Genomic DNA, 134,521 nt, shown 5'->3' with positions numbered 1-134,521 from the left:
AATCCAAACTTATTATTAACATACATATCCCTAAATGTCAAAGCATCACTAAATTTCCCAACTTTTTTACTGGTGATTATTCTTGATTTAGACCGAGATATGTCTCTCCTACCAAAGTTCTTATTATCATAGTTGTCCCTAACTGTCAAAACACCACTATGTTACATGAAGTTGTTCATTCCATCAACTTTTCTACCACAATTTTGGCATTAGGCATTGGTCTTAATTGTTTGGGTTGATAGAAGAGTCACCTGAGATCTTTCTCCCTAATACTCAAACCAAAAATCAAATAACAAAATCTCTAATAATTCCAAATATTTAAATAGCAAAGTTTGGTTCTAATAATATTTTTTTTCTTTTTTTTTTTTTTTCACGAAATGACCTCCAAATTTCACTCCCCCACAAAATTTATTTTGAACACTATTATGGGCTTTTGAAAGACTTCACAAACAAAATAAAAAGAGACACAATTACACACCCAAGAGTAATACTAAAGATTTATGTGATTTGACAATAACTTACGTCTGTGGAGGCAACAACTAAAAAATCAGGAAAATTACAATAATAGCACAAAGATATTTTCATAAAACTCAAATTCTAAATATAACCAAATAACTCTCTCAACAAAAATAAACCAGAAAAGAATTCCTGTTTTCTCTAAACAAATATATTGTGGTCGCATTGCAAAAAGTAAAAAGAGGCCGGATATATATATTATTATACAAAAGAAATTGAATCCTAATTTGTAAAGAATTTGGTCAGCTTGCAAGCCGACCTGGTGAAATTTATTCAAGCCATCCCACGAATGAACAATCACTTCAAGTCACAGTTGAGCACTGAGCACTCTAACGAAAAAACAAACGCTCTACCGTTTGAATAGTAACATTAATAACTGAAGTAGGTACGCGGTTAATTGCTAATCCAGTTATCCTTATCTAGTTCATTGATTCCCTTCGTATTAAACAATGAATGATGTTTGAAATTTAGTCTTGATTGATTGGTGACACTTAAGAGAAATTTTTGGAAGGATACTTTAATTGAGGTTTTAGGTGGCAACTGAGTGTAGCCATTATGCGGATCCCTTTGTAGGTCGAGTTTGTCTTAATGGAACGTCACCAGTAATTATCAAACCCAACCCAAAACCCAAAAAAAAAAAAAAAAAGAGTATGAGTATCACAGTTCTAGATAAATATTTCTCTCAAAGAAAGGGAGGAAAAGAAATAATTAAGCTTTCTTTCCCTTCAAGTTGTGCTCAAAGGACATAGGGGATGGTGAAAGAGGACAAGACTAACAATACTAGCGCTTACAAAATGGTCTAACCTTTATAAGTACTAGTAAGGCTTATAAACTGTAGACTTACATCGGTCTATATCATCTTAAAAAAAGAAAAAGATAAGTGGTCTAAAGTACCATATCGGTTAGTTAGTGAGTGAGTTTTCGATTTATAAGCCTCACTAGTACTTACAAAAATTAGGCCCAATTGTGCTCAAATGAGGCTATATTTTGTCTTTTACAAGGGGATGGTTATTATTGTTGATATCTAGATGAAATTCACATTAATTGAAACTCTCATCATTATAATTTCATAGGAAAATTATTAAATATTTTCAAAGTATACAGACATAGTACTCTATCCTCTTAATACTCCCGTTATTGTTTTCTCCTAGTATTTTATATGAATAAATTTTCTTATTATTATGTGAGATAGAAAGTATCATGTCATTGTATTATCCAATTGAGTATCAAATAATTACTCAATTTCACACAAACGAAGTGTCTCAAAGATTCTCTGAGGATTGGCAGTAGTTCTTCTCTTTCTGTTTTCTTTTCCTTTATTATTTCTTTTAGAGGAGGCTCCAATTGCCGAATGCAAAGCATGTGGTTTCGTTGGGTTTAAAAATACATAGCCTTATTTTGTCAGTACGTGGACTTTGTATTTGTTTGTAACTCATGTATATAGACTATAGTTGCGGTTGGTTAGATTTGATTTGGCATACTTGCAAGTTGCAACCCTTACCTATGGTTTTGTTATGATTATATTATATATATATATATATATATATATATGTTTTCAATATATGATTTAGGAATAGTTAGTAGATACATTTGCACCAGCTGGTACCCAAATTGAAGCAACCTTGCTGTTTATGCAGAATCTGAGATCAGCGAAGCATTCTTATTTAATATTTTAATTTGCAGGCATTGGATGTAAGATTATATAAAAATTAATCTCAACTCCTTAGAGAAAGTCATGGAGCTATTAGAAAATAAATAAGAAATTTTGTTGTTGCAGATTAGATTTATTTTACAATGCGTAGTGTGTACACCCGAACCTTTCAAATGCAGCCTAGCCGTAAGAGACAGAAGAAGAGCCTCTTTCAGTCATATATTTTCTAAATAATATTTTAGTTCCAGTGATATGCAAAGTCTTTGAATGTAACAGTCTATGATCATGGATGACTTAGCTTAGAGTCTAGAACTATTAATTAACAATTAAACCCAAGATAAAGTGATTTTTTTTTTTTTTTTTTTTTTTGAGAATCCAAGATAAAATGACTTGGAACATGACTGATAGAAGGAAAAAATCACTTTTGTTAGGTTATTGCTTTATATTTATTGTGGTTGCACGATTTTCCTGGCCCAAATTCTATTGATCAAGTCTTGGCCCAAAGCGCAACCCACAATAAATATTTGTAGAGGATCGGTCAAAGAATTTAGCCTCAGTGAGCATATTCGGTCTGATACATGGACAGTATTGTTGCAGAAAATAAAAACACAAGAATAGATCTCTCACGTATGATTCTATTTCTTCAGTTCCTAATACAGTTTTTCCGTCCTCTTCTTTGAGGGACTCTATTACATTATATAGTTCTCCTCCTCTCATCTTAACCTTACACTTGTTGATCATCTAAGCGTCTACTTGAGCACTTGTCCCATCAGACGCCCTCATCACTCCCTTTGTGAGTTGCAGAGGCCAAGGTGGTACTGCTCAGGGGTCTTTTCCTCATTAATGCGGCCAAGAGGGTGGTTGGGGCGCAATTAATGTGGTGGTGGCAGCTTTCCATGAGATATTTTGGATTTTATTCATTTTATATGTTGGGAGGATGAACTGAAATGGCTGGGGAGAGTTACTCGTCTGGGCTTCGTGATGTCCGAGGAGGAGTTACTCCTCGGACAAGTTTCCTTGGCGTTATTGGGATTGAGTAATGCTTCATATGTGGTTTCTCTTCGGACAGGACGCTTCTCGGACGGGCCTGAATTTGGAATAGCCCATTATTTTTGGGCCGGGCCCCACAATAGCCCCTCAAAACTCCGGTTTTTATCTCCTTCCGAGGAGAAAAGCGGGGTTTTGATGTTAGTGAGAGGATGGAAATAAGGAGAGCTTGGGGCGTGCGTGTGGACCGTTACTTTTGACGCGCTACAATTTACGAGGCGCGGCCATTAACTTCTAGAGGCGTTATGTTCCCTTCATCCAACGGTGTGGCGTGGATCGAACGGCCATCGTTTTTTCTCGTATTTTTAGGCAGGAGTGATCTTTTCTCTCTCCTCCCGGCTATATAACACGTCAGAGGGGTTCAGTTCCTTCTTTTTATCTGCATTTCATAAACCTCAAAGGACTCTAGAGAACTCCATCGAATCCCAGAGATATACGAACACTTGCGTCCGTTACGCCGCCGTAGTCGTTTTTTGTGAAGCGTTTCGTCCAAGAGAGATTTCCAGGCGTTCCATTGAGCGTTTTGTGAAGGTACCAGTACATTTCGTTCATCTCGCCGTTTCAATTCCCTCCTCGGACTCTACTTTTCTTCTCAGTCTTTACTTTTGTTTCCCCAGTTCAGTTCAGATGGGTAGATTTGAGAAATTAGTAAAAACTCCAGCCGCTATGGAGGCCTTTAGGGCTAAATACCACATTCCCCCGGGGGTTGGGCTGCAGTACTGTCCTCTTGAAAGAGTATTGACAGATAGAGGTGAGGGAGAAGTCGTTATCCCCATGATTGCTTTTATAGAGGGAGGGATGACACTTCCTATGCGTAGGATTACAAGGGAATACCTATTCAACCATAGGTTGACGCCATATTAGTGTGCCCCGAATATGTTCAAGATACTAAGCTGTGTAGATGTCTTAGACGAGCGGATGAATCTAGGCCTTACTTGGCACGATGTGGCTTATCTGTACGAATGTCACCGCCTCGGGGATGATGGGTATTATCTTAAATCCCGGAACGAGGACGTTAGGTTGATCTCTTGTCTCCCAATATCCAATAAGACCGTGAAGAATGACTTCCTTATTGCTTCTGGGGAGTGGTTCGACTGTATTCATTGTCCAACTCGGGCAGGAAACCCAGGTGCGGCGTTTTTAGGATCGGTCCTTTTTGGGAAAGGATTTAGTATTGAGGGGTTATTTTTCTTGCTTTCTTTGTAATTGGAAAATTTCATGAACTAACCCCACTTTTCTTGGTTGTTTGCAGATAAAGTTCACGTCGCTCCTCGGCTAAACTTTGTGAACGTGCCAGCGTTGAACTACCTTCTTAGGTCGCAGATTTACGTTTCCGAGGACTGACCGTTGCGTGCGGCCCATCTAGTTCTGGGCTATCAACCTCTGAGCAGCTCTTTCCAGGCTATCGGTCACGCTATAAGGGCTGGCAGTCCGAGGTTGGCTAGGATTGACGTGTCCAAGGACGGGTTCCTAGCTGAACACGATCTGCCACCAGTTGTGTTGCCCGGTGTTAGAAATCCCTACTTAGCAGAGCAGCTACTTCCGCCAAACGAGCTTAGTGTTGCCGTTCAGGTTGAAGAGGAAGCTGAATCATCTCGTCTTTCCCTTGAGGAAGAGATAGAGGAGTTTTATTTTGAGGAGGAAGTTCAGCAAACCCCCTTAGTGGAACTTTCCGATCCTGAAGGAGAGCGAGACCGACATTCTGTAGTTGGCGTTCCTTCCATTGTCATCTGCTCGGACGACACTTCGGACGAAGAAATAGAGCCCATGGCAGGAAAGGGAAAATCTCTAAAGGAGCTGATGGCCTCCCGAGGTAAAGGTCAGTCATCGAAGGGTCAGTCATCGAAGGGACCACCTCCATCACAAGTCAAAACCCTTCCTCCTGTGGTCCCTCAGGGCATTTTGGAACCTGGCCTTAAGGTTAATCCGGACCTGAAGAAGAAGAGGCCGGTTGACACCCCTGAGGAGGGTGAGGTGGTTGCTCAGTCGACCAAGCAGCAAAAGACTGCTCGGGCACCAAGGAGCAGAAGGGACAACTCCTCGGAGAGTCGGGACGAGGAGAGCCTTGCGGAGGTACGTGTTACCCCGCGTGTATGGAGCCCCAAGTTGGAGCTAGATGGGGTTGCCATCCCCTACAATGCTTCGGTCCGAGAGTACAACCGAGGCCGGGCAGTGTACGTGGTCGAGGCCTTAGAACATCCCCTACTCCTTCCTCGGGACATGGAGGCTTATAGGCGATTCTCTCAGCCCGAGATCTTCTTATCCCTTAAAAGGGATCTCGCGATGGTAAGTAATCCTTCTACTGTTTCATTAATTTATTTGACCTTGTTAGATTTTTTTTTAAAGCACTCTTGTTTCGCCCGTAGATTACTCAGTAGGTATTCGTGGCTGAGGAATTCTGCCGAGGCAACCGTAATCGGGCTGAGGCCGAGACCCAGGCTCGGACGGAGATGGAGAAAACCTTGGGGTCCCTCAAGCACGATCACCTTAAACTTACGGACGAGTTCAAGGAATCGGAGAACCGGCGCAAAAGTGCAGAGGCTGGTTTGAAGAGTGCCGAGACCCAGGCGGAGGACCAGCGCAAAGAGCTGTACTCGACACAGATTAACCTCGCCACCGAGAGGCAGGCAGTGCAGGATCTCAAGACTGCTCTGCAAAAAGTCGAGGATGAGCTGCGGTGGGTCAAAGAGGAGGCCCAGCTGATCCGAGAGGCTACAGAGGCTGAGAAGAATGCTGCTCGCCAGCTCGGGGCCGAAGAGACGGAGGCCAGGCTATCCGAGGAGATCCCCGAGGTGTGCAGGGATTACTGCAGTATTCCATGGGCTCATGCTCTCGATGCTGCAGGAGTTCCTGCGGATTCGGCACTAAGACTGCCTGAGAACATCTTCTATCCTCAGGAGATCCGAGAGAATCTTGATGATGCCCAAGTGGCTTCAGAGCAGGACCTGGCGGTGCCTGATGCCGTCCTTGTGCCTGATATGGCGAAGGATCCCGCCGCAGACTCTACCATCGAGGTTCCTCCTCCTCAGCCCGAGCAGAAAGAAGATCCTCCTGCTAAGGTTTAGCCTTTTAGGCTTTTGATCTTTGTACTCTTTCCCCCTTTTTTTTTTTTGAATGAGAGTCGTCCTATTTTTCCATTCTTTTGTAAGGACCTCTCTTTCTAATGTACTCGGAATATTAATATAAAATGTTCGTTTTGCTTACTATGGATGTATGTCAGTAGCGCTCTTCTTTAAACATTTGCAACGATGTAGATACAGGTAAACGGTCAAAATAAAATGGGTTTTTGGGCTGCGCATTTGAGGGTTGCGATGGTGCTAGACTGCGCACATGCATTAAAATGATTTCCTTTAAGTAATAATCTCCCAATCTATCATAAGTAATAATTTCCCCTAAGTCTGTGGTCCGAGGAAGCCATGCAGGACTTAGGTTCTGTTTAAAACTTATGAATAGTTGCCTTAAGTATTAATTTCCCCTAAGTCTGTGGTCCGAGGAGCCATGCAGGACTTAGGTTCTGTTTAAAACTTATAAAAATTGTCATGAGTATTAATTTCCCCTAAGTCTGTGGTCCGAGGAGCCATGCAGGACTTAGGTTCTGTTTAAAACTATGAATAGTTGCCTTAAGTAATAATTTTCCCTAAGTCTGTGGTCCGAGGAGCCATGCAGGACTTAGGTTCTGTTTAAAACTTACAAAAATTTTCATGAGTATTAATTTCCCCTAAGTCTGTAGTTCGAGGAGCCATGCAGGACTTAGGTTCTGTTTAAAACTATGAATAGTTGCCTTAAGTATTAATTTCCCCTAAGTCTGTGGTCCGAGGAGCCATGCAGGACTTAGGTTCTGTTTAAAACTTATAAAAATTGTCATGAGTGTTAATTTCCCCTAAGTCTGTGGTCCGAGGAGCCATGCAGGACTTAAGTTCTGTTTAAAACTATGAATAGTTGCCTTAAGTATTAATTTCCCCTAAGTCTGTGGTCCGAGGAGCCATGCAGGACTTAGGTTCTGTTTAAAACTTATAAAAATTGTCATGAGTGTTAATTTCCCCTAAGTCTGTGGTCCGAGGAGTCATGCAGGACTTAGGTTCTGTTTAAAACTATGAATAGTTGCCTTAAGTATTAATTTCTCCTAAGTCTGTGGTCCGAGGAGCCATGCAGGACTTAGGTTCTGTTTAAAACTTATAAAAATTGTCATAAGTGTTAATTTTCCCTAAGTCTGTGGTCCGAGGAGCCATGCAGGACTTAGGTTCTGTTTAAAATTATGAATAGTTGCCTTAAGTATTAATTTCTCCTAAGTCTGTGGTCCGAGGAGCCATGCAGGACTTAGGTTCTGTTTAAAATTATGAATAGTTGCCTTAAGTATTAATTTCTCCTAAGTCTGTGGTCCGAGGAGCCATGCAGGACTTAGGTTCTGTTTAAAACTATGAATAGTTGCCTTAAGTATTAATTTCCCCTAAGTCTGTGGTCCGAGGAGCCATGCAGGACTTAGGTTCTGTTTAAAACTTATAAAAATTATCATGAGTGTTAATTTCCCCTAAGTCTGTGGTCCGAGGAGCCATGCAGGACTTAGGTTCTGTTTAAAACTATGAATAGTTGCCTTAAGTATTAATTTCCCCTAAGTCTGTGGTCCGAGGAGCCATGCAGGACTTAGGTTCTGTTTAAAACTTATAAAAATTATCATGAGTGTTAATTTCCCCTAAGTCTGTGGTCCGATGAGCCATGCAGGACTTAGGTTCTGTTTAAAACTATGAATAGTTACCTTAAGTATTAATTTCCCCTAAGTCTGTGGTCTGAGGAGCCATGCAGGACTTAGGTTCTGTTTAAAACTTATAAAAATTGTCATGAGTGTTAATTTCCCCTAAGTCTGTGGTCCGAGAAGCCATGCAGGACTTAGGTTCTGTTTAAAACTATGAATAGTTGCCTTAAGTATTAATTTCCCCTAAGTCTGTGGTCCGAGGAGCCATGCAAGACTTAGGTTCTGTTTAAAACTTATAAAAATTGTCATGTAGACCAGCAAGCAGTGGATAGTCACGAGACAAAATGTGGGCGAAGCCATTTTCATTAATAACAATATCTTCTGAGGTTATTTACATTCCATGGTCGAGGTACAGTTTTTTCATCCAAATCTTCTAGGTAGTAGGCGCCTATTCCGGCCACGGATGTGACTCGGTATGGTCCCTCCCAATTGGGCCCCAACTTGCCCCAAGAGGGGTTTTTTGCGCTGCCAAGAATCTTCCTCATCACGAGATCACCTGGACCCAGAGGCCGCAGTTTGACGTTAGCATCATACCCTTGTCTCAGCTTCTGGTGATAATAGGCCATATGAATCATCGCTTTTTCCCTTCTTTCTTCGGCTAGGTCCAGACTCCGATCCAATAACTCGTCGTTATCGTTTGGGGTAAACGATCTAGACCTTAGTGTGGGAAAGTTGTTCTCGATTGGGAGCACGGCCTCAGCCCCATAAGTCATCGAGAAGGGGGTCTCACCGGTCGATCGTCGCGGCGTCGTCCGATAAGTCCATAAGACGTGGGGGAGTTCTTCTACCCATCTTCCCTTTGCCTCGTCCAATCTCTTCTTCAGTCCGTTCACTATGACCTTGTTCACGGCTTCGACCTGCCCATTTCCTTGAGGGTAGGCGGGGGTGGAGTATCGGTTAATGATTCCAAACTCGCGGCAATACTCCTTAAAGTTCTTACTGTCGAACTGCAGACCATTGTCGGAAATGAGTGTACGCGGAGTCCCGAAGCGGGTGATGATGTTCTTCCAAATGAATTTTTGGGCGTCCACGTCCCTAATGTTGGCCAAGGGTTTAGCTTCCACCCATTTAGTGAAGTAATCAGTTCCGACTATTATGTATCGCTTGTTCCCCGCAGCTTTGGGAAAGGGTCCAACTATATCAAGGCCCCATTGTGCGAACGGCCATGGGCTAGAGAGGGGGTTGAGAACCCCTCCGGGTTGGTGGATATTCGGGGCGAATTTTTGGCACTGGTCGCACTTCTTAGCGTATTCTTGGGCCTCTCTTTGCATGTTCGGCCACCAATACCCTTGGGTAAGTGCCCTGTGTGCCAGCGACCTTCCTCCGGTATGACTTCCACAAATCCCCTCGTGTAACTCCTCAAGTAGAGATTCGGATTCTTCTGGATGTACGCAGAGTAGGTACGGTCCAGAGTAAGAGCGTCGATATAGTTTGTGGTCCTCTGATAGCCAGAACCGAGGAGCATTCCTTTGTATCTTCTCGGCTTCCAATTTTTCCTCTAGCAAGACGTCGTTTTGAAGGAAGTTCTTTATGGGGTCCATCCAGCTGTGACTCTTTCTGATCTGATGGACTCTGGCCGGGCTTCTGCTGATGGGGCTTGCCTGGGCTAGATCTTCAACCAGGATCATTCGCGGCAGATTATGTGCCGAGGACGTGGCGAGAATGGCCAGCGAGTCTGCATGGGTGTTTACACTCCTGGAGATGTGCGTCAGATTGAAGGATTCAAAATTTGTCTGTAGCCGCTTGACTTGTCCCAGATACTCTTACATCCTAGTATCTCGAGCTTCCAGCTCACCCATCACTTGTCCGACCACCAGTCTGGAGTTCGAGAATGCTTCTATTATTCTACCGCCCAATTTTTGAACCATCGTTATCCCTTGAAGTAAGGCTTCGTATTCGGCTTCATTGTTCGTGGCCGAGAACCCGAGCCTCAATGATTTTTCAATGGCAGCACCGTCCGGGGATATTAAAACTATCCCAACTCCTGACCCTCTCTGGTTAGCTGCGCCATCCACGTAGACCTTCCATTGCATGGTCCCAACTGTTGAAATCGCACCAACCGATTTTCCATCCATGTCTTTCTTCTCGGTTATTGTTTCTATAGAGGGCTCAGCAAACTCCGCTACCAAGTCTGCGAGGACCTGTCCTTTGATGGAGGATCTGGGCATATATTTAATATCAAAGGCTCCCAAGAGCGCACTCCACATGGCGATCCTTCCTGTATAGTCAGCGCTTCGAAGCACTGCTCGAAGGGGAAGTTGAGTTAGAACGATGACCGTATGCGCCTGAAAGTAATGAGGAAGCTTCCGGGTTGCATGCACTATCGCCAGAATTGCCTTTTCTAAAGGAAGGTACCGTACCTCGGCCTCATGTAATGATTTGCTCACATAGTAAACCGGTCGCTGCACCCCATTATCATCCCGTATCAGTACCAAGCTTACAGCATGGGGAGCTACAACGACATATGCAAACAGCACCTCATCTGCCTCAGGGCTGGACATGATGGGTGGTCGAGACAGGTAGTCCTTAAGCTGCTGGAAAGCCTGAGCGCAATCTGCCGATCGCGATATGAACCGGTTTAATGCCGCAATCATGCCAGTGAGCTTCTGCACTTCCTTCGGATTCCGAGGAACCTGTAGGCTGTTAATGGCTTTGATTTGGTCGGGACTTACTTCTATTCCTCTGTGGGTGACCATGTACCCTAAGAATTTCCCAGACCCGACCCCGAATGAACATTTGGAAGCATTCAGCCGCAACCGGTGCTCTCTTAAGATAGCGAAGATTACTCCGAGGTCATTCACGTGCTCGGAAACCCTTTTGCTCTTCACAACCATATCGTCTATATAAACCTCAATGATCTTGCCCAGCTGTGGCTCGAACATCCGAGTCATCATCCTTTGGTAAGTTGAGCCTGCGTTCTTCAGCCCAAACGGCATCACCTTATAATGATAGTTTCCGATGGGCGTCATGAAAGTCGTTTTCTCTTGGTCATCCAGCGCAAGGGGTATCTGATGATAGCCCTGGAAGGCGTCCAGGAAGCTCATTCGAGGGTGGCCCACGGTTGCATCCACCAATCGGTCGATTCGGGGTAGGGGGAATGGGTCCTTCAGGCACGCCTTGTTCAGGTCCGTGAAGTCCACGCAGACCCTCCACTTCCCTGTCTTCTTTCTTACCACCACCGTGTTCGCCAACCATTCGGGATAAAAGACCTCTTTGATAGCCCCTGCCCTTTTCAATTTCGCCACTTCGTCTCTTACGGCACTAGCGTGTTCCTTCGAAGGACGTCAGGGTGGCTGTTTCTTCGGAGCTGAAGAGGGGTTGACGTTCAAGTGGTGACAAATGAGGCTGGGATCAACTCCCGGGGCATCGTAGGCATCCCATGCGAACACGTCGACATTTTCTCTGAGAAATCCGACCAGCTCCTCTTTTTCCTGAGAAGGTAATTCAGAGCCGACCTGAAAGAACTTCTCTGGGTCGTCGTTGACAGCGATCCTATCTAAACTTTCACACCTTATTTCCTCGGCCAGCCCATCGTCTTGCCTTGCCGAGGGGGTTGGTTGCTATAAGCTCTCTGGGGCCGAGGACTCGATTGGGGGCCGATGTAAAATGGCGGCCACCATACACTTCCTGGCCACGGCCTGATCTCCTCGGAGCTCTTCTACTTGTCCTTTGGATGGGTATTTCACTTTTTGATGAAGTGTGGAGGTCACGGCCTCTAGGGCGTGGATCCATGGCCTTGCAACTATCGCGGTGTAGGGTGAATAAGCGTCGACCACGATAAAATTCACCTCCACCACTTCCGCCCCAGTCTGTGCGGGTAGTCGGATTTGCCCCTTTGGCATAACAATCCTTCCCTCGAAGCTGAGAAGGGGGGAGTCATAAGCTGCCAAATCTTCTGGCTTCAGGTTCAGCCCCTTGTATAGATCAGGGTACATTATCTCTACTGCACTTCCCGAATCCACCAACACCCTTTTCACGTCGAAGCCCCCAATCCTTAGCGTGACCACCAAGGCATCATCGTGAGGTTGAATAATTCCTCTCTTATCCTCATCCGAGAATCCCAGTATCAAAGAGCTTCCCTTTTTCGACCTTTTGGGTTCCCTTTGCCTGCCCTTGGAGGGGAGCCGATCAACAGCTAACACCCTGGGGATGGGTGGCCCCGTTCTTCCTGGTGCAGTGAGGATGACATGTATCGTCCCGGTGGGGGGTCTTAATGACACGTCCTTTCGAGGCTCTTGTGTTGCTTGGCCGGGATGGCCACTCGATGGGTGCAACAGGTGACGTAACTTTCCTTCTCGGACCAACTGATCTAGGTGATTCCATAGATTCCCGCAGTCCTCAGTAGTATGCCCATGGTCCTAATGATAGTGGCAGTACAGGTTCTGGTTACGTTTGGAAGGGTCTCCAGCCATCTTTCCCGGCCACCTGAAATAGGGCTCATCCCTTACTTTCTCCAGTACCTGTTGTACTGGCTCTCTGAATACGGCATTCACTGTTTGCGGGTTGCTCTGCCTAGCCTGTCGCGAAAAATCTCTCCTCGGCTGACCAGGGTTGTGCCGTTCCGACCTGAAATCATTTGCTTTGGGTGGGATAACCTTCTCCTTTCCCTTCCCTTGCAGCTGATCTTCCTCCACTCTTTTGTACTTGTCGATCCTATCCCTCAACTGATCAACGTTGGCAACCGGTTTACCAATGAGGGATTTCCTTAAGCCATGGTCGGTGGGGAGCCCGCTTTTGAATGTGCTGATAGCGACAGCATCATGGTTGTCATCCAGGTCATTATACACTTCCCAGTATCTATCCGAGTATGCTTTCAGAGTCTCTCCCTCATGCATGGATAAGGACAATAGCGAACCGAGGGGCCTGAGGACTCTGGTGTTGGTGATAAAGCGGGAGCAGAAATCCCGAGTGAGCTGCTTGTATGAGCTTACGGAATTTGTCTTCAGGCCGTTGAATCACCTCATCGCCATTGATCCCAAGTTGGACGGGAAGATTTTACACATAAGGGCTTCATTTTGCGAGTAGATCGCTATCTTTTGGTTAAATTGACTCACATGCTCTACCGGGTCTGCTCGACCGTTATAGATGGCGAATGCCGGTTGGTTGAACCGTCGAGGTAGCTTAGCCCCTTCAATTCTATACGTGAAGGGGGACCTTGAAACCTGGTCCAACGCCTTCTTCATGGCATCGTTTCCCGAACCCTTGCTAGATGTGCTCTCATATTTCCGCACAGGGCGTGGTTTCTTTTCGTAGGAAAAGGTTTCACTTGGGGGGGTCCTTGACCTCCGTCGGTAACTCGCATCCTCCGCATTAGAGGACTCGTCTGAGTCTGAAGGAGATCGTTTTCGCTGTACCCGTCGTAGCTTCCTCTTCAGATCATCTATCTCTCGCTGCATGGCCTGGTGACTATTTCGCCTCTAGGACACGTGACTACCTATCTGAGTGTGACTCTGGCTTGTTCGGATAGTATGCACACTTCCCTCACGATTTCCCCTGTGGCCTGGGTTGACGGGGTTATTTTGCCTCTAGGACTCGGCGGGTTGTGTCTGTTGGGAGTTAGCCTGGTGAGGATTCTCCTGGTGCGGACTTGGTTCTGCCATGCTTGACCGTTGTGCTAGCTGATGCCCTAGTTCTTCCCACAGACGGCGCCAATTGTGGTTGCACCATTTTCCTGGCCCAAATTCTATTGATCAGGCCTTGGCCCAAAGCGCAACCCACAATAAATATTTGTAGAGGATGGGTCAAAGAACTTAGCCTCAGTGAGCCTATTCGGTCTGATACATGGACAGTATTGTTGCAGAAAATAAAAATACAAGAATGGATCTCTCACGTATGATTCTATTTCTTCAGTTCCTAATACAGTTTTTCCGTCCTCTTCTTTGAGGGACTCCACTACATTATATAGTTCTCCTCCTCTCATCTTAACCTTACACTTGTTGATCATCTAAGCATCTACTTGAGCACCTGTCCCATCAGACGCCCTCATCACTCCCTTTGTGAGTTGCAGAGACTAAGGTGGTACTGTTCAGGGGTCTTTTCCTCATTAATGCGGCCAAGAGGGTGGTTGGAGCGCAATTAATGTGGTGGTGGCAGTTTTCCATGAGATATTTTGTATTTTATTCATTTTATATGTTGGGAGGATGAATTGAAATGGCTGGGGAGAGTTCCTCGTCTGGGCTTCGTGATGTCCGAGGAGGAGTTACTCCTCGGACAGGTTTCCTTGGCGTTATTGAGATTGAGTAATGCTTCATATGTGGTTTCTCTTCGGACAGGACGCTCCTCGGACGGGCCTGAATTTGGAATAGCCCATTATTTTTGGGCCGGGCCCCACACTTATATTTCTCTCAGGTTTTAGTCATGCATGTTCATGACTTCATTTTGTTTTGTTTTTTTTCCTCTCATTTTGTCCTTTTCTTTTTAAGGTCTGCCCTTAGGAAATTTATTAATTTACCATTTTAGGATAATTTTGATATCACTTTTATAGGAAATATAAAAAGTTGTGAAAAAAATTCAGTCTTTTTTCTTTTTTTATAAAAATTAGTTTTTAAAAATATTTCATTAATTAATTTTCTTATGACATCTATTAGCTTTTCCCTTCTTACATATAGCATGTTCACAAATTCTTTTACATTTACCTAAATATAAAATTAAAAAAAACAAAATCATAGTCAAAATATATTCATAAAGACCATGACCCAAGGAAGTCAAAACTGTACCGTACCAGCCGGTACGGCCGATATCTACCATATCGGCTAGTGCACTGATACAGGTACACCCCCTGTTTCTTACTGGAAAGAATACCAGCCGTACCAGCCGCTTACCAACCATACCAGCAAAATCCGGCTGTTTTGGTCGGTAAATGGATACCGAGCCGAAACACGATTCTGTCATTTTTTGGGTTCACAATCACAAGGGAATTGGTTTCCAAAACAAAGCTAATACCCAAAAGAACATTGAAACTGAAAAATCCAAAGATTTGTGAACTTACCTAATCGAGAATTGGCCAGAGCAGGTCGAGTAGTGGCCAGAGATGCCAAAAAAACCTCTTTGGAGCCGCCGCCCAAAAACGATTTCTTTCTGGGTTTAGGGAGTGGCCGAAGGTAGCTCTCTCTCTCGATCTCGGTCTCGAACCCTAGCACCCCATTTTTCCCAAAGAGCACTCATCGCACACTTCAGCGCAATAACCCCAGTTCGCTTCGAATTCGGGGTCATCACACCGGGCTTCACTTCGATGATCTTGGGTTGGTTGTGGTGGTCTTGGTTGAACTCAGTCCCATCAACCAAGGCTTCGGAGCTGAATCTTCTCAAGAAGAAGAAATGGAAGGAAGATACAGATGGGTTTGTTGTCGGGTTAGGGTGGGATTTTGAGGCCTTGTTTGGATTTTTTCTTTTCATCACTCATCACTCCTCACTCAATTTTCATCACTTATCACTTAAAATACCCCATCACTCTATATGAAGTCTGTTTGGCACCATCACTCAACTTGTCATCATTCAATATTTTTCAACTGTTTGTGGGCCCCATACCTGTCACTTGGTCAGAGCAAAGCTGTTTTATTACCCACGAAAGGTTTTCATCCCCACCATTTTCTCTTTGTTCATTTCCCCTTCACCCTTGTTACTCTCCCAAAACACAAACCTGAACCCAGCTTCAACAACAACAACAATAACAACAACAAAATGCGGCCAATCAGACAGCTAATTCCACCTCCACCTCAGCCGGCAACGACGACGATGACAAGCCGATACAAAACCGATACGACGACGACGAGTGGATAAGCACCGTGATGTGGTGGATCGGATCTGAAAGGTGGCGGATGAGGACCCGGCCCATTGTAAGATCTTCATCCACGGTCTTGGTTGGGACACCACCGTCGTGTTCACGGAATAGGTATTTTGAAACCCATTCATGTTTGTATTTTGAAATCCCAAATCCAAATCCAAACCCATCCTTACTCGGTCATGGAGTGCAGCAAAGAACAAAAAATTCTGTGATGAAGAACCAAAAAAAAAATTTGAAGAAAGAAAAAATTGTAGAGCTAAGACCAAAAAAAAAAAAACTTACAACGAAGAAAAAAAAATTTCTTGATAAGATAGAGGAAAAGAGATGGTTTGAAGGATGGGTTGTGTTAATGGTAGATGGGTATGGAGAGAGGAGAGTGGCTTAGAAAGAGAAGAGGAGGAAGAGGAAAAAAAAAGAAAAGAGATGGTCTGAAGGATGAGACAGGACACAGAAAATGGGGGCCACCATGTCAATAAATTTACAAATATGCCATTGAAAACTAAGTTATGGAAACTGAAAACACCTAAAATGTGTTTTCAGTTTCTATAACTCATCAGAGAATTGAGTGATGGAAACAAAAACTAGAAACAACTGAAAACAAAAACCAAACGGACTTCTCAGCTATGGGTCCCATCATTTTTGAGTTACGGGCAATGGAAATAGAGTTATGAGTTATGGAAACATGAAATCCAAACACCCCCTGAGGGTGTTACCGTTTTTTTAAATTAACTTTTTTTAGAAAATAAATAATAAAATAAAATATTAAATTAAAATTAAAATGAGGTGCATTTCCCAAGAAAGAGGATTTCGTACTGTACCGGCTGATACCGTCAGAATATTTCGTTCCAGGGCCTGAACTAGTACAGAAACAGGGCTGAATCGTACTGCCCAAAATACCAGGGTGTACTGGCTTGTTTCGGCTATTCCGGCGAATTTTGGAGCTTTTCGGCGGTATTTTCATTCTGGACCAGTACAAGTATAACTGGGTTTTTTTTAAAAAAAAAACTTAATACTTACAGCAACTTACAGCAACTAGTGACCATCATTGAAGCATCAACTTGCTAGATCATCAACAACATCATCTTCTTCTTTGTTTTAGCCACTTAAATCTTCTTTTTAGCCATTGTAATCGCTCCCTTCTTCGTCTGCTCTCCCCCTGCTTCGTTTGATCTGCTTGTTGAAATTCTCTATACTTTTTTGAGAAGCTTTGTCTGCTTGAATGTTTTGAAATTTGCATTAATGTACTGCTGTACCTATTTCTCTTCGTTTCTCCGCCAAACTTTTCCCAAAGCCACGTGACTCTCCTTGGTTCTCTTGCTTATTTTGCTCTTTCAATTACTTTTTATTTTTTATTTAGTCAATTACTTTTTTCTTTTCTTTTTTTTGAGAACCTATTTAGTCAATTACTTAGATGGGCAAGTGTCAACTTCTAGTGGCATGGAGTTTAGTTTAACTGATTACATGGGTCACAAATAGACATTTAACTATTCTTTGAATATACTAACAAATTCTTTGAGTCCTAAAGAACATAAAAGGTATAGGCTCTAAGAGAATTATTATTATTATTATTATTATTATATAAAATAGCGGTAAACCCGAAACGGTATATCGGTATTGATTGGTATCTGAAATATATCGTACTAGTGACCAAACCAGTACAGTCTCCGGTACAGTATTGACTTTCTTGACAATTTCCAAGGTTGTGTGGGTGTGTGTGTGTGTGGGTGTGTATATATATATAAAATATAATATAATATAAAATAGTGGTAAACCCGAAACGGTACACTGGTATTGACTGGTATCCGAAATATATCGTACTGCTGGTCAAACCGGTACAGCCTTCGGTATGGTATTGACTCCCTTGCCATGACCATTTGAATTTTGGACATGGGTTTTGCAATATAAAATTCAAGTTGAGAATTGTTAATTTCTAACTATCTGAGAAATTTTATTTGTTAGTTTGAGAACATTTATATTTTCTAAGAACTAAGAATTACAATTCCCTTGAAACACAAGATCTCCTTTTTTTTTTTTTTTTTTTTTTACTGAATTATAATTCTCTTATATCATATATATATATATATATATATATATATTTTTTACTAATGATTTTTTGAATCAATCTTCAAGGAAATTGTTATCGTTCCAAGTAAGTTGTCCACAATGGTCAACTTATTATAATTATGGGGGGTAATAAATGAGTACGTGTAATATTTTAAACAAACAAAGTTTATAAATTTTTATTTTCAATACATATATAGCGGTTTCACATCAATTTCTTCTATAAAAACTCTGAACTATGGTTGTTGATAGATTTTTTTTTGGTAGTTGTTAATTGAATTTGTGTTCTTCACATCAATTTCTACTCTACACACTTTGATTCCATTTTGAACTTTACTTATTTTATAAGAAAGAAAAAAAAGTACATATGATAGATTAGAATTAGTATGGTATAAATTAAGTGTTTTCAAGTGTTTGGTCATGAATTTGAAAATATTATGGAAAACATATTTTCTACTACTTTTTAATATTTTCTCATCTCCTAAGCACATATATAATAATAAAATAATTTTAGATTAAAAAAATCATGATTGGCAGTCAGCAACTGCGGTTGGTGACTGGAGATCGGGGACGTTAGTGGGGTGATGATTAGGTGGTTGATAGTGGGGGGCGGTCATGTGGGGGTGGAGGTTTGGTCAATGAGTTTTGGTTGAGACACAAATTTTTACAGCAACTAAAAATATAAACCATTTTCCTCTAGAAGTGCTCTATTTTATAGTCAATTGGAAAACAATTTTTAGTTGACCAATAATTTCAATTGTTCAAAACACCTGCAAATAAGACAAATATTTTTTATAAATCAATTTCCATCAAACCAAACACAGCTTAATAGTAAATAGGTTCTAAAATGATGTTGTCACCTATCTAGTTTCTTTTTTTCTTTCTTTTTCTTTTTATTTTTTTACGGGAGGATGGTTTAAGTTGAACTATTAAAGACAAGTATAGAGATATATAAGTCCGCTATTTAATTTAAAGAATTTGCTAACCAGTGTCATTAGGCATTAAAAAGCAATAAATTAAAATAAATAAACTTTTAAAACTGAATCAAGCATGATTGCACTAAAAAGTTGGTTGAAAAAAAAAAAAAAAAAAAAAAAAAAAAAAAAAAATTATTTAACCTTAATCACTGCCTCCCCTTATTATAGTGCCTCCCAAGAATGTCTTGTTTTGACGCTGGTGAGGCCGTTAAGTTTGATATTGGGGAATGGGGAGCGCGCAGTTAGGCGCAGTCAGTACTCTGAAATCTGAACGAATTATATATAAATAGAGATAGATATGGAGAGAATGTGAGTTTGAGAGAGAGAGAGAAGGTGGGGGACGTTATTAGCATAGAAACTATAGAAGGTAGATCGTGTATGAATACAACTCTTATACCATTACCGACTCCAATAATTAAAAGTCAAATTTCTTGACTTTTAACGAATCAGGATCCCATTTTTTTAATTAGCTCTTGCCCATTAATTAACGAAATGAAAATTTTGAGATTAGAAACAAATTTAGAACCTTTTTTTTTTTTTAAATCAAAGCTTAGGTGGCTTGAGCTTGCCATGAGGCTTGCCTTAGCTAATGAAAAAAATGATAAATAATCCTATCTGTCTGAATTGCAGCCAACTGTCTCAACCCATGAAACAGTGTTGGGAGCTTCAATCCTGGGACCTACACACCTTCGCATGCTGCTAATTCTGCGTGTTTACTCTATCAATAATAGCTGCCGCCACGGCGCACATGATTCAAGTCTTAAAAGTCTACATTATCCTATTAATTATTAGGATTAAGAAGATTATGTAAAGTTAAATAACATTGCCAACGATGTGATACTTTAAGCTAATAAGGTGTAATTGTAGTCTAACGAGAATAATTTGAGAGACAAAACCAATCACACACCTAATTGATGTGTCATGTTTGACCATAAGTGGTGGGTGATTTTTGCCTTACGCGACGTATCACTTTTCGTTAACCACTTGCAATCGCACAAATCAATAAATTATAAAATTAAGTGTAAAAATGTTATGATTATCAAAAGAAAAGAAAAGAAAAAAAAGGTGTGAAAATGTTATATTCGTAGGCGAAATAAAGATGGTGTTCTTCTTCAATAATTAAGTGATATCACATTCTTCAAAATCATCAAATAGCTCAGATTTGTCAAATTACTTAAAGTCGTGAAACTGGGTGTAAAAATATCGTATGTGTAGGCGGATTGGTTTGTAAATGTATTCATATTCAATAATTGAGTAACATTGCGGGCTATCAATTAAATGGCTAGGATTTATCAAATTATTTTAAATTGTGAAATTAAGTGTAAAAATGTTATATCCACACACGGATTAGTATTCTTATTAAATAATTGAGTGACATCATGAAATCTTCATATCAAATGGCTGAGATTTACCAATGGTCTCCAACACCATAACAATCGAGCGGCTTGTATTGTGGGGGCTATTCTCTCATACATGACGTATACATGTATATGGTGCTAAGTTTTGTAAGCCAAGTGGCCAACCAAATGATGAAATATAATAATATGAGAATTGCCAAAATGAGGTGTGGTAATCGTCAGCAATTGGGGATGATGAGCCTTTGGACTATTTTTGCTTTGCAGTTTCGTTGAGCAAAAGTCAACATTTTTGAAGAGAGAAACAGAGAGAATTAAGGGGGCTAATTAAGCTTTTTAGTAATGTAAAGAACTTCCTCAAGGCTTCTTTTCCAATTGATTTTTTTGCTAATTGGGTATTGAGTAATGACCTGTTATGATTAGGTTGTGGTCCACGCGTTTGTTGATTAATTAATTAAAACTTGATTTTTATTATTACCCAATTATTTTAAACTAGCGAGATTCATTCCGTATCTCACGTCCTACTCTTTTTATTTAAGTATTTTTTTTTTTCACGAATTATATTAGTAAATAATATTATCGGAAGAATAGCATAGAATACTAGGACAGAAAAACAAAGATAAAATAATAAAGGCTAAAAAACTCAATTATGGAATAACTTGGCCACTGAGATGCGAGCGAATAAGCATATTCTCAGCACCCAGCCCTTGTGTAGAGGTTTCGGTTAAGTTATCGTTATCCACCGATCAACTCACACAATTCACAAACATCCAAATGCTAATTAATGTCAATACAATTTGGTATTAATTTGAATTCCTCAATGATACCGATATACTATTCATCTAATTAGTTTGTATTTTACACCATCTTTTTTTTTTTTTTTTTTTTCAGCCTTTAATTTTTATGTACAATTTTTTAAAATCTTTTTTTTTTTTTTTTTATAATTTCAAAGTACAAATATAATTTAACATACTTTAAACAATAAGCTAACTAAGCTCAAACTTATGCTTAATCTAAACATGTGATTGAATTTAATTATCATTAAAAACAATTACTATTTATCTTGTATTTGTCAATATAATTAAGTGGTTGAAATTAATTTAATGCAAAAAAGTGTTTAAATTCAATCGAGATTTTTTGACCATTTGTAAATCAAATGATTCTTTTTTTATTTTTTGGAAAGTATAATTTTTGTAAAATTTATATCAACAAATATTCTAAAAACATTGACAATATAATTTAAATTTACAATCCGATTTGAATCTAGAATTAGAATTCATCAATTTAATGAAGAGTGGTAGCAAGTAATTGAGTAGGAGGCGCAACCATTGAAAGATGATTGGTTTAAACTATAGTTTGGCATATTCAATTTGGTAACAAACACAGTACATAGAAAGTTGCAAAAAAGAAAAGAAAAAGGTAGTTGTGTTAGAGACGGTTCTATTCTTCTTTCTTTCTTTCTCTCTCTCTCTCTGTGAAGTGTGTTAGAAACAGTTTAAAAAGCCGGCTTCATTTTCTGAGTCAGCGCCGAAATGTTTACTTTCTCTCCCTCCGACCTTCGCGTTCGATGTTTATGACTATGCCTGTGTTTTTTTTTTTTTTTATTATTTCCTCCCCACTTGTTCTTTTGAGTTGTTGTTGAATGAGGGAGCATGTGCGGCTCGGCAAAACCCAGTTACGTAGCTTGGGTTTTACACCACAAAATAATAGTATGTATTTGTACTCTCTTGCTTAATTTTCAGATCAATACTGGTAGCTCCAACTAAAAATATACTACAATAGATTTTTTAGACGAGTTTGGTCCAACTTAAACTTAATTTATTTGACTTATATATATAGTTTTAATACATTATCAAAACCCTTTTTTTTTATTAAAAATAATTATTATAGAATAAAGAATATGCATAATGGGATATTTAGAGATGAAGAATATAACCATTATCATAAAAAGGAAGTAAAACATTATCAGAAAAATAATAATAATTAATATTCTTCACTAGCTGGGAAGCAGAAGCACTTTTTAGTATGTTAGTGGAATGTTGGTGTAAAAAAAAAAAAAAAAAAAAAAACCATATCGCTTCTAAAATTGGTTCAACTTTTAAGCCAAAGTTAGAGTTTTTTATTTTTATCAGAATATATGTTCTATCAAGCTAGCAATAAGACATCTAAACGTGACCTGGCTCGAAGGCCTTTGATGCAGTTGTCTTTACTCTTTAATGTTAAGCTTTTTTTTTTTGCCACTTGGCCTGCTTAATGGACTATTTATGCTACAACGCTAGGATTTAATGGAACACCTAATGGCTTATTTAGTGGGGAAGGGCCATATATTGTCAATACCTGTTTTCCGCCAAACAGGGTTTAACTAAAATTTATTTTAGAGATTTTCATAGAAACTTCATGGAAGTTGCCAAAGTTGCCTCAATAATACTCCTCGAACTAGTCCCTTGGATATCTTTTATTTTATGTAGTGAAAATAAAATTAGTAGATGACAAATTGAAAATGACAACCTTTTTTTTTAACCGGCAATTTTAGAAGATAAATACACATAGCGATATTTAAAAAAAAAATTATTATTAGTTTATATTGTACTATTCATATAAGATTTACATGGTAGATTAAAGAAATATATACAATATTATACACATTATGCAAATGTGTACAATATTATTATATTTATTTCATTTATAATGTAAACTAACTAATAATTGTCAATTTTTTAAACTAGAGTTAAAATTGTGTTACATGTGATCATGTTCACCGTATTTCCCATATAGTATTAAATTTTATTTATATTCTTATAGATAAGACATAAGAGTGGGTTCCAGTTAGCTAAGTTAGTAAAGTCTCTGATGGTTGAATAAAAGATCTGAATTCAATCTCCGTTTACACCAAAAAATGATTGGTGTCTTGGCCTGTTGATAAAAAACTATCATCAAGAGCGGAGGCTATAGGTTAAAACTTTATCTCAAAAAAAAAAAAAAAAAAAAAAAAAGGATAAGACATAAGAGACCTGCATGTGCCTTGGATATAATAAGATTTGTTTAAATTCTATATTAATAGAGAAATAAACGGTGAAAACAGTTGTCAAGTTGTAATATTTTTTTCGTTGGTAAGACTTTTACATGCCGGCCAGCTAATATTTTCCAATGTTCTAAAAAAGAAAAAAGAAAAAAGAAAAAGATTAATTTTTTTCCATTTTCTTTTGACTTTTAAGTGTCAATGCAATGGCCCCTAGATTCGCTTTAATGGGTCGCCCTTTTTATCTGCATTAATGGGGAATCAGTCGGCTTAATCTAAAAATTTTCTTAGCAGAATATATATGACTAGTCATGCTGCATACATTTATCGAAGATGCATATTGACTAGCTGAGCCAAGCCAAAGACTTAACCATCTAAAGCTGGTGAGCCTCAGAAGGATTTATAATTAAAAAAAAAAAAAAAAATTGGACAAGTGCGTGGATGAGAACTTATTACAAAGCAGCTAGTAGAATTATAAAAGCAAAGAAAGAAAGAAAGTTTCTTAAACTTTGAACAGAGACTTTGTAATTAATTTATGTAAATGAAACATGCAGTGAAATTCTTAGAAGTTAGGTTTAAGATATAGCGGATAAAGTTGTTATTTAATGTGAAAACTGAAAAAAAGGTGTTCTGGAAGGAAACATGGGTCCCCCTACTACATAGAAAGCTCCTTATTTTATCATTTCTTTTATCATTTTCTCGTTCTTTTCAAACAGGGTAGATGGTTTAGAAACCACCCAGATAGGACACTCAAATAAATAAATAAAAATACAAAATCACAAAACACAAAACACAAAAACAAATTCTCTCTCTAACTAAGGCTTCCCCAGTAAGAGTCTTGCAGCCCACGGATCGTATGAATGAGCTGTTAAAGAAGCTCCTCTATTTAAGCTTACCTTTTCCCCTTTGCTCTACTTTCTTGAACTGCTCTTTTTTCATTTTTCTCCTTTTCAAGTACAAACTCTCTTTCCCATAAATCTTATCTCCTTTCCTCTCCTTCTTTTCTTGTAGTATTCTTTCAGTTTTTCTTCTTAGCAGCCTTGCCTTTTATATATATTTTTTTGCTGGTGTGTAGGCTTGTGATATATATATCTCTAAAGCTTGTTGGGTTTTTTATTTCTTGAGAATACTAGTGGATTTGATTTATATATTCTTTCAATCCTTATATATTTATAGAAATCGAGTACCAGCTGTAGATTTTATTCATGGAAGAAGCAATCGTGGTTAACAAAGGAGAGGAGCTCATCGATTTGCCTCCGGGCTTTCGATTTCACCCCACGGATGAGGAGATTATAACTTGTTATCTTACAGAGAAGGTGGTGAATAGCAATTTCAGTGCAAGTGCTATTGGTGAAGCTGATCTCAATAAGTGTGAACCATGGGACTTGCCAAGTAAGTTTTTTCTTCTTCTTCTTTCTTTCTTTCATAATTTGTATGCTACATATATATATTCTCTTTTCGAATCTGTTGGAAACAACAGGAGATATCAGTGGTATGCTATATATTTATATTCATGTGAAGGGTTATATATATTCTCTTTTCGAATCTGTTGGAAACAACAGGAGATATCAGTGGTATGCTTTATATTTATATTCATGTGAAGGGTTATATATATATGTTAATTTTGTTTTGGAATATCGATCTACTAGTGAATTAATCTTGGCATGGTTTTGCAGAGAAAGCGAAGATGGGAGAGAAAGAGTGGTACTTCTTTTGCCAGAGGGATAGGAAATATCCAACAGGGATGCGAACGAATCGAGCAACTGAATCTGGATATTGGAAAGCCACAGGAAAGGATAAAGAGATATACAAAGGAAAAGGCTGCCTTGTTGGGATGAAGAAGACCCTTGTGTTCTACAAAGGGAGAGCTCCAAAAGGAGAGAAAACAAACTGGGTCATGCACGAGTACAGACTTGAAGGCAAATTCTCCTACTACAACCTCCCCAAGACTGCAAAGGTAACGTGTATATTATTATCTCACCTTGGATTCTGCAAAAGAAAGTTGAGATTTTATTGTCATCATGGCTATTTTCCATCTTCATGATCTGCTAGCTTTATTTTTTCTGTTGGTTGAAACTTTTTTTTCGTGGGGTCCCAATTGTATTGACTTTTGCTTTTTATTTGGTAAACTGTGAGGAATACCTCTTAACTAATTAATTGAAGACAGACAGTAAATTGAATGATATTAATTGTACGTTTTATTGCAGGATGAATGGGTTGTCTGCAGAATTTTCCACAAGAATAATAGTGGGATCAAAAAGCTGTCCTCAACCCCAGATGGGCTATTGAGGATGAACTCTTTTGGGGATGATCTGTTGGATATTTCTTCACTCCCACCTCTCATGGATCCTTCATTTTCAGACACCAACAACAACAAGCCTGGCTATGTTGACAATAACAACTTCCCATTCAAAGGATCCTCCTCTTACTTCTCAAATGACCATCAGCAACAGCAACAGCAACAAGACCAGAAGATGTTTCAAATGCCCACAAACACTTCCTACCATAACCCAATTCCGAACCAGGGTTTATATCCTCAAACTCAGCTTCCAAATCAATATCCTTTCAACTTTCCGACCAATCCAATCCAATCTGGCTATTTGCACCAAGGGAGGAGTACTGGTACTAGTTCATCAATCCCAAGCAGCAACTATGGATTTGGAGTCAATGAACAAGGTATTTTAGAGAGGCAGTGCAAGGTGGAGCAGTTCTCATCAAATCAGTCCATGTCTATGGTGAGCCACTCACAAGACACAGGACTTAGCACTGCAGACATGAATGCTGAGATTTCGTCTTTGGTTTCAAAGCAACAAGATAACAGATCTTATGATGACCTTATTGAGGGTCCATCACTTGGCCCCATTGCAGATTTCGATCGCTTTAATTGGGACTACTGAACTGACAAATACAAGTTAGCTACAAATCAAGCGTGGAGCAATTTATAGCTGCGCTGCTTTTTAATTCTTAGGTTATAGTGTTGTTTTTATCTCAAATACCAGTCTTTTCCACTAGGTTAATTAAATTAGTCAGGAAAAAAAAAAGTTCTTGCTGGACACATAGATACTGTATAGATTCATGATGTCCAAACCTTTCACGTTGCATTTTTATTGATATATAGAACATACCAAGGAAAGGTTTCATGAACATAATACTCTCATGTACACATCTATTCTTTCTTTATATTAGTGGATTTGGGTTTTCTTTTCTTTTTTTTCCTTTCCTTTTGTGTATTTAAACTCTATTTGATATTGTGATTATTCAATATTCAAAGTCATATTACACCGATCTTCCAATAGACTCTAGCTAATAGTCTTGAATTTTTATTTTTTATTACCATTTCGGTACATTAGGGTCAATATATATATATATATATAGAAACGTTGCTCCAATTTCATATCATATTAATCAGTTATTTACTCCATATGAAAAAATGATAAAGAATCTTCATTTATCATTATATACAGATCATATACGGAGATTGGTATAACCTATTCCCTCCGTCTCTAATTAATAGTCCACTTTATTTTTTTTTTGGTGGTTGTCTTAATATATTTGTTTTTTTTTTTAATGAAAAAACATTTTTTCATTCACACACACAAAAAAAAAAAAAAAAAAAAAAAAACTTCTTAGCTATTTATAATAACTTTTGCCAATTTTATTTTGTACAAGAAATTAATATGATCACTTCTGTACTTTTCAACAATTAGAAATATCTAGGCACAAACGCATTTATATTTTGTCCTTGGAACTTCGATATTTTGGAAATGGGAAAATAATCCAACGATAATAAGGTGAGCAGTATTTTTCTGTGTTTTCATTGAGGCATGGCTTAAGGCACTACTCCAAGTGGTTTTATTAAGGCCACAAATTAATGAATGTTTGATGAAAAGAGAGACGTATCATTTCATGATTTGAATTTCGTATACATGAAAAACTTTCAAATTTGTGGTGTTCCAAAGGTTCTTAGGGTCTGCATTATTGTTGTACCAACATATATATAATTGGTTTCCCATGAAAAATTTAGAAGTACTGCAAATTGTCCATGTACATACTTAAATTTACTGCATTTGTACTATGCTATTGAAGCACAGAAGAATCTTCTCATTCTTTTTAATGTTGTTTTGCAGCACTATTAAATTAATGAAGGGAAATAATAGCCGCACATTCCTTATTATATACTCATCGTGTATAAACATACTGCCACATGATTAAAGCACGATATTAAAAGGAAGTGCGTATAAAAAAATGCAATAGAAAATATGTAATAAGGTTTTTAGCATAAAAGAGAAGAAAGTACCGATGACATAGTAATCTCAAAAAAAGTAGTTAACCAAACAAATAAGACCAAAACTCACGTGAATCATATTCCCTGAAAGTACGTATTCTGAGGATCATATATATATTCCCTGAATCCGTGCAGAAGATCCATCTTGGGCAGGCGTAATCAAGCAATTTAAAAACAGTAACTATTGCAATCATAGTGATCTTGAAGAGCGTTAAAAATCTTTTGCCCAAACGGAACTTAATTATTGCATGTGTGCCCAACTAAGCAAACATCTTTTGATTATAATCATATATATGTTGATGAGCTCAGCTGAGCTGTTAACTAGTAAATTAATCTTACGTGTTATCTTATCGGAACATGCTTATTAATATCGATCTCTATAACTAATAAAAAAGATCCTTTTCAAGCAGTATCTAAATTCTTAATGCTTAAGCTGATCATTATTAAGGGTCCACCTGATTTTGCATACTTTTCTCATTCTTTATCTATCCCTATATAATATTGTTCTCTCTTTTTCTTCATCGATCTGGGGTTGTTTTACTTTTTATATATATAAAATATATATATATATATATGTATGTATAGAGAGAGAGAGAGAGAGAGAGAGCACGGTAGAGGTGGCGGGGGTTTTGGGATAAGGGTATCGGTTATTGGAAGAGAAGAAAGGTTCATGTGAATGCGAGCGAAATGCTCCAATATATATATATATATATATATATATATATATATATATATATATATATATGTTGTTTCCATTAAAGGCTTTACTTTCCATTCAAAGCAAAGCGTCCTATAAGGAGTACATACTTGCGGGAAAGTTAACCGTCTATTTTAAAGGCTTATTTCACAATTGTTTAGACTTGAAAGAAAGAAATTACAAAGTAGTGATGATTGATGTTAAGCAAAAACTAAACTATACTATATAAAAATGAGTCTTGTAGAGAAATTGGAAAGGCCTGATTTGTTGCATGAAAACACGGGTGTGGACTGTGGAGGTGGCGCACCAACCAATAAGAAAGCCCCACCACATAATAATCCTTTTGCACATCGCTGTCTCTCTCTCTCTCTCTCTCTACATATATGAAAATTGAAAATGAACCAAAGTCTTTGCTGCTGCTTTGCCTATAAGCCTATAACGGCTCACCTCATCTTCTTGTCATCTTTCCCATCTCAACCTTTTTCTTTTTTTTACCGACACCGACTTCAATAGAGTTTTGACGGCAGAATTTACCTTTCCCATTTTCACTTGTTTGCTTTGGATTAACCGAAAAAAGTAAGGGTTTTTATTTTTATTTTTTATTATTCAATAGTTACCATGGGTAATAAGATTTAAAATTTATATGTTTTTATTGAAAATATCAGGGAGATGTTTAATAATTTAGTTACAAGACTCTTAATAGTAAGTAATCTATATATGCTATAAAATCGAAGATGTTTGACTATTTGTTAATCTTACTAAAATTTGACGCATAAGCTTTCGAGGCCTCACAATTTTTCACCTATTTTTAAAATTTTTAATTTTTTACTACCCCTTCACACAAGTTTTGAAAACCCCGACTACAAAATTTGATCTATGAAAATCCTAAACTAAAAACGTACAGATGCATAAAACCACCCCATTGATAGTATACCCACCAAGCCAATGAAGCCAATTCAACCAATTTTGAGCCGCCCAATGTCTAACGCTTTTATTGTTAGTGCATTCAGATGTTTTGCAACAATGTAGTGAGGTGCGGCAAAGGCTTACAAAGAAGGAGTTCGAATTGTGGGTGTTTACGCAATAAACAAATATGAGTAATGTTATAGACACAAACTATTTTACAATATTTTTACAAATTGCTGATATGGCTTTGGCAAATTCTTATTAGTTCTAATAGGGACCTATCACTAACATCACATTTTTATTTACAATAACTATTTGGAAAATGCTAAAGCCACATTAGCATTTTGTAAAAATATTGTAAAATAGTTTGTGTATGTAGTATTACTCAGTAAATATTGCTTTGAACACATTCAGGTACACTCCAGCAAGATCATGAGAATGGCAAAAGCACTGTTGGCTGAGTTTCATTTCATACTAAGTCATTCTCAGGTTGTTGCAAATAGAGACTAACTCATCGTTTTATTACTGTTTTATTTGTTATTTGTATGAATGAGGGCAGAGTCCTTGTTTTGACAATTGACTGAAATTTGTGTTGTTCTTTGGAAGCTCAAATTTAAATATTTTCTTTCTTCACTATAGTTTTTTACCGAGTAATTTCTTTTTCTCTTACTCTTTTAATAGAAGCTTTGGCAGTCCTTTTTATCTAGTAATTGAGAGCCGTTAGTGCAAATTTAAAGGACAAAGCTTTTTGGGTTTAAGAATCTTTTTTGACATCGAGTTTTGTCTAATATGCATGTTTATTTTTCAAAATTAGTGATAATGCACTGATAATTTGGTTTGAAATTGAGGATTATTATATCATGCGCATGATATGCATGCATCTTCTCTATAAATAGGATTAAGTTTCAATTTGGGTTGATGATCTAAACGACAGTTTAGACATAATAGCATGTTCCTCTTCCATTTATTTCATGTTCACTTTGTTTTTCCCTTTACCTTTTTAAAATTAACAATTTTCTATCATAAATGGGGTACATGTTCAGCCATTTATTCTCAAAAAAAAAAAAAAAAAAAAAAAAAAAAAAAAAAAAAATACACATTTTTTCTCTGTAATCAAACTTGCAGTGTTGGGTAGGAAATAAAAGTTTTGAAAATTAGGTCCAATAGATGCAAGAACCCAAAATAAGGTTTGCTCTAAAATTCCTATAAAAAAAAGTATGCTCTAAAATTTCTTATGCAATTTTTAAATTAAATATGGCCTCTTAATTGAAAATATGAGAGTTGAAACTTTCAACCTATAAATTAGTTTCCTAAGTTCCACTACAATCGTTTGACATTCACCAATTATCATAATATTACTCTTCTTATTACAATATGAGGACATTATGCCTTCTAGATTTACTTTTCTGGGTCTATATTCATTAACTAATTTGAAAAAGTTTTTCGTCCATCTTCTATATCATTACCACTTTATAGGTATATCCTTGCACATAATGATGATGATTTGAAGTACATTTTTCACTAATCTCATATAAAAAGGATTGTTCAAAATGCCTACATGTAAGAACTTTTGGAGTCACAACGGGTTAGGTAGATGTTAGAGACTTAATTTTAAGAAGTCACTATATTAAGAGTAATTATATATTTATACTGTGTAGTAATTCTTTTGTCTTCTATACATATCAAAGCAAATGTAAGAGCACTTTTATGTTAATGAATTTAACTATACATGAATTGCATTCATGTAGCATAAGTTTTTTGTTATCATTTTCAAGTTATAGTACCTTCAAGTAAAACTGGATAGTTTTAATATTTATTTAATTATCCTGTGCATCGCACGGGTTAGCGACTAGTTTATTTAATTCGCAAAGAAACCAAACAATTAATTATAAAAAAAATAGTTAAAACATTGCAACATTGTTTGTGTTTTGGTTTTTACCCTATTATATTTTTTTGTTTGGGTGAACAATATTAATAGTACGCCAAAAGTCTTGTAGCTTTTAACTAGATAGTTGGAGATGGGGGTCAAAAGTCATTTACCTTAGTAACATAACTTGTACAATATAAAAAAAACTAAAGACATTCTACTTTTGGTTAATCTCATAATATTTTGTCATATAAACTTTTGAAGTCTCATAATTTTACTTGTTATTATTCTATTTTCACTTATGAGGCAAAAGTAAGTAATTTACTTAGTTTGCCAAAGAAACCAAACAATTAGAAGACGAATTGTTCTTATTTGACCCTATTTTTGGTAGATAGGGTAGAATTTAAATCTTTAATGTTTGCTCCATGATAGTTGTACTTTATTGTTAGGTTAAGACATCAATTGATTTTTGGTGTATATAAACAAAATTTAAACTCTAAATTTCTCATTCGACAAGAAGTTTTACAAGTTGAACTAATTAGAATCCACTATTTGACCTTATTTCATTCTTAATTTGAGTAAACAATATTAATGATATGTTAAGAGTTTTGTTGTTTAACGACATAACTTGTTTTCCTTTATTAAGAGAATTAATGTTTGAATAATTTATTCTTCACTGTTATAAGTTATAACAATCAAATTAATTATAAAAAATGTATTAATAATATACTGCAATATCCAAGGTAACTGTGAGATCTCTCATCCAAAACACACACACACATCACAAGAAGTCACTTGGTTTAGTAGGTGCAAAGAAAAGGCAATAGTGTTATTTACCATCAGGTAATGTCTGTAATTAATAAGAATCAACAGCCCCCATCAAAACGGTAGTTGCGTCCAACAATCCTAAAACTGAATCAATAGTAGTCAACTACTTTTAAAGAGTGAAAAATTTTAATCAAAGCATTCCTTGATGAGAACATGATATACATAGTAGAACATCATTTTAATTGAAAATTTGACTTTTGGTTAATAACTTTACACCTAACAACACTATGAGTATGAGTCACTCAATTTTTTTGTTGCTACTATACTAATATAATATTATATGTGTTAAATATTAGCATTGATACACCATGTTGAATATGCTAGTATAAATGTGGAAGCGAAAACATAAAGTATAAAACACAATAACACACGAGGGTTACGTGGTTCAACCTAACGGCCTACATCCACGGAGGAAACCCTAAAGGGTTACATTAATAATATATTAGAGTGTAGTACAAATCCTGTGTTACAATGAATTATAACATGTGTATATATAGTAGACTAAACCCTAGACTAATAGACTTCTAGTATAGGTAGGAGACTTGACTTGCACACAAATTAGAATTAGGCTTGGGCCTATGCTAATGGGCTAATATATCTCTAATACCCCCTCTCAAACTCAAGATGGAAGTTTGATGAAATCTTGAGATTTGATAAGGTTGAAAAGATCCCTTGAATGAAGTTTGGCTCTGTAACGGTAGTTTGACGAAAGCAATGGTCTTGCAGTGTTGATGCGACTTCTAACGGTGGCTTGACTATATCGGAGAGTTTTGACGGCAGTAGTAGGAAGCCAAAGAAAATGAACACAGCGAAAAAAAAACACCGAGGAAGACAAAGATTGCTCTTAAATATACCGCAAGGACAGATTACCATGGCCACAAGAAGGTGGCTCTGATACCATGTTAAATATTAGTATTGATACACCATGTTGAATATGCTAGTATAGATGCGGAAGCGAAAACATAAAGTATAAAACACAATAACACACGAGGGTTACGTGGTTCAGCCTAACGGCTTACATCTACGGAGGAAACCCTAAAGGGTTACATTAATAATATATTAGAGTGTAGTACAAATCCTGTGTTACAATGAATTATAACATGTGTATATATAGTAGACTAAACCCTAGACTGATAGACTTTTAGTACAAGTAGGAGACTTGACTTGCACACAAAGTAGAATTAGACTTGGGCCTATACTAATGGGCTAATATATCTCTAACAATATATATATGACACGTGAATACACGTGGATCACATTTTCTCTAATATGTTCAAAATTTCTCGTTCATATAATTGTTCAACTTTGCCTTCTTATGTCACATGTATTTACTGTTTGCTTATTTGGCCAAAGGTTACAAATTTGGACTAAGGAAACCATTTTGGGTTGCACGCCAAATGTGTCCGGATGCACATGTTACACAACGATATTGGATATATATGTGATCTTTTTGCTTTTAAACCTCAATTTTTGAAGTATAAATATACTTTTGTTAACTTTTTTAACAATTAAAAATAAATAAACTTCAAGGGGTAGACTTAATGCTGTATTAGCCAAGAAGCCAAACTATTCTCCTAAGGTAATTGATATTGGAGTTTCAATTCAATCTTTTAAGTTTCGCTATTTTCATTTTTACTTCTATAACTTCCATTCATTTTTAATGTAGTCATTTCATCCACTTCTTTTCAATTTATTCTATTAAATTCATCTAAAACGATATTATTTTGGAAAATGAAAATACTAAATTAACGGTGAGATTAGATATAGAACTAAACAAAACAACTAAATTGAACATTACGCCACTAAAAAAATAAAACAAAATATTGAATTGAATATTAGATTAAAGTTAGAAGGTATAATAATATATAATATAATATTTTTTTTCAAAAAAGAAAGAAAATATCATAAACAATAGAAAAGGAGAGTGGAATACGGAGACTCGTAAAAATTTCAGTAAATGTCTCGCGGAATGGAAATCTGTCCACTTTAATTCTTTATCAATGTGTAAAGTAAAGTATTAAATATTCGATCGAACTGGAGTCATATATTAATTACAGTGAATATAATACTTGTGAAAGGGAATGAATGGAAATTTCCCATAAGTTGTTACTCACATTGACTTTTGATCAAACTTTAACCTAATACTTGAGCTGTTGTTTGACAAAGAGTGATCGCATTCGCATTCGCATATATACCTGCCTAAATCAAAAGTGTAGTGTGAATCAGATATACCTCACATTAAAATCAAAGTGAAAAGCATTACAGTAATGTTGTTAATTTCCACTTAAACCCTGTTCTAGAATATTGCATGTTAATTGATATACATGCATGCATGCATGACGTCTACTCATAACAGCATCAGCATATATTTACAATAAGCTCAGGACAGAAAAACCGACAGTACGTACCGACATTCTCGATCCCCCCCCAATTTCTTATATGAAACTTCATAGCAGTTTCCTTGGGAACAGGTTTCTTATTGAAGCTTTATATTATTGAAAGTTTGAAATTACATGGGATATATATATATATATATATATGACATTTTTCCAGAGAAAATTATTCCGTAGACGCATGGAGAGTGGAGAATATTATAGGTTTTCCATGTGTTTCGGGTTGTCATTGATACCCACTTTTACTTTCATGACCATCTTGCATGCACACTTTCTGGATTCAACAACAAGACAAGTTATTTAAAGTAATAGAACAAAACCCTTTTGAATTCGGGAAATTGTTCCTTGTGCACCAAAAGGAAAGGGGGACAAAAGTTCTTAAAATATTAGAACTCATGTGAAATTAGATGGTTTGATGGACTGTTTCCACAAAGAAAATGGAGAGGTGAATACTGATAGGAGCCAAAAATATTTTTCAAGAAGGAACACGATCAATTAATTGATATAAGAAATATTAGTATTGGCAACCTATCTTGATGATTTATAGTTTACTGATAAGGCGATTTTTAGTTCTAAAGAAGTTTTATAGTCACTGTTTTAATTTCATTTAGATTTTGTGATATCTTGGTTTTGTGATCATAAAAGCTGAGAATGATATCTAGAAATATTTGACCAAGTACACGTTTGGATTGCGTCTTGCGCCCTGCGTCTGGCCTCTTTTTTTTTTTTTGAGAAGCACATTCAGTGGCTGTCCAGTGGGTCCCATGCACTGTTTACGGGACCCACAAACCTCTTTTTTTAACAAAATTTTCATTAAAAATGGGCCCCACGACACTATTCATATATTTAAAAATTATTTTGTTACAGTATTTTCAATTTTTAGTTTTCAACAAAATAAGCGCTATCCAAATGGACCTTAAAGGTAGGCTGATAGAGACATTGTAAGTACTGGAAAGTTCTTTGTAAAAAGAGTTATATGTGAACACAACAAAAATATCACAACATTTTTACAATAGTTGAAGTATCAACCAATAGGTCAAAATTAAATTAAATAATAAAAAATTATATCAAAATCCACAACAACTAAAAATAAGAATTGCAAAAATATTATGACATTTTGTTATGTCCATAAACTTTTTCTTGTAAAAATATTAAAAAATCCTAGGCAATAAAAGCTTTTTTTTTTTTTTTACTATAATTATTGAGAAAATTTTATTGAATTTCTCCATCAAGATATTCATTTTTTTTTAATATATAAAAATTATAATTCAATAATTACAGTATTGAGAAGGGTAGAATTCAAACTATGGTTCTCCTAACAAACAAAAATATAACATATCACTAAAAATTACAAGACTCTTGGTTTTTTTTCAATCTATTGACAACCATCTATTTTCCAAACATTTAGAGCATTCGCATTAGTCTACTAAATATTTTAGTTAAAGTAACCCAAAAAATTCTACTTTTTTTAGTTTAGCTCTCTACAGTTTTCATATACATACATTAGCCTCAATACTTGAATTTTTTTTTTTTTGGTTAAGAGGGTACTGCATTAATAATAACTAGGCATAAAAGGCGATGTTCTGGCTGAAAGCCTTAGAGTATACAAACCATCAGCATCCGCATTTAAAATATTACATAAGCCATTATTGTGCGGTGCATCAAGTACAACAAAATTTCCAGAAAAAGAACAGCCCGCTCTAGCAAGGTTATCGACGCATCTATTCACCTCCCTAAACACTTGCAGTCATTGAGCAAAGTAGCACATGAGTTATTAATAGCTTTCTTAGATTGCACAAGATTTACAACAACTTGGGCATCTAATTCAAGATGCAGGTGTCAATACTTGAAATTGAATATGAGTATTATTTTCTAACATTCACATTTTTAATCCCAAATTCCACATTCACTGAGGACAACCAACACACCAACTGGGGCAACCGCACAACCCATCAAATGTCAAAATCCATTCGCAATTTTCCATAAATTTTTCCTTCACTTCAGCTTTTTCTCTTTCTTTCCATAACATGTCAAAAATTCACTTCAGCTTTTTCTTTCTTTCTTTCGCTAGGAAAAACAAAATTTCCTAGAAAGCCTTCTTCCTTGTTCAAATAAAAATGGGTTTTTATATTTTATCATTGTTAAGTTATGGTATTTCACATAACATTTATGTTAGATTTATTCTATGACAAAAAGTGTTGTAATTACATTAATTTATTTCCTTGTATTTTGTGGGATTTATTGTAATGAGTTTAGTATTAAGTTTGTGAAGATTGGTCAAGACAGTGAAGTTTGCAACTTGCTTACAACTGACTCACAAGTGGATGACCCATGAAATGTCACATGAAAAGCACATGCTGGAAGCTAAAGAGTCAAGTGCTAGGCTATATTTCATGAGTCACTTCACGACTGGGCTAACCCGCGAGTGACCAGCAAAACTCTCTGCTTGGATGATTTTAAGTGTAACTCTTATACCCTTCACTCATACTATATATACCCTCATTATCCACAAAACTGAAAAGAGGCTATTCAAAAGAAAACCCTAGAAAGGTTTCTACAACACACTACCTTGTTAGAGAGAGCTACTCATTCCTTGTAGTCTCTTCTCCTTCCCTCTCCAATTGTTATACCTTGATAGGAAATTTGTACCCAAATACAACCCACACATATTCAGAGTGTAGAAAGTATTTTGGAACTTAGGAAGCATTGGGTATTTGCCAAAAAGAGCCGGTAAGGATTGGCAAATGCAATTAGACGGTATTGCGGGATCTAGGAAGCTAGTGAAGATAAGACTCTGAGAATTCCGTTGGTAGCTGGAGCTTGGAGGGCTTAAGTAATTTGGGTAGATTAGACTGGGAAGGTCTTTTTGGTATCTTTGTACTCCAACTTATTCACTAGTGGAGCATTTCGACTTGGAGGGTCGTGGAGAGGTTTTTCGCCAAGTTTTTCGGTTTCTACTTTGATAACACATTGCCATGTTATCTTGAGTTTACTATTTTTTTACTCACTGCCCTTTCCATTTTAGCATTGCACTTATTTGTTCATCTATGCAATTGTTGAGAGCTTAGATAAATTAATTTGTTAATCACGTATATTCCACATCAAGTGTGTTTAGATTAAAATTAATCAAGCCATAATTAAGATGTGGGAGTCTAAACAAGCTATAGTACTTTACACTATTTGAGCTTTCAATCATCTTATGCCCCATGAAATCAATCGTTTGGATCTCCTATTATTTTCTCATATATCATACTATAGCTACCATTTTTACACTATTCTTTTCTCAAGTGCAACATCCCTATCACGAGCCACACTAGTTTGCACAGAAAACCTAAATTGCAACCCAGGCAAAACCCAAAATCACAATTCAACCACCGTCGCCCACCACAATTTGTGATCCAACCACCATTTTCCACCACCCAAACCTATCTACTATTGCCTATTATCTATGTGCATGAGAGAGAGAGAGAGGTGGGTGCATTAAAGGGAAAATTCTTAAGGAGTACTCCCAGAGTACTGAGAAATTGTACTCCATCCTCTCATGAATTTAATAAGTGGATTCACTATGAATGTGAAAAGAGAGAACACCATTTTTTGTGCTTCGAGAGTACCTAAGAATTACTTGCATGAAAGAGAGAAAAGAGATGTGAGAGTTGAACCAAGAGAAAGAATTAGGTGAAAAAATGAATTAAAAAAATTATTTTTTGATGTAGCGATGAAGAAGACTCGTTCATTGTAGCGAGGTACTATTCTTATGTTAGTTTTCCGCACTAGTTTATTGAGGCTAATATACACACCTTTTAAGTGGGCTTGGCTAAATACTAGTTTGAAAAGGCTAATGTATTCAGGAGTCTATAAAAAACCCATCTTACACTCTAAAAACCTTTTTTTTTTTTTTACCACATCATTTTACAATTCACCCAACATCACATTTATTATTTATTATTCTATTCATTTATTTATTCATTTCTCTTTCTCTTTCTCTCTCTTTCTCTCAAACCCACACATTTGGCCAAAAAATCCAGCATCCACTCTACAAACTACCCACCTCTCTCTTCCTCTCAAACTAAAACAATTGGCAAAAAAACCCAATTATCCACTCCACAACTAGCCACCGCCGCAGCCACCGCCGCAGCCACCCACCGCCGCAGCCACATAAAACACAACCCACCAAATGACCCATATAACCCACTGCCCATTGCCACCACAGCAAAAACTCACCACCACCACCAATCTAAACATAACCCATTGCCACCACGGCAAAAACCCACCACCACCACAGCAAAAAGGAACCCACAAAACTGCAACTTCCTCTGCCAACAAAACCCACCACCATCACCACGAAAAAAACCCACCCCTACCACCACCTTTGCCCATAAAACCCAACACCACCTCCACCAACAAAACCCATAAAGCCCACCACCACCATTGTGAAAAAAACCCACCCCCACCATCGGAAAAAAAACCCATACAACCCACCACCACCTCCATCAACAAAACCTACAAAACCACTACAACCACCGCTAAAAAACCCACCACCACATTAGGACCAAAACCCACCACCACACCGGGACCAAAATCCGCCATCACAACCCCTACCACCACCATTGTGAGCCACCCAAAAACAAATAAAAAAATCCTGCCTAATAGCACCACCAAATTCAAATCGCAAAGCCACAATACAAGAGAGGAGGACCACCAGCAAAGAGTAATGAGAGGTAGAGAGAAGGCTGGATTTGGGACCTTGAGTAGCTATGAGAGAGAGAATAGAGAAGAGATAGAAGAGAGAGGGGGAAGAGATAGGAATCATAGGAGAGAGAGAGAGGAGGAAGAGAAGAAGAGAGAAGACGATATATTAATTTTAAATGATACAACTTGCTAGAGTAAGGTTGTAGAAGTGGAACCTTACTATAACTAGGTTGTAAAAATTTTTAGAAATACACTTCCAAATAATGTTAATTTTTGTGATTTGATGCTATAAAATAGCAAATTGGGAGTTTTAGAACTTTCACTGCTAATGCTCTAATAAAGTATAATAATGTTTACAGGATCCTCTTTTTGTTAGTTATCTATTTTTATTTTGAATGTCTTCAAATATGGAAATTTTAAAATAAAATTCCCAAGTTCTGTCATGCAGAAATGATTGGAAAGCTAATGGCTAGTTTGATCACTTTTAAAGATAGTTGAAAACTTTCAGCCAAAAACTTTGATGTGGTCAAAGAACCATCTGAATATATTGATGCTTTTGTTGAGAATTCATTGTCTTGGTATCATTGTAATTTGATACAACTATACTGTCTAGAATAGAATAACGTCTACAAAATTGTGGCTTTGAGATGGCTGGCCCTATTCTCTCTAGAGAGGAAGAAGCAGAGTTAGCTCGCAGTAACAAAAAAGTGAAGAATGTTAGTCACGCCGGATTCGAGGACCATATGAGGGAAGGCCTGACATCCTTTCCTTTGAACTCTGGGGTAGCTAGACACCCTCTGTCTTTCAGGGATAAGCTTGTAGGAGAAATACCCGGTGCGTATGTTCAAGCTTTTAACTTTTCTGAACTAATGGAGGCAGACGAGGATTCAGACTCTGAGAGTTCCAATCTTAGAGAGGGCCTTGTTGCTGTTCCGTTCTCCAAAGAGCTCAAGAACCGTATTAGGTCTCCGTGGAGCAAAAGTCTTATTGTCAAAGTTTATGGGAGAACTGTTGGGTTTTCTTTCCTCCATGGCCGCTTGCTGTCATTGTGGAAGCCGGTGGGGAAGCTTGACTGCGTGGACCTTGGTAAGGAGTTCTTTCTAGTCCGGTTTTCTGTCAGAGAGGACTGTGAAGCTGTGCTTAGAAATGGTCCATGGTTTATAGGAGAAAATTTTCTTTCCATTAGGCCATGGGAACCAAACTTTAATCCAGCAGAGGCAAATATCTCGTCGGTTGCCATTTGGGTGAGGTTGAATGAGCTTCCCATTGAATATTATCATGTAGAAGCTCTCCAACTCATTGGGAATGTGATTGGCAAGGTGTTAAGAATAGATACAAATACAGCTAATGAGTCTAGGGGACGGTTTGCTCGCCTATGTATTCAGGTGGACGTTGGTAAGCCGCTTACCACAGCGCTGCTCATTGGTGGAAAGGAACAACCCGTGTGTTATGAAGGAATACAGAGACTATGTTTTTCTTGTGGAAGAATTGGCCACCGACGTGAAAATTGCCCTTTTGTTGTTCGGAAATATGATTCTCAGGCGAGGGAGAATGATGAAAATTATGGTACGCCGGTGAACCAAGACGACGTTGTGCATGCTCCTGCAAGTGCAGGTACCACGTCGGGCACGTCCAAGGACAAAGGAGCGTATGAGTGTATGGCAGGCGAGGATGAGTTGGTGGACAATGCCAAGGACGTTTACGGTCCGTGGATTATGGTGACACGCAAAAGGAATGGGAACAAGGTGACAAAGCAAATGGTCCCCACTGATCAGAGCACACAAAAGATGAGAGGGGAAGGAAAGTTTGGGTCTAATATTCCAACCCTTAGGGAAGGCAAGAGGAAAGGGGCCACGGAAGTTAATCCATTTGAGGCCCAAATGGCCAATGCGGTCCAATCAATCTCCAATGGGCCGAAGCATGCACACCATAGTCAAGGACAGCCCCACGTGGTTAACAACAGCCCAAGAACTGAGTTAAGCCCCTCTGTTAGGGGTAAGAAAGGAATGGCCAGAAATAGGGCTTCTTTAACTTTGACTAAACAAGCAACAGCCAGCTTTGCAGTCAAAGGAGCGGCCACTAATGAAAAAATATTCTCAGTAGATAATCCGTGTGCAAATGGAAATGAAACTTTCAACTTCCAAGCCAAGTCTATTGGGCAATCTTCAAGCTCTAGTTCTAATGGCCAACAAAACCGTTCTTGGCAAGAGGAGATGCAACCAGAAGATCAAGCGGACATGGAAGCTAGAGCTTGCTCTGTTATGGTGGAAAGTGGGGAAGATGAGTTTTCCCATGCCAAAGCTAACCCAGGTAGGGCGGAGCTCGCGGCAGGAGGCCAGAATGCGAGTGGGAGTATCGTGGTGGAGAAGGAGAGGCCGGGCATAGGCCATGGTGCGGCTGAGCAGATGGATTTTGAAGAAGACAAAGGAGTGGGCCCTCCCTCCAGTTGAGGATCTTCTGTTGTCTTTCATTCCTCTGTTAGTTATGAATATTATTGTCTGGAACTGTAGGGGCGCCTTAAAGCCCAATTTTCAAGACTATGTTCAAGATCTTGTTAGGCATCATGATCCAGCTATTTTCGTGGTTACTGAAACTCACATTGGTGGAGCAAGAGCCCGGGACATCACAGATAGATTACCATTTGATGGTGCTATCCATACCGAGACTATTGGTCGAGTTGGGGGATTGTGGCTCCTTTGGAACTCAGACAGAGTTGAAGTGTCTTTTCTGGCTAGCTCGGAGCAAGAAATTCATGCTACAGTAAAGGTACGCTCCTCTAACTCTAGCTGGATGCTCTCTGCTGTGTATGCTAGTCCTAGGAGTGCTGAGAGATGTATTTTATGGAATAATCTCTCTAGTGTAGTTGACCTCCATAATATGTCTTGGGTCATTGCCGGAGATTTTAATGAACCCCTTATTGGTGCGGATAAGTTTGGTGGTAGAGTGGTTAGTGTTAATCGGGCTCTGTTATTCAAGGATTGCTTGGATAAATGTAACATGGTGGACCTAGGATTCTCTGGCCCGAGGTTTACTTGGACTAACGGTAGGGATATTCAGGATCTTATTCAGGAAAGGATAGACAGATTTTTTGTGAATCCGGACTGGTATCTCATATACCCGGAAGCGCGAGTAACTCACCTTACCAGATGCCATTCCGATCATTGCCCAGTATTACTAGAAACAAGGCCTCTAAACAGGGTCCATTTAGAGCGCCCCTTCAAATTTCAAAAATACTGGCTATCGGATTTATCCTTTCCAAAGGTTGTCTCTCAAGCTTGGAGACAGCCCACTCATCTCCATGACGCCATTAAAAATTTTGCTGAGGATGCTACTGTCTGGAACAGGATTCAGTTTGGTAATATTTTTTCTAAGAAGAGTCGGGTTAAAGCTCGCTTGAATGGGATTCAAAGGGCTATTGCTATTAGGCCTTCGAGCTATCTTTTAGAGCTTGAAAAAATTCTCCTTCAAGAGTTGGAAGGGATTCTTAATCAAGAGCATGAACTTTGGGCTCTCAAATCTCGAGTGAATTGGATGGTGCAAGGGGATCGTAACACGGCTTTCTACCATGTTTCCACTTTAGTGAGGAGAAATAGAAACAGGATTACTGCTATTAAAAATAGGGTGGGGGATTGGATTAACAATGAGGAAGAGGTGATGGAGTTTATCCGTAGGGGGTTCTGTGATATCTATTCTTCTTCCCATATTTTGTCTTCTTGGCAGACAAGTCAATCTCAGAGAGGGCAGATTAGGCTAAATGATGAGGAAAGAGATGGTTTGTGGTCCAGGGTAACTGATGAAGAGATTAAAGCAGGGCTGTGGTTAATGAAAGCTAATAAAGCCCCTGGCCCGGATGGGCTCCATGCGGGGTTTTTCCAGCTTTTTTGCCAACAGTGGGAGAATCGGTGATTTGGGAAGTTAAGCAAATCTTCGCCTCAAAGAAAATGCCGGAGTATCTAAACCGGACCCACATTGTGCTTATTCCAAAAATTCAAGGTCCGGAAACTCTCGGTAATTATAGGCCAATTAGCCTCTGTAATACAGTTTATAAAATTGTCACAAAGATTATTGTAGCTCGCCTCAGACCTTACCTGGAGAAGCTTGTTTCCCCTCTCCAATCAGCTTTTGTTCCTGGTAGGAAAGGGATAGATAATGCTATCATTGTCCAAGAATTAATCCATTCAATTAGTGGGAAGAAGGGGGCTGTAGGGTATATGGCAATTAAATTAGATCTTGAGAAAGCCTATGATAAACTAGAATGGAGTTTTATTCGGGAAAGACTTATGGAGATTAATCTTCCCCAAGATTTAATTGATCTAATCATGAGTTGTGTGTGTTCGGTTTCCTCCTCTGTTCTTTTTAATGGGGGAAGTCTCGAACCTTTCTTTCCGTCGAGAGGAATTAGACAAGAGGACCCCTTGTCTCCTTATCTCTTCATTTTATGCATGGAGTACCTTGGTCATCTCATAGAGGGGAAGTGCAGTCAGAAGGTTTGGAATCCTGTTAAAACTTCTCAGGGAGGGTTACCTTTCTCCCATCTTATGTTTGCAGACGATGTGGTTTTATTTGCCAAAGCTGATCTTGGCAATTGCGTCGCCATTAGGGATGCTCTTGATACATTTTGTAGTAGAACTGGCCAAACTATCAGTGAAGCGAAGTCTCGGGTTTTCTTTTCTCCAAATGTGGATAGAGACAGTAGGGAGTCGCTTTGCGACGTTCTTGGTTTTGCCTCAACCCCAAATTTAGGTAAATACCTTGGGATTCCCATGAAACACCCAGGTTCTCCGCTGGACGTTAACTTCATCCTAGATAGAGTCAAGCAAAAGTTGGCAGGATGGAAGTCTAACCTCTTATCCCCTGCTGGCCGCACTGTTCTCATCCAAGCCTCTTCCTCAACAATTCCTGCCTATGTCATGCAGTGTGCTCTTCTCCCTAACAAAATTCTGGAGGGCATTGATCGAGTTAACCGGAATTTTCTGTGGGGGTCGACTGAAGCAGCAAGGAAAATCCACTGGGTAGGTTGGAATAAGGTAACTAAACCTAAGAGAGCTGGTGGTCTTGGGTTGCAAAGCGCAAAAGGCAGAAACATTGCGCTGCTTACTAAACTGAATTGGAGGCTCCATACCGAAAAGGAAAGCCTTTGGGCCCGTGTGATGACGGCAAAATATTGTAATACTCGAAGAGTTAATTCCAGGAATCCGAGTAGCCTTCCTTGCTCCCCTACTTGGAAAGGTATAAAAAAAGGCTCAGAAATTTTCCGGCATGGTTCTAGGTGGGTGATTGGAAGAGAAAGTAACTTGAGGTTTTGGTATGATAATTGGTCTCAACAGGGTCCTTTAAGGCAGCTGATTCAAGGCCCGCTGCCTCTGGGGGCATCTGAGTGGAAAGTTAAGGACATAGCCTCCTTTGAGGGTTGGAATTGGGGTATGGTTCCTTTTGTCATTCCCCAAGATATTAAAATGGAGATTCAGGCCACCCCTTATGCGCTCGCTGCCAGTAGCAAGGACAGATTGATGTGGAAGGACTCACCAAGGGGTGATTTTAACATGAGAAGTGCTTATAGTATGGCTGTTGGGGTGGAGCAGCACCCAGAGTTCAAAGGAGGCTGGATTTGGAAGCTTAATGTTCTCCCTAAGATTCAATTTTTCCTATGGAAATGCAACCATAATAGTATTGGAGTAAATGATTGTCTTGCTGGCCGGGGAGTGAATGTTGATCCGATTTGTCCTCTATGCCATAAGGAGCCTGAAACTATTGGTCATGCCCTTCGGAACTGCGAGAAAGTCAAGGCTGTTTGGAATGAGCTGGGAGCAGTGGGCTTTGATAGAGATTTTTTTTCCTCAGATATTGAAGATTGGATGGCGATCAATGGGAAAGCAGACACAGTTCATAATCAAAATTTCCCTTCATGGAAAATCATTTTCTCCTTTGCCGTGTGGAACATATGGAAGAATAGGAATCAAATTGTTTTCAGGGAGCGGTCTCAGAATCCAAGGTTAGCTAAGATCATCACCGACCAAGCCATGGAGTTCTTCTACTGTGCTGGCACAGCCAATGGCATGCGAACTCGGGTTACTACTCTAGTAAGTTGGGGCAGACCGGAAATGGGTTGGATGAAGTTAAATACCGACGGTTCGTCTTTGGGAAACCCAGGTAGTGCAGGTGGAGGGGGTGTAATACGGGATTGGTATGGAAGATGGGTGGTTGGTTTCTCTAGGAAGATCGGCGTTACAACTAGTTTACTGGTGGAGCTTTGGGCCATCAGGGATGGGTTGATGCTATGTATTGATCGTAACTTGGCTATGGTTGAAGTGGAAGTAGATGCTAAGGCTGTAGTGGACATGTTAGCCAAATCCCAGTATTCAAACAATGCAGTTGCGCCTCTGTTAGAAGACTGCAGGTACCTGGTTTCTAAGATTCCTCAAGTTAGAATTAATCACTGCTATCGGGAGGCCAACAGATGCGCGGACAAACTTGCGAGGAAGGGCGCCTATCAGTCTTTGAATTTTATTTTGTATGAAAATCCGCCTGTGGATTTATGTGAGGTTGTAGAGATGGATTGCACTGGAGTTAGTGTTGCCAGGCAGTGCCCTGGAAGTTTTGTTAGCTCTTAGTTTTTGCTTTTCTTTTCTTTCTGTATCCAGTTGAGCAAAAAAAAAAAAAAAATTTGATACAACTTGTTGGTGGTGTATTAGATACTGAGGACGTACCCACAGCTAGAGCGGACAATTTATGTAAAAAATGTGGGCCTAACAGGTTTGATGACATTTGGCATCTTCCCTTGGGGAAAAAACTCTTCTTGGAAGTAAATAAAGCGGGTTAGCCGATTGGAAAAAATGTTGGATCTTCGGCAAGGTGGTTGGGAACACTGTTTAGAATGTCAACCATGTGTCCAATTAATTATGTTCGTTAGTCTTTATAGTGCCGCAACAATGCAAGAATCTGTGTTAGGTAGCCATTCAGGTATTAGACTAAAAAGCAACATTGAAATGAGTTTCTTTTTTACTTTTTCTAAGCAATATGCAAGTTTTTTATTATGTTGAAAATGTGACGTGTGTTAACTCAACTTTACACATGGAAGGAGTGATGGATAATTCCTGCAAATTGCATTGAACCTACTAATGAGAGGAAGTGGGCTTTGTCACGGATTGGGAAGATGTGGAGTAGCCACAAAGCATATTTGAAGGAGAAGTACTGCATGAAGGGCGTTAGTAAGGAAGAGTTACTCCAGCTAAAATTGCCAAAGGTTGATGCCAATCAATTTCACAATTCACATATTGGTGGAGTATTGGTTTTCTAAGCCAGGCATGGTATTAATATTTTCAGTATTATATATGTTTTGCTTTTATATGATCTATGTTTAAGAGTATTATATATAGTGGACTTGAAAAATATATTAGCCTATTGTTGTAATTGGTAGTAACTTTGTTGAAATGTTCGTAGGAATTGTCTAAAGATAATAAAGAACGGTGGAAGAAGCAGGAGGAAATGCATACTTGTGGATCCAGAAGCTATGCCCAGATGGCGGATCTCCTTGTAAGAACAAAATTTTATATATTAGTAACATGCAAACAAATAACAAAACTTAAATTATTTTGCGTTTTAAAGTAGAACAAAATGTGTTTCAACACCATCACTCTAATTTACCGAATGTAATGAACATGTTGTAGGAAAAAAGGAAAGGAAGGCAAATAGAGAGAGCAAAGCTTTATGAAGTGGTGTATTCACACAAGGATGGTACTACTGTGACAACAAAAATGGAAGCAAACATTGTAAGTATTATATGGACAGTACATGGAGAGATATTATACATTACTCATGTTGTCAAATGTGTTAGTGTAATTGTTGCTAATACATTACTCATGTCTTGTTTATTTGTGAGTATTAGGCAAAGATGAAAGAGCTATTGGCATCAAGATCACAATTGCAGGGTGAGGCCAGTGAGAGAGGTGTTTTATGGCGGCCTGATGATGCCTTTGCACAAGTCATGTGTGCAGAGAAAGATGGCCGTGTCCGAGGGGGTAGGCTTTGGACCAACCCCATCTGACACTCATACGAGGAACGTGGAAGACTGTACGCCATCACCAACATCCACTACAACAAACCAGAGGGTTAAGGAGCTGGTTGCTGAAGTGGTAGAGTTGAGGGAGAAATACTATTGTGTTGAATCCTTGAAAGTTGAAGTGATGATGATGAGGAAAATGTTTTCTTAACTAAAACCAATGTTTAGATATTCTAAAATAAAAAATGTAACTCAAACACTCCTAAATGAAATCTCCTACCAAACATCTTTTTTTTTTTTTTTTTTGGAATTCCTTACCAAACATGCCCCAATTGTTTGGATAGAAGCTTAGGGGTTTTTGGGTTTGTCAAAATTTCAATTTTAACCCTTAATTTTTTTATTTAATATTTTTAAAAAATAATTCATATGTGGGTTGGATAAAAATGTATTTTACTAGCCTAGAAAAAGTATTTAATTATATGAGTTAAACAAGTTATGTCAAAATGGGTTGATTCATTTTGACATAAATAATTAATCGTGTCAATTCATGTTGATTGCATATCATATAGGCCAATCCATAATTGACCCTTTTATTATGTTTAGAGTGAATATTAACATGTAAAAATCCATCTCGTACTCATGGCTCATGCCAAATATTGTCACCTTTAATTACAGTTACCCATTGAGTAATTTTTTTTTTAATAATAAATACTCATTGCTTAATTCGTGGTAATAAATAGAGCTAACTCTAATTAGACACTTTATTACTTATTTATAATATATTGAACTTTATTTTTTTTTTTATATTAAATTTAAAGGCTTATTTCTCTTTCAAAAAATAAAAAAAAAAAGGCTTATTTATAATAGATCCATGGGGTGGATTAATGGGTTTGGATCCCTTTTTGCTACCCCTAAATGCAAGGAGATGTTGAGGGAGATGTAGGTTGTGGATTCAGTTTTTTTGGGCTTCAGATGAAAATATTGCAGGCTCCAATGGGCCTAGATTTTCATAGGTCCAAAGCTCTAAACCTTTATTCATCAGCCCAACAACTCAACAGCAACCTCCTAAATAATTTTCAGTTTGTTATTTAAGTCCTTTAATTTTCAATTTTTGTTAATGCAAAACTCTGTTACAATACAGTTAGTGGCTGTCGTCGGAACTTTTGAACCAACGCGGGTTTTTCCTTTTTTTTTTTTTTTTTAAATTTTATTTTATTTTAATTTTTTATTCGGAATTAAAAAAAAGAAAGAAAAATCTGAAAAAGGAAAAGAAAAAAAAGGAGAAAACATTAAGGGGAACGAACAAATCTAAGCAGAGTCACCGCTTTTCCCAATCAACCAACCATAACAGCAGACCCCACCCTTTAAATCGGTCTCAATCTCAATATCTCTGCAAATCGGTCTCAATTCTCTCAGTCCGACTTAGTCTCTCTCTCTCTCTCTCTCACCTTCCGTTTTCCCCAAATCTACACGGCGAGCAGAGCTTGAAGATCGTGTAGAGGAATATCTCCATTCATTGCTTGAGAATTCTTATGCCCTGATTCCACGAGTTTTAACTTTCTCTGCCTGTGTTCAAGGGCTGTCTCAAGCTCCTGCACACGATATCTCCATATCTGGTGAACGACGACGAGGGACTAAGACGGCGAGGTACTCAGTCCTCAACTCACTCAGTCTCTCTCTCTCTCTCAAACTGACCCATTATCCCCAAAGTTACATGGGATTTGGGTGTTCTTCTTTGTTTTGTTTTGATTTCAATGTGTTTGTTTGTTTTTTTGTTTTTTTTTTTTTCAGATTTTTCTTATTTTCTTTTAATTCCGAATTTAAAATAAAACATGCAAAATGACGTCGTTTAAGGAGTTTTGATGGCAGCTACTAATTGAGTTGTAACGGAGTTCTGCATTGACAAAAATTGAAAGTTGGATGAGTTAAATGAAAAAACTTAAAGGTAGAGGATTGAAATGAAAAACAGTAAAAGTGAGAGGCGGTAGTTTTGCATTTTGCCTAAATAATACGTTTGTGTTCTTAATTTGTAAAACCTTTGTTGTCGTTCTTACGTTTATTGTTTCACTCCCTCGTAGACTCAGATAGAGACGCAGATGATGATGATGCAGCAGCAGCAGCAGTTGGGGTTTGAAGCAATAGCATCAAAACCCTCAGACTCAGAAGCAATGATTGCCCTTTTGATTCGTCACCTTCCTGAAGCTATTCCTCATGATACCCTCTCCAGGCTCTTCTCCCACTATGGTGCTTCTTCAGTCCGACCTTGCTCTTCTCCAAGGTACCCCCTCCTTTCTTTTTCTTTTTCTTTTTCTTTTTCTTTTTCTTTTTAAAAAAACCCAATTCCCCTTTTTCTTTATTAATCCAAAGAATTCAATTATTTTCTGCAGATTGAGAAACTGTGCGTTTCTGGATTTCAACAATGAAGCATTGGCTTACCAGGCTCAACGTCAGTTAAATGGGTAGTTGTATATATATATATATTTTTCTTTTTCTCGTTTTTAAAGTCTACATGTATCATTCGCTTATATGCCTTCGTTGTATATATTTAAGTAGGCATTGCCTTGTCATGGTTTGGTCAGGTTGAGGTTTCTTGGTATAGTGTTATTAGTTAAATCATAAATGGGTATTTCTGATTATTATTATTATTTTTTTAAAAAAATTTATATATATATATATATATATATTCGTTTTTAAAGTCTTTTTATTGTATCCTTTGCATCTATTTCCTTCATTGTATAAATTTAAAGTAGGCATTATTGCCATGTTGTGGTTTGGTCAGGTTGAGGTTTCTTGGTAAAGTGTTATCAGTTAAATGGGTATTTCTATTTTTTTTTCTTTTTATCTTTTTTAGTCTTATATTGTATTCTTTGCATATATGCCAGCCTTCATTGTATTAATTTAAAGTAGGCATTATTGCCATGTTATGGTTTGGTCAGGTTGAGGTTTCTTGGTAAAGTGTTATCAGTGGAGAGAGCTAGTAGTAATAAGCCAAACCTTGATAACAAACTTCAATCAAGTGAAGCTCGAAATGACAATGATTTTGTACCACCATCATCTTTGGTCAAGGATGCTACTCTCACCAAAGATAAGACTCAGCGTTCAATACCTTCTGCTGAACCCATTGCCCCAAGGCTTGGTGTCGACTATCCATTCCCTCCTTACCTTGAGTAAGCATTTTTATTTCACTTGTTAAACCTTCCTCTCTTTTTTCCCTTACAAATTGTGATGTATAAAATATATGAACAAATTACATAAAAGGCCCAAAATTTATACCGTGTTTCAGATTAAGTCGTAGGTTTTTCTTTTTGTCAATCAAAGTCCTAAACTTATGAAGCAATTTAAATTTGAAGCCCTCCATCAACATTATTCATTTCATGTTGCCCTGACAGTAATGGAGACTATGAAGTCGAGGAAAAGAGGAAACATTGATAAAACTTTGTTTTTCATCTAAGTAACCAATTTGGAATTTGGCAATCACTTTCTCACTCTAAGCTAAGCTTTCTCTCTATATACTCTCTGGTCAATGATTGCCAAATTGATTTATGAATGAGTCCTAGGTGAAATGCTGAGTTTAACCAATGATTCCCACTTTGCTCTTCTACGTTACTGCCCATAAATACAAAAATAAATAATGAAGCTGAACTAAGGCTTCAAATTGAAATGATTTAATAAATTTGGGACTTTAATTGAAAAAATTAAAAACCAAAGACCTAATTTGAATATGGTATAAACTCTTGGCCATTTTATGTAATTTCTTCAAAATATAATAAATAGTGGGCCTAACCTATCAGGGTGCAGCCTAGTGGTTGGAGGCTTGGGATGAGTTGTAGACCTAGACATCCTGGGTTTGATTCCCATTAGGAGTCCCCCTGGATTACCTAATTCATGGTTCTGGCGGGTGGAGTTGTGTATCTGTGATTTACTACCTAGGGGTGTGTCCAAAGGGCCTTGCCTTGGTGAGGTTCCAGGTCATCAAAAAAAAAAAAAATGGTTGGCCTATATCAATCTCCTTTATATCTCTCCTATGAATTCTCCTTAAATTTCCTGCATTGGAAGCATGGCACAACAATTTAGGGATGCACAAAATGTTTGGACTTGTGGGTTCTATGTGAAATTTCAGTTCATTAAGCAATTCAGTTTATCACTTCAATCAACCAAAGTGAAAGAGAATACTAATTGGGTTCTTGTGTTATTGAATACATAACTATCTTGAAACTTGTGTTCCTAAACTTGTCATCCAGACTGTGAATTTGACTGAAAAGTTATTTTTCTATGTTGTCTAACTTGTGGTTGTATCTTTTAAAACCATCTTTGGATGACATAAATCAGTTTATGCCTAGTTTAATAAAGCTTGTGTTACAGGTATGCTTATCCTCCACCGGATGGAAATATACTTACCAACATTGTAAACGCTCTTATTGCCGTTCCTCGCTTTTATACACAGGTTGTCTCCAATCCTATGCAATGCTAGTTGGAAAATTTTCTGGTTTTACTCTCATTCAGCTCCTTTAGTTATACTATTTGCGTTATTCTTATCTAGGCAAATTACACAAGCATATTGGGTCATATAGTTTATGACCAATCCTTCTAATTGTAGGTGTTGCACTTGATGAACAAAATGAATATCCCAGCTCCATTTCGTATGGCTCTCCCCACTCCACCCCTTCCTCCTTTGGTACCTGCACCGCCACCACCACCACCTCCCGTATCTGCAAAGCCTCATGCGGCAGATCTGTCCAGTGATGAGTCAGAAATGGAATCTTCAGATGAGGTAATCTCTCGCACTGATTAAAGATATGGGGCCACATATTATTTATATAAGTAATAAAAACTAACATGTCAATTAAGGAAGTAACAAAATGTATGACTTTAGATAGAATAGAATGGAAGAAAATAATACACGTGACCCTAACTAATAAGTTGAGGATCCATAGCCAACCCCAAAATTTTGGAACTGAGGCTTTGTTGTTATTGTTATGTGTGTGTGTGTGTGTGTATTCTCTAGGGGTTTGGAATTAGAAGCATGTAAACCTTTTGACCATTTTTCTTCAAACAACATTTAAATTCATTGTCATTTTCTTTTAATTGTCCAACATGAAAATTTTTGCAGATGTTTTTTTCAGCTATATTTTGTTGAACACTGCATTTTTATAAAATGTTTGGTGGAAATGTAATTACAACAACAGGAGAATGTACAATGTTTATTCAATTATTACCTTTGCAGATGAATATATCTATGAAAGTACATTGAAACAGACAGAGCCTTGAGGGAAATCCTTCAGTTCTCTTTTGATCCTGTTATTGTAGATTCTAATTGTTCTGTGATACTGTTACATGTTTTTAGGAAATTGATGTAAAAGCCTATTCTGTTGGAGCTTCAGCAGTAAAAAAATCTGGTCGAAAGCGTCTCAGGCAAGAAGCAATTGTGGGCCCTGCAGTTGATAAAGATGTCGCTCATGAGGCTATTGGAGTCAAACCTGCCACCTTGGTTCCAAAAGAAATTCCAATGATTAAAAAGAAGAACCCTGTGTTACAGGTCATTTTCTTTCTGTGATTGATTATTGTAGGAGAATCTCTCATCTATCAGATTTTTTGATATCCTTTTCTTAGTTGCGTTGCAGATCAAAATTGCTCCAAAAATGATTCAGAATGAACATAGGGATGAAAGCACAGCAGAAGAATTAGAGGAGCCTGACAAAGAAGGTTCAGATATTAAATCCTATGCAACCCCAGAAGAATTAGAGGGTGGAAAGTTGCCTCCAGAGGAAATTTTATCGCTACCAATGTTTAAGGTACTGTTGATATTAAAAGTAAAGACTAAACTGTAATCACTAACAAAATTTACCTGTTCTTTGTACCTAGAAAAAAGAAAAAGAAGAAAAGAATTGTTTGTTGAACTTATCTATTTGCTTGTTGGATTAAAAGTGTTATATAACTTTTCACAATGAACGTGACTGTAATTTAAAAGCTTTTCCATGTTCTAACACTTATCCTTAGTATGGTTGGTTATGGTGTTCTACTATCCTATCTGAGAATATTTCAATCTTTTCTCTTTATAAGTTTTGACCATTATATATATATATATATATATATATATTGTCAACATTGTTTGTATATGCTGTCAACCTCTGGCTTTGTACTGATACCTTTTCCTCTTTTATTCATATGCATTTTGTAGTTGTACAAACAAGCATGTATGAATGTCATCAGCAATTCATCATATTTCTTGCTGTTTTCCCATAATAAAGCTGTTTTGCAGTTCTTGCTGCCCTGATATTAGAACTTCTAACTTAGGTTAGTCTTTAGCCTCCTTTAAAGTGGACGGATATCATAGTAGATCATTTTAAACCACAAAACATAAATAAATAACTAATGGGTTTTTGTTTCTCTTTGGACATAACAATTTCTGTGATTTTGAGGGTGGGTTGGCCATACAGATTTCAAGAGCTGGCTATCTTATACTAATCTTAAATATCTGTTATTTAAAAAAAAGATGAATATAAAAAATGCATGTAACTAGATTAAGATGCTGTTCACATGCAAATATTTACTCAATTGAATGATTGATATGAGCTCTTTTGGATTTTGATAGAATTATGCAGCTGGGAATCCTGCGTCAGTGTTGTATATAAAGAACTTGGCAAAGGACGTGATTGCTGATGACTTCTACTTCATATTTGGTGAGATCACAAGCATTGATTATTGCTAATTTATCTGAAATTCATTATTTTTTTGTTCAATGATACATATTTTCTATCTAGCAACTTTAATGCTTTTTTGGTAAAAAAAAGGGTATCATGTGATTATACTTTGAGAATTGATTATTCTTTAAATATTTTTAATGCCTCAAACATTAATGCTGAGTGTGATACTTCTAGTCATTGCGCAATGTTATTAAAAAACAGTTCTGGTTAACTATAACTTATCTGTGTCCAGGATCATTATTTGGAAGCATTGATGCAGCTAAATCTGGTCTTAGCGTAAAGCTTATGCAGGTGAGGTCTCTAGACTAGATTGTCATTTTAGTTTTGAATCAAGATATTTTTAGTTCCAAGTACTTACCTCCTGGTGTTTCCAAAGGACTTATCTAGGATTCAAATCCCCCTCCTCCAATTATTGAATTATCAATAGTACGTAGTTATTTTGGAATCACTTATGAAAATTGTAATTCTTGAGTTACAGGAGAAACAAAGGTTGCTTATCTTTTACTTATTAAAACCATTAGAAGGGATTGCTTTCTTTTTATAAAAAAACAAAAACCCCATTAGAGAGCATTAGATCCATAAAAATTTGTTAGCTAGCAGTTTTTGTTTACTTATTTGAACACCGCAGTTATGATAGCCTTATTCAAGACTTGATTCTATGATCTAAAATTATGACATGAATATGACTGAGGAACATAGACCAATGTAAATTCTCTTAAGAGCCCATTTGGTTTGGGGAATCTGGGATTCCCTTGAACTTCACATTCGCAGAATTCTGGGTTTTTGGAATCAGATTTCTGGGAATCTGGAGTTCCCAAGTTTGATTTGCTAGTCACATTCCTGAGATTCCCAAGAGAACAATATTTTCACATTTCATTAGACCAAAAAGATAACAAATTTTATCCTAAATTTTTAATTACTCCTACATATTAGTTTGCTGTTAGAGATGGTCCAGAAAAAATGAAGTTCTCCCAATGATGACCATATGAGATGGAATTTGATGGTAATGGATGGTTTGATGTTAGGTCTTGTTAGATGGTAATGGATGGTTTGATGTTAGGTCTTGTTATGAGGCTTTGAGAGGTTTAATGATGGGGATTTCCCCTGGAAAAGCATTTGGCGTGTTTAGGCCCAAAAAAATAGTTGTTTTTTTCGTGTGGACCCAACATGGGGAAAAGATGAACGTGTGACACTCTTGTGAAGAGAGGAATTCCTATTGTAGAATGGTGTTGCATTGTGACACAACAGATGAATTATGGAGTTTTACTTTCTGTGTTTGGGGTCCATTGGGTAATGCCTAAAACTGTGAGCTCCTAAGTGAGTGGGTGAATTGGTTTGGTAAACACCCTCTAGTGTTAGGAATTTCACCCCCCCTTTGCTTAATTTGGACACTATGGAACCAACGCTACCTTTGAAGATGTGGGACTTTCAGTTCATAGTAATATAAAATTTTCTTAGGTAAGAGCTTAGTTTGAATGGGCTCAAATAATGGGTCAAATCAAGATCCTTTCTTCTTTTTTATTTTTCTTTTTAATTTATTTTATCTTATTTTTTATATAATTCAATATTTGTGGGAAGGGGATTTGAACCCTAGATGGCTCCGTTAAAAACACTATGAAGTACTAATTGAGCTACAAAGCTTTTGGCATAGCGAGATCCATTTTATTATTTGATTTTATTGACTCTCTTTTCATTTCAGTTATAAGGACTGTTTTTTGAGAGGGGCTAGTTCTTCTCATTAATAAAATTTATTACTTATCAAAGAAAAAATATTGCCAAGCTGCCTACCCCCTCCAATGATGATGTTGTAAATGACACATCAATGTAAATAACAAATCTGTCCCTAAAAGTTGACAGTGACTGTCCATTACTGAGATGAAGTAGGTTGCAAGGCCACCCCTTGACCTGGGATTGAATGTGTAGATTGATTTGAACTTTTATTTGTAGTGCTCAAATGTCAAGCTGATCTTGGTCACAACCTCCCAGGCTTGACTTGAACACATTTTGTTTTTGATAAGTAAGAAGAGAATATTATTAATAAAAGAATAGCAAGAAAAGCACACAAAGTTCACGGTAGTGAACAAAGGAAGAAAGAAACAAAAAGATAGAAGCAGCCCCTAATCTATACTAATAGAGGAAAGAAAATCCAAAAGGGTAGAACAATCCGAATAGCCCCAACAACGAAACCAATCGAAGAGGGTTAGCTTGCAATGCTCTAATAACTGAACCACCGTTTTCTCCTCATCCTCAAAAGACTGACGATTCTGTTCAGCCCAAATAGTCCACATTAAACATCCTGGAACCGAATCCCTAATATCTGAGCTATGCTTCCCAAGCCAATGATACCAGCAAAATAATAAGTCCACAACTGAACCTAGCATGACCCATTCCATCCCAAACAACTGAAGCATATACATTCACAAAGAATGAGCTATCGGACAAAAAAGTAACGGTGATCCACAGATTCCGCATTACAACAACACAAACAACAACGATTTGCCAAAGGGCGACCACGAAGCATAAGGTTATACAAAGATAGAATCTGACCATGGGCTGCTGTCCACATAAAAAAAAGCCAGTCTTTTAGGAACCTTAACTTTCCAAATTCCTTTCCAAGGGAAATTGGAAGGAGCTACATTTTGAATCTTATGATAAAAGGACCGAGTATCAAACTTCTCACTGCCATTAAGATCCCAACAAAGCCTATCACACCCTCCTTCCCTAGGAATTCGTGTTTGAATGAAATGAAGAAAGGAGTAGGAAGCCGCCAACTCCCAATCATTGAAGTCCCTGTGAAAACTTAAACTCCACACTCTGTCATTATCACCCACAGAGGGCTTAACACCTTAGAAATACAAGCCTCCTTATTAGCTGAACACAAAAATAACTGAGAATAAAGAATTTTGAGAGGAACATCACCAGTCCACTTATCATGCCAAAAAAGAATACGAGAACCACCCCCCACCACAAAGAGAAATGCTTAGCGAAAGTTTCCCACCCTTCACTAATACTCCGCCATAACCTACAACATGAGCCCTACTACAAGCTCTAGTGCACCAACCCCCTTTTCTTTCTCCATATTTCATGGCAATGACCCTTCGCCACAGATGCGAGGTTTCATGGCCATGCCTCCAAAGCCATTTCCCTAATAGGGCCTGATTAAAAGGCACCAACTTCCGAATTCCTAAACCACCCAACTCACGCGGTAAGTAAACCTTTTCCCAAGCCACCAAAGAATATTTGAAACACTCAACTGATGAACCCCACAAAAAGTTCCTTTGGATGCATTCTAATCTAGTCGCCACAGCTTTAGGGATGGTAAAAAGGGAAAGGTAATACGTCGGAAGGCTTGAAAGGGTACTCTTCAACAAGGTGAGTCTACCACCCTTTGACAAATAAAGCCGCTTTCAGCCTGAAAGCTTCTTTTCCATCCTCTCAAGGATCGGATTCCAAATAGAGTCTGTTTTGTATGAAGTACCCAATGGCATACCCAAGTAAATCATAGGCAAACTGCCCACCCTGTATTGAAGGATATTAGCCAAATGCTGAATGTTACGCACCTCCCCAATAGGGACAATTTCACTTTTTCCCACATTCACCTTTAGACTAGTAAAAGCTTGGAAACAAGTCAAAACTAGCCTAATAGAAAGAATTTGCTCTCTAGAGGTATCACAGAAAATTTTGGTATCATCAGCAAATACGAGGTGAGAAACCCGGATACCAGTAGAATTAATAGGACCCACATGAAAACCCTGAATGAAACCCCCTTCGTTAGTTTTCTTCAGGATACGACTTAAAACCTCCATGATCAACAAAAAGAGAAGGGGAGACAAAGGATCGCCTTGTCTGAGACCTCTAGAGCTACCAAAGAAACCAGTAGGAGATCCATTAACCAGAACTGAGAAGCAAACGGTAGAGACACAAGTCTTTAGCCATCTCCTTCATCTATCCCCAAAGCCCATTCTCTCCAACAGATAAAACAAAGCATCCCAATTCACATGATCTCTCCATGCGACATGGCTCAAAAATTTATACACTAACTGAACTGAATGTTCCATTTAACAAGTATGTTATTTAGAAATAGATGGCAACAATTTAATGTTTATGATTGTGAAAGCATTAAGTGAAGCCTTTTTTACTAGGGATGTTTCATTGAATGGAAGCAAGTTTGTGAACATGACATTTTGTATTACTTTTGGGATTGATTGAAAGTTTCAAGAAAGTTGTAGCATAGTTGCGCAATTTTGAACTTAAATGTGCTTGTAATTGAATTTCAGGAAGGCAGAATGAGAGGTCAAGCTTTTGTGACATTTCCATCAGCCGAAGTTGCCCATCATGCATTGGTATGTATCTTACAGAATGCAATCTGACATGCATCTCTGTTTTCTAGAGCATGTTAGCTTGTGCATATAGTACATTTTGTTTCCGGGGTCCTTAATTCCTATTTTCCATATCCTATGATATTATTGCGTGAAGAAGTAGCTATAAATTTATATCATGTTGATATGGTAATTGCTTGTCTAGGATCCCATTTTGAGTAATTAAAATGCAAATGCATTCCACACTAAAAAAATGCCAACACAATAATACCATAATTCTATTCTCTTGAATTCAAAAGAAACATCCTTTGGGTTTGCCAATCTGATCTAAAATCTATATATATATATATATATATATATATAATTAAAGCCAAAACTGAGAAAAAATCCAATTAGATTCTAAATTGAAGTCCAATTTTGTACATTTTGTTTCCGGGGTCCTTAATTCCTATTTTCCATATCCTTTGATATTATTGCGTGAAGAAGTAACTATAAATTTATATCATGTTGATATAGTAATTGCTTGTCTAGGATCCCATTTTGAGTAATTAAAATGCAAATGCATTCCACACTAAAAAAATGCAGAGGCAATAATACCATAATTCTATTCTCTTGAATTCAAAAGAAACATCCTTTGGGTTTGCCAATTTGATCTAAAATCTATATATATAATTAAAGCCAAAGCTGAGAAAAAATCCAATTAGATTCTAAATTGGAGTCCAATTTTGCGCCACATGTCCCATCTAATTTTTAAATTTTTGTGTCAAGTGAATTATTAAGTGTGAAAATCGAAAAGTCTAAATCTAATTAGATTCTAAATTAGATTTCAACTAGAGTTCAATTTTGCGCCATGTATTGTATCTAATTTTTAAATTTTTTGCGGCAATTGAATTATTGAGTGCAAAAACCAAAGAGTCCAAATTCAATTAAATTTTCATATATATAATGAGAAACCATTACACATTTCACCTATCAAAAAAAAAAAAAAAAAAAAAAGAGAAACCATTACACATTTTAGAAATTTATGGCTTAAAAAAGGTGTAATTTGCAACTCTTATAACAGGTATACTTTGAACTCATATTTGTGTGTAATTATGATTGTTTTTAAATGTTTATACATGGGGTTATTCACTAGTGTTGAAGATGTAAAGACTCAATCCTAGTCAAGCTGTCAAAGGCACAAGTCTGTTAAATAACCTTAATGCAGGTTCATTGTATTTAATGCTACATGGAATACAAGCAAAGTAATCATAGGTAATCTTAATTCTACTTGTAGTTCAAGTATTGTTAGTCTAGGACTTAGCCTATTATAAATATCAAATACACATAAATGGATTCATTGTAATACAAGGAGCTAGATAGTAAAAATATAGCCATCAAAGGCTTTCTGCAATGAATGTCTCTCTCATTCATTTCTTGCTTTGCCTTCTTTATTTTCTTAGCTGTCTTTTCTTCTCTAACATAGTATCAGAACTATTGTTTAATCTTTTCAAATATGGTATTAGAGCCATGTTTCGTATTTTCTAATATAAAAATCCCATTTTAATCGTTATGTTTTTAGGAGAGTTGATGGGCATAATTTTGTTCAATTACTGGAATTCCTAAGACATTTTGACATTCGTATATTAAGCTGAGCACATCTACTATGGCATTCACTAATTTTATATAACCCCCCCCCCCCCCCCAACCCAAAAAAAAGTTGATGTTGATGTAAACCTAGACCCGTGACGATGTTCAAATCCAAAACATTCAACCAAGGGAAGGAGGATAGTTTGAGGATGCCATTTACTTGGGGTAAATGCCACCTAACACTGCTACTCATCAATGTCACTCAACTACTTACTAGACAATCAATTCACAACTCCTAAAATGCTCATAAACTAGGCTATACAATTACCATCAATGCTTCTTAAATAACTTTGATCAGATATTAAAAAAAAGGTCTTACCTTGGGCCCAAATCTCCCACTTTTGTGGGGTTTGGGAGAGGTTATGATAGGCAACTTTACCCCAATTTATTGGAGAGGTTGATACTTGGACTCGTACCTGCAACTTGTCACTTTTGGTGAGAGGCACTTATCATCGCACCAACACTCCATTTGTTTAGGTGGAAAACCTGTGTGAAGATAATTTTCTGTGTTTTCCAATATTTCTTAGCATCATAAAAAATGAGTCAAAAGGAAAAATTATCTTTGGTCAACATAAAAATTATGACTCATTTTTTAGAGATTGTTTTCCACTATTTATTTTTTGGAAAACAACTCTATCTCATGGCAAACTAAATAAGGGAAGTTAGGAGATCATTTTCCAACACATTTAAGGTTGCTACCAAACTTAAGAAAATGAGATAGTTTTATAAAAAAAACCTTTTTGAAAAATGACTCATTTTCTAGAAAACTTTAATGTCAAAACAGAGTGTAGGAATGAGAATAAAATAAAATAAAATAAAAAAGGACACAAGCTAAATTATGGCTGCCACATAAGCTGACACAATCTTCCTGCATCATTCAACCCTTCTTGTAAAGAACTTGACTTTGATTTTGAAGTCAAATCCTTTAAAAACATGTTATCCAATTTATTTAGTCTTTCAGTTGAGATCCATGCATAAATTCGGTTATTCTTGTGAGTGCACCAAATGTTTTTAAGTGTTTGTTCTACATCTAGTAGTGATTACGTTTAGCAGTGATAGATCATACATCTAGCACGTTAATCGACTTTGTGGTGAACTAGAAAGATCTCATCACATGTTTACTGGCTTTGATGTTATTTTCTCTTCATCTCCACAATAAGGATAGAGATTACTCACAATTAAAGTTGGACTATAGAGAATCCTTTTGGTAGCTCAATGCAAAATGTGTTTGGTCTCAACTTATTCAATACTTGGTAAAGACCAAACTTTCTTTGCTTGAGCTCGTGTTTGAATAAAACCAAATCACATTCTTCAAACCTCAAGCTTCTTATATGAGCACCATCTTTCAACTTTAGACTTGTAAATTTTAATGTGGCTTCAATTGTTCTTGAACTTGTTCATATACTGCCTTTATTTGTGCTGCAAATTCTTCAACTTCCATGCTCACTCTTGCTTGAATCAACAAAAAAGCAAGATCCAGAAATCAAGGCACCTTCAAATGGAGGTTTTTCTTCATTGATCAATTGGTCGAGCTATCATAAGCAAACTCAACTCGATAAATGACAAACCCTACTGATTTATTCAAAAAGATTTTTTTGGCCTTTCAAACGGTCCTTTGGAGATTCCAAAATGTGCTTCAAAAATGATTAATAAATTTCATACCTACAATCTTAAGTAATGGTTCTAGGAATTTCCTAGAGGAAAAAATTTTTACTCAATTTATTTTACCATGATGGTTGGCATTGCTGATTCACTAGGTTTGTGAGAATGGCTTAGTTTTGAACCTTTCACTAATTGAAAGTAGCATGTACAACTGTACGTACAACTAAATTATTATTATTATTATTTTTTTCTTGTAATTATCTCGCCTTGTGCTTAAGTTGTAATGATCATGCTATTAAAACCTTTGGTTGCAGAATCTAGTCAATGGATATGTCTTCAAAGGCAAGCCAATGATAATCCAGTTTGGTCGGAATCCAGCAGCTACGAAAGCAAACTAAATAAATGTGCTGCAAGTGGAGTAAGCTCCTTATACCACTGCTCCATGGTTTGTTCTGTGTGGATTGTTAAGCTAGCTGGAAGAAAATCCACCTACCAGCTGGTATCAATAATGTTGTGGGTTGAGCATGGGCTTAAGTTTTTATAACATGATCATTTGCTCCTCAGTTGGCAATATGAACAACTGATATGTGGTTCAAATCATGGCACGTTCTTGACCAATGGTTTGCAGAGGATCTGCTGATGCTGTAGACCACAAGAAACAGAGCTTTTGGAAAACAAATTGCATTTTCAAAACTTGTTTGGTGGAAGTAGTTGCATCCTGTGGCCGTGGAAGAGAACAATGTCAACAATTCTACCAATGGGGCAGCTAAGTTGGACAGAATCCTGCTACAAAGGACTTTGAAGATACATATCTAGGTGTTTTCAATGTTTATTCTTATATCATCGTTGAAGTGTAACAGTCACTGTTGTCAACTCTAAGCTTCCTTCACAGGAATCCAGACTGTTTCATTAATCTGAATACAAGAAAGCGATGGAATGATAGAACATTTCAATGGGCTTCAGATCAAATGGTACTTGCTACTTTCCTCCCTCGTAAGATTAGGATAGAAGGCGATGGTGTGAATTCAAAACTCATTAAATGCAACTTACCAATCAACAAATAAGTTTTCTGTACCAGATGGCTTTGACTTTAGCTTATTTAATGCTCATATTTATCCCAACTTGTACAATTCGATTAGATATGTTAGTTGTGCACTTCAATTATAATGTTAACACGCCAGACCAGAAATATTATGCATCATGGATATTGCCTCTTTATGGTGGAACTTCATTTTAAAAATGAAGATTAATAATATAAGAAAAATCTACCATGAACATTAATCTTCCCCCTCTCTTGGCCATACAATGAGAATGTAGGAATCATATACTGTTAACCATCTTCACATGGTTTTTATTATGTGTTTTATTTACAGAGACATAACCAAGCAAAACTGAAGTTGAATCTCTTAGTACTTACAACAGTATGATTGTTGATGCTGTGGGGTTATAAACCGAGGCATTAGCTCAAGATAGCACACACACGCAAAAGGAAATATGGCGTTGCAACGAGATGTATTAACTCTGTGTTTTAAGGAATTATAGCTTTTAACTAAATCTACTCGTCTTCGTTCGCTCAGTTGGGCTGTTGGTGCCTCAAAATAGTAATATATTTCCTTGAATTAATGCTCTTGACTCCTTAACTGCAAAGCTAGCACAATTGGTTTGGAGACCATACTTGATGAAGCAAAAGGTCACATATGAAATCTTTATTCCCCTTACCCTTTTCCCTTCAGGCGAAAATTTACTTTTAAAATCACACACAACTAGACTTAAAAAAATCATCATAAAAAAATCTTACAGTATATTGTTTCAATGACACACTCTTAAGTCCAACATATAAGAGTTTACACAATCAGTTCCAAATTCTATATAATAAAATTGTGAACCGAAAATGAAGCAGTATAACGTTTCAATGACTTAGGCACTCACTAGGTTAAGTTCAAGTTGCACAATGTTTTTATCCTATTGCAAGTTCAGCATATTCTACTTGCTTGCTATTTGGAACAGTTAATTTGGAGGACTTTAAATTGAATTCCTCACACTATGAATTGAAATAGAACTATTCCCTGAGAAACATGAACTTTTTGGGTAAGTACCTGTGAAGCAATGGTGCCTGGAAAAGGCGTGAAGGGTACAATGAGTCTCTTAAATCTTGTTGAATACAAATTTTAACAATATAGATAGAAGAATATCTTCTTCCTCTTGCCTTTGGTCTGTTGTGAAGGCATTATACTGCTGTTAATCTAGCAGGGGGTCTTGTAATGCCAAATCCCAAAATGACAGCAATGCTGAAAAGTAAAATAAGTGTACCATCTCCCCCTAGCAAGGTAGATGACCTGCAAAATCCGAGCATGTAAATTAGACACTATTGAAAGTTAATTTAGAATAGACAAATGAATAAAAATTATTTGTATTCAATTAGATCTGCATACTAGAAATTGTTTTGAAGAGTTATTTAACTATTCTCTAAATGGCATCTAAGTAGGTAATGGAACATGGAATGTGGGAGATCTTGCTACTGATTTCTCATTTAAATTAGTTAATTTATTCTATTATGCAGAGAAAAACACTTTTGACATTCCAGCACACGGTTCTTAAGATCATGAATTACAACATTAGAAAAACTCAATGTCTTTTAGGCTCTCAAATAATTAGTTGAGTTAAGAAAAAGTAGATCAAGATTTCATTGACCAAAATAGTCGATACAATCTGCAACATTACCAGACAAATGCCAAACATTTAGCTCTTTTAAGCCAAATCTGAAAACAGTTTTTCTAGAATCCAAACTCCCAAGCCTTGTGTCATATTGGAGGAATTTGGAAAGTAAGTAAATTTTGTTATTTCAAGCATGACAAATCAAAATGATATTAAGCTAGAAACAGTAGAATTTAGAAGAGTAAAAAAAAAAGGATGAACGGGGAGAAAATTTGTTTCGACCTGGGAACTAGTGTTTACAATATCCTCTTTGGCTCTGTGTCCTGTGACGGGATCTAGATGAAACTTAACCAATAAACATGTAAAACAAAATGACAGGCATACTAAGGCTTTCTATGTCAGCCAAGAATCATCACAGTGGTTCATGTGTAATTTACTCTATTTATTTGCTTTATCTTGATTTTGTGTAACAAATAGCTTAAGATTAAATCTTTGGTCACACCTGAGTTTTTTCCTAGATTGCTGTATGTAAGCCATTACAGGAGGGAGTATGCCAAACAGAAAACAGTTAGCATAAACCCCTGCAAAATCAAGAGCTCTTGTAAATGTGGAACGGAAGAAAGATGCTATAAGAACTGGAGCACCAAGTACAATTATCATCTCGAAGATCTTGAATGAATCAAATCCAATCATTCTTGGTTTCAATTTAGCTTCTGATGCAGCAATAAAACCTGAACCTATATAAGAAACATTCCCTACATTTCCAAGGTTAGGCCTTCCTGAATAAACAACAATACCAACTCTCCCAATTCCATCCGCATTAGAACCCATCTGTGAGTTAGAGCTAATCAGTTTTCCTGAATTGACTTTCCCAAAAATCAACTCCAAGGTATCAATAAGCTGTTTTGGGAAGCTTACAGCATATCCAATCAAACTAGTCGCCAAGGCAGTGAAGGCAAAGCCTTGAACTGCAGGTAAAGCAGAGGGGTTAACAGAAAGCAAAAGGGTTATTGGGTCTGCTCTGTTGGTCCCAGCAAGTCCCAAAACAATCAAATTCCAGGACAAAACCATGACTAATGGAACAGCCCCACCAACTAGTATAGTGTTGCGAACCTCCTTTACAGTGTTCCCAGCAATCTTACATATGAAAGGAGTGGCAACATGAAACCCCAATGTGAGTACAGTAACAGGTATAGCAGGCAAAATTGACGAGAACCCCCACGAAGCATAACCAAAGGAACGTGATAAGTCCTTTCTAGCTACAGATAAACCTACAGCCACAAGTGCAGTAATGGAAAAAAGCATGATGACACATAAAAAACGATTTGCAGCATCGATGGCCTTAAAGGGAAAGAAAAGAATTATAGTTCCAACAGCTAGAGGAAACAAGGCATGAGCCATCACAAAATTCATACATGGAAACCACTGAGAGACAAGTGAACCAATACCCGAAACACAAGCTACTAACTATGAAAAACTCAAGGAGGCATAGACAATTGCAACAGAAGTACCGAAACAGCTTCCTAAAGTCTTTGTTGCAAGACTAGTAAAGCTCACCTCTTCAACCCCATCTTCTTCCATGGCTGCAAAGCTGAGTTCGGCAACAAGAATGATTGAGGAGACCACATAGAGCCATGAGAGGAGAATGACAACGGTGGAGGGAAATGAACCTGATTTAATGGTCAGCAGGCAAACTCAGCATTCCTGGCCCAACTGCTGTGCCAATAATCAAACTAGCAGCACCCCAGAAATTCTTTTCGTGAGCACCTTCTTGTTGTTGTTCAACCTGTTGAGATTTCTGATGCTGGAAGTTAACATCAAAATCTTCTGCAACAGTATTAGCATTTTAAGCTGTGCAGCTTGTAATGTGGCTGAGAATGCGATTGTGTGTTCTATGGGTTAGAGTAGACCTGTAACTAGGTGGTGTATGAAGAAGTTGTGTGCTAAGCCTAAGGCCCTAAGCCTATGATGATGAAAGTTGCTGTCATGGTGGTTGAATCTTGGATATGTGATTGAGGTTAAACTGGTGGAAAGGTGGGGAAGATGTAGCTGAAGCTGAAGCATATTTTTAATTTGAGAGGCTGATCTGCCAGTACAGTAGAATGGATCTCCCTAGTACTTTTAGGTTTTTTTACAATAAGATTCTCAGTCTCTGCAGAGGTGATCAGTAACTTTGGTCTACCAATCTATGGAGAAGAAGCTAAGCTAAGCTAATAGTGTTGTAAGTCAGAACAATCAGACAAGAGATACCTCTTATTCTGAATGAATCTTTGGTATAGTAACAGACACAGACAAAAGAGAATGGATGGGCCGGACCACGTGGAAAAAGCCCACTTTTGAAGTTTTCTTTCTTTCCATTTTTGTTTTTTTAGATAAATAAATAGTACTAAGTAGAGAGGGCATCCTTCCGACCTATAAATAAGGAAGTTTTCTTTCTTTCTATAATTATGGGTTGTTTGCAAGTGGATTTCATTTTTTTCCCCCCAACAATTAACACTTTCACATTATGATAAACCAATCCTTTATTAGTGTTTTCTGTTACAATTCAATGTTTTTTTTAGAAGAACAATTTGATGATTACGTGATATAGACAATATTGTTATTGTTATTAATATAAAACTAGTATGTAACCCGTGCTACCGCATGAGAATGGATATATTATTAATCATGAATTTATTTATGTTTAAAAGGCTTAGTTAAGTCTAAATTCATATTATTAACTAGAAAATTTCATTAACAAAACTTAGCAGTATATATATATATATATATATATATATATATATATTATTTGTTCCATTTTTGTGGTTTGAAAATGATATTTATGTGCAGATGGAAGTTGTTGATGAGAATGAGCAGTGGGGTAAGATAGAGCAGATGAAAGGAGGGGAAGAGGAGATGATAATTAAGCACAATTTCAGTTGAGCAGGCCAGCAAACCTTATATGATATAGCTTGTACCTTAATTCAGTTTTCACATCACGTATGTACTTCCATTCTCCAATAGACCATTTGGAGGAACATATGAAATGAACAACCACCCCTTTTATTACTTCCATTGCGTTCAAATGAGTTTGAATGAAGGGAATTCTCTAGAATGCTTCTCTATTTTGCATGCAAAAATGAAATATCTTCAAAGCAATTAAAGCTTGACTTACTTTGACATCATAACTTACTTAGAAATAAGGTGAAACAAATAATAACAATTTATTACAGTGAAAATCATTTAGAAAATAGTGCAAATATATCCAAATGAGTTTGTATAACATCATTGTCTAAACATTTGAGACTAATCTTCAAAGTCGAGGAGGATATTCATCAAGGGTTTGTTGTAAATAATATTATGATGGGACATTTGTTCTTAATCTTTGAGGGCCTATTTTTAATAAGCGACCTGAAAATTAAGCGAATCCAAAATATCACTGTAAAAAATAGTTATAGCACCAAATTTGTCAAGAGTTTGATGAAACCTAACACAAAAAATGAACACAATTATTACATAATGGCAAGATAATAGGTTTGTAATTTAGATAATATATAAACTATCAAGAAACTATATTAAAAGGCAACCTTTATAAAGAATAGTTCCTTTCGACTCATCTTTATTCAGTATTAATAGTATTATTACAAACTTATATAATGTGTCCTCTCCTGTAATTCCAATTCACATGAAAATTGCTCTAGGTATTATAAGTTCTATTACAATTTTGTTACAAACCGATTTGGAAGCTGAATTATGATGCCATGCATAACTGGTCGGCAAGTCCACATCAATTCACAACAGAAATGTACTTAATGTCTATTAGTATAGATCATTGTGAATTAAGTTCAATGCATAATTAACTATTATTCCTCACTAAAACAACCACAATAAACAGGACCCAAAAAGATCTAACCTTGGCAACTGAATCCAATACAATTGACACAAAAAAGTGTAGATAACATTAGATATCCATGCCCATCCATGCCCATCATTGTAAATTCAGTTCAATATATAATTAATCGAACACCCATTAACCATTATTCCTCACATAAACAAACCCAATAAAATACCCAAAAAAAAAAAAAACCAAATTTATAAAATTTATACCTGGACTATGGCTTGCATAGTACACTCTGCAGTGGAGTGCTCTACGGTTTTGGCTTTCAATAGTCTGCCCTTTACTAATCTCAATAACAATCTGCTAAGGTCATTCTATTTTTAAAGTATTTACTAATTTGTTCCAAGCAAGAACCTACAAAAAGTGATACACAGAAACAAACCTAAGTAAAAAAAAAATCCAAGCAAGAGCCTACAAAAAATGATATACAGAAACAAACCTAAGTAAATAAATATTTACAAACCACATAAAAGCTTAAAACACACAAATCTAAAACTTTCATGACAATTTCAAACACTATATCTGCTATTCCAAGGAACCACAATGAATCACACCAAACTAAAACTTATATGACAATATTAGTTAGAGCCTTTGAGGTATGCATCATAATTTGTGTGAGGGTATGAAGAAGCATATAAAAAGTTAAAATAAAAGAAATATCTCTTATTGTTTCTGTAGATTAAACCCAATTTATCACCACTTTTAACCCCATTCCTCCCCTTTTCTCTTTTGGGTATTACAAAAAGTATTGGAAAATTTTAGCCCACAACATTCTCATAAACTAAACATAATTTCACAATGATGATTTAAAAAAAGGAAAAATACAATTTTTCTCCCATTTCCATTGAAAAATCAATACATAAAAACTAAAAAAAGAGGATTAAAAAATTGAACGAATCTCACCTAGATTCTTCAATTGGGATATGATTCCAATATCTTCAATCACCTATCCCGGTGATTGCTAACCCTTTTGAAGTAATGGACAAACAAACACCACCTGTTCTTTTATGCAGCCAAACTCTCTACATAAAGCCAATTTTTCAACAAATCCATTAGAAACAAATCCATATCAGAAAATCATATAATATGAATAATCCAAACAGTAAATAAGCTAGAGAACCATATCAAGGAGGTACCAAAACTTTATTACAACAAAACCAAATAATTTTATTCCCCTCTCAATTAATTAAAATAAAGTCTAAGATTCCTAAATTAAAATTTATTTTCTACCCCTCATTTTCTCAAAACCTAATAAACTAAAACCCCATCACAACCAATCAAAAACCATATCTAGAAACTCAAAACTTTTAATTTTCACACACTTTCTCAACACCCAAACAGAGGACAAACACACACACAAAGATTGAGAGAGCAATACCTTAGTACAATCATCGAATACTTTCCAAAGAAGAACTTCATAATTCGAGGGCAACTTCAATTCCGAGAATCAGAGACCCAAAAAAAAAAAAAAAAAAAACTATGAACGCAGATATTAGAAAACAGGGAAAGGCTTAGTGATTTCTGTAATCCAGAATAGGAAAAAAAAAAATCGAAAAATTAAGAAACCAAACATTTTCAGCCGATTGCCTAGGGACCTCAATGAGTCAAAATAACATTGGGTTGAACCCTTGAATTAGCTAAAGATCACAAATACTTTTTTATGGCCTACTTCACTAAAATAGATGTTACAAAACTTATAAATAAAAAGAACCAAGTACAAAAAAAGAAGAAGCAAAAGTTAAACTTTAAAGTTACATTTATTTGGATCTAATAGATGAGAAATACCACCCAATAAGAATCATAAATGCGATCATGCAAATTGCATCCAATAGCAATAAAATTGTCTTGATTTAGTTGAGTAATTGCTCATAGATGTATTGAGTTAGATGCTTCATTATATTTCTTGAATCTCCCACGTCACAACTTCTTAAGTATGGAAACTGCTTGGAAGATGCTATAGCAATACATTAAACATATCTTATCAACACATGGGAGTAAAAAAAGATAAATCAAATGATTCACTTATCATAGAGTTCAGTGTACTCATGGTAGGAGTACTCAACAATCATAAACCATAACAATTGCAAGCTAAAAACTTGTAGTTGTGAAAGTAGGAAAGAAAGAGAAACGTAGACAACATTAAAAGTAATAGGTCTTACAAAAATTAGTCTCTTTTCATGAAAGGAATGAGCCACGCACACCTAAGCAGGCTAAACTAAATCTCCAATTCTCTTAAACTTCAAAACCATATAGTCATAAACCCAATTCAAATATATATGAGCCATTACCACAGCTCAAAGCATTACAATAAAAGTGGTAACTCAAAATATTACAATAAAATATATAATAAATAATAAAAAGAAAAAAAGGAACCCACACAATGTTGAGACTATTCTACAGTCAATTAATCGACTTGGAGTAGTCCTATGACATTAGATTCGGCCTTAGGCTGCTTTGGCGATTAAATAAAACCCCAAACCTATAACCTTTCAATTCATTTATCAAATGAAAAAAAAAAAAAAAAAAAAAAAAAAAAAAAAAAAAAAAAAAAAACGCCCAATCAGATAGGCCCCTTGGATTGCTACTTCATAAGTTGTGCTCACTTGCATAGTTTGCAACCAAAACAAATTGATCTTCCACACTTCTTTGTATCTAAAGAGCCAAATATGAGCATAGCCACTTAGATTGCTACTAATGGCATTCTAGCACAACACCAAGAATAAAGCTATTTCAAAAGTTACTGTTATGTTCTCATACCAAATTCAGTTGGCTCTCATTTCTCAATACCTCAATGACAACACCACCACCTTAATTAAAACCAATTGAAACAGCATAACATTGGAATCAGAGGGGAAGAAAAAAAGAAAAAAAAAGGAAATCTATGCCAAAGATAGAATTTTTGGCCCCTTGGATTGGTTCCTGTAACTGCAAAAACCAAAACACCACTGCTTCATTACCACCAAAAACATAAAATTTCTTTCCTCACCAGATATAATACACAAATCCAAATGCAAATTGAAGCTAGAAAACAGACAAATTCAAAGATTAAAAAAAACTAAATCTAATTGGGAAGATGATTTGATGTCAAAACGCTACAAAAATACTAAAAATGAAATTACAGTATTTTAGGTGCATATTATGTTGATAAGTTGTACTTTTGAAAGAAAAATAAAAGGCACAAGCAATATTTTCTAGTGAAAAAGAGGAAAAGGAAAAGCTGATAGGGACGGTTACCAAAATTATGTTGGTAAACATCTATGCCACCAATGCCACTTTAGAATTCGAGGACTCTCTAGGGATTGTCTTCTTGCTTCCAAGAACCCTCCGCCATGGGACCATCTTCTCCACCTCACACAGCTCCAAACAATATCTAGAAATATTTTTGAAAAACAAAGCTTAATATTACCTTGAATTTAATTAAGACAGTCAAAGGCTCTTTGTGAGAGACCAAAATTGCGAAAATTTTATCTTTTCCAAACTTGAAATCCTAAACATAAAAATAAATAATAAAAAAAAAATCTCAATTAATACAATTTCCTGAATCAATCTTTGAAATCTCTAAATTCTAAAATTATCTTGATACTAAAAGAACCCCCCCCCCCCCCCTAATTCCCATTTGCAAACAACAACACTTACTATGAAAGAGGAGATCAAGAGAGAGCGAAAGTAAAGAGAAGTACCTGTGAAAGAGGAGATTGTTCGAAACTTGGAGATAGCAACACTTGCTTCCCTTTAGAAGAAGTTGGAAGCTTTGGAATTCTGCATTTTCCATGGCAAAAAACGATGGCAATTTTGCGTTTGTTTTCAAATGCAAATGTTGCTGGGAGAGAGAGGATTGGGTTTTTTATTTTTTTATTTTTTTTTATTGGTTTAGCTGTAGGTTGATTGGTATAAAAATAGCCTCTTTGATTTTCACGTTTGACTACAAAATCAAGAAAAAACATAATTAGTACAGTAATTCACTTGACCCGATACATAGAAGTGGTTTTAATAAGAATGGGCCCACATACATTTAGCCACATGGAGCAAAATTCAACTTCAATTTCAAATTCTAATTGAACAATTGGAAGGATAATTATGAACTAATCGCTACATAGATGTAGACACATGGCACAAAATTAGAGTTCTAATTTGAAATTGCAATTTGAGTTTCTCTCTGCTTCACCTATTATTTTATATATAGATTATTAAAGTTTTGACAGATATTATGTGCAACAAGTCATCAACCAAATAGACCACCACATGTATTCTTTTTCGTTATTTCAATCTATCCGATCATAAAAATTATATATACATCACATGATTAAACTCATATGAGTATACCTTCTTAAAAAAAAAAAAATCATAGGAGTATAGGACTATAATGAAACCAATAAATAATTAAACATACCTATGGAAGGTTTGATTTGTCACTAACTAATGCCTAGAGAATTAATTGTCAAATCAAAAAATGGAAAACCCAAATTAACACTAACATCAAATTCAAGGTGATATTAAAAAAAAAAAAAAACATTTTCCTTTGTTTAATTCCTTTTGCCAGAATCCTTAATATATATATATATATATATATATATTTGGAAATTCGTAACTTATCACGGGTTTAATTTCTAACTATCCCTTATCAACTCCTTCCTTAAATACTCCTACAAGGGTATCTGTGCGGTGGGTTCATTGATATGGTCCGAAGGTCCTAGGTTAAATTATTATATTATCGAACCACATGGTTTCAAGAGTGTTTTATGGATAGAGAGTGAAATAGTCCAACTAAAGGCTAAGAGACATTACTTTCTTATATCACCCCCAAAAAAAACAAAAAAAAATTTCCTTAGATCCAAATGAAGTCAAAAGAGGATAACGACAAGTATAATAATGTTTTAGGATTGGATTTCATAAGAACTAATTTTGTATTTCATTTTCCATCCTCTCTCCTTTGCAATAAGGTGGATACCTTTAAAAAACTGTGTTTGCAAAATATTATTAACTACTTGCCTTCGCTCCCCCCCCCCCCCCCCCTTATTTGGTGTGTGTGTTTTCCCTTTTTTAGCTACTACACCTTAGTTTAAAAATAAAAGTTTGATTATATGTATTATATTTGATAAAATGGTAATTGTCTCGAGTTATTGAAAAATGTGTGTTGTATGTAATATTATTTGTCAAACCCTTCCTTAAAATGACTTTTGAGTGAAGTTTATAATTGGGATGTTAAAATCTCATTTCCTTTCCTTTGTGTGTATGTGTTTATATATATAAAAGGTGTATAATTGATACAAAATTCATAATTGAATTAGAAGGCAGACAGAGGGAAAATAGAGAGATAAAGAATTCCACTCATCATAAGATAAAAACTAAAAGAATTAAGGAGAAAATATTTAACTCAGATTTATTTGTGTGCTCATTCAGTCATTCTAACTGGGACAATTGCATCCTGTTAAGTTTGAAAACTTTGATCAACATTACTTAACAAAGTCTCAAAGTCGAATCGTATTGGAGGTTAAAAAGGCGACGTGATAGCGGCTCTGTTAGAATCTTTGCATATGATCTGGGTGAGTTCTTATTTAGTCATTTGTCTTTAGGATACCAACAATCTTAGGTTCGGATGCTTGAAGATGCTGGGAATATTTCCTGTTAAGTTGAAGGCCAGGTGAGAGCACTCTATGTTGGATTGGACTTGATTCTAGGTAAAGCCCATTCTTCTGTTTCTTTTCCAGTTCTAACCCTTTTCCTATAAAATACTAACATATGTTATTTTAGTTGTAAGCAAAGACTATATTGTCAAGCTTTATTTTTATTTTTTAGTTTTTACCAGTATTTTTTTAGTTTTTACAAGTCATACCAAGTTGATGTGACCCTGAAAAAATCAGATAAGGGTTATATATTTTGCAACCCATTTAATGATCGTTTGACTCTATTGTGTTTGACTGCAACTTAAAAAACCAGCTTATTTTACTATTCAGCTTATTTTTGATATTATTCATGAGCCCCATTACACTTTTTGGTACTACTGTTCATGGATTTCACTATACTATTTCAGCTAACTTTTACCTTTATCTACAATACTTTTAGCAAAAAGTTTTCAGTTTCAGTAAAATAAGCGATCTCAAACAGACTTTAACTTCGTCAATCTGACTTTGTTTGCTCCTTACTGCACTTGGTTTATCCCTTTTCATGAAAAACTAACTGGAAAAAGTTTTCCTCTATTGGGTTATGGACCTTTTTTATCTATAAAAATGCGTTATCATTTCCCCAAAAAACCATTGATCCTTAATCTCTTAACCACATTGGCACGACAATTAACTAAAAAATCAATGACTAATTTTTAAAACTCTAGGACTGATAAGCCTTATTTGAAACTTTATGAACCAAAATTACACATTTCATAAATTTTAAGAACTAACAATGTACTTTAACTAAATAACAAATACTATAAAGAATAATAGAAGTTGGAGGTCCAATAGCTTAAAGAATTTAAAAAAAAAAAAAAATCATGACGAATGATATAACATTTATTAGGTATTTAGGTCTATATTCCCCCTCAAAAAAAAAAAAAAAAAAAAAAAAAAGGTCTATTTTAGTTTTGAAAGGAGAATTTTTAAACTTTTCCTCCCCATGTACACCAATATGGGACACTAGAGTTAATCTTTGAGCTGATGCAACAAATAAAGATGAAAAACATATTACTCTACTCGTTCTTCAATTAAAAATATGATAAAATAAAAAGATGAACTTTCGCTTCAAGAGATTTAAGGACAAGGCAAAACCAACATTGAAAAGTATTGTATATCCAATGAAGATATCCATAAAAGTTTAGTCAACCGCCTTCAAGTATCACTTATCTCATTATTGTGTGAGAGGACGATCTCTACCTCTTACAACCAAAAATTACTTCCAATCTATTTTATTGCAGTTAATGTTTAATACTATAATGTCAAAACTATAAGCTCAGTTTATAGCTCTTAATATATGCACAGGTTAGTATATAAAATAAAAAGTCAACAAATAGTCAAAAGTGTGTCTTTATGTTACCATAGAACCTCAAAAGTTAGTCAAAAATATGTCTACAAGGCATAGACTTGTACTGTTTTTTATTTTTCCTGCTAAACTTCAATAACATTAAAACATAAAAGGAATAATAAGCTAGGTAATCCACCTTACAAGCAGACTCAATATGAGGTGGAACTTGGGAGGTTGCCTTTATTGAAGCAGAATCACAAGAGCTCAAAAGCAAGTCTAGCAGCTACATGGGCTGCAGAATTGCAGTTTCTCTGGACCCAACTAAACTTAAAGGCAGCAAAAGAAACAGCTAAACAACGAATGTTACTAATGGAGGTGCTAATTAATAGACCAATCACGGAAGAAATCCAAGGAGCCAAGGGAGTCAAAAACAGAGGCTTTAGTGACACCTTCAAACACAACTTGATGCCAATTCTCTTGAGCAGCTAATCTAACTGCCCAGAGGAGTGCAGATGATTTGGCTTGGAGAGAGAAGCAGCAGAGCTCATGAGGAGAACCCCACACTCTTAACGACATCACTAAGATGATCCCTAGCCACCACACACCTAGAGCTGATAAGGAACCAGACAGCTGAATAATTACAATGTTGATGCATGGACTCGTACTGTTGACTGAATTACAGCTTCACATATGCAGCCAATAAGAGGTGAATATTGCAAGACAACTACAAATTCAAAGAAGCCAGAATAAGCAAAAGTTGGTAGAGTATGGTACACCTCTTTATAAGAACCAATAAATCAGGCAACAAGAGACCAGCAACTTGCCATCGTGGTGTAAGAAGCTATTCGTTTAAAGAGAGATCTATTTCACCTTATGTCATGGGAGATGAGATGAGAAACCCATAAACCCCACCTCAACCAAATTGGCATAGAGATAGAGGCAATGGTGAGAAACAACACAGCTAAGACCACACATATATTAAAAAAAAAAAAAACATATATTGAATTTTTTTTTTTCCTAAAAATCTGATATGTGTAAAATAAGGATACTAATTTATTTTTTTATAAGATAGCAAATATTAGTCGCAGGTCATTCAAACCAACAAATTAAGAAAGCAGCAATTTGTTCCCAAAACCAACAAGAAACCCATAAAGCAGAGCATAATAAGGACAAGGCCCCTGCGACCATGTTCACATACATTTGCTTGGAGTTGGGGAGGTACGTATCATGCATGTATTGTTTAGTGGTACCAAGGTGGCGGTCTTACATACAAATAATCGTCATATTTGCGGCCTATTAGACGACAACTCAAGGGCCTCCCATCTTCTTCATTTACAAGGCACCAATTACAGCGCACATCTCCTTCAAAGGTTTTCAAGGTGGCACCTGGTCCTGCACCGCTGGGCTTGGCCTTGAAGCGAAGATAAAAATGGCCCAATGTCCACCTCATCTTCACCAATCTCACAAACTCAAAATCTGTTTTCTGCACCAATTGTTCAAAATTTATGATTATTACAATATACATTAATAAATATGAAGAAGAAGAAGAAGAAGAAGACCTTCACTTTGTTGTAGCGCTTTATCACCGTCTGTGCATAGCTAGAAAATCGATTTAGGTCTTTCTCATCAACCTGTAGAACAAGCAAGTTTAATTAAAATCCTTGTCATTTCTTTTCTACTAAAAAAAGAAAATCACACAACACGTACGTACCGCACTCGCTGGGAACCATAAGTCAGATATCTCTCTGGTACCTGTGGGTTCCTCTTTGGTACCTATGATTTCAATTCTACGAAAACAGGGTACAACCACTGGTGAGCATTCCATGTTTTCAAAGGATGGGAGGTTGTTCAGGGGAGAGGTTGGTGCTAGGGTCTTGGCACTCTTGCTTGGGCTTGGGTTTGTTTCGTCCTCTTCGTCTTCTTCCCTGGAAAGGTTTTTGAAAGAAAGTGATTCCATCATGTTCCTGTGTCTTTTACTCTGGAGGCGGTATTGGTAACTCTCGAAGGATTCTTGTTTTTCTTCTTCTTCTTCTTCTTTTTCAGTGCGCCTAAAGAATACTACCTCATAGTCCTCATCCTCCTTCACATCTGCCATCCTTCAGTCTTTGAAACCCTAATAAATTTGTAAAACTAAGCAGCAGCAATCCAAAACAAACACTATATATACTAACAGAGTAACAAACAGTTCGATGGATACGTTTCAAAATTCACATTTGCCATGATTCCATCTTGGAAACCCTAAATAAATATATAAATAAGCAGCAATCCAAAATCCCTATTAAATTAAATCTGTAAATTGCAATCCATAGCAAACACTAACAGAGTAACAGTTTAATGCATACGTTTCGAAATGTATGAAAGACAACATAAAAACAAGAGAGACCTATAGGTAATTTTTAAATATTTTTTAATTATATACATTTGAGCGTTACGTTAATATGATATAAATTTTTCCTTTTAATTTGTAGGTATTTGGATTAGATTTGGTGTAGAAACCCTAATTGCCTAATTACAGAACAAGAAACATACAGACAAGACGAAAATCATAGGCAGAGAATGAATGAATAAGCCAGCCAGAGAATAGAGAAACAGAAAGAAACATACCTGAAAGAGTGTTCCGAGAGCCTAGCGCTGCTTCTGTTTGCAATGGAATGGAGAGCCTTTGAGGAAACGGTAAGAAGAGCCCTCAATATATAGTTTTCTACATATTTTAATAGGATTTAGAAAATTAATTATTGCATTTTTTCTGTCAAAAATATCTCTAAATTAATTAATTAATCACTTAAATATGAGTTAAAATAGTAAATTGATAAAAGAAAGTTAGTTATTGTTTTTTTTTAACTTTAAAAAATACTCCTACCTAAAACTTAAAAGTAAGTTTAAAATAGTAAATTGACAGAAATAATAAATTTCTACTACTACGTTGAAATGTCATTCTATTTCTAATAAATTTCTACTTTTGCATTCCCATTCCTACCTCAACATTTCTCTCTATTGTTATTTCTAATTGAAATAGATTTTTTGTCAGTTGCACTTCAACAATAAACGCATAATACTCATTAGATTTTCATCACACCCGATGTTTATTTTATATGATTCGAAAATGTAGCAATTCCAAATTATAATAAATGTAAATTATTAAAATTTAAACAAAAAATAGAAAAACCTCTGAGCACGGGCGTGAGCGCATGCTCAGAGGCTAGTACTATATATAGGGCTACTAAATAGAAGAACCTGGAAGGGGCTAGAAGCCTGGAGCACAATAAATTTCGGTCACGTGCCTTTTTTTTTCTTTTTTCTTTTTACCGAGATAAAATTATATTTTTAGTTAATTAGCTATGTGTTTGAATTTTACGAAAGAAAAGAAAAAAGTACCTAAGTGATGTACCTATATTTGCGCATAAATAAAAGGAGTCTTTCTAGTCACAAAACCGAGAGAAAAAGGAAAAAAAAAAAAATCCTTTGAAAATATTTGTATTGACTTTCTATTCCTATGATCAGTGACACATTAACATGATGATTTTAAAAAATCGGTACAGTCAAAGAACCGGTTGTGCCTCGATTCTCGGTTCAGCCAAGTTTATTTGATTTTGGGGCATTTTACCAAAACGAACTAATGCTCAGTTTCTGGTTGAATCGGCCGATTCAATCTGATTTTTAAAACAGTGGGTGACACATAAATTAATAAAATCAATATAGTAAACTTGTAGCAACTATAACACTACTCTTATCAGAAGCATATATATATATATATATATATATCTCTGTGTGTGTGGGGAGGAAAAATTGGGTATTATTTAATAAACATGAATGTTAGTACAACATTGTATGTCCATAAGCCATCACAGACCAATGGCTATTAACAAAAAGGCCCAAATTGCAATCCCTTAGAGTACCTAGTTGCAACAAGTCCCATATGTATTGACAATTTACAAAATGTGTACATTAATAATATTCTTCAAGCACCCATCCCCTCTTTGCAAGCCTCTCTACAACTTCATTAGCCTCTCAGTAGACATGATGTGGATGTACAATCCATTATCTATCCAAGAGTGTCTTGCAATAAAAAATAAGAAGATCCAAAGATGTTACAACAACACCAAAAGAGTTAGCTAGTGAAAAATACGTTCAGAATCTGTTTTTAACCAACGAGGATAAGTACATAAAATAAAACTCATATACTTTAACAACCCACTAAGCCAAGTACATTTTGCCAGTTTACTAGTTACAACCCAATAATGTATATATCTTCATCAAATTGAACATATTCAGTTTCAACTTTACATCCTCTTCTTTGTTGTTGTTGTTCTTCTTCTTCTTTCAAATTTGGGTTCTAAACAATTTAAATCTATACCTTTTCTATCCTAATTAAAACTATACAGACATTGTCAAAGGCCCCAATGTCTTTTCAGGTTCTATCTTCTACATCTCCAATCTAAATTTCAAGCTCCTCCTTATTTTCTTTTCTACATCCCCCCCCCCCAACAACCAAAAATAACCCAAAAAAAAAGTTGATGTTCATGTAAACCTAGACCCTTGACAATGGTCAAATCCAAAACATTCTACCAAGGGAAGGAGGATAGTTTGCGGATGCCATTTACTTGGGGTAAATACCACTTAACACTACTACTCATCATTGTCACTCAACTACTTAAATAATTTACTAGATAATCAATATGCAACTCCTAAAATGCTCATAAACTAGGCTATACACAATTACCATCAATACTTCTTAAATAACTTTGACCAGATATTAAAAAAAAAAAAGGTCTAACCCTGGATCCAAATCTCCCACTTTTGTGAGGTTTGGGAGAGGTTATGATAATCAACCTTACCACAATTTATTGGAGAGGTTGATACCTATACTTGTACCTACAACCTGTCACTTTTGGTGAAAGACGCTTATCACTGCACTAACATTCCATTTGTTTAGATGGAAAACCTTATGTGAAGATAGTTTTCTGCGTTTTGCAATATTTGTTAGCTTCATAAAAAATGATTCCAAAGGAAAATTATCTTGGGCCAACATAAAAATTATAACTTAGTTTTTAGAGATTGTTTTGCACTATTTATTTTTTGGAAAACAACTCTATCTCATGGCAGACTAAATAAGGAAAGTTAGGAGATCGTTTTCCAACACATGTAAGGTTACTACCAAACTTAAGAAAATGAGATAATTTTATAATAAAAAAAAAAACTTTTTGAAAAATGACTCATTTTCTAAAAAACTTTAATGTCAAAACAAATAGAGCGTAGGCTCAACCCCTTTGACCACAAGTTAATGAGAATAAAATAAAATAAAATAAAGGACACAAACTAAATTATGGCTGCCACATAAGCTGCACAATGTTCCTGCATCATTCAACCCTTCTTGTAAAGAACTTGACTTTGATTTTGAAGTCAAATCCCTTTAAAACATGTTATCCAATTTATTTAGTTTTTCACCTGAGATCCATGAATAAATTCGGTTAGTCTTGTAAGTGCACCAAACGTTTAAAGTGTTTGTTCTACTCTAGTAGTGATTATGTTTAGCAGTGATAGATCATACATCTAGCACATTAATCTACTCTGTGGCGAACTAGAAAGATCTCATCACATGTTTACTGGCTTTGATGTTATTTTCTCTTTATATCCACAATAAGGATAGAGATTAGTCACAATTAAAGTTGGACTATTGAGAATCCTTTTGGTAGATCAATGCAAAATGTGTTTGGTCTAAACTTATTCAATACTTGGCAAGGACCAAACTTTCTTTGCTTGAGCTCGTATACGAATAAAACCAAATCACATTCTTCAAACCTCAAGCTTCTTATATAGCACCATCTTTCAACTTTAGACTCGTAAATTTTAAGATGGCTTCAATTGTTCTTGAACTTGTTTATATACTGCCTTTATTTGTGCTGCAAATTCAACTTACATGCTCGCTCTTGCTTGAATCAACAAAAAGGCAAGAGATCCAGAAATTATGTGGATTTCTACCAGGCACCTTCGAATGGAGGTTTTTCTTCATTGATCAATTGATCGAGCTATCATAAGCAAACTCAACTCAATAATTGACAAACCCTATTAATTTATTCAAAAAGATTTTTTTGGCCTTTCAAACGGTCCTTAGGAGATTCCAAAATGTGCTTCAAAAATGATTAATAAATTTCATACCTACAATCTTAAGTAATGGATCTAGGAACTTCCTAGAGGAAAAATTTTTTACTCAATTTATTTTACCATGATGGTTGGCATTGCTGATTCACTAGGTTTGTGAGAATGGCTTAGTTTTGAACCTTTCACTAATTGAGAGTAGCATGTACAACTAAATTAAATTTCTCTTTTTTTTTTTTCTTTTTTTTTTTTTTCTTGTAAAAATTATTTGTATGCAATCAGGTTTGCAATTTTTTTTTTGGTACTACTCATAGGTCCTACTGTACTATTTTAGCTAACTTTTACCTTTATCTACAATACTTTCAGTAAAAAGTTTTCAATTTCAATAAAATAAGCGATCCCAAACAGATCTTAACTTCATCAATCTGACCTACACTTCATCAATCTGACTTGTTTGCTCCTTACTCCACTTGGTTTTTCCCTTTTCATGAAATTCTAACCGGAAAAAGTTTTCATTTGTTGGGTTATGGACATTTTTTATCTATAAAAACGCGTTATCATTTCCCCAAAAAACCAATGATCCTTAATCTCTTAAACACATTGGCACAACAGTTAACTAAAAAATCGGTGACTAATTTTTAAAACTCCACGACTAATAAGGCTTTTATGAAACTTTATGAACCAAAAATACACATTTGATAAATTTTAAGAACTAACAATGTATTTTAACTAAATAACAAATACAATAAAGAATAATAGAAGTTGGAGGTCTAATGGCTTAAAGAATTTAAAAAAAAAAAAAAAATCATGACGAATGATATAACATTTATTAGGTATTTAGGTCTATATTAGTTTCGAGAGGAGAATTTTCAGACTTTTCCTCCCCATGTACACCAATATGGACTAGAGTGAGTTACTAAGAGAGTTGATGCAACAAATAAAGATGAGAAACATACTACTCTACTCGTCTTTCAATTAAAAATATGATAAAATCAAAAGATGAACTTCCGCTTCAAGAGATTTGAGGACAAGGCAAAACCAACATTGGAAAGTATTGTACATCCAATGAAGATATCCATAAAAGTTTAGTCCCGCCTTCAAGTATCACTTATCTCATTATTGTCTGAGAGGACAATCTCTACCTCTAACAACCAAAAATTACTTCCAATCTATTTCATTGCAATTAATGTTTAATACTGTAATGTCAAAACTATAAGCTCAGTTTATAGTTCTTAATATATGCGCGGGTTAGTATATAAAATTAGTCAACAAATAGTCAAAAGCGTGTCTATATATAACCATAGAAACAAGGCAAGGACTCGTACCGTTTTTTATTTTTCCTGCTAAACTTCAATTACATTAAAACATATAAGTAATAATAAGCTAGGTAATCCACCTTACAAGCAGACTCAATATGAGGTGGAACTTGGGAGGTTGCCTTTATTGAAGCAGAATCACAAGAGCTTAAAAGCAAGTCTAGCAGCTACATGGGCTGCAGAATTGCAGTTTCTCTGGACCCAACTAAACTTAAAGGCAGCAAAAGAAACAGCTAAACAACGAATGTTACTAATGGAGGTGATAATTAATAGACCAATCAGGGATGAAATCCAGGGAGCCAAGGAAGTCAAAAACAGAGGCTTTAGTGACACCTTCAAACACAACTTGATGCCAATTCTCTTGCGAAGATAATCTGCCTGTCTAAGGAGCCAAGGGAGTCAAAAACAGGGTTTAGTGACACCTTCAAATGCCAATTCTCTTGAGAAGCTAATCTAACTGCCCAGAGGAGTGCAGCTGATTCAGCATGGAGAGGGGAGCAGAGCTTATGAGGAGAACCCCACACTCTTAACGACATCACTAAGATGACCCCTAGCCACCACACACCTAGAGCTGATAAGGAACCAGACAGCTGAATTTGTAGTTGTCTTACAAATTACAATGATGATGCATGGACTCGTACTGTTGACTGAATTACAGCTTCACATATGCAGCCAATAAGAGGTGAATATTGCAAGACAACTACAAATTCAAAGAAGCCAGACTAAGCAAAAGTTGGTAGAGGATGGTACACCTCTTTATAAGAACCAATAAGTCAGGCAACAAGAGACCAGCAACTTGCCATCGTGGTGTAAGAAGCTCATTTAATGAAAGATCTAATTCACCTTATGTCATGGGGAGATGAGATGAGAAACCCATAAACCCCACCTCAACCAAATTGGCATAGAGATAGAGGCAATGGTGAGAAACAACACAGCTAAGACCACCCAAAGAAGAAAAAAAACATATATTGAATTTTTTTTCTTCTAAAAATCTGATATACTCCAATAACTTGAGTCAAATACTCAAAAGATAAATTGAAAGAATATGTGTAAAATAAGGATACAAATTTATTTTTTTATAAGATAGCAAATGTTAGTCGCAGGTCATTCAAACCAACAAATTAAGAAAGCAGCAATTTGTTCCCAAAACCAACAAGAAACCCATAAAGCAGAGCATAAGTAAGGACAAGGCCCCTGCGACCATGTTCACATACATTTGCTTGGAGTTGGGGAGGTACGTATCATGCGTGTATTGTTTAGTGGTACCAAGGTGGTGGTCTTACATAGAAATAATCGTCAAATTTGCGGCCTATTAGACGACAACTCAAGGGCCTCCCATCTTCTTCATTTACTAGGCACAAATTACAGCGCACATCTCCTTCAAAGGTTTTCAAGGTGGCAACTGGTCCTGCACCGCTGGACTTGGCCTTGAAGCGAAGATAATAATGACCCAATGTCCACCTCATCTTCACCAATCTCACAAACTCAAAATCTGTTTTCTGCACCAATTGTTCAAAATTTAAGATTATTACAAGATACATTAAAAAATATGAAGACAAAGAAGAAGGGGAAAAAAAAAAGACCTTCACTTTGTTGTAGCGCTTTATCACCGTCTGTGCATAGCTAGAAAATCGATTTAGGTTTTTCTCACCAATCTGCTGAACAAGCAAGTTTAATTAAAGTCCTTGTCATTTCTTTTCTACTAAAAAAAGGAAAATCACACAACACTTACGTACCACACTCGCTGGGAACCATAAGTCAGGTATCTCTCTGGTACCTGTGGGTTCCTCTTTGGTACCTACGATTTCAATTCTACGAAAATATGGTACACCCACTGGTAAGCATTCCATGTTTACAAAGGATGGAAGGTTGTTCAGGGGAGAGGTTGGTGCTAGGGTCTTGGCACTCTTGCTTGGGCTTGGGTTTGTTTCTTCGTCTTCGTCTTCTTCCCTGGAAAGGTTTTTGAAAGAAAGTGATTCCATCATGTTCCTGTGTCTTTTACTCTGGAGGCGGTATTGGTAACTCTCGAAGGATTCTTGTTTTTCTTCTTCTTCTTCTTCTTTTTCAGTGCGCCTAAAGAATACTACCTCATAGTCCTCATCCTCCTTCACATCTGCCATCCTTCAGTCTTCGAAACCCTAATAAATTTGTAAAACTAAGCAGCAGCAATCCAAAACAAACACTATATATACTAACAGAGTAAAAAACAGTTCGATGGATACGTTTCAAAATTCACATTTGCCATGATTCCATCTTGGAAACCCTAAATAAATATATAAATAAGCAGCAATCCAAAATCCCTATTAAATTAAATCTGTAAATTGCAATCCAAAGCAAACACTAACAGAGTAACAGTTTAATGCATACGTTTCGAAATATATGAAAGACAACATAAAAACAAGAGAGACCTATAGGTAATTTTTAAATATTTTTTAATTATATACATTTGAGCGTTACGTTAATATGATATAAATTTTACCTTTTAATTTGTAGGTATTTGGATTAGATTTGGTGTAGAAACCCTAATTGCCTAATTACAGAACAAGAAACATACAGACAAGACGAAAATCATAGGCAGAGAATGAATGAATAAGCCAGCCAGAGAATAGAGAAACAGAAAGAAACATACCTGAAAGAGTCTTCCGAGAGCCTAGCGCCGCTTCTGTTTGCAATGGAATGGAGAGCCTTTGAGGAAACGGTAAGAAGAGCCCTCAATATATAGTTTTCCGTATATTTTATGAGTATTTAGAAAGTTAGCTATTGCGTTTTTTTCTGTCAAAAATACCTTTAAATTAATTAACTAATAACTTAAAAATGGGGATAAAAGAATAAATTGGTAAAAAAAAAGTTAGTTATTGCTTTTTTTACTTTAAAAAATACTCATACCTAAAACTTAAGAATGATGTTAAAATAGTAAATTGATAAAACTAATAAATTTCTAGTTCTATGTTGAAATGCCTTCCTATTTCTAATAAATTTCTACTTTTGCGTTCCCATTCCTACTTCTACGTTGATATAAATTCCTACTTTTACTTAATAGCTTCAAAACTCCCCACGTATTTAACTTCCCCATATTTTTTGAATAGAATTTCTCATAAAAAAAAAAACGTGTAAAATAAAACTTCCTCGCATATCTATACTATTATTTAAGAGGCTTCCTCTGTTTAGACCAGATCTTTTTTGTTCCAAAATACCCCTACACTTGGACAAATTTAGAGGACAATCCTGTAATTCTCAACAACCCATTACAAAATAACTTCACATCCACTAATCCACTACTAAAACCTAAACAATAGGGTGAGACATGTAAAATTAGTAATTTAAAAACTCCTAAATTTTTTCCAAATTAAAAAAAAAAAAAAAAACTTTTTTTTCATCCCACCTCTACATTTCTCTCTATTGTTATTTCTAATTGAAATAGATTTTTTGTTAGTTGCACTTCAACAATAAATGCATAATACTCATCAGATTTTCATCACACCCCTAGGTTTCTTTTTTATGATTCGAAAATGTAGCAATTCCAAATTATAATGGATGTAAATTATTAAAATTTACACAAAAAAAAAAGAAGAAGAGAAAAGCCTCTGAGCACGGGCGTGAGCGCGTGCCCAGAGGCTAGTACTATATATAGGGCTACTAAATAGAAGAACATGGAAGAGGCTAGAAGCTTGGAGCACAATAAATTTCGGTCACGTGCCTTTTTTTTCTTTTTTCTTTTTAACGAGATAAAATTGTATTTTTAGTTAATTAGCTATGTGTCTAAATTTTAAGAAAGAAATGAAAAAAGTACCTAAGTGATATATACCTATATTGCGCATAAATTAAAGGAGTCCTTTCTAGTCACAAAACCGAGAGAAAAAGGAAAAAAAAAAAATCCTTTGAAAATATTTGTATTGCCTTTCTATTCCTATGATCAGTGACACATTAACATGATGATTTTAAAAAATCGGTACGGTCAAAGAACCGGTTGTGCCTCGATTCTCGATTCAGCCAAGTTTATTTGATTTTGGGGCATTTTACCAAAATGAACTAGTGCCCAGTTTCTGGTTGAACTAGCCGATTCAGTCCAATTTTTAAAACAGTGGGTGACACATAAATTAATAAATTCAATATAGTAAACTTGTACAGTGGCGTTTACAAACGCCACTATTGTACCGCCACTATAGACCCATTTGGGCTATAGTGGCGTTTTTCAAATGCCATTATAGGGTAGACCTATAGTGGCGTTTGCCAAACGCCATTATAGCATTTTTTAAATTAAAAAAAATTGGTCTATAGTGACGGTACAATAGTAGCGTTCTTCAAACACCACTATAGCCGAAAACCACCTAAAAAAAATTTGATTACCAAAAATTAATTTTTGGTAATCAAATGTTTTTTTTTAATTGAATTAAAATTGTAATTAAATTAAAAGATACAAAACAAAACAAAGAACATAAATAAAAAAAATACGTTTAGCAAAATACAAATCCAAAAAACTAAAAATTCAAAAAAAAATACAAAACACAAACACTATAGCCCAGCAAATTCAAAATGAAACACAAACCCACAAAAAAAATTCAAAATCAAACACAATATGCTCACGTTCAAAAAAAAAATAGCAACTCCACCCCAACACATTTAGCCGCCATAGACCAACCTGCAATAAGAAATCATCAAATAGATTTTGAATTTTTCACTACTTTTTTGGTTCTATTAACAAAGATATTATCACATTTGAGATCTTTATACCTATCAATAATAAAAAGCCAAAGAATTCACAAAAATTAATCAAGGAAAAGACCAAAACAATCATTAAATTTTTTTTTTAAAAATTACTTACTTGCAACTATACAACCAATGGCATCAAACACAATAGCACTTGTGAGAGACCGCGCCCCCGGCCCGTTTTTATGATGTGTTGGGCCAAACCCATGTGAATGGGTGGAGTCGTGTTATTATCTCTCAAAATGGAGGTTCGACTAGTTATATTTCTCTCTTTAGATTAAGGGTTTTACAATGGAGTCGCCACTTATTTAATTATTGGAAAAATAAGAAAACCATGAATGAAAAATTCCTCATTTTATTAATTTGAAATTGAATTTACATTGATCATAAGAAAATTACATGGCTTTGGTCCTAGATACAATCTAAGATAAAGTACATGGTTTTGTTTCTTAGTTACAATATAAAAATAAAAAATTACATGGATAAGCATTTGATCTACTAACTCTTGATCTAAGCTCGGAGGCTATGTTATAAGGTGGGAAGGTGTTAGGCACCCGTCTTGCCCGGTGAAACTGGTCTTCTAAACTATGGTGACCAACATTCATATCACATCCTCCAATATGTCAATCAATTTGTATGTTGAATTTAATGTGTGTGCATGTGATAAACCCTAATTCAATTTATTAAGTATGGCATTTGGATTGAAAAATAAACTCTAGTTAATGTGTGTGGATAGTGATAACCTAGATTCAAGGATTTGAAAGAATTACTAAACAAACATGGTTTTCATATTTTGAATGTGGATTTAAGATTAAATCTAGTGATATGCATGAACATGTGATGAACAACTAAGAACATGTGAAGAACACATAAGAACAATTAAGAACATTCAAATATATTCAAGAGAATTATCATGCTTTAATTTTAAATTCTCATCATGGTAATATAAGCAAACAGTTAGGGAAGGGGATTATACCTTCATGCAAGATCCATATGATGGAGAAAGGGATTCTTGATGGAGGTCCTAAGGGTGGAGGAAAAGAAGAGCTAGGAGAGGGAGAGTGAGTCTCACTCAATACCTTGAGTCTCAGGAAGACCAAGATATGCCAAGACTACTCAATTTCACTAGAACTCAAGAGAAGAGAAGAGTGGGGGATTTTTTGTGTTTTGGAATGAAGGAGAGGGGGGTTTTATATAGTAGTGGTGGAGGAAATATGAATGGAATGCCATTTAATGAGGGTTGACAAGGAATCATGAACCTAAACCTCATTTTAGCCTTCGGGGAAATCTGGTGCATTAAATGTGGAGATTGATGAGAGTGAAGAGCAAGCAAAGTTCGGTTTTCCCGTAGCTGCTGTAACAGCTTGTAGAGCCAATTTTGAAAAATCATATCTGCCTCAATTCTGATCGGAATTGTCTCATTCTTGTGCTCAAATTGAAACCCTGGATGTCTAGTTTCTGGGAAAATTAACCTCATTCACAGATTCAAAATATTCTGAGAGATATCGATGAAATAGTGAGTAGAGGTTATTTGTTAGAAAATGGTTTCAGCACAATTAACATTAATAGGTCCCAAATTAGCTTCCAATTAACATTAAATGACTCCAATCACTCCCATTTCAGACTTAATTGGTTCCAAATTTACTCTAATTAAAAGATAATTGCACAAATTACTCATTGAATAATTAATGTTTAACTATTTAGTTAATTAGGTGTGTGCAGCCCTACCATAAAATGTAGTCTTAACCAATCAAATTATGACACATCATCAATCTCAAACTGATTATCCTTATAACCAATTGAAATCAATTATTCATAATCACATATAGTCGGACTCAATTTGTGATAGTACATCTCAGCCATTAAAACTTGATTTGATGATAACTTTCAATCTAATGGTTCGATTAAGGCTTATGACTAGTCGATTTGATCGTTACAATATCAAAATCATTTTGGTGAAATGAGATTAAGGATCTAATGACCAGAGTCAAGATGCATATTTTCAATGTAAAATTACCCTTTTACTCTCCATGTAAGGTTAAATACGGGTTGCAAAATAGGGTGTCAATAGAATGCCCCTCATTGGCAGAGCTTGAAAAGCGAATGCCAATGTATAAAAGAGACATCTAACTTTGCAATCAGTATTTAACCGTGGTGAATGTATGATGCATGTAAATAAAAATGCAGACGATCATGTTCTGGATCAAAATGTGGACCGAATCTCGAGGGAGATTGCCTACGTACCTCTTAGTGGGAGGATCAGGTCTAAACGTAGTACATGCATGCAACCCCCCCCCCCTTTTTTTTTGAAAAAAATGAGTACAAGACATACTTACCAATGGTCTAATGGATTTGAAGTTTTGGACGTGCTTCCCAGAGGTCCGATGGTTTGATTTTGGACGTGCTTCCCAGAGGTCCGATGGATTGAAGTTTTGGACGTGCTTCCTAGAGGTCCGATGGTTTGAAGTTTCTTCCCAGAGGTCCGATGGTTTGAAGTTTGGACGTGCTTCCCAAAGGTCCATTGAAATTGAATTTGGACGTGCTTCCCAGAGGTCCGATGGATTGAAGTTTTGGACGTGCTTCCTAGAGGTCCGATGGTTTGAAGTTTGGACGTGCTTCCCAGAGGTCCGATGGATTTTAAATTTGGACATGCTTCCTAGAGGTCCAATGGATTTTAAATTTGGACATGCTTCCTAGAGGTCCAATGGATTTGAAATTTGGACGTGCTTCCTAGAGGTCCGATGGTTTGATTTTGGACGTGCTTCCCAGAGGTCCATTGAAATTGAATTTGGATGTACTTCCCAGAGGTCCGATGGTTTGAAGTTTGGACGTGCTTCCCAGAGGTCCAATGGATTTGAGTTTGGACGTGCTCCACAGAGGTCCGATGGATTGAAGTTTTGGACGTGCTTCCTAGAGGTCCGATGGTTTAAAGTTTGGACGTGCTTTCCAAAGGTCCATTGAAATTGAATTTTGGACGTGCTTCCCAGAGGTTCGATGGATTGAATTTAGACGTGCTTCCCAGAGGTCCAATGGATTGAATTTTGGACGTGCTTCCCAAAGGTCCATTGAATTTGAATTTTTGGACATGCTTCCCAGAGGTCTGATGGATTTGAAGTTTTAGACGTGCTTCCTAGAGGTCCGATAGATTGAAGTTTTGGACGTGCTTCTCAGAGGTCTGATGGATTGGAAGTTTGGACGTGCTTCCCAGAGGTCTGATGGATTGGAAGATTGGACGTGCTTCCAAGAGGTCCAATGGATTGAATTTGGATGTGCTTCCCAGAAGTCTGATGGATTTGTGGAAGGTAGGAGAGTTAAAGTGGATCCTATGAGTTTCGGGAGAACTAAGGTCGATCCCTTGAAGGTAGGAGAATTACTGTCGATCTTACAGTGTATAGGAGAACTAAAGTCGATCCTATAAGTTTCGGGAGAACTAAGGTCGATCCCTTGAAGGTAGGAGAACTACTGTCGATCCTACAGGGTATAGGAGAGCTAAGGTCGATCGGGAGAACTAAGGTCGATCCCTTGAAGGTAGGAGAACTACTATCAATCCTATAGTGTATAGGAGAACTAAAGTTGATCCTATGAGTTTCGGGAGAACTAAGGTCGATCCTTTGAAGGTAGGACAATTACTGTCAATCCTACAGGATATAGGAGATCTAAGGTTGATCATATAAGTTTTGGGAGAACTAAGGTCGATCCCTTGAATGTAGGAGAACTACTGTCAATCCTACAGTGTATAGGAGAGCTAAAGTCAATCCTATGAGTTTTGGGAGAACTAAGGTCGATCCTTTGAAGGTAGGAGAACTACTGTCGATCCTACAGTGTATAGGAGAGCTAAAGTCGATCCTATGAGTTTCGGGAGAACTAAGGTTGATCCCTTGAAGGTAGGAGAACTACTGTCGATCCTACAGTGTATAGGAGAGTTAAAGTGGATCCTATGAGTTTCGGGAGAACTAAGGTCGATCCCTTGAAGGTAGGAGAACTACTGTCGATCCTACAGTGTATAGGAGAACTAAAGTCGATCCTATAAGTTTCAGGAGAACTAGGGTCGATCCCTTGAAGGTAGGAGAACTACTGTCGATCCTACAGGGTATAGGAGAGCTAAGGTCGATCGGGAGAACTAAGGTAGATCCCTTGAAGGTAGGAGAACTACTATCGATCCTACAGTATATAGGAGAACTAAAGTCGATCCTATGAGTTTCGGGAGAATTAAGGTCGATCCCTTGAAGGTAGGACAATTACTGTCAATCCTACAGGATATAGGAGATCTAAGGTTGATCCTATAAGTTTTGGGAGAACTAAGGTCGATCCCTTGAATGTAGGAGAACTACTGTCAATCCTACAGTGTATAGGAGAACTAAAGTCGATCCTATAAGTTTCGAGAGAACTAAGGTCGATCCCTTGAAGGTAGGAGAACTACTGTCGATCCTACAGTTTATAGGAGAGATAAGGTCAATCCTATGGGTTTCGGGAAAACTAAGGTCGATCCCTTGAAGGTAGGAGAGCTACTGTCGATCCTACATGGTATAGGTCATGCTATTATCTGGTTATATGAGGGTGCATATCTGAGATAACTTGTGTTGAATGAGATAAAGGATCATTTACTTTGATTCCTGCAAAAAAGCAAGTTTCAATCAGTAATGGAGTCATTCATTACAAGAAATTGTAAGCACTTAGCCAATGCCCCTAGTTTGGGGCATATTCCTTGCTTGGATGGAAGCTGAGTTAATTTAATATTGCTACCATTGGGGAACATGAAAAAAGGTCACGGTCCGCCATCATTGGTTCCTGCAAAATGGCTTTCTTTCTCTAGCTTGTTAGAAACCAATTATCATGAAAGCATTTTTGGCCAATGCCCCTAGTGTGGAAATGCTTGCAAAAAAAATGGATTGATGCCTCAAATAAAAACATGCTTTCATGTGAGAAGGACATATCTGCACACAATATAAATAAGCCAATGCCCCAAGTTTAAGCATGCTTGATGCAAAACAAATGAGTTTAGCCTAACATGCACCCAAACAATTTTGTCACATTGTTTTGAATTTATTCCCCAAGATTGTTTTGGTGATTGGGACTGGGCCTTTGAAAGGCTGCCTACGTACCTCTCTCGTAGAGGATCAGGTCAAGACGTAGTTCAAGAGAACTGGATTTTGAAAAAGAATGATTTTTTTTTTTTTTGAAATGAGATTTCTCTTTCTTTCTTTCTTCTTCTTCTTCTTCCTTTTTATTTATTTATTTATTTATTTATTAATTATGAATAAGAGGTGATCCTTTGAACAACCATTTTGGCAAATCAAAGTGTTTAAGAGTCAAACAAATCTCTTTGATTAGGAAGGATCAAGATCATTAAACTCATGTAATCAAATTTGCCTTTTCCTTTTGAACATCATCAGATTAAGTCTCCAAAGACAATCAAGAAATGAAATGTGATAATATTTAGGAATCACATTGTTAGGTGCAAACAAGGAAAGTGCTCCAAGTTTGGAAGTTCTTTTGAGTCATTTTGAGGATTTGAGAATTTGAGAAAATTTGTCCTTGTACATATCATCCTGTGGGTTTTGATAATTTTAAGCATTTTTCCTTTTTAGTTCAAGAGAAAATATTATTAGAATTTAAGATGCGCCTATAATTAGCAAGACTTCAAGGAGGTCTTATTCATGGGTTGTAATGTAGGCTGGGTTTGGGTTATGAAATGAAGATATAAAAGGCTTAAAATTCCCTATGATGTTTCCCCCAAGTATGCTTTACTCAAAAATCAAGTATCGGAGGAGTTTTTCCATTTCTTCTTTGTTATCTTCTCACTAGTCTTCATTGGTCACTTGCATCAACATTTGTTTTTATGCTCATTCCTCTTGAATCATACCTCTAAACTTTCATATTGTAAAATTCTTCTCTTTTTAGATTGCATCCTCAAGTTTCCAACTTGGTAGAGTTTTTCTTTTCTTCTTCTTCTTCTTCTTTTTTTGGCCCTAACTTTTGCCTAGACCGCCCTTTTGGGTTTTCAACCTAGCGAGCTTCTTTTCTTTTCTTTTCTTTTTTTTGGCCCTGGTTTTTGCCTAGACCACCTTTTTGGGTTTCAGCCTAGTAAGCTTCTTCTTTTTTTTTTTTTTTTTTTTTTTTTGGGTTTTTAATCTCTTGATTGAATGAACTTTTGGGGGCCTTTTGCCCTCCTTGTATTTCTCAGCTTAAATATTTTTGATCATTTTGATGCACTCTCTAAACTTCTTTCTTGCCTCAATGCACTTGCACATTTTTGTGCTTGATGAATCTTTTCCTTTTTTGATGAACTTTCTTTTGGATGAACCTTCTACTCTTCTTGGCATGATGAATTTTAGGTTCTTCAAACCTGATGCACATTTTGTTTTCTCTCACATTGATGGAATTTCATTTCTCTTTCCTTGATTGAGTGAAAACTCCTTTTACTTTGATGATCTCTTATATTTAGCATAATGAATTCTCTACTTGTCTTTCATGTCTTCTAGGAGAGCTTTATCAATTAGCTTCAAAACTACAAGGTCGACTCCTCCTCAACATGAGATTTAAGCATGCATACTTTGAATTTTCCCACCCTAGGTTTAGATTTTAGTGGGTTCATGCAAAAAAGAAGCTAAGTGTTTAAAGGCTCAAATGGGCTAGCAATGGATAATGATCATTCTAGGTATTAAGGTATAATCTTGTTTTACCAAAGACGGCCTCCTATCCCTAGTAATGCTTGCTTGCAGGCACAGTGACTTGAGCTCTTTTAATAAATTCCTCTTAAAAGAAAAGGTATGAATACTCTATTGGAGACACAAAAGTTTTCAGAAATTTGGAATGAATGCATGAGCTTTTTGAATTTTCTGATGGATAGATTTTCTTTGATTGCCTTGTAAAACCATTTCTTCTTTTATTCAAAGTAATTTAGCAAAAGTGTTTACATGGATCAAATGAAATTAATCATTTCTCAATACAAGTTGATTGTTCAAGCCTTTAAATATCACAATTTACAAAAAGTTTTATCCAAGGGATCCTCATGTACCATTTTGAAAAGAAGACTTTAAAAAATCTTGAAATCTTTGAAAGAAAAAAATGGGCCTTTTTGAAAAAGTCACTAGGAAGTCCAATACCTATAGTTCAATGAATTTTTTTTTTACAATGACTTAAGGGCTCAATGCCCCTAGTCCAAAGGCTTTTTTCATCAGAAATTTTTTCTCTTTTTTTGGGAAAGATTTGAAAATCTTGAATTTTTTTTTGAATTTTTTTGTTTTTTTTGTTTTTTTTTGTTTTTTTAATATATATACACAAACAAAGCTCATTAAATGCTACATGAAATTTTTTGAATTATAAAAAAAATAGAAACATGGAATAAACAAACAAACTTTAAGCTTAACCATGATGTTGCAAACCAAATGTGGACTGAGGCAAAGTTGGGCCACTTGCTTCTTCTTGATCCATTTAGGATGCTTGAGGCTTGGTGGGCTTGAACCTTGATTATGATGAAATGACTTGGGTTTGCACTTGGAAGGCTTGAACCTTGATTATGATCTCTTGGTATCTGCTTGAAACGGCTTGGGCTTACACTTGGAAGGCATGCATCTTGTGAGCTTTTGGCCTTTGATGTTGATCATGCGTATACACTTTTGATGGGCTCAAGTGTTGGGCTTAGACTCATTCAAGAAACAAATTGGGCTTCCATTTCAAGTAGAGTTCAATCTTAGGCTTTTGGGTTTGAGTTCATTCACAACATACAATGTTCAAATAATCATGATGGGCTCAAGCGTTGGACTTGAGTCATCATGGTTCAAACAACGACCAAACAAATGCGTAATGAAATGCAAATTACATGGACCGACCTAAAGGTAGGTTCTATAGGTCATTACAACATGGGTAGAAGGTAAGTTAAAGGTCCCCACAAGCTAGGACGTCGTACCTCCCAACTTGTGACGCTAGGAGCGCCGCGTTGGTCCGAACGGTACAGTTTGTCCCTATGAACCACCATGGCATAACCATGATGATCCTTGTCGCGGTGGGTGGTAGGTTCACCGCTGGGTATGTGAGTCTCAGGAAGACCACAATCCACGGCTAATACTACCGGGCTTCCGGGCTAGCACACAAATAAAATAAATTTCATTCAAGCAAATGATGCATGAAATGCAATATAATGACATATTAGATATATGATATACAAAAAGCAATAAACAAACAATGACATGGTTGGCCACCATAACCTAATTGAAACTTAGCCCTCAATATCCCCAGTGGAGTCGCCACTGTGAGAGACCGCGCCTCCGGCCCGTTTTTATAGGATGTTGGGCCAAACCCATGTGAATGGGTGGAGTCATGTTATTGCCTCTCAAAATGGAGGTTCAACTAGTTATATTTTTCCCTTTAGATTAAGGGTTTTACAATGGAGTCGCCACTTATTTAATTATTGGAAAAATAAGAAAACCATGAATGAAAAATTCCTCATTTTATTAATTTGAAATTGAATTTACATTGATCATAAGAAAATTACATGGCTTTGGTCCTAGATACAATCTAAGATAAAGTACATGGCTTTGTTTCCTAGTTACAATCTAAAAATCAAAAATTACATGGATAAGCATTTGATCTATTAACCCTTGATCTAAGGTGGGAAGGTGTTAGGCACCCGCCTTACCCGGTGAAACCGGTCTTCTAGACTATGGTGGCCAACATTCATATTACATCATCCAGTATGTCAATCAATTTGTATGTTGAATTTAATGTGTGTGCATATGATAAACCCTAATTCAATTTATTAAGCATGGAATTTGGATTGAAAAATAAACTCTAGTGAATGTATGTGGATAGTGATAACCTAGATTCAAGGATTTGAAAGAATTACTAAACAAACATGTTTTTCATATTTTTGATGTGGATTTAAAATTAAATCTAGTGATATGCATGAACATGTGATGAACAACTAAGAACATGTGAAGAATACATAAGAACAATTAAGAACATTCAAACATATTCAAGAGAATTATCATGCTTTAATCTTAAATTCTCATCATGGCAATATAAGCAAACAGTTAGGGAATGAGATTATACCTTCATGCAAGATCCATATGATGGAGGAGGAGATTCTTGATGGAGGTCCTAAGGGTGGAGGAAAAGAAGAGTTAGGAGAGGGAGAGTGAGTCTCACTCAATACTTTAAGTCTCAGGAAGACCAAGATATGATAAGACTACTCAACTTCACTAAAACTCAAGAGAAGAGAAGAGTGGGGGATTTTTTGTGTCTTGGAATGAAGGAGAGGGGGGGTTTATATAATAGTGGTGGAGGAAATATGAATGAAAGACCATTTAATGAGGGTTGACAAGGAATCATGAACCTAGACCTCATTTTAGTCTTTGGGGAAATCTGGTGCATTAAATGTGGAGATTGATGAGAGTGAAGAGCAAGCAAAGTTTGGTTTTCCTGTAGCTGCTGTAACAGCTTGTAGAGTCAACTTTGAAAAATCATATTTGTCCCAATTCTGATTGGAATTGTCTCATTGTTATGCTCAAATTGAAGCCCCGGATGTCTAGTTTTTGGGAAAATTAACCTCATTCACAGATTCAAAATATTCTGAGAGATATCGATGAAATGGTAAGCAGAGGTCATTTGTTAGAAAATGGTTTCAGTACAATTAACATTAATATGTCCCAAATTAGCTCCCAATTAACATTAAATTACTCCAATCACTCCCATTTCAGACTTAATTGGTTCCAAATTTACTCTAATTAAAAGATAATTGCACAAATTACTCATTGAATAATTAATGTTTAACTATCGAGTTAATTAGGTGTGTGCAACCCTACCATAAAATGTAGTCCTAACCAATCAAATTATGACACATCATCGATCTCAAACTGATTATACTTATAACCAATTGAAATCAATTGTTCATAATCACATATAATTGAACTCAATTTGTGATAGTGCATCTCAGCCATTAAAAATTGACTTGATGATAATTTTCAATTTAATGGTCCGATTAAGGCTCATGACCAGTCGATTTGATCGTTATAACATCAAGATCATTTTGGTGAAATGAGATTAAGGATCTAATGACCAGAATCAAGATGCATATTTTCAATGTGAAATTACTCTTTTACCCTCCATGTAAGGTTAAATACGGATTGCAAAATAGGGTGTCAACAGCACTCTTTCTTCAATCACAAATCCCATAACAGTAGCACCATTTACAAATTTAAACAAAATTAACAAGTTGCAGCACCATCTTCAAATCCAAAACCCACTAACATTAACACCACCACAAATAAAATAGGGGAAATAAAATCAAAATGGAGAGGAAGAGAAAAGAATAAATCCAGGTGTGTAGTGAAACAAGAGTGAAAGAAGGAAAAAAAAAGAGAGAAAAGAAGAGTGGAGAAGCTAGCTAGACGTGGAGAAAATGGATTGATAAGGTGAGTGGGAGTAAGGGAGAAAAAGAAGTCTGAAGAAGTGGAGATAAGGGAGAAAAGAAAGAAAGAAAGGAAAAAAAAAAAAAAGTTTGAAGAAGAAGTTGGCTTGACGTTGAGAAAATGGATTGATAAGGTGAGTGGGGGTAGGTGGGGTTAGGTGGGTTTTGAATTTTGTAATTTTTTTAACGCCTTTTTTACACACACACACATATATATATATATATATATATATTTAAATAGAAGAATGATTTGTTTACAATATTTTCACAATATTTTTACAACAAATTTTAAGTGACAGGTTGTTATTGGTTGTTATTGTTAGGAAAAAAGAGTAATCTTAGTGTTAAGTTCAAATTTGAACCAATAACAACTAACCACTTATGATTTTTTGTGAAAATGTTGTAAAAATATTATGGACATAGCATCTTTCATTTAAATATAAATATATAATAATATATAGATTTAAATAAATAAATATATATATTATATTCAAATATTTTGGAATATGCCATAGAATATTCTTGGCATATTCCATTTGTTTACGCTGAAACTCAATAGCCATTTTTTTTTTTTTTTTTTTTTTTGGGTAGGGTCTATAGTGGCGTTTGCCAAACGCCACTCTAGGTCCCTTATTTAAATTTTTTTTTTCCGGATTCTTTTTCTTAACGTTTTTTAAGGTTTTTTTTTTCCTTTCTTTTTGGTGCTGGGCTATAATGGCATTTGCAAAACGCCACTATAGGCCCTTGTAAGAACAAGACCTATAGTGGCGTTTGACAAACGCCACTATAGGTTCTACTCTTACGAGGGCCTATAGTGGCGTTTGACCCTACCCAGCCGAAGAAAAAAAAAAAAAAAGGTGCCTATAGTGGCGTTTGACAAACGCCACTGTAGGTCCTACTCGTACAAGGGCCTATAGTGGCATTTGACAAACACCACTATAGGCCTTGCCCAACCGAAAAAAAAAAAAAAAAAAAAAAAGTGCCTATAGTGGCATTTGTCAAACGCCACCATAGGTCTTGATCTTACAAGGACAAACGCCACTATAGGCCGTTAGAAATGTTGCTATAGACCTTTTTTTTAAAACGCTACTATAGGACTTTCCAAACGCAATTATAGATTTGCCTATAGCAGCGTTTATCAAAAACACCACTAAAAAAACGCCACTATAGATCCAGTTTTTTGTAGTGTGTATATATATATATATATCATTGTGTGTGGGGGGGGGAGGAAAAATGGGGTATTATTTAATAAACATGAATGTTAGTACAACATTGTATGTCCATAAGCCATCACAGACCAATGGCTATTCACAAAAAGGCCCAAATTGCATTCACTTAGAGTATCTAGTTGCAACAAGTCCCATATGTATTGACAATTTACAAAATTTGTACATTAATAATATTCTTCAAGTAGGTGATCCTACTCCCGTCCCCTCTTTGCAAGCCTCTCTATAACTTCATTAGCCTCTCAGTAGACATGATGTGGATGTACGATCCATTATCTATATATCCAAGAGTGTCTTGCAATAAAAAATAAGAAGATCCAAAGATGGTACAACAACACCAAAAGAGTTAGCTAGTGAAAAATACGTTCAGAATCTATTTTTAACCAATGAGGATAAGTACATAAAATAAAACTCATATACTTTTAACAACCCATTAAGCCAAGTATGTTTTGCCAGTTTACAAGTTACAACCCAATAATGTATATATCTTCATCAAATTGAACATATTTAGTTTCAACTTTACATCCTCTTCTTTCTTCTTCTTTTTATTTCAAATTTGGGTTCTAAACAATTTAAATCTGTACCTTTTATATCCTAATTAAAACTAAACAGACATTGTCAAAGGCTCCAATAGCTTTTCAGGTTCTATCTTCTACATCTCCAATCCAAATTTCAAGCTCTGCCTTATTTTATTTTCTACACCCCCCCCCCCCCTTCCCACCAAAAAAAAAAACCCAAAAAAAAGTTGATGTTCATGTAAACCTAGACCCGTGATGATGGTCAAATCCAAAACATTCAACCAAGGGAAGGAGGATAGTTTGAGGATGCCATTTACTTGGGGTAAATGCCACTTAACACTGCTACTCATCAATGTCACTCAACTACTTAAGTAATTTACTACACAATCAATATGCAACTCCTAAAATGCTCATAAACTAGGCTATACACAATTACCATCAATACTTCTTAAATAACTTTGACCAGATATTAAAAAAAAGGTCTTACCCTGGACCCAAATCTCCCACTTTTGTGGGGTTTGGGAGAGGTTATGATAGTCAACCTTACCACAATTTATTGGAGAGGTTAATACCTAGACTCGTACTTGCAACTTGTCACTTTTGGTGAAAGACATTTATCACCGCAATAACGTTCCATTTGTTTAGATGGAAAACCTTATGTGAAGATAGTTTTTCACATTTGCAATTTTTGTTAGCATCATAAAAAATAAATCAAAAGGAAAATTATCTTTGGTCAACATAAAAATTATGACTTATTTTTTAGAGATTGTTTTCCACTATTTATTTTTTGGAAAACAACTTTATCTCATGGCAAACTAAATAAGGGAAGTTAGGAGATCATTTTTCAACACATTTAAGGTTGCTACCAAACTTAAGAAAATGAGATAGTTTTATAAAAAATAAAAAATAAAAAAAAAACTTTTTAAAAAATGGCTCATTTTCTAAAAAACCTTAATGTCAAAACAAATAGAGTGTAGGCTCAACCCCTTTGACCACAAGTTAATGAGAATAAAATAAAATAAAATAAAGGACACAAACTAAACTATGGCTGCCACATAAGCTGACACAATGTTCCAGCATCATTCAACCCTTCTTGTAAAGAACTTGACTTTGATTTTGAAGCCAAATCCCTTTAAAACATGTTATCCAATTTATTTAGTTCTTCACCTGGGATCCATGAATAAATTCGGTTATTCTTGTAAGTGCACCAAACGTTTTAAGTGTTTGTTCTACATCTAGTAGTGATTATGTTTAGCAGTGATAGATCATACATCTAGCACATTAATTGACTCTATGGCGAACTGGAAAGATCTCAACACATGTTTACAGGCTTTGATGTTATTTTCTCTTCATCTCCACAATAAGGATAGAGATTATTCAGAATTAAAGTTGGACTATTGAGAATCCTTTTGGTAGATCAATGCAAAATGTGTTTGGTCTAAACTTATTCAATACTTGGCAAAGACCAAACTTTCTTTGCTTGAGCTCGTATACGAATAAAACCAAATCACATTCTTCAAACCTCAAGCTTCTTATATGAGCACCATCTTTCAACTTTAGACTTGTAAATTTTAAGATGGCTTCAATTGTTCTTGAACTTGTTCATATACTGCCTTTATTTGTGCTGCAAATTCTTCAACTTCCATGCTCACTCTTGCTTGAATCAACAAAAAGGCAAGAGATCCAGAAATTATGTGGATTTCTACCAGGCACCTTCAAATGGAAGTTTTTCTTCATTGATCAATTGGTCGAGCTATCATAAGCAAACTCAACGACAAACCCTATTAATTTATTCAAAAAGATTTTTTTGGCCTTTCAAACGGTCCTTAGGAGATTCCAAAATGTGCTTCAAAAATGATTAATAAATTTCATACCTACAATCTTAAGTAATGGATCTAGGAACTTCCTAGAGGAAAAAAAATTTACTCAATTTATTTTACCATGATGGTTGGCATTGCTGATTCACTAGGTTTGTGAGAATGGCTTAGTTTTGAACCTTTCACTAATTGAGAGTAAAATGTACAGCTAAATTAAATTTCTCTCTCTTTTTTTTTTTTTTTTTTTTTTTTTGTTCCTTCTTGTAAAAATTATTTGTATGCAATCAAGTCTGCAATTTTTTTTTGTACTATTTATGGGTCCTACTGTACTATTTCAGCTAACTTTTACCTTTATCTACAATACTTTCAGTAAAAAGTTTTCAGTTTCAATAAAATAAGCGATCCCAAACAGACCTTAACTTCATCAATCTGACCTACACATCATCAATTTGACTTGTTTGCTCCTTACTCCACTTAGTTTTTCCCTTTTCATGAAAAACTAACCGGAAAATTTTTTCATTTGTTGGGTTTTGGACATTTTTTATCTATAAAAATGTGTTATCATTTTCCCAAAAAACCAATGATCCTTAATCTCTTAATCACATTGGCACGACAGTTAACTAAAAAATCAATGACTAATTTTTAAAACTCCAGGACTAATAAGGCTTATTTGAAACTTTATGAACCAAAAATACGCATTTGACAAATTTTAAGAACTAACAATGTATTTTAACTAAATAACAAATCCAATAAAGAATAATAGAAGTTGGAGGTTGAATGGCTTAAAGAATATAAAAAAAAAAAAAAAAAATCATGTCGAATGATATAACTTTTGTGATAATCTAACCGTCTTCTTTTGTAGCCTGGAACCATCCAGAAGTCACACTTTCTTGGAGAAGATTTTCACAATAACCAAGCTATCCAAGAGGTCGTGGGCTAAGCTTGTTACCTTGGACACCCTCAATTGGTACTGTGACGGTCCTGAACCCATTATGGCTGCCTGTTGTTACAATTCACAAATCTGCCAACGTAAGTTCATTGCCTAAACACTTTGATTTCCTTGTTTCAAGTTATCTAACTCCTTTTATCAGTCTACCTTTGTGTAGAAATGGAAGAGAGTAGGAGAAAAGCTTACATTAAGTAGAAAGCTGCCAAGAAGAAGCAAGAGGGGAAATTCCTCCTAAAGTGATGGAGAAGGTTGCCCGCTGATCCATCAACTAAAAGGAAACTGTCAGAGAAGGTTGACCGTCCACCTAAGAAGCCAGAGGTGATGACGGGGCCTAATGCTAGCGAGACTCCAGCAAAGTTACCCGCTAAGCCTGGCTCAGAAGTTGGGAAAGGCCCCGTCCCCGTCACCGAGGAGCTCCTCGTCCTCCTTCGTGAGGACTCTAGCTATGCACTCAAGCAGATCTTGTCAATCATCGAAGACGATGATTACTCTGACTTAGGTAATCATGCTACATAGGCCATGGGGGAGACGGGTCTCTTTAGCCTAACACAGGTATGTATACCCATCGCTTTCTTTGTTTCGTCATATTGTTGTCTTTCTCTAATCTTTCTGTTTCATGTAGGAGGTGGTTATGATGAAAGGGCTAATGGATCGTTGCGTATCCCATGAGACGGTGCTGGGTCATCTGAGAGAAAAACTGGGTGCAAAAAAGACAGGGTTGTAGGAATTACTGGCCTGGAAGGATGTCCAGATAGGGAAGCTAGACTTGACCAAGCAGCTTTTAAAGGAGTCGGAAGCACATGTTGAAGCTCTGAACAAAATTCTCAAGGACAAAGAGGCGAAGATCTCAGAGGCCAAGAGTCAACTTCGTCATGCTAAGGATGTCGCAATAAAGGAATATTGTGACTCTAATGACCTCCTTAGGGAGCTCGGCGACTCCTTTGCTGACGGCTTTGATGATTTCATCCATTAGAGCAAAGCCTCATTCCCAAACCTCGACCTTTCCCACATCAACATTGATGCCCAGCCCTAGACTCCAACTCAACCCGTCTCTTCTGTGGGTACTGACGATCTATTCGCTAATAACCCGGTTACAAAACCTCTTGGCAACGGAGAGACTCTTGTAGATCAGGCCAAATCTGTTGGGGATGAAGTCTGTACACTTGAGAGGGATCCGACGTCTGGGAGGAAGGATGGAGAGGACCCTGCCCCTTAGGAGCAGTGTTTACTTTTTCTTTCAGTTTACTTATTTAAATGTAAAGATATTTGTTAGGACATATGTGATTCGATGTTAGGAAACTATGTCACTATTTTGTGTAATTGGCTAATCTTTTGACCGAACACACTTTACTTGTATTTAGGTAGATTTAGGATGTGTTTAATGCTTCAAGAAACAAGGTTTCAAGTTCAAGTGTGAAAACCATGCAAGTCTGTTCAAGAATCAAGTGAAGAAGTGTTGTTCATTAAAACTCGACAGCTGGTATCTATCGAGGTTTAAGAGAGCTGTTTCAGCCCAAGGCTTGACAGCTGCTCAACAGATAGGGTATCTGTCGAGGTTTATGAAGTTTAGTTTTTCAAGCTGATTTTCATCCAATTCATGAATGTATGTTTGGGCTTTCTTTTCTCACAACCCTAAACATATATAAGGATTATTTTAAGGGCCAAAAAAGGTTACACACAGTTGCACAAGTGTGAAGAAAAGTGTAAGCGAAAACCTAGTTTACCCTAATTCTTCTTTCTCTTGAAGAAGCTGTTGTGTTTGTACATCATAGGGTTTTGTGACCAAGTAACTTCATGATCTTCATCGTGTGATGAACTAAAGAACTTTGCAGTCAACATTCTTCTCAAGTTAGTGATCAAGTCGCGTACTGGGATCTGCGCAATTAGTTAGTCACGTACTGAGAGTCATGCATTAAAAAGGAAAGATTGTCACTACAAAACAAGTCCAATTGCGTATTGGGGTAAGGGTTCAATTGAAAGTTGGTATAAGGTACTGGGATTCCTTTACTTGTAACCGCTTGTTTTGAAAATAGTGGATTCTTGGGAGTAGTGACCTTAAAATCATCTGGTGGGGTTTTTATCGTATAGGTTTTGCCCATTCGTAAACAAATCACCATGTCAATTTATTTTTCGTTGCATACTTAGTTTAATTGGTGATTTGTTTATGCTATCATGCATCATGCATGTTAATTTGATTAATTAATAAACTTGGCTAATTAATCAATTAATTAATCATAAGGGGTCAATACATTCTTGGCCTATCAAGTGGTATCAGAGCATGCACACTCTGATTAGGGTTCATCTTTGTTGTGTGATCCATTGATCCCTGTTTGTCTTAGATAGAGGACAGTCTCTTATTATACTTCCTTTATTTGATGGCACTAACTATGCATACTGGAAAGTACGCATGAGAGCTTTCTTGTAGTCTTTAGAAGAGAAAGTGTGGCAAGCTATGGAGATAAGCTGGACTAAGCCTACAGAAGTGCCGGCCGACTAGGATGATGCTAAGATCAAGGCAAAAAACTTCAACAGCAGGGCATTGAATGCTCTATTCAGTGTAGTCACAAATAAGGAGTTCAAGAAGATATCCTCCACTGAAACTGTAAAGGAAGCATGTATCATCCTCTAGATAACCTATAAGGGAACCAAGGCTATTAAGGATTCAAAACTTCAGAGGCTCACTACAAGCTTTGAAGAGATTAAGATGGAAGAGGATGAGTCGTTTGATGAGTTCTATGCCAAGCTCAAGGACATAGTGAACTCAGCCTTTAATCTTGGGGAAACCATTCCTGAACCCGAGATTGTGAGAAAGGTCCTTAGATCTCTAACCGAGAGATTTCATGCCAAGATCAACGTGATTGAGGAATCAAAGGACATCGATAAAATTCCTTTGACTGAGTTGGTTGGAAATCTGCAGACCTATGAGTTGGGTTTGATGAGGATAGGGAAATCAAGTAAGAGTAAGAGCATGGCTTTGAAAGCCAAGAGTAGTGACACGGATGAGTCTTCAGACAATGAGGATTCTAAGATGAAATCCTACATCACGAGGCAGTTCAAGAAGTTTATGAAGAATACCAACGTGAAAGGATTTGACAAGGACCAAAAGCAATCCAATTCCTCACAGTTCAAGAGCCAAGATAAAGGGAGGAAAGATGCTAGGGATAGCGGTCAGTACATTGTACCCTTAGAACCAAAATGCTTTGGGTGTCAGGGCTTCGATCATGTGAAACAAGAGTGCCCTACTTATCTCAAGACCATCGAAAAAAGCAAGGCACTTGCTACTACCTTGAGTGACATCGAGCCTGAGGATGACTCTGATAATGAGGATGATGAAATCCTAAATGCCTTCACTGCCACCGTAAATCCTACTGAAGGGATTGTTGAAGATGTGGATGAAGAAGAGGACTTGGTGGAGTCTAAGTTTGAAAAGATGGATGAGCAAGATGACATCCACACAGCCTATGCAAAGTTATACAAGGTCTAAGAAAAGTATGAGAAGTTGTATAGGTTGGCCACCAAGAAGCTTAGTGATGTGGAGTTTGAGTGAGAAGAAATCTTTACAAAGTTTGATGAAGCCAATCAGACTATTGAAGCACTAAGATTTAAGAATAATTTCTTGGCTGAGAAGACCAAGAAGCTTGTGGCAGAACTATTCCAAGTCAAAGCTCAGCTGGAAAGGACTTCAAGCGCTAAGCTCGATGAGATGCTCAGTCTTCAGAAATCTGCTTCCGATCGAACCGATTTAAGGTATGATTTCTCTTCTCCTAATATTGCTTCTACTAGTACTACTGTTTTTGTTCCTCCTGCTAATAATATTAAAATTGAAAACAATGATGTTAAAAATGAATTAACTAGTGAGAACATAAACAAAGGTAAATCTATCTTAGAAGCACCCCCTAAGTTTGATAAGAAAGAAATTAAAAACCCTAGGGCTAAGAAGAGAAATGCTTAAAAGCCTAAGTAGAAAAAGCAGCATTTCTGTCATCATTGTCGTGCAGCTGGACATACTCGACCTAATTGCTACAAGTGGTTAGCCACTCGAAAGAACAACAACATGATTGCGTCAGGAGACCAGAATCAGTTTCCATCCTCTTTTGCTCCTCTTGGAGATCTTCTCAAAGCCCTCATGTTCCTTTCGAACTTAAATGGTTTATCCTCTTCCCTCTCACCGCCGGATCAATGGTTTGCTAAATAGAAAGGTTCTTCCAAGGTGTGGAAGGAAAAAAGCTCCAAGTGATTCTGTCACTTCTTCTCTCTCACCCCTTCTTGTTTTTGTTTTTGTTTTTGCATTACTTGTGTGTTTTGCTTTATTGTTTTAAGTCAGTCTAATTTTATGCATTGCTTTGTTTTGTTTAACATGTTTTTGTTAGGTTATTATTCAGTTTTGCTTTGTTTTGTATATAAAAGTTGAAAAATTAGAAAAATACAAAAACAGTGTGTTTGTGTACATTGGTACTTGTGTACCTTGGATAGCTATTGAAACAAAGTGTTCTAAACTTTGTATCTTTTGTAGGTTAGATGAGCATCTCTATGCACAACTAAGTAAGTGAGCTCTGTGGCTCGTATTTGTGATGAGTAAGGTTAAGTGATCTCTTGTACTTAACACTTGTATCACTCTTTTTGACGGAAAGGACTAGAAAATCCTAAGAGAAAGGCATAAATAACCATCTTACCATTGTTGCCTGCCAATCATGAAATGACATTTATATGCTTCGACATAGCAAAAGTAGAATGTCAAATGCTTAACATAATTAGGTATTTCTTTTCTCTCTCTTATATACCCATGCATGGTTTGCTTAAAAGAAAAATATGCAAAGAAAAATAAAAGCAAAAATATCAAAGTGCTTTATATATGATTACAAGTGTGTATTCTAAGAGATGTGAGAGTTATAGGATGTATCTCGAAGGTAATAGACCCATCAAACAGTTATGATTGTTGGTGAATTAAAATGATTTTTTCATATCTCAAATCATCATAACATGTAGATACTTATGCAATTTTACGATATTTTTCACACACAACACACAATATTCTTTTCTACTTTTGATACATATGCAGGTACAATGTGATTTGGTTATCACAAGGAATACATGTGTTAATGTATGCTCACTAAACTGTCTTAACTTGTTTTTGAAATATAAAATTGATTAAACTTATTTAGTGTGTGTGTGTGTGTATGTGTTTTGGATCTCTATGTTTATCATTTTTTCTTGTTGAGAGATGTTTTTGAGAGATTTTTTCTATGTTTATCTCCATGCAAGTCTGTTCAAGAATCAAGTGAAGAAGTGTTGTTCATTAAAATTAGATAGCTAGTATCTATTGAGGTTTAAGAAAGCTATTTCAACCCGAGGCTTGATAGCTGCTTGACAGATAAGGTATCTGTCGAGGTTTATGAAATTTAGTTTTTCAAGCTGATTTCATCCAATCCGTGAATGTATGTTTGGATTTTCTTTTCTCACAACCCTAAACATATATAAGGATTATTTTAAGGGCCGAAAAAGGTTACGCACAGTTGCACAAGAGCACAATTCCACAAGTGTGAAGGAAAGTATAACCGGAAACCTAGTTTGCCTTAGTTCTTCTTTCTCTTCAAGAAGCTATTGTATTTGTACACCATAGGGTTTTGTGACCAAGCAACTTCATGATCTTCATTGTGTGATGAACTGAAAAACTTTGCAGCCAACATTCTTCTCAAGTTGGTGATCAAGTCGCGTACTAGGATTTGCGCAATTGGTTAGTCACGTACTAGGAGCTGTGTATTGAAAATGAGATATTGTCACTACAGAACAAGTCCAATTGTGTATTGGGGTAAAGGTTCAACTATAGGTTGGTATAAGATACTGGGATTCATTTTCTTGTAACCGCTTGTTTTGATAATAGTGGATTCTCGGGAGTGGTGACCTTAAAATCACCTGATGGGGTTTTTGCCGTGTAGGTTTTCCCTATTCGTAAACAAATTGCTGTGTCAATTTATTTTTTATTACATACTTAGTTTAATTGGTGATTTGTCTGTACTACCATGTATCGTGCATGTTAATTTGATTAATTAATAAACTTGGCTAATCAATCAATTAATTAATCATAAGGGGTCAATACATTCTTAGCTTATCAATCTTTTTGTCAGAACAATATTTAGTTTAACTTAACTGTTGCTTTTTGTATCTAAACTCCTCCCTTTGTGGGCTTTTATAATATTTTGTTTATTTGTTTCACAAAATATCCGTCTACTTTGAATTTGTAGATTTAATTCTTTGGACGAAACCGTCCAATTTCTAATATGAATATAGGCATTGGTCAGGATGGGGCCGTACATTTTGTAAACATATGTTAATAATGTAGAACAAACCCGTCCACTTCTTGAATCTATCTACTATTTCCTGAATCCGTCAACTATGTGGACTTGGCATGAACCCGTCCTCCTTATAATTTATTTCTTTGAGATGGATTCGTCCATTATGTGGAATATAATTTTAGATTCTTGGGTCATCTCATAGGGTGAATCCGTCCACTTATGGACTGATTTTGGCCCTCCCCTTAGGATGAACCCGTCTTGTGGACTTCATAATCTTAAATCATTGCATAGGATGAATCCATCTACTTATGAACTGATGTTAGTTCACCCCTTAGGATGAATCCGTCTACTTTTTTTTTTTTTTTTTTTTTTTCAAGTCATCCTTTGGAGAACCCGTCCACTATGGACTAATTTCAGCTTACTTTCTGATGAACCTGTCCACTTGTGGACTAATTTTTAGTTCTCTTTGGTGAACCCGTCCACTTATGGACTAATTTCAACTCACTTTCTGGTGAACCTGTCCACTTGTGGACTAATTTTTAGTTCTCTTTGGTGAACCCATCCACTTATGGACTTATTTTTAGCTCACTTTCTAGTGAACCCATCCACTTGTGGACTAAGTTTTAGCTCACCCTTTAGTGAATCCGTCCACTATTCTAGACTTCTAATGTAGGAATACAGATAACATACACACGGAACTCCTTTTATTATAAAAAAGTTGCGGATAAAAAATTGTCTTTTGAAAATCGAAAAGACTGCCCTTCGAGCCTAAAATAAAATTGTAGATAATAAAAATTAAACTAAAAGGAAATAAACTGGAAATGAGGAGTGTCGTTGCCCTTGCCATTGTCTACTGGTAGTACTTCTTTAGGTGCACTACGTTCCATGGGTTATGCAACTTTTACTTGTCTAGTGTCTCTAGGTGGTAGGTTCCCTTCCTATGCCATAATGCAACTCTGTATGGTCCTTTCCAATTAGGTCCTAGCTTCCCTTAAAAGGCGTCCTTTATGGCACCCATCACCTTTCTTAAGACAAGATCTCCAACCTAGAAGTCCCTATGTCTGACTCTGGAGTTGCAGTGCTTGGCCATGAGGTCTTGGTACCGTGCTAACCTTTGCTCAGCTGTTGCTCTAACCTCGTCCACAAGAATCAAGCTGCAGGCGTAGTGCTTTGTCGTTTCTTCCCTCGTCATGGTTTCCTACTCGGTAACTGGTGAGCCCTACTTTAGCTAGAATGACCGCGTCGCTTCCATATGCTAGTCAAAAAGGTGTTTCTCCTGTAGGTGTCCTTACCGTCGTCCTGTACGCCCATAAGACGCTTGGTAATTCCTCCAGCCATATACCCTTTGCCCCCTTGAGCCGGGTCTTGATGATCTTGAGCAAGGATCGGTTCGTGACCTCAATCTGTCCATTGGCCTGAGGGTGAGAGGGAGATGAGTAGTGATTTTTGATTCCCAATTGTGAGCAAAAGTCTCTGAATACATCGTTGTCGAACTGCTTCCCGTTGTCTGAGATGAGCACTCTGGGTAGCACACGATGTTCTTCCATATGAAGCTTCACACATTTTTCTCTATGATTGTGGCGAGTGCTTCTGCTTCCACCCACTTGGTGAAGTAGTATATACCGACCACTAGGAACTTAGCTGTCGAATTGCGATTGGGAATGGACCCATGATGTCCAAACCCCATTGCACGAAAGGCAATGGGGCCGTCATTGGAGTGAGTTCTTCTAACAGCTGTCGGATGAGGTTGGCAAACCTTTAGCACTTGTCACACGCTTTAACATAAGCAGTGGCATCCTTCAGCATGGTAGGCCAATAGTATCTCACCAGGATGAGTTTGTGCACTAACGATTGTGAGCCGGAATAATTCTCGCAGACTCCTTCGTGGACTTCTCGCATTACATAATCTACCTCCTCTGGGATGAGACACCTCAGATACAGTCGAGAGAAGCCCCTTTTGTATAGAATGCCTTTAATCAGAATGAAGCGTGCTGCTTGAACCTTCAACTTCCTTATTGCCTCATTTCCATCAGGTAAGAGATTATTGGTGTTGTCCAATAGCTTCCAGGACCTACTTCCTGCACACTAATGCCGTCTATTACTAGTGAAATTTGAATGAAGGATAGTACTTGACTGGGGATGAGCATGTGTTTCGCTGAGGAAGCTTTAGCAAGACGGTCGGCATGCTCATTCTCCTCCCTTGGTATCTGAACAAAATTCACTTGGATGTTGTTAACTCAATCCTTTACTTACTTAAGATACTTCTTCATCTGTTCATTCTTGCACTTATAGTCGCCATTAACCTGGCTAATTACCATTTGGGAATCGCAATATATGACCATACTCTTAGCTTCTGCTGCCTTGGCGAGATCCAGCCCTACTATCAAAGTTTCGTACTCTACCTCGTTGTTAGTCATAGGGAAGTCAAGATGGATCATGCATTTGACCTTATCCTTTTTCAGGCTGTAGAGTACCACACTAGCCTCGCTGGCTTGTCTGTTGGAAGATCCATCCATGTGGATGCTCCATTGGGGGCTCTCATCTGCCCCCTAGTCTTCCGCGATAGTGAATTCTGTGATGAAGTCAGCAATGACTTGTCCTTTTATAGTCGTACGTGGTCGATATTGTATGTCGAATTCGCTCAACTTAATTGCCCATAGTGCCATCCGTCCAGCAGCTTCAGGGCTGCTCATTGCTCTTCGAAGGGGCTTATCTATTAGGACGATCATAGTATGTGCCTGGAAGTAAGGCTTGAGTTTACGAGCAGCAATCACTAATGCAAAGGCAAGCTTCTCCATTGATGGGTACCTTTCTTCTACGCCTCGAAGCGCCCTGCTAATGTAGTACACTAACAGCTGCCGGGGAGACAGCCAAATAGAGGTATAATTCCTCCCCGGTTTTAGAGGGACTCAGCAACGGAGGGGAGGAGAGGTACGCTTTCAAGTCTTCGAATGCTTGTTAACAATCAGCCATCCATTCCTTCAACGTACGGAAGAAAGGTAGGCACTTATCAGTTGCTCTTGAGACGAATCTGTTCAGTGCAGCAACCATGCCATTTAGGCTTTGTACTTCCTTGATGCCTGTTGGCAGCGTCATCTCCATTATTGACAGTATCTTGTCTGGGTTAACCTTGATGCCTCTTTAGGACACCATGAATCCTAGGAATTTCCCTGCCATTACCCTGAGCGTACACTTGCTAGGATTCACCTTCATGTTATAAGACCGAAGGGTGTCAAAGGTCTTTTGGGAGGTCACTCAAATTATCGTCCCCTTAAAGGCTCTGTACCAGTATGTCGTCCACGTAAACTTGCACATTCCTCCCAATCTGATATGTGTACATTTTGTTCATCAGTATTTGATATGTGGCACCTGCGTTCTTAAGCCCAAATGGCATTATATTATAGCAAGAAGAGACCCTAGTTGGTAACAAATGAAGTCTTCTCTTGGTTGGCCTTGTCCAGCTTGATCTGGTTGTATCCAGAGAATGTGTCCATGAAGCTCAGCAATCGATGTCTTACAGTCGAATCCACCAAAACTTCAATCCGCGGAAGTGGGCAGCTATTCTTGGGGCATGCCCTATTTATGTCCGTGAAGTCTACGCACATCCTCCACTTTCCGTTGGCCTTTTTTACCATTACTACGTTGTCCAACCAGTCGAGGTAGTATACTTCTCGAATTATGTCTGCTTCCTGTAACTTACAAACTTCTTCGACTATGGCCTTGTCCCGTTCTTACGCGAACACCCTTTTCTTCTGAGGGACTGGAGAGAAGGAAGGTGATACATTTAACTTGTGGACTATAATCGAAGGATCGATTTTGGGCATGTACTCATGGCTCCAGGCAAAAACGTCCTGGTTCTCCCTCAGAAACGTTGTGAGCGCCTGACGGATTGGCGGGCTAGCCAGAGTTCCGACCCTGGTCGTTCATTCGAGCCTGGCATCATCCAAGATTACCTCTTCCAACTCTTCTACCGATTTCACCACCGTTCGCTATTCCTCTATACACATAGTCTGTAAATGGTCGTCCATCTCCAACATGGCAATGTAGCACTCGAGCGCTGCCACTTAATCTCCCTGTACTTCTCCCACTCCATACTCGGTTGGGAATTTTATCATTAGGTGGTAAGTCAAGGTTACGACCTTCCATGAGTTAAGGGTAGGACAACCCAATATGGCATTGTAAGGGGATGAACAGTTGACAACCAGGAATGTGACATCCCTGGTGATCTGTTGTGGGTAATCTCCAACTATTACGAAAATAGTGACTGCTCCTAATGGGTGTACCCTTGTTCCTCCAAACCCGACAAGTGGCGCATTAACGGGAACTAGTTGTTCCTTATCAATCCTTATCTATTGGAATGCTGGGTAGTAGAGGATGTCGACAGAGCTCCCATTATCCACAAGGACTTGTTAGGTGTTGTAGTTCCCGACCCGATTGCTAACCACAAGTGCATCGTCATGAGAGTGGTGGAGGCGCCTGGCATCTTCCTCTATAAACCCAATGACAGGGTTGTCGATCCATGCCATCTTTGGGATAAATCCCGTCAACTGGACACTCTGGACCATCCATAGGTAGGTTTTGCGCACCTTCTTGGACGAGCCAGATGCCGTGGTTTCTCCTATAATCATCCTTATGTCTCCTAGCGGGGGTTTGGAATGCTCGTTTTCTCTCCGTGCAGGTGTTTCTTGGGGCTGGTCTGTCCTTTCCTTACCGACAAACCTTTGCAACTTCCCTTGCTTAATGAGAGCTTCTATCTGCTGCTTTAAATCATAGTAATCAAATGTGTCATGACCATGGTCGCGGTGAAAACAACAGTATTTGTCTCTGGACCTCTTACTAGGGTCTCCCTTCAGCTTGTCAAGGAATGTCAAGGATCCTTCATCCTTGATTTGCATCAAAACTTGATCAATTGGGGTGTTCAGCGGAGTGAAACTTGCGAATCTTCCAGTGGAAGGCTTAGAACGCCTATCCTCCTTTCTATTTCCTGTCCTTGGTATCTTTCACCCCTTGTCCTCTTGGGATTCCTCCTTTCTTTCCTTCTTCCTGGGCTTCTTTTCACGAGCTAACAGTGTATCTTCCACGTTCATGTACTTGGTAGCCCTGTAGAGTACATCCGACATAGTTTTTGGGTCATTTTTGTATAAAGAGAACAGAAACTTACCCTTCTGTAAGCCATTCGTGAATGCGGCCACGAGTTTCTTGTCGTCAACTTCATTAATGGAGAGGGCCTCTTTGTTGAAACGGGCTATGTAAGACCTCAACATCTCATCTTCTCGTTGCTTAATACTCATCAGGCATGCAGTTGACTTCTTATACCTGTGTCCCCCGATGAAGTGTGAGGCAAACTGGGTGCTTAACTCCTTAAAGGTATCAATGTAGTTAAGCGTCAACCTGCTAAACCAAATCCTTGCGGGGCCCTTCAATGCAATGGGGAAGGCCCTACACGTGATCTTGTCTGCCACTCCTTGCAAGTGCCTTAGGGTCTTGAAAGATTTCAGGTGATCCAAGGGATCCTTGGACCCGTCTTAAGTTTCTACCTGTGGCATGCGGAACTTTGGTAGAAGGGGGAATAAGGTAACTGGTGCCGTAAAGGGCAAGTCCGTTCTATGGACTAGCTTGTCGAGGTCGCTTGACACCCATCCTCTGAGGGCGTTCATCATGACGTCCATCCTCTCTTCATCATCTGCATCTCCGCTACCATGTAAGGTGGAACGGTGTCTGCAGCGTATGGACGGCTTGTATCCAGTCACTCTTGTCCGCTTGGGACGTTGCTGCCTTTTGGCCCCTCTAGATTCCTTCTCTCAGCGCTGGTTCCTTCCTGGTCCTCCTCCTGAGTGTTAAGTGCTGCGTTCTTTTGGCGCAGCTACTCCTCTAGGTCATGATTTTGCTTGGTTAGGCATTCTACTGCCGCTGTGAAAGTCTGGACCTGCCTCTCAAGGGTGGTGGTACGCGGTTCATCTCCTTGAGCATTATTGGTGGTTGACATCGAGCGAGTAAGTACCATGCAACTTTTTGTCCGGGAAGTGATAGTATGGCTTGCAAACTTTTCCCACAGACAGCGCCAACTGATGGTGCCGAAAATCGTCAATAAGTCACATAATTCTCACGTGCTCAAGACAATAGCTGCACAAAACAAAAAGACCTCAAAAGAGTACCAGTGTGGTACCGGCCAAAGACCCTCCGAAGGTTAAGTTAGAAAATTTCTCACAACTCTAAAATGTCAAAACTGGGATGAATTATGCGTACCTTGATTTATGAGGAATTTGGGGCTTCTATAGTAGTATAAAACCAACTTTCTTTCTTGGGGAAAGGGAATTTTTCCTCATAAAAGCACTTATTTTGCAGGATCCTTTCTATATAACGATTTTGTTGATAAGGATTAATCGTGAGGTGCAAGATATTTTCTTTTAAAGTTTCTTGAGGATTACTTAAACTACGTGGATGCCACATGACCTTGCTGTCGTCCACATTGTATCCATCCACTTCCTCATTCATCTTCTTATGTACACACTCCATGTCTTCTTCCGTTACTTTGATCACAAGCGAAAGATACTGTCACCATGTCTTCTTCCGTTACTTTGATCACAAGCGAAAGATACTGTCACTTGTGCCTAGTTCAGTAGAATGAGATCGTCTACGTCTATTTCTTCCTCTTTATCAAGTTGGTACTTTTCCGAATTTTAAAAGCTTGAGGGGTGCAATGGACCGGGGATCGAGTAGGCAAGGAGAGGTGGGATTATATTGTCGGTTGCCAAGTTAAAGCAATTCAAAATATTGACACGTGTTAAAAAAATGCGTAGTTCACGTGTACTTCTAATCCACCATAAATCCTGGCACCATAAAGTTAGGGGCATGCCTTATCCAATGTCACAGGCACAGTTCACCACATCACCGCTTTGTATTCACATTCACTCATTCTCCAACCGTTGGATTCACCTCATCAACGGTCCTCATTTCATGCGCAACATTCTGGAACAACGAACTGTTTCTGTTTCTGTATCTGGTTTCTGTTTTTTATAATTATCTGTTTTCTTTCTCTATTTATTTTTTTGTCTCCTTGACTTGAAGTTTCAGACTTTCTTTTTCCACCTTTGCGGCTTTCCCTGAAATTAATATACTTTACTTGAAGAGAAAGCAAGTTTGTTTCACTCAATCAATTAATTCTCTGACTTGGGAATTCATTTCCGTTTTCTGGGTTTTCTTTGGAATCTAAAGAACAAGAATTAGAACCAATGATGGAGGTACTGAGCAAAACGAATCTGTTTTCATCGTGTCATCATAGTCAACAAGATGGGTTTTCTGTTGTTTTCCCAAAGAGCCGTAATTACAAATCATCTTCTTCTGTGAGGTGGTTCCAGCCTCTGAAGCTGAAATCACAGGCCCTGAGATCAAGCAGTGATTTTTATGGCAAAAGAATTGTTCTTCAGGAAAACAAAGCCTTGCCCAAGAGAGGAAATTTCCGATTTCAATCTTCAATTAAGGCTCAGGTTGGTATTTCTCAGATCCCCATTTCTCTTTATACCTTCTTTTCCTTTCCATGGCTCAGATTTTTTAATATGGGTTCTTTAATTCCTTTTAAGTCACGTATCTGCTTGAATTTTTATTTTTATTTTTTATTTTTTTATTTCTTGGAATTTGTCAATTCAATTAGTAATAGAAAATTTATGCCATGTAATTGATATTTAAAATTATGTATATATTATTACCTTTTAAAGATCTGAATGTTGAGAGATTTCTTGAATGCCCATAATTGGTTTTTTTGTAGGGAAATTAATGGTTTTTTGTTCTTGTGTTTCAATTTTTTCTGTATGGGATGTACAGACAGGCTATCGGATTGGGAAAATTCAGAAATGGTGGGAAAAGGGTCTTCAACCAAACATGAAAGAGGTGACCTCTGCACAAGAACTTGTGGACTCCCTATTGAACGCAGGGGATAAACTTCTTGTTGTGGATTTCTTCTCCCCAGGCTGTGGTGGTTGCAAAGCTCTCCATCCCAAGGTACTCCTACACTTCTCTCTCTTTCATTTAGTGACTTATTACATTCAAAACCCAACTGACTTGATTGTTATATCATGTATGTGGCAGATATGTCAATTCGCAGAGATGAATCCAGATGTGCAGTTCATTCAGGTGAACTATGAGGAGCACAAGTCCATGTGCTATAGCCTTAATGTCCATGTTCTGCCCTTCTTCCGATTCTACAGAGGCGCTCATGGTCGTCTATGCAGCTTTAGCTGTACTAATGCCACGGTCAGTTTTCATATCCTTTTACTTTTCTAGCTGATATAAGTGCACATTATTTGCTGGGTTAATTATCCTGTTTAGCTCAATTCTTTCCATTTTCCAATAATCCAGGTCTTAACAAATTCAGTGTTTTCCACTACAAGTAGGTCTGTGTTTTCATACAAAACCGAAGTTCTTTCATCCACAAATGATTTTGAATTAAAATTTGTGTTTATTTCAAGTACCCATGAGCATGAACTTAGTTTCAATCAGGGGATATGCTAGTTTTTTCTATAAGTTATGTTCCAACTCTTTTATTTCAAGAGCCTTATAACTTAGTGGCATAGCTTCCTTTCCTTTATTGGGAGAATCAGGATTTGAATCGCCTCTCCCACATTTTCTAACACTTTCGAATAATTAAAAAAGAATGTTCCTTCGTTTAAAATTACTCCTTTAACCACAGTCTCGCTAGGTTTATCCATCTACTATTGGATTTGAATTAGAAATTGAATTAATTATGGTTTGCATTATCTTTATCTGTTTTACTTATTGGGGCACATTATTTCCCCTTTAAGACAGACTAGTTTTAGTTCAGTGAATTAAAAGATATAATTTCCACCCGATAATATAACTATTCTTGTATGTCACCAGATTACACTGGTTGATCTCACATTATTTGCAAATAACATTTGTACATTTGTAAATTGTACTGCTTGTTCCTCAATGCTGATAATGTCATTAATATCACAGATAAAGAAATTTAAAGATGCATTGGCCAAGCACACGCCAGATCGTTGCAGTCTTGGGCCAACAAAAGGGCTTGAGGAGAAAGAGCTCCTTGCATTGTCTGCTAACAAAGATCTGTCTTTCAACTACACACCAAAACCAGTTCAACCACCGCCTGTCCCTCAACACGAAGAGATCATCCCAGAAACAGCACCATCTCATTCAAACTCAGACCCTCTGCTGCTTTCTCTTCCTTCAACTATCTTAAAGTCTGCTCAAGACGTTGAGGATAAGACCTTGGTAACTGCTGGGAGATGAAATGCTCGGTTTCCACTTTCCACCATCCCCAATTCTCTTCCCTTTCTCCTTTGTACAGAACCATTTTCATGTAATATCCCCATGTTAATAGGCGTGAACATACTAGTAAAGCCGAAGTCATACTGTAAGCTTGTTTTTTCTTATGGAGTTGCAGGCCTTAGGATTTATTTTTTTGGATCCTAGCCTGCCGGTTCCCTAGTGAGTTTACAGAGCAACCATTTGTGTGTTGGGTTGCTCTTTTATGTGCGAGGGGAAAGCCCTCTTTGTGATTGTAAAAAATCTCATCCTTCTATTTAGATATAGAAGATCTCTCTTTTTATCCGTGGGAGATTTCCTTGTCTTTTCTGTTGAATGCAGTGGATCTGCGGTATGAATTAATGCTGCCTCTTTTTTTTCTAGTGATTTCTAGTGGATCTGTGGTTTACGTTTGTTATTTAAATTTTGGGTCAATTTCAAATAGATGCTATTATTATTTAGAAGGGTAAGTTACATGTAGATTAGCTGAAATTTAAGTTGTCTATATGTGATTTGAAATTTAACATTTTATCTACTTGAGATTTACTCGGTTAAAATTTCGTAACCCAAATATGTTAATAACAGGGTTAAATATGTAATTTTGTTTTACTTTTATGTCTCTCTCTTCTAAAAATACACAAAACATAAAAAAATACAAGTTCAAATAAAATAAAAAAGAATAAAATAGAATACTTGAATTGTGGGATTTTAAACCACATGTAGACAACTTAAATTTCAGTAAGAGGGTAAAGTGTCAAATTTTAAACCACAAGTAGGCAACTTAAATTTCGGTTGTTATATTTAGAAACAAAGATGATGGCCAAGAGGTACTAAATTTGCTTTCAAATATTTGGGATCAATAGTGGTTAAAAGGGTATTAAACATAGGAAAAGAGCAAGGTAAATAAAGTGGAGCATAAAATGTATTGTTTAATTGTAGAATACTTATTAAACTGAATGGCAATTTCATAAAGCTCCTATAAGAATAGCTATGTTATATGCTATTAAATGATGGATTAATAAGAACATGTTTGAAATAAGAATGTAAAGATGGATAATTGGAAATACTAGAAAATTTGTAATATGATTTTAAAAAATCCAGTTAAGATAAGTGTGACTCTTATTGATAAAAAGAAGAGGTGGTGTTTCTTGAGATGGGTTGATCTTGTGCAGAAGAAAGTGGTAAGTGTACTAATGAGAGGAGAATGATTTATTCACGTCAAAAGTACGAAAAGAGGTAATGAAAATCTAAAATAACATTGCTAAAAATGATATGTTCTCTAAAGAGGTTATAGTTAATGTGATTTTGAGATATAAAATAAAGGAGATAAATACTTGCAACTTGCCCCAATTATTTTGTTAAAATTTAAAACTCCATAACGGACCTCAAAATGACAAAAAAAAAAAAAAAAAAAACTTTAAATTATTATTCCAAATAGTTTGTCCATCTCAAAATGAAGTAGAGAATACTAATAAAATATAAATATATTTTGTTAAATGGGTGTTAAAAGAACTCTTCAGTTACTCTTTTTCTGTTTTCTCAAAAAAATAAAGGTTACTCTTTTTCTGTGTATACTTCTTTGTTGTTTGTTCTACTATTATAACCCCCAAACAAATCCTTAAATGGTCATAGGATAGGATAATGACTAAATTTTTCGAAATAAAGACGGATATTAAAAAAAAAAAAAATTACAAATCACCAAAAGCTTTTTAACTTAATTGGTTGATATTTTCTAAAATTTTTAATTAGAAAAGTGATACGTCAATAATATTTTCATAACAAATCATAAGTGATTAGTTGTTATTGGTTATTATTTGAACCTATCACTGAAATTACTTTTTTGCCTTATCAATAATAATTGGTAATAATCTGTTACTTAGAATTTGTTGTAAAAGTATTGTGAAATACTGTAGACATAAAATTTCTCTTTTAATTAATACATCACTTGCCTCATCACAGGCACTGCGCACTACAATGGGGCTCCTTTTTTTTTTTTTTTTTTGAGTTTAATGTAATTTTTTAATTTGAATTTATCTATTATTAGTAAGGTTACGCATAAAGGAATTTTTTTAAAATTAAAATTTAGAATTTGAAATTGAGTAAACTGCTAAGTTTAGTGTGTGCTAGTTTTTAGGAAAAAATGTATCAAGCGTGCCTCTAACATTTTTTTATAACATTTTTACAACAAATCCAAAGTGGTAAATTGTTATTGGTTGTTATTATTGGGGCAAAAAAGTAATTTCAATAGTAGGTTCAAATTTGAATCAATAACAACTAACTGCGTATGATTTGTTATGAAAATACTATGGACGTAGCACTTCTCATTTAAATAGAGAGTCTGTTAATTTTTAGGTAAAAAAAAAAATTCTAGAAGTTTTTTTATTTTATTTTATTTTAATTTTGTTAAATTACAATTTTAACCTCATTTTTTATTTTTTAAGAATAAAAATTATCTAATTAAACTAGAGATATTTTTGACATTTTCTTAAGTTATAACTAACTTTTTAAAGACTCCAAAAATACAGAGATAAATTCAAATCAACCGCTCTTATTTATCAAACTATAAAAAAAAATTACAAATAATTTTTTTTTGACACAAGATAGAATTTTTACTCTACCCTAATCTAAGTATATATGTGTATAAAACTCCTTCTTGGAGGCTTAAATTTCGATCATGTCCCCCATACTCTATAAATATTTATACTTATAAAGTGACCATCATATTAAAGATGCGCGATAATATATTACCAATAATTTGATTTGTTGTGGTATACGTTTAGTCATGTAACTTATATCATAAGTAATGACGTAGAATAAATTAATCAAATCGCAGGTCCTCTTCATCATGTGGAAACAAAAAAGAGGTCCTCTTCAAAGTGGACACATGGATAGGCCACGTTGATGCCTCACCTTTCACACACGCAACCTTATCGGTTTATTTATACTTTTTTATTCCCCACCTAATAACTTTTCTTTTTATCCATCCTATTCTTTCTTTTTCTCATGTGGTGCAGAATTTCAAAAGCGACAGAAACGCCACCTTCTTTCGTTCCAATTTTCAAGGCGCAAAACCACTAATCTGGCTGGAAGTTTATGGTATTATCCTACATCAATCTACAGTTTGAACTTTGGACTGAGCTCTCTCCCAAAAACATAAAGTCTACAGTTTGAACCAATTACAGAAAGTTTTTTTTTTCTTTTTTTCTCTGAATAAACCAATTACCGAAGGATTGCAAAAAGTTGAAGAAACTTAGTGAAGACCTGGATATTTTGTGAGTTTTTAGATTGGCTACACCTGTCACAGCGACTAGAGGGTAAGAACAATCCGTATGGACACAAGTGCTCCCAAGAGGCATAAAAAACATTATGGCCCACCCAAAAATGACTAAGTTTAGTGTTTCATAGTAATTTGCTTTGTCCCCTGCCTCTTCCCATTTAAAATTTGAAAATTTTTTTCTATTAATTTCTTATTCTTATTTCATAGATCTTTTTTTATGTATTTATTTTTTCAATTATATAATAATTAATAGACTATCATTTCTTTTATATACAAACTTTATTTCTAAAAGAAAAATTAAAATTATTTATATGTATCTGTATATATTAGGAAGATTCAAAAATTTAGTTATTGTCTTTTTTATTTTAAAAACACCCATAATTATATATTGAGTGTCCTTATTTCTCTTACAAGATAAAAATGAGGTCTAAAATCGTAAATTGATAAAAAAAAAAAAAAAAAAAACTACCCATGTTTATCTTCTGTATATATTAAGAGGATTCAGATTATTTCAAAAACACCCCTAATTTAATTAATTTATCCTTATTCCTAAAACATAAAAATGAAGTTAAAATTGTAAATTGATTAAAACAAATACTCATGTTTATCTTCTGTATATATTAAGAGAATTCAAAAAGTTAGTTATTATTATTTTTATTTCAAAAACACCCAAAGTTTAATTAATTTATTCTTATTCCTAAAACTAAAAAATGAGGTTAAAATCGTAAATTGATAGAAAAAAAACTATCCATGTTTATAAAACTACCCAATGTTCTATTACACTTCCCACTACCCCATGTACACAACCAAAAGGTCCAAAACTACCCCAGGTTTCTATTAAAAAAACTACCCAATGTCCTTAAATAAAAATATATAAATAAATAAAAACCTACCCCAAGTTCCTATAAAAAAAACACCTAAAAATAAATAAATAAAAAACACATTGCATATGTAAAACGCGTGTGATAAAACTAGTATTTTATTAATATTTTTTAAAAGGTCAAAGCCAGAGCTATAAAAGTAAAATAAAAGACTAAAATAAATAAATAGATAAAGAAGCATGAGTGATGAAAGAAGCTCAAATTGCTAATGCAATAATTTATTCTTCTTTAAGAAAATTTGTATATGAAGTAATAAAATATAGGACTAGTTTGGAGAGAAATCTTTCAAATTTATCCTATATCCTTTTATTTTATGTGAATTTTATAAATTTAACTATTAGATTGCATGTTTTTAATGTTCTTAACACACACGTTAAGTTTCGTTCAAATCCGATGATATTTTACTATTAGATCAATTATTTTTTTTTATGCATAATTTTAGACTATAAAAATTTGAAATTTAAACGTTTCGATGAATGACATATCTATTAATCGTTGATATTCTTGAAATTTTGCAAGTATGAAGGATATAACAAGATCATGCAATCAGAAGGTTAGATTTTCAAAATTTATATTCAATAAAAAAAATTGTCAAGATTAAAGAAACTCTACATGGTAGAATACCTAAAAACTCTAGAGGATCTGGATCCATAGGATACTTTGCGTTATTACTAACTTCCATATTTTTAATGGCGGAAGCTCTAGAAACTCTCTTAATGTATATTTGGCAAAAATTAAAAAGTCAGCTTATTTTACTATTGAGCTTATTTTTAGTACTATTCATGACCCCATTGCACTTTTTGTACTATTCATGGGTCCCACTGTACTATTTTTCAGCTAACTTTTATATTGGACTCTTCCAGAAAAAAAAAGGGAACTAATGTAAGCGTACCTATTACAAATCAATTGAGATGGCACCTGAAATCGTTACTTGAATCGTATTGGATAGAATCGTAGAAATTATGTCTGAACACTGAAAACTGAAAACATGTAACAAATAATTTTTTTTAGGATATGTTGTGGAGTAGCATGTCTTGTTGGGACCCACTTTATTAAATGAAAATGTATTAATAATACTTTTGGAGTTAATTGGAGACCTGTGTAAATTGCACAAGTTGCACTATTCACAGAAGAACTGTCGGTACAGCATGGCGGGTTGCGAAAAAGAATAAAAAAAAAAAACTGAGGAAATGCAGACGCAGCACTAATAAGTGCTATCCAAACGAGCACTTTATCTACAGTACTTTCAGCAAAAATTTTTCAGTTTCAGTAAAATAAGTGAATTCCAAACATACCCTTAGTGTGCGTTTGAGTATGGAGGAAAAATGAAAATTATTTTACTATTCAAATTATTTTTGCTACTATTCATGGACCCCACTGCACTTTTTGACACTATTCTTGGGCCCCACTGTACTATTTCAACTAACTTTTATCTTTATCTATAGTACTTTCAGTAATAATTTTTCAGTTTCAACAAAATAAGTAGTGTCCAAACACACCCTTAGTATCTAATTTTTCTCTTGAAGGTTTTCAAAGCTAGATCAATAGTAGCGAAGCTTGGTGCCCCACAACGTCCTTGGTTACTTTGTGGTTGATAATGTTTTAGTTCTCTAGTTTGAACTTTGACTTTTCCATGACCAAGTACTTCTACCATTGTAACCAAAATGGTGTTTTCCTTGGCACCCTTAATCTTAACAAATTAGTTTTGTTTTACAATCTTCATTTGGGTTTGCAAATTTATCTTTGCAATCTTTATTCGTTCTAATGCCAGAATAGAAAACTCAGATGTGATTCATTCCCTTATATGAGATCGTGAAACACCATGGTGTCAGTGGCGGCGCCACGTACAGGTCAGGGTGTTCCCAGGAACACCCTGACCTGAAAAAAAATTATATTTAATCCATATTAGGAACACCCTTAATCCAAAATTAGGAACACCCTCAATCACAAAATTAGGAATACCCTCAAATTAAATAATAATAAAAAAATTATTTGTTCTACTTTCAAGCCAAAAAAAAAAAACCCAAAAAAAAAAAATTTGAACTAAATCTAAAAAAAAAAAAAAAAAAAATGGCAACAGAGCCAAGCCCACTGCCCACGGCAAGCCCAACATAATACGGAGGTAGCAAACCCATGAATTCTCACCCAAAAAAAAAAAAAAAAAGTACAGAGCAAATCAGAAATCAAACCACGGTCACATCGTTGGCAGAGATCAATACCGTCTATACTCTATACAGAGCAAAAGCAAACCAAACCCCATTACCCAACACTGCAATACAGAGGTGTTTATAAAAAAAACAAAAAGAAACCAAATACAGAGCAAACCAAACCCCAGACCCAGAGCAAACCAAACCCACGGTGAGACGGTCACGTCACTCGTCGTCCTCGTCTAGTCATCGTCGCTCGCTCGTCACTTGCCCGTCATCGTCACTCGTCGCTTGCCCGTCGTCACAGATCGTAGATCGCAGATCGGTCTCAGTTGCTTTAGTGCTCGGCCTCAAGGTATTTCTCTCTCTTTTTCTCTCTGACTCTCTCTTAGTCTCTCACTCTCTCTCACTGAAAAGAAAAATATGAAATGAAAAATATGAATGTCTAATGTCTCTCTCTCTCTTTAATACTCAGTAACTCTCTCTCTCTCTTTTGAACTGTAAGACTCTAATTGGCTGCTGAATCTTTACTTTCTTTTTTTTGGGAACCAATCTTTACTCTTTAACTTTATTTTACTTTTTGTCTGTTTTTTGGCTTTATCTTAGCTTTATCTTACCTGTTGCTGTTGCCTGTTGCCGTTGGTCAGTGACTCAGTGTGTGTTGGTGTTGGTGTTGGTGAGATATTGATTAGTAATGTGTATTGTGATTGTGAAATTTTCTGATTGGCAGGTTGTGATTGGGGGATGGTTTGTGCTTGTCTGTTGAGTAGGGTAGGGATAGATGGGCTGATGGGCAGTGGGCACATGGGGCCGAGTGGTAAATAATAATTAAAGCAGTGTAATGTGTTGCACATTACACTGCTTTTATTATGCTACACATGGGATGTATAATGTTTGGCTCTTTTAGTGTAATGTGCACAAGAGACTAAACAATATAACAAATTAAAACAATATAATTAATGACAAACAAATTAAAGTAATATAGTTTATTATTACGCTAAACAACAATAATTGAAGCAGTATAATTAACCAATACATTATAAAAGACAAATAAATTAAATTATGTTAGGCTAAATAATAATTAATAATTTTATAATTAATGAAACAATAATGTAACAAATTATAGTTTATAAAAGACAAACAAATTAATGAAACAACTAAACAACAATAATTAATAATTTTATTAATATTTCAAATAAACTTATAGTTTATTGTTTATTCTTTTGTTAGAATTATGGACAAATATTTGATAAGAAAACCACGTACCCAAGATTCAGCTCCTACGCAAGATTCATCTTCATTTTCTAAGCGAATTCGTGTTGACTTTAACTTAGAGAATCTTCCTTCAGATCCTGGGCTACGAGAAAAAATATCATCTTATCATCCTAATCATCATGATGAAATAAGAAGATATTATTTAACAAAAGGCTCTTGTCAACCTGTTTTATACAGTGATGATTACCCTATATCTTATTTTTCTGGAAAGCCCCGTCGATTTATATCCAAATGGTATAAAAATAGATACTGGTTGGAATATAGTATAGACAAAGATGCAGTATTTTGTTTTTATTGCTACCTATTTGGGCAAGATGTTGGTAAGCAAGGAGGAGGTGACACTTTTGTAACGAAGGGATTCAAACTTTGGAATCAGAAAGATAAGTTAAATTCCCATGTTGGAGGAGTTAATAGTGCTCATTACCAAGCTGTCCAAAAGAGTGAAGATCTATTGAAGGAAAAGCAACACATTCAAAGTATTTTTGTTAAGCAATCAAATCAAGATATAATTGAATATCAGATTCAATTAAATGCAATAGTTGATTGCATAAGATTCCTTTTATGCCGGGGATTAGCTTTTCGTGGTCATGATGAATCTCAAGGTTCAAGTGATAAAGGAAATTTCCTTAAGCTTGTACAATTTTTGGGGGATCACAATGAATCTATCAATGAAGTGTTGCAAAAAGCTTAGAAAAATTGCAAGCTTACCCACCCTGATATTCAAAAAGACATTGTGAATGCAATTGCATGTGAAACATCCAAAGCCATCATCAAGGATCTTGACAATGGGTTCTTTTCAATATTAGTTGATGAGTCACGTGATATCTCAGTGAAAGAACAAAGAGCCCTCATTCTTCGTTATGTGAATAAAGAAGGAATTATTATAGAGCAATTCCTTGGTATTGTACATGTAGCAAGTACTACTGTTTTATCACTCAAACATACTATTGAATGTTTACTTTGTGAACATAATTTGAGTTTATTGAACCTACGTGGGCAAGGTTATGACGGGGCTAGTAATATGCAAGGTGATATCAATGGTCTCAAAACTTTAATTTTGAAAGAGAACAAGTCAGCATTTTATGTCCATTGTTTTGCTCATCAACTTCAATTGACACTTGTTGCTGTTGCTAAAAATCACATTAACATTGCTGAATTTTTTTATGTGGTTAGTAATTTAGTAACTGTTGTTGGAGGCTCTTGTAAGAGACGAGATGCTTTTCGAGATACACAATTTGCCAAAATTAAAGAAGATTTAGAGAATGGTGTACGTAGAAGTGGGCAAGGTTTGAATCAAGAGACAAATCTTAAACGTCCAGGTGATACACGTTGGGGATCATATTATGGGACTATTCTCAGCTTGATTTTGATGTTCTCTGCTGTTGTTGATGTACTAGAGATTATTGAAGAAGATGGCATCTCCGACCAAAAAGTTGAAGCTTGATCTATTATGAGGTCAATTCTTTTTTTGAATTTGTCTTTGCTCTACACTTGATGAAAAATATTTTAGGGATCACAAATGAGTTGTCAATAGCATTACAAAAAAAAAAAATCAAGATATAATAAATGCTATGGATCTTGTTAAAGTATCTAAGCAACGGTTGCAAGTAATGAGAGATGATGGATGGGCATCATTATTGGCTGAAGTATCTTTATTTTGTACCTCACATGATATTCCTATCTTGGACATGGAAGCGATATTTGTAGTTAGTTGGAGGCTGCGACGCAACACCCAACAAAATACAAATTTACATCATTATCGTGTTGAGCTATTCTACATAGATGCAACTTCAAGAGCTGAACAATCGCTTTTCTGAGGCGAATACCGATTTGCTACTTTGTATGGCTTGCCTGAACCCAAGTAATTCATTTGTGGCTTTCGATAAGGAAAAGTTGATACGTCTAGCTAAGTTCTATCCCTCTGATTTTCTTGGGACAGATATTTTGGCACTTGACTCTCAACTGCAGAATTATATTTTTGATATGCGCAGCAATGACTTCTTTTTAGAGCTTCAAGGAGTTAGTGAACTTGCTGAAAAGTTAGTGAGCACAAGAAAACACGAGACTTATCCATTAGTCTATTTGCTAGTGAAGCTAGCTTTGACCCTTCCAGTTGCTACTGCAATAGTAGAAAGAAGTTTTTCAGCAATGAAATATGTAAAGAATGAACTGCGCAATCGAATGGGAGATCAATGGATGAATGATTGCTTGATTGTGTATATTGAAAAAGATGTAGCTTGTAGCATTGATAATGAGACTATTATGCAACGATTTCAAAATATGAAAACTCATAGAAAGCAATTGTAAATTCTATGTATTTGTGTATTTTTTGATTATCGTTGTTGTCAATATATAAAATTTTCTTTTTATTAGATTGTGTAATTTATGCTTATTGAGAAACATCCTGAAAAAATTTCCTGGAGTCGCCACTGAAGATGATTAAATTATATATATTTTTTTTCACCTTAAATGAACAATATGCTGGGATTTAGTCAGAAACAGCACCATATATATTCCAAAATCCAAATATAGTATACTAAAATGTTCTCACTTAATTCCAAGGTAAGTATCTTTCCATGAAGTGAAATGCATAAAGAAATCCATCCTCAACGAATAACAAGGAATCACAAACAAATGGGGCAATTAGACAATATCAACAATCTGAACAGTGAACACCATCATCTTGATTTTGGTTCTTTTTGTCCCACTATTCAAAGTAAAGCTGTCGAATGATTTATAAATCTTTTGTAACAAATTATGGGACATGTTAAGTACAAGGCCCTTGGCAGATTAATATCTATTCTAAAAGGAAAAAATCACATCAAGTAAAATCCAAAACCAACCCCAGTATTTCAATTGCCAAGAATCTCCGAAGTATGAATAGAAATAAAAAAGTTCAACTTCATGTGTCAAAAAATACAAAACATAAAAAATAGTACAAAATACCAGAAGTCAAATTTTATTCCAAATTTCTAAACTCCTTTCATGCGCACAATCTCGTTAGCGTAAGTCTCAAAACTTTGTATTCTTCATAGTCTAAATTTGGGGACAAAATGGGAATATATCCCTTTCGGTGAAAAGTTCCAACAAAATGCCCTATTTTTTAAACTACTTAAGGATATGCCCCTATTTTGAAACTTGATTTTATCAAAATCTAGTTTTAGTGTGAAACTCGAGTTCCATAAACTCGAGTTCCTTGAAAATTTTCAATTGGAACTCGAGTTCCACAAATATATATATATTTTTTAAGTTTAATTTGGCTATAACTCGATTTTCTAAAAATCGAGTTTTACATTAAAACTCAATTTTTAGAAAATCGAATTTCAAAACAGGAGCATATCTTTAAATAAAAAATGAGGCATTTTGCTGGAACTTTTTGCCAAAAAGGGTATATCCCCATTTTGGCCCTAAATTTGGAAGGTAAAACCCGGGGGGGGGGGGGGGGAGAGAGAGCTTGACAACTTAATAAGTAACAAAAAACTTAACTAGCTTGACCAAACATTTAGATAAGAAAAATAAAAAATTGTAAGGAAGATCAAATTTTACACGCTTAGAAATTGTATCCTAGTTTGATTGGAAACTAACATATAATTTGACATTAGTTTTACAAATATTAAGTTCAAAAATCATAATCTATGATGAGTTCTAAAACATTGGAATTTAAAAATTACAATGATTTTAAAAAAATGATATAAAAAATTTCATGAACCTTAAACAATTCACATATCTATTTATTATATTCATATTCATATTCATATTCATAATACTTTTATGACTAAGGTTACTCTATATTCCCATGACTAGACCCATGTGTAGACACTTGATATGTGCTCAGAAAAACTAATTTCTATGTCAATGTGTAAGCTCCCATTGCTTGGATCCAAAGTATAATTAGCTTACACAAATGAATTTTTCTAAGCTTATTTAGTTTTATTTCAGTTTAAATAAAAAAATCATATTTTAAAATTTTGAAGCTCAAACAAATATATCATTCAAATCTTGGTTACTTTGACAAAATTGGCTCATCCTTAATTCAAGTTTCAACGAAAATAAATCTTCTAAATATATAACCCATTGAACCAAATAAATATATACTATTTTAATGAGAAAGAGAATACAGCTCATTTCTTTAAATCAATCTTGCTCATTTCTTTAAATCAATATAGTGAGTAAACTTTCTCTTTAAAAAAAAAAATAGCTCAAATAATTAAATAAATTTTGTAAGGAAGCACCAAAGAATATTTAATTAATGAATAAAACATTTTATTTTTAGCAAAGTATAACTAGTTAAGAAAATTTTACCTACCACAAGCAGAAGTACAGATTCTTTTTACTTCTCTCTAAACCTTTCCTTCTAAGATCCACAAGCCCCACACCCAATTCCATCAATCCATATTACTATATTAGTAAAAATATTTACTTAGTAATACTTATTAGAACACACACGAAATAGTAATATTAGTGTTTTAAATCGGGTTTATAATACATCATTTAACCAAAGTACAACTACAAAAGGGCCTAACTTTTGTAGTTGTAGAGTAAGATTATGAACAGTGGACACTAGACACACACAACCAATGTGAGATAAACATTTTTTTTATTTATTAGTAAGTAGTAAAACTTATTGGAATGCATACAAAAATAGTAATATTAGTGTTTTAAACTAGGTTTATAATATATTATTTAACCAGAGTACAACTATAAAAAGGCTTAACCTTTGTAGTTGTAGACTGTGGTTATAAACAGTGGACACTAAATACACACAACCACTACAAGACTTAAGTTAAATATGTTTTTTATTAGCTGCTAATATTCTATGTTAGGGAACATAAATTCTAGATATGTTTAACATCAGGAAAAAGAAAAGAAATCAGATTCTTCTTTTACCATCTAGGAACATTATCTCTAATAATTTATTTTGAAATTAATGTGCACGTCTTGTGTTTCTAATTTTATTTAATTTATTTGTCTCCCGATTTTCTTTTAGCCTCCAATTCAAATATGTTTTACATTATTTTAGCGTTCATGTCTATTTGGCTAAGTTCCAAGTTCCAATAGTTATCTAAGTGTGTTGTAATGGCACGGTCGATCTAGAACCAGCGGAACTGAGTCAAACTTAATCAACCAGCTGATAGCCTTCACCAGGTTGCTCAAATCTCCAGGACATGGTTACTAGATTTTCAAGGAAGGCATGTACCTCATGCTTCCCAGGTACAATAAGAACCTCGACAGTCCAGGTGAAGGTGGAAGCCTCTGAGGAATGAGTTCTTGAAAATAAACTACGACGGCGCGATCTTTACGGAAGAAAACAAATCGAGTATAGGTGTAGTTATAAGATATGGAAGAGGTGGGTGATAGCATCGTGTTCGAAACTGCTGCATCAGGCCTATAGCAGTAGAGAGGTTGAAGCGATGGCAGCTGCTACAGCTCTCTCTTTTGCATCAAACATAGGAGTGCAGCAAGCTATTTTAAAAGGTGCATGATTCACTGGAAGTGTTTAAGGCTCAAAAGGATGATGCTGTACCTTTAGCTCCATTTGGTTTATTCATAGACGAGGTGAACGGTATATCCTCACAATTTGTTAAATTGTTTTATTCTCATACATTAAGAGAAGGTAATTCTGTAACTCATGGTCTGGCTAGATATGCCATTGGCATACCAGATTTTCTAGTGTGGATGGAGGATGTTCCACCACATCTTTATTCAGTTGTACAAGCCAATTCTAGAGGCGTATTTTAATAAAATTTCGATGTTCCCCTCAATAAAATAAAAAAAAAAATAAAAAAAAAGGTGTGTTATGTATGCATGTACTTACAAAAATTATTATATTGCTATTTTAGCCAACACTCCCACTAAGAGCATCCACAATGAAACTGCCAAATTCCAAATGTAAGAAAAATTTAGCATAGTTGGCCCAAATAGCTCAACAGCCCAAATATTAAACATGTAAACTTGTAAAAAAATTTGCCATGGTGCTATAGTACCATCGTAAATATATGATGGTATAGTAGCACTATGATATGTACAGATATTATTTTTTTATTCCGAAATTTCTCTCTCCTCTCTCTCATTATTTCTCTTCTCCTCTCTCTACCTCCTCTCTTTCTCATCTGCTCTCTCCTCTCTTCAGACCCAAACACCATCCTCCTCCCAAATCCAACATCACACATCAATGATCAAACCTAAACAAAACCACATCAGAGACAAAACACTAGATAGCAACCTTAAGCTTCAGAAAGCCCAATTCGGTGCAAGCCCGATTCGGTGCAAGCTTAAGCTTCAGTGTCTTTTTAGGTAAAAGTTTGAGACCAATTCGGCAAGGGATTGTGGGTTTGTGACTGATGTGGTCGTGGGTTAGGTGGTGCAGTGATGGCAAGGGCAGGGGATTGTGGCAGTGTGGGCTTGGTGGCATGGTCGCCGCCAATGAAGCATGGCCCTCTCTCTCTCTCTCTCTCTCTCTCTCTCTCATCTGGTGGTTTGTTGGGGTTCCGCAATGGATTTTGGAGTTTGGTTTGTTGGTGATTGGTGGTTTTCTGATTTTGGTTTGTTGGCGTGGTGGTGGTGATTTTGCTATGGATTTTGGGTTTTGATTTTGCCATGAATTTTTAGTTTTGATTTTGCTATGGATTTTGCTATAGATTTTGGGTTTTGATTTTGTTATGAATTTTTAGTTTTGATTTTGCTATGGATTTTGGCTGAGTGACGAGACTAGGATTCTGGGTGGGTGGTGTAACTATGTTGCTTAGCGGAGGTGGGTGGTGTGACTGAGAAGCTGGATGGTGGTGGTGGTGGTGGGTGGTTGAGAGAGTAAGAGAAATAGAGATTAGAGATAGAAGTGGGAAATATTTTTATATTATTTTAATGTGTAGAATGGTAAAATAAAAGTTGAGATGTTAAGTGTATTGTAAAATTGTATTGTAAAATTGATAAATAGAGATCAGAGATAGAAGTGGGAAATATTTTTATATTATTTTAATATGTAGAATGGTAAAATAAAAGTTGAGATGCTATGTGTATTGTAAAATGATATTGTATAATTGATAAAGTAGGTCTTTGAGATGGTAAAATAGGATGTGATATCATTTCTTATTGTGGATGCTCTACTCATACTCATACTTATTTTCTAAAGAAAAAAAAAATTAAAATTTTTTTTTTAAAAAAAAATACTAGACTAGCTTTATAACCCTAGCTGTATGATCATAGGCACTTTTACGAATTGCATATAATAACAAATCAGTGGTTGGGGTTAAAAACTTCAAAATTCACTTTTAATTTTAGCCCTAAAATATTAAAAAAAATATATAAAAAAACTTTTACCCACATTTTACACTTGTTTTTTAAACTTGTCTCTTGATTGCACGGATTTCAATCGGAATTTCAGACGCTCTGTCTATGAAGAATAATATAATAATGATTAAAGCATTTTTGTTTTTTCTTGCATTCAGTTGGGCTGACCAGGGTAGGGTCAAACTCATGAGTTTCTAAAATATTTGTAAATTATTTTAGCCATCCTTATCTTGCTCCTTCAGTGCTTTTCAATATCTTCTCTAATATTAAGGTAAATTGGGTGATCTAGAATAATCAAGCCTCTGGATATCTCTCTGAAAAATTTAAACATATCTCGGTCACTGCCTGCAATGTTGAGAAGTATACGCCTTGAGCGCAGCTCTTTCACATCGTAAGGATTGGCAATGAGTGCATTCAGGAAACTGATGTAAGATACACAAGTGATATTTGTCTTACATGCAGGAACTACAAAAAAATCGTCCTGTCCCAGCATTTTTTTTTTGGCGTTTTTACAACCGCTGTAATAGATAAGCCTGTACCAACGCTTTTTTGAAAATGCTGGTATAGGAAATCCTATTATGGCGGCTCAAAACCGGCCCTTTACAAAGTGCTACAATAGGAGGCCTATAGCGGCCTTTTTCAAAAACGCTAGTATAGGAAGCCCAAAAGCGCTGGAGTAGGGTTATTGATTTCCCTTAGGGGAAAAAACCTATCCCAGCGCTTTTTAAAACGTTGGAATATGGTCAACTTATTCCAGCACTTCAAAAAGTGCTGGGATAGGTCTTTCTCCATAAAGGAATGGAGGGACCTGTCTCAGCACTTTTGAAAGCGCTGGAATAGGTGGATCCTATTCCAACGCTTTCAAAAGCACTAGGATAGGTCTCTCCATTCCCTTTTGAAGAGAGGCCTATCCCAGCGCTTCCAAAAGCATTGGGATAGGTCTTTCTTCATAAGGGAATGGAGGGACTTGTCCCAGCACTTTTGGAAGTGCAGGAATAGGGTCAACCTATTCCAGCGCTCCAAAAAGCACTGGGATAGATCTTTCTCCATAAGGGAATGGAGGGACCTGTCCCAGCACTTTTGAAAGCCCTAGAATAGGGTCAACCTATTCCAATGCTTCCAAAAGCGCTGGGATAGGTCTTTCTCCATAAAGGAAGGAAGGACCTATCCCAGCGCTTTTGAAAGTGTTGGAATAGGGTCCACCTATTCCAGCGCTTTCGGGTCCCTCCATTCCCTTATGGAGAAAGACCTATCCCAGCGCTTTATGGAGCATTGGAATAGGGTCCACCTATTCCAACGCTTCCAAAAGTGCTGGGATAGGTCACTTATAGGGATTTTATTATTATTTTAATTTTACACAAGATAGAATTTCTACTCTAACCTAATTTAAATGTATATGTGTATGAAGCTCCTTCCTAGAGACTTGAACCGTGGCGCTTCCCCCCACACCTTACAAGCACTTATACTTGTGAAGGGATCTGTTAATTATTAAATGACCAATACTCCCCTAAACCTAAAAAAAAGACCAAAGTACCCCCCAAAACATTGAAAAAGAGCAAAAACACCCCGATACCTAGAAAAAGACCAATATACCCCCGAAACCTAATAAATTACTGAAATACCCCTAAAACATCAAAAATGATTGGAGTACCCCTTGTGTCTAAAACTAGCCAAAATACCCTCGATTATTTGAATAAGAACAAAATACCCCTATAAGTCTGCTAATGACCAAAATGCCCCTAGAAAGACAAATAATGTCCAAAACACATCTGACCCCCAAAACATAAAACCGAAATACCCCCAAAACATCGAAATGAATCCTAAAAGCTATAAAATGACAAAAGCACCCTCCATGCATAAAAAAGGTGGAAAACCCCTTGATTACTTGAATAACATTAGGGGTGGCAAAATCAACCCAAAACCATTTGTCCACCTAAACATGCCTACTTAAATGAGACCCAAACCCAATTAACCCAATTAAACCCAATTAACATTAATGTTTATTGGGTTTTAAATGGGTATCCAATTAGACCAAATTATGATTCAAGTATCATTTCTACAAATCAACCAACTTTAAAATACCCCAAAACCACTAAAATTACCAAAATACCCATTAAACCTAAACCTAAAAAATGATCAAAATACTCCCAAAATCCAAAAGAAAATTACCAAAATAACCCCAAAACCTACAAAATGACCAAAATACCCCCCGAAACCCAAAAAATGACCAAAATATCCTCCGAAACCCAAAAAATTACCAAAATACCTCCAAAATCTAAAAATTGACAAAATACCCCTGAAACATAAAAAATGACTGAAATACCCCCTAAACCAAAAAAAAATGACCAAAATACCCCCAAAAACCCAAAAAATGACCAAAATACCCCCAAAGTAAAAAAAATGACCAAAATATCCCCAAAGTCCAAAAAATGACCAAAATACCCTTAAAACCTAAAAATTACCAAAATACCCCCAAAACACA

At 36.2% G+C, this 134,521-nt stretch overlaps 7 protein-coding genes and 1 pseudogene across 16 annotated transcripts; 4 read left to right on the top strand and 4 right to left on the bottom strand.

Annotated features, from left to right (window-relative positions):
• The first annotated feature begins 23,959 nt into the window (after window positions 1–23,959).
• LOC115954240 (NAC domain-containing protein 87-like) lies at window positions 23,960–26,376 on the top strand. Its single transcript, XM_031072149.1, has 3 exons — window positions 23,960–24,551; window positions 24,836–25,116; window positions 25,367–26,376. The coding sequence occupies exons 1-3, from the start codon at window positions 24,365–24,367 to the stop codon at window positions 26,054–26,056; spliced, it is 1,158 nt and encodes a 385-aa protein (XP_030928009.1). The 5' UTR covers window positions 23,960–24,364; the 3' UTR covers window positions 26,057–26,376.
• Window positions 26,377–39,471: 13,095 nt separating this feature from the next.
• On the top strand, window positions 39,472–41,274 carry LOC115951739. Its single transcript, XM_031068891.1, has one exon. It carries the CDS (start codon window positions 39,472–39,474, stop codon window positions 41,272–41,274), a length of 1,803 nt encoding a protein of 600 aa, XP_030924751.1.
• Window positions 41,275–48,086: 6,812 nt separating this feature from the next.
• On the top strand, window positions 48,087–62,248 carry LOC115953190 (U11/U12 small nuclear ribonucleoprotein 65 kDa protein). Of its 5 annotated transcripts, none has more exons than XM_031070724.1 (13): window positions 48,090–48,470; window positions 48,902–49,101; window positions 49,211–49,282; window positions 49,760–49,990; window positions 51,186–51,267; window positions 51,421–51,594; window positions 52,168–52,359; window positions 52,445–52,615; window positions 53,416–53,503; window positions 53,760–53,818; window positions 57,805–57,870; window positions 61,392–61,495; window positions 61,706–62,248. In XM_031070724.1, the coding sequence occupies exons 2-12, from the start codon at window positions 48,920–48,922 to the stop codon at window positions 61,473–61,475; spliced, it is 1,401 nt and encodes a 466-aa protein (XP_030926584.1). In that variant the 5' UTR covers window positions 48,090–48,470; window positions 48,902–48,919; the 3' UTR covers window positions 61,476–61,495; window positions 61,706–62,248. The 5 variants fall into 5 exon arrangements, with proteins under 5 accessions (XP_030926585.1, XP_030926584.1, XP_030926583.1 ...); XM_031070723.1 differs by having other exon boundaries at window positions 61,642–62,248; XM_031070722.1 differs by adding an exon at window positions 48,693–48,768 and having other exon boundaries at window positions 61,392–62,248.
• A 736-nt stretch (window positions 62,249–62,984) lies between these two features.
• Window positions 62,985–65,578, bottom strand: LOC115952590 (annotated as a pseudogene). The gene is made up of 2 exons (XR_004083471.1): window positions 64,235–65,578; window positions 62,985–63,413 (listed from the first exon to the last, which is right to left on the bottom strand). The product of XR_004083471.1 is annotated as a tyrosine-specific transport protein-like (transcript).
• A 9,073-nt stretch (window positions 65,579–74,651) lies between these two features.
• On the bottom strand, window positions 74,652–77,225 carry LOC115951321. 3 transcript variants are annotated; one of them, XM_031068517.1, is made up of 5 exons: window positions 77,165–77,225; window positions 76,272–76,673; window positions 76,120–76,191; window positions 75,759–76,043; window positions 74,652–75,284 (listed from the first exon to the last, which is right to left on the bottom strand). In XM_031068517.1, the coding sequence occupies exons 2-4, from the start codon at window positions 76,653–76,655 to the stop codon at window positions 75,801–75,803; spliced, it is 699 nt and encodes a 232-aa protein (XP_030924377.1). In that variant the 5' UTR covers window positions 76,656–76,673; window positions 77,165–77,225; the 3' UTR covers window positions 74,652–75,284; window positions 75,759–75,800. The 3 variants fall into 3 exon arrangements, with proteins under 3 accessions (XP_030924377.1, XP_030924378.1, XP_030924376.1); XM_031068518.1 differs by having other exon boundaries at window positions 74,653–75,171; XM_031068516.1 differs by lacking the exon at window positions 74,652–75,284 and having other exon boundaries at window positions 75,639–76,043.
• A 5,793-nt stretch (window positions 77,226–83,018) lies between these two features.
• LOC115951320 lies at window positions 83,019–84,686 on the bottom strand. 3 transcript variants are annotated; one of them, XM_031068514.1, is made up of 4 exons: window positions 84,602–84,686; window positions 83,709–84,100; window positions 83,556–83,630; window positions 83,019–83,471 (listed from the first exon to the last, which is right to left on the bottom strand). In XM_031068514.1, exons 2-4 carry the CDS (start codon window positions 84,090–84,092, stop codon window positions 83,229–83,231), a joined length of 702 nt encoding a protein of 233 aa, XP_030924374.1. In that variant the 5' UTR covers window positions 84,093–84,100; window positions 84,602–84,686; the 3' UTR covers window positions 83,019–83,228. The 3 variants fall into 3 exon arrangements, with proteins under 3 accessions (XP_030924374.1, XP_030924373.1, XP_030924375.1); XM_031068513.1 differs by having other exon boundaries at window positions 83,709–84,110; window positions 84,602–84,685; XM_031068515.1 differs by having other exon boundaries at window positions 83,556–83,627; window positions 83,709–84,110; window positions 84,602–84,685.
• A 27,613-nt stretch (window positions 84,687–112,299) lies between these two features.
• On the bottom strand, window positions 112,300–112,785 carry LOC115951738. Its single transcript, XM_031068890.1, has one exon. It carries the CDS (start codon window positions 112,783–112,785, stop codon window positions 112,300–112,302), a length of 486 nt encoding a protein of 161 aa, XP_030924750.1.
• Window positions 112,786–114,745: 1,960 nt separating this feature from the next.
• On the top strand, window positions 114,746–117,553 carry LOC115953701 (thioredoxin-like 1-1, chloroplastic). Its single transcript, XM_031071463.1, has 4 exons — window positions 114,746–115,377; window positions 115,712–115,888; window positions 115,976–116,140; window positions 116,864–117,553. Exons 1-4 carry the CDS (start codon window positions 115,123–115,125, stop codon window positions 117,155–117,157), a joined length of 891 nt encoding a protein of 296 aa, XP_030927323.1. The 5' UTR covers window positions 114,746–115,122; the 3' UTR covers window positions 117,158–117,553.
• The last annotated feature ends 16,968 nt before the right edge of the window (window positions 117,554–134,521 follow it).

The sequence above is a fragment of the Quercus lobata genome, chromosome 7, assembly GCF_001633185.2.
Source record: "Quercus lobata isolate SW786 chromosome 7, ValleyOak3.0 Primary Assembly, whole genome shotgun sequence".
NCBI lineage: Eukaryota > Viridiplantae > Streptophyta > Magnoliopsida > Fagales > Fagaceae > Quercus > Quercus lobata.
This window is presented reverse-complemented; position numbering and strand designations above follow the sequence as displayed.

Coding starts and splice junctions, on each gene's coding strand:
- LOC115954240 (XM_031072149.1), top strand. CDS start 24,365: ATGGAAGAAGCAATCGTGGTTAACAAAGGAGAGGAGCTCATCGATTTG. Junction 24,552..24,835: donor TGAACCATGGGACTTGCCAA/GTAAGTTTTTTC, acceptor ATGGTTTTGCAG/AGAAAGCGAAGATGGGAGAG. Junction 25,117..25,366: donor ACCTCCCCAAGACTGCAAAG/GTAACGTGTATA, acceptor GTTTTATTGCAG/GATGAATGGGTTGTCTGCAG.
- LOC115951739 (XM_031068891.1), top strand. CDS start 39,472: ATGGCTGGCCCTATTCTCTCTAGAGAGGAAGAAGCAGAGTTAGCTCGC.
- LOC115953190 (XM_031070724.1), top strand. CDS start 48,920: ATGATGATGATGCAGCAGCAGCAGCAGTTGGGGTTTGAAGCAATAGCA. Junction 53,504..53,759: donor TGACTTCTACTTCATATTTG/GTGAGATCACAA, acceptor ATCTGTGTCCAG/GATCATTATTTGGAAGCATT. Junction 53,819..57,804: donor TTAGCGTAAAGCTTATGCAG/GTGAGGTCTCTA, acceptor ATTGAATTTCAG/GAAGGCAGAATGAGAGGTCA.
- LOC115951321 (XM_031068517.1), bottom strand. CDS start 76,655: ATGGCAGATGTGAAGGAGGATGAGGACTATGAGGTAGTATTCTTTAGG. Junction 76,192..76,271: donor TATGGTTCCCAGCGAGTGCG/GTACGTACGTGT, acceptor CTTGTTCTACAG/GTTGATGAGAAAGACCTAAA. Junction 76,044..76,119: donor AGCGCTACAACAAAGTGAAG/GTCTTCTTCTTC, acceptor CAATTGGTGCAG/AAAACAGATTTTGAGTTTGT.
- LOC115951320 (XM_031068514.1), bottom strand. CDS start 84,092: ATGGCAGATGTGAAGGAGGATGAGGACTATGAGGTAGTATTCTTTAGG. Junction 83,631..83,708: donor TATGGTTCCCAGCGAGTGTG/GTACGTAAGTGT, acceptor TTGCTTGTTCAG/CAGATTGGTGAGAAAAACCT. Junction 83,472..83,555: donor AGCGCTACAACAAAGTGAAG/GTCTTTTTTTTT, acceptor CAATTGGTGCAG/AAAACAGATTTTGAGTTTGT.
- LOC115951738 (XM_031068890.1), bottom strand. CDS start 112,785: ATGCAAATCAAGGATGAAGGATCCTTGACATTCCTTGACAAGCTGAAG.
- LOC115953701 (XM_031071463.1), top strand. CDS start 115,123: ATGATGGAGGTACTGAGCAAAACGAATCTGTTTTCATCGTGTCATCAT. Junction 115,889..115,975: donor GCAAAGCTCTCCATCCCAAG/GTACTCCTACAC, acceptor TGTATGTGGCAG/ATATGTCAATTCGCAGAGAT. Junction 116,141..116,863: donor TTAGCTGTACTAATGCCACG/GTCAGTTTTCAT, acceptor TTAATATCACAG/ATAAAGAAATTTAAAGATGC.